Source organism: Sebastes fasciatus, chromosome 3 (genome assembly GCF_043250625.1).
Source record: "Sebastes fasciatus isolate fSebFas1 chromosome 3, fSebFas1.pri, whole genome shotgun sequence".
NCBI classification, from domain to species: domain Eukaryota; kingdom Metazoa; phylum Chordata; class Actinopteri; order Perciformes; family Sebastidae; genus Sebastes; species Sebastes fasciatus.
Genome location: NC_133797.1, coordinates 29,997,010 through 30,118,905, shown reverse-complemented (window position 1 = coordinate 30,118,905; position 121,896 = coordinate 29,997,010). Strand labels below are relative to the sequence as shown.

The window sequence follows — 121,896 nt, the reverse complement described above, 5'->3', positions numbered from 1 at the left end:
CTTCTGTTTAATTTCCCATTTATTTATTTATGTTGATTAATTTTTACATGAATCTATTTATTTTTGCATTTAGTTTTTATTCATTTATTTATTATCAAGTAATTTCCCATTTATTTATTCATTTATTTTTTATTTTGGCAGGTTTCGTCCTCCATATCCCAGGATTTTTTACATGTAACAGAGTATATTTCTACACTGTGGTATTGTTACCTTTAAGATTTGAGTACCCTACTTCTTGTTCTTCCACCACTGTTGTCTCTAAATTTATTTATTTATGTTAATTCATTTTTACATTTATTTATTTATTTTTGCATTCAGTATTTATTAATTTATTTATTATAAAGTCATTTATTTATGTATTCATTTATTTTTTATTTTGTCAGGTTTGTCCTCCATATACCAGGATTTTTTTTCACATGTAACAGAATATATTTTTACCTTTAACATTTGAGTAGCCTACCTCTTGTTCTTCCAACACAGTTGTCTCTAAACTTGAAAACAAAATTGCAACACACACACACACACGCACACACTAAGTGGACCACCCCACTCCTCCCGGTCCCTCCCCGGTCCCTCCCGGTCCCGCCCAGCAGCCCGACCCCACGGAGAACAGACAGACAGACCCAATCATGTGACAGCAATAGTTTCTAAAAGACAAAACCGGAGAGAGACGCACACAGAGAGACAGAGACACAGAGAGAGTTTCGTAACTTGGGGAAGTTTTGTGGAGCCATCGATCAGTGGAGCAGATTGTTGTTTCTTCTCATGTCAGTGACACCGAGGAGCTGCGTCACTTTTTCACCGGAGTTATCTAATTGAGTTTCTGACACACAGAGAGAGAGAGATAAAGAGAGATATAGAGGGATCTTCTGCTGTTCATTCCTCCTGGAATAAACTCACATATCCTCCATCTGAGAAGTAAGTTTGACGCCGTGGTCTTCCTCTAATGCGACCATAATGTATAATAATGCTCTTATTTCCTATCAGCTGCTTGTGGTGAAGCCTGTAAAATGCTGCGTGGTCTTATAAACTTTACATGTGTTTGTGAGTTAAAAGCTGACTTTTATTATGGGAAAAGAAAAGAAGTCCATAAATCCAGAGTCTGTTTTTTTTTTTATGAGACCAAGCTGCTTGTGTCTGGCTGATTATGTAATTACTCAAAGTTGTTTTTTATGACAAGCGCTTGATTTTCTTTTTTCTTTTTTTTTTTGGTTAAATCAACATTTTGTTGTAAAGATGGAGAAAATAAGGTTATATATGTATATAATGTGGCTGATATAAGTGATGTAACCTGACTGAAGGCAGCAGAGAGACACTGCTATTTATAGCCTTCAGAGCCTTTTATAGAACATAGTGTGGTTTAATTAATTATAATAAAAAAACAGTGGTGTAATGCAGGCTTGTGAGGGAGAAAGACAGACTGTGCAGTTCTGTTTTTTTAAGTGTTAATGACATATAACATCCTGTAAGTATATGTGATATTGATCTAGTTCAAAATGGTCAAGATTTAGAGATTACTACAGATAGTAAAAAAAAAACAGTGTGATCAAGTAGTAGGAATTAATTAAAGATTTATTGTTTAGTTTGAGAAATGTCAAATAAATAGTGCAAGTTCTGAGATTTCAAAGGTGACATGTGTCTTATTTTGTCCAGAAATCTAAATTATATTCAATTAAAAAATACACACAAAAGCAGCAACATGTCACTTTTGAGAAGCTGGAATCCAAAAGGACAACATTGATTGTTGATTGTTTGCTTTTCTGCCACTGAACTCATTGATAGATTGATTTATTGCTTCAGCATGTATAGGTCACAATGACAGGCCGTCAGTAATAAGAGGCTGAATCTGATGCCCCCGTGTGTGAGAGACAGACGACCCTCAGTGTTGCTGCTGTGTGGTGTCAGAGAGCACATGTGTGTGACAGGTGTGTGTGTGTTCAGTCACACCTGAGCTTCTTTTTTCTTACCTCTGGTTTCACTACATCATTCATAATACACGTCTCTTTCTCTCTCCCTGTGTGTGTGTGTGTGTTTCTCCGTCTCTGTCTCTCCCTGTTTCCTGTGCTTTGTTTCAAGGCTGAGGCTTGCGTCACACATTCCACTTGGCATATGAAGCCCTTATCCTGTTTAGAGCCTGGAGAGAGAGAGAGAGAGAGAGAGAAAGAAGGGAGGAGAGAGGGATGTGGATGTGGGGGGTGGACGGGTGGAATGAGGGCGACCTCTCTCTGCCTCTTTGTCTTACTTTACACTCTTCAATCTCTCTGGAAAACTTAAAAAAAAGAGATGTCCTCTCTTATTTTTTATTCATATTTATTTGTTTCTCATTAGAGAAACACCCCACCCACCCCTACGCCTTTTCTCCTGAATCAACATGCTGATGTTATCTGGTGGAACAAAATGCACACACACACACACACACACACACACACACACACAGCTCAAAGGGCATGTCCGAGGGAACATTAGGGCTAAACATTAAGCTCCTGGATGCTGAATAGTTCTCCATTAGAAGTTAAGGGAACGAGGACGCCGTGGTCAACAGACAGCCATAAAAAGCTGTAACTCGTTAAACAGCTTCACATGCACGCGCACACACACACACACACACACACACACACACCGCTCTTAAACCACTGGATTGAGCCACTGTGACTGTGTGTGTAGCTCTTTCTTACCCCCCCAACCCCTCCCCATGTTTGAGGTTCATTGAAGTTTTGTCATATTTTGGTTGAAAACCCCACTTCGTTTTCTTCCCCGTTTTCTGTCTCTGTTCTTTCCACTTCCATTTTGACATAGTTTGGTCAGAGCCGCTGTTTTCTTTGCCCTTTCTCTCCTTCTATTACCCCCCCTCCTCTCTTTCTCCTCTCATTCTTCGGTTAGGGAGGTGCAATGTGTGTGTGTGTGGAGGGGGGGTGTCAGACAGGAAACCGCAGGCCCCCTGCAGCAGCAGCGCCCCCCATTTGGCTTCACTCTCCTCCTCCTCCTCCTCTTCTTTACACCCCCCGACCCATCACGCAGTGTGGAAATAATAACAGTCAGACTAAACTCTGAGGGCTTCCGCTTCTCCCTCTCCTCCTCTCTGGCAGCCTTGCTCCTTCTCTCTGTCCTCAGTTGTCTGGAAAGCCTCAAAACTTTGCTCTCTTTGACAAGTACGGCTTGAGGTGCGTGCACATGTGTGTCAGTGTTTGAGCCTTATGTCAACTCCGGTGTGTCCTTTTTAAATGTGCTTTCGTGTGGATGTGTGTGTGTGTATGTGAGATGATGGATCCTGTTTCCTCTCCCCCGCTGACGGCCCCCTCTGGCTTCCCCCCCCGAGGTCTGCAGGCCTGCAGCCCCACAGTCTGCTGGAGAGGACCGGAGAGGGGCTACGTGTTTGTGTGTAAGGATTGTAAAAGGATGAGAGGAGTGGGCTGGCAGCTCAGACGAGGGGAATAGGAAGCCAAAATAAGAGGATAGGGGGCCCTTAAAGTGAGAGGAGTCAAAGTCGGAGCATGCGAGGCGTTATCAAGGGAGTCGGGAGTAGGAAGTGAGGTAAGGGGTTGAAATTAGGGAGCAGGGAGGTATATTAAGGGGAGGGGGGGCAACAGAAGGAAGAATCGGAGGTGAGGTCAGAAAAAGGAAAAGTTAAATGCTGGAACATTAGCTCGTCACCTTGATGAGTCACGTTGCCTAATTGGGGTGTTAACTTAAGTAAAGAATAATCAGCGCGTTCCCTGAGGGATGGGAATAGGTAACAAGGTGTGAGTCAAGCCACAGTACGAACATGACGTTCCACACTGAGAACGGTCATGTGTGCCAACATTCGACTGCCGTGTGAGTCAGGCCGTTTGGGATCAGAGTGACAGTCGTGGTGTGAGCGGGGCTAAAGCTGGGCATACACTGTACGACCTTTAGCCCGTTACGACCTTTAGCCCGTTTCTGGCCCCAATTTTTAGCCGCACGACTCGTTTTAGAGTCGGACCGAATGTCTGCTTCGTCGGGCGTCGTTTGCCGTGCAGTGTACTGGGGGGACCAAGGGCCGATTAACTCCCCCCGACCGGCCGTCGGACAGTCGGATGAATTTCTGACATGTCCGAATTTTTGATCGTGCGTCCACAGGCTCTCTTGAAGCAGAGCCACGAGCCGATTCCCCAACGTCAGCGCCTTATTTCCACTTTTCTTACAGTAATGAGAGCGTAGCTATCAAGATAACAATGTACGATAGATATAATAAAACGTAGCTAGCTTACCTCCAATTCTCTCTGCAATATGGACAAGCCATACTGTCCGCGTCTTCCTCGCCACCTGCGAGTCCTCTTGTTTTTTAGACGTTTCAGTAGACATGATGGCACAGATGATCAAGGCAGCATGTTAGCATTGTGACTCATACAGACCTCTGCAAGCAAACAAACTTTACTTGCCTCTGAGCTTTCATACTGATCTTTATTGACAACTGTCAACAGCCAGAACGGCCACAGGAGCCGACGGGACGTGTTTTTTTTCTTTCTATTTTACGCGTACAGTGTGAGCACATAAATCGTGGACTTTGGCTTTGCATCGCCAACGATCTATTCGTACAGTAGGAGTAGGAATTACACAACATTTCTAAAATCGTACAGTGTATGCCCAGCTTTACATGAGGTGCGACTGACGAGGTAGAAAGAGAAAAGGCACGAAAAAGAGTCCGAAGCAGGGAACTGAAGGCTGTGAGTGTGTGTGTGTGTGTGTGTGCGGCGTGTTCTTGGACAAAGCTGTTGTCTGGAGGTTTCTGGTCTCTCTGGTGATCTCATCATCTCCAGCCTGTTGCCATTAGAGGGTGTGTGTGTGTGCAGCCCCGTTTGTGTCTGTGCGAGCATGTGTGCGTGTCTGTAATAATGTAGTCCTTTAGTGATTTAGTGTGTGTATTCTGTTGAGCTAGCAGAAACTTGGTGTGCAGCTGCGAGTGTGTACAAGTATGTGTGTGTGTGTGTGTGGTTGAGTCGGTAGCCAGCGACTCCAAGCCACAATATTTTCCCCTTCAGTCATGTTGTTTTATATCATTCATAGAGAGGGAGAGAGAAAGAGTGCGGGGTGGTGTGTGTGCGGTTCAGATAAATACAGTAGTAAAGATGTGAGTGATCACTGAGGAGTGAAGAAGAGGAAGATCTGGAGAGAGAGAAAGAGAGAGAGAGAGAGAGAGAGAGAGAGAGAAGTAGGAAGTGTTTGCTGAGTGGGTTGGGGTTGAGTACACAGTAGCTTCACTGACCTAGACGGACAATATTTGCAGACCACACTTGACATGCACAAACACACGCCCACATGTAGAGAAAATACTCCCCAACGACTCCAGGTGTACGGCTACTTATTTACCAAAAAGGTGCAGCAGCACACGTTGGTTCCTTCATGTCACAGTTTGTGTGCGTCCTGTGATTTTTTTTTTATGTCTGCAGTACCTGGAAAGGCTCCGATGGAGCAGAGGTGCAACAGCTGTCTGGGTTTTCTAGCTCGCAGGAAGAGGTTGTTGTCCAACATCCGATCCGTTATAAAACTGTCGGAGAGGATCAATGCATTTGCATAATCAGTCAGTCTGTAGATTATTTTCTTGATTAAATATATTAATCGTTTGGTCTATAATGTCCAAAATAAATAATGAAAATGTCCATTACAGTTTCCTGTAACGCCTTCAAATATCTTGTTTTGAAGGACCAACATTTCAAAACCCAAAGAGATTCAGGCCTGTTGGTTGGGGGGGGGGTGAAATTCCTGGTCGAACTGCATGACGGTCATCACTCTGCTGTCATCAACTGTCTCTTTACATGCATAAATGAGGAAAGGGAGGTCGTTCAGGTTTATGTCCATCGCCCTTCTGAGAGCTCCAAACCTCACCTTCAATCGCCCAAAAGCACATTCAATCACCATTCAGCCTCGACATGATTAATGTGTTCCCTGCTTTTGCCTCCTGTGACTGGAACATTTTTCAAATGTAAAGTAGTAATAAGCCCGAGCAGCGCTAACAAAACGTTAAAAAAGCCGGTAGTCTGCCATCTTTGTTATTGTTTCTGGTGCAAGCTCATTACACAAAGCAACAATTGACATGCACGAAATGAGAGGATGAGGAGAGGATGTTTTCAAAAATATTCATTTTTGTGACCCAAAACTCCGTTTGCGTGTGGATGAGAGGCCAAAACTTAGAGGAAAATATCCCTTTAAAATATCTGTATACGTGTAGTCAGGGCCTCAATATACCGTCACACAAGACAAAGAAAAGCTGCAAATCCTCACAATTAGGAGAAACATAAACTTTTGGTATTTTTGCTTGGAAAAATGACAAAGGATTTATCAAAATAGTTGCCGCTGATTAATTTTCTGTCAACCCGACTCGTCGTTGAACCATCGCAGCTGTAAATGCAACACTGATTCGTACACAAATCAACAAGCTCCAGCTGCAGATTGTCGTCTCTCTCTCGAGGCCTCTATGGTTCGTGGAGGTGCACTGAGGCACACGCTGCGCCGCTAAATTAAATTTCTTTCCTGTGATTGTCTAAACTTTCTGTGTCTCATTGTATTTATTCCGTTATGACACACCCCGAGGGAAAGTTTTATCTTTTTTTCACAGGGACAGTTTCCCCTCTCACCATCCTGCTGTCACATGTTGCCTGATAACCTCTGTTCATTTCCCCGTGTGGTAAACCCAAACCACCTGGCATACACCTCCATGCAGATTAATAGAAAACATTATCTGCTGCTGCTATGTGACCCAGATCTCTGTCACCGTCATCCAAATTGCCCCAATGACACAGATTTTCCCAGACTCCATGATTTATGCCTGTCAAAAGGATTACTGCATGACAGGTGAACACTGAGGGGAATGGTATATTCCCATTTTCTTTGTAGGATTTTAATTTCGCCTACTAATTGTGGCAATTTCTTGAGCGCACATGAACACACATGCGTACACGCTGTAAAGGCACAAATGGGTGTTCCCAGGCAGACAGATGTAACTGTAAATCTCCCTCCAGCTGAGCCCAGCCCTGCAGTGACAGGCTAATTTGCATTTAGTGTGTTTCAGAGTTGAAAGGAGTCACTCAGGGCTGAGTCCATAAATGCATGTTTGCTTTTGATGGGTGTTGTTTGTTGTTTTAGATGCACAGAACTTATTGAACTGGCTTGTGTGATGCGTTCATTAACTCGCAAAGTCACACATTTTCTGTTTATCAGGCAACAGATTCTCTACAAGGGAATAGATGTTTTGGTCATTTTCAGATCAGTTCTACACATTTTCTAATCTGGGAAACCACCTTTGGGAAAGAGATTATTATGAGTTATAGTTGTTAACAAATACATTAATAAACACTTAAATCTAGTTATAACTCCATTACAATATGTTATAAACTATATAAATATACTAAATACACTTGAAGTGAAGTGTTACTTAACATCTTTGGGGTTTTTGACTGTGGCTCAGACAAAACACCTCCGACTGTGGGAACTTGTTCTTCTGACATTTTGTACACTTTTAACAATTAATCGAAAAAAATAATCGTCAGATTAATCAATCATAATGGTTAGTAGCAGCCATACATGTTGAATCTTGGGCTGGAAGCTGTGATTACATAGTCTGGGCCTCTTTTCTGGTGATTTCCATCAATGACACTGTGTCCTTATTTGTAAATGTGATTAGTTGTGAGTCAGAGATGAGTCTCTTGCAGTACTTTCATCACTGTTTCAGGGGGAAATAACAGGATAGATACAAGGAGTAGGGACTTTCACAACGGCTACTGATTTCTCAAACCCAAACACTCTTTTGGGCATTTTTAATTTCTTGTGTCTGCAGGGAAAATACCTTTACGTTGTACTTACTGTTCACTGTTCACACACTCTTTTGTCCTTTTCCTGTTTCGTGATCTATCTGTTGCCACCTCCGTGTATGTGTGAATAGAAACGACTGCTTGACCTCTCATTGAACTACAGTACAATACAAACCCAGATTAGAAAACACACCCTCACACACACACACACACACACACACACACACAGGCCCCACCTGACTGCAGTCTCTTTGTTTCTATGGAGCCAGGCGAAGGGTGAGGCTTCGGTCGTCATGTTCACACCCTTCCTGACCCAGCGAGCGAGCATCCTGCTCTGCTATTGGTCTGCTCCCCATCTGGACTCTCTGTGTGTGTGCTAGGGCGTGATGGTCTGTGTTCTTGCCCATTTGTTAATCATTAAAGGCTAAGTTGTCTCCAGACTGTGGACTTTAATCAGGACACACACACACACAGACATGCGATCACGCTCATAAACACACTCGTCTAGGCACAAACACAGGCTCATCGCCCCTGCACCTGGCCATTCAAAGCCAAGGTAACTGAAACCACCTTTGAAACCTCACACGCTTTTCATCCAAACACTTGACAGACCTTCATAGGTGGTGTGTGTGTGTGTGTGTTTGAAACGTGTCAGGTACTATCTATCACTGTCTAGTCTTTGACACTGGGTAGTTTTCAGCCACATCAGACCTGGAAGTGTCTCGTAGTCTCGTAAAACGGCCCGCCGTAAAGTTGTCTGTAGCGTTGTCTGACTGTCAGACGGACGAGTGAGGAAGAAGAGCTTCTGATGATAGAGAGGAGGAGAAGATGTGTAAAATCGGACGTGATTTACTGGAAGTGATGTCGACAGCGCTCACAGACACATTTCAGACACATTTCAGACACACTTCAGACACCTATACTTATCTACAGACCCTTGTCTAGTCTTCCCCTCTACTTTAGGCGGTCTACTTTTCATCACTTCTCAAAGATGTGTGTGTGTGTGTGTGTGTGTGTGTGTGTGTGTGTGGAGAGGAGGGGGGTGCGTCCCCATTTCACTTTAAAAGGTAGATAATTTCATAAATTATTGATGGTATTGTACAGAAAAAGATGAACATAAGACAAATGAGCAGGATAATGGACAGTTGTGGAATGTCATTAAGTACATTCACTCAAGTACTGTACTTAAATACAATTTCTACATACTTGTCACTATGCCACTTTATACCTCATTCTGTACTCTGTACTGCACTACATTTATCTGACAGCTGTAGTTACATTTCATATTAATATTTAACATACACAATATAGCACATTATTAAAGATTAAGCCAGTGCTTCCTTACCTTTTTGGCTTATGCCCCCTCACTAAAAAGTCTAGTTGAGGCCCCTCGTCTCGTGTCAGACGTCTATGAGTTGTTGGCCGTTCCATCAAAGAGACACTTCCCCTCTAAAAGCCTCACATGGTTTCATTTAAACAACAGTTTTGAGGCCCAAAGAGGTAAAATATGGCCAATATTTCACACAAAAAGGCAAAGGTTAGGGAAAAGGCTAAAAAATAAATCCAAATTTATGTAGCAGAACTATGTTTTTTCTTTTTTTCCGACCACATTAATCATCTCACGACCCCTGAGATTTAACTTGTGACCCTTTGGAGGGGCCTGACCCCTAGGTTGAGAATCACTGGACCATCAGTCATAGGGGCTGGATTTCTGCAAAACAAGAACTTTTTTTTTTATGATGATAATAATACTTCTGTACTTTTATTTCAGGATGGTTTTAAATGCACTTTTTAATGGAATATTTATTCTTCTGCACTTTTACATTTGTTCTTTATGTAAAGTGAGTACTTCTTCCACCACTGATTATGGGTCATTGCTGGTTTCCATGCTAAACCGCGCTGAACAGAAAAGTAAATGTGTTAAACGAGTGTTTAAATGTGTTATGTATTAGATGTGTGTACTGATGGCTGTATATGTGTGTTTTATTTTGTAGGAGCCTGGCCTTTGCAGCCATGCTGATGTATGACTACCCTCTGAAGACAGACATGGAGACGGTAAGGCATATGTGTGTGTGTTTGTGTGCGTTTTTGTGCTCCCATCATGCCCAAACATGTTTTGATGCCATAGAGTAACTCTGACCTACACACACACTTCCACACAGCTACACACACTCCTGCTACGTGTCTAGACAGACTGGTTCCCACATTCCAGCTCTTCCTGGACAAACAGGCTGCTGTACAGTGGACATTTGCATACAATGAGAACAAACACTACCAGGCAGAGGGCTAATGAACACACACACACACACACACACACACACACACACACACACACTGTACTCTGAGACATAACAGTCATCCGCAAAAAGAGCTGTGTTTAAAGTTTCTGGCTGGCTGTGGTTGTTTGTGTGGCAGAAACATGTTTTCCATGTTATTCAACGCTGAACGGAAATTTTTAACAGCTCTTTTGTCCCTCTTCCTTCTTCTGCATCCTCTCTTTCTTTCTCTCTCTTGCAGTCATTCTACTCTTCGTTAGTGAAAACCCCGGAGCCATACGGAGTGATCTTCTCCCATCCCACCCACATCTACCACCCCACGCACATGCACGCCTTCACCCAGTCCCCCCACTCCCCCAGCAACCTCACACACACCCAGCTGGAGCCCGTGGACCTGTCAGTCAGCAAACGTTCCTCCTCCTCCTCTTCCTCCTCCTCTCCTCCCTGCTCCTCCGCCTCCTCCCCGGCCTCCTTGCGAAGCTCCCCGCCGTCCCCCTACAGCACGGCGAGCCGCGCGTCCCCCCGCTGCTCCACACCGCACTCCCAGCTGCGCTCCTCGCCCTCCCAAGCTCTCCCGCCGCCCACTGCCTCACTCCAGTACCCCACCATGGTGGCTCCTCTGATCAGCTCGGGATCCGGAGTCATCCAGGGGTCAGGGGTCATGGTGTCTCCGGTCATGGTGCCTCTGTCTGTCCTCTACCCCTCGCCTCTCCACCTGCATCAGTCGATAATGGTGAGCCAGACTATCGCCAGCGACGACGACCACCACCATCGAAGCAGGGAGCACAAGACAGGTGATTTATTGTGATATTTATTTCAATTTGAGCTTTATTAACGTACTGTATGTGGCTAAAGTGTTCTAAAAAAATGCAAATGAAACAAACTATAATTGATATTTACAAAAAAAAAAAAAAGTGTAACAACGGCATTATAAGAACAACAACAGGAAATAATTAGAGGATCATAACAATTAAACATCAGTGTACGGGTGCTGGCTAGCTTTTTCTCTAAATAAAAAATAATAGGATGATTTGTGAGGAAAAAAAAAACGTTCTCCTTCAATGAACAGATCTTTTTCAGAAAATGAGGAAGTGCTTTTCATTTCCTCTGAATTTAGAATATCAATTTCAGCAGATTTTTGTTTCTTATAGGGAAGCCATGTCTTTTTGTTCTGTTTTCTGTAGTCTGATGGAGGTCACAGTGGTCACCGTCACTGAATCTCCTACAGTATATTTGATACACACACAGATGCAAACATAACTGGCAGATACATTTTGATAATAGTTTGTTTGCAAAAGCATTCTGTAGTAGCATAAACACAAAACAAAACCAAATGTAAATATATTTTACATCTGAGACAAATAAAAAAAACAAAGTGAAAGGGAAAATACTTCTCTGACCTGTCCTTGCAGATTTAATCTTAATTTGATGTATAAAATATTAACAGTGTGTTAATCTGAATAAATCCTGACCGTACTGACTAGCCATTTTTATCTCCTTAGTTCACTGCTGCGACGCCTATGACCTGCACAAGCCAATCAAAACAGAGCCGCGCTCCGAGCTCTCTCATGACCTCCACAGCAGCCACGAGATGAAATCATCAGTCATCAGGATACCGCACGAATACGGGTGAGACTAAGACACTTGTCACACATGTTGAAAGAAGCACCAAACGTTTCATAAGTTTCACCGTCTGCTGCGGCGCTTCCTCTTTAACTCTATATGGAAGTCGCGTTCAGAGGCTTCGACCGGATCGTCTCTGTTCCTGTTGTGATCTTTATAAAAGTCAGGTGCAGCCCCAAGACGGACGAGACATTTTTAGCACAGATACTTTTTTTTTTTTTTTGCAAGCACATAAATTATGATTTGTAGTGAAGAATAATTAAATTTGTGCTCAGTACATTTATTACTTGTATCAACATAAGCACACAATAATAACTGCTCCCTGCTCTGTACGCTCTTATTCACACATTCTCTCAACATTAGAGCTGCAACGATTAATCTATTAATTACCAACTATTTTGATAATCCCCCAAAAATCAGAAATTCTCTGATTCAAGCATCTTAAATGTGAATATCTTCTGGTTTCTTTACTCCTCTATGACCGTAAACTGAATATCTTTGAGTTTTGGACAAAACAACACATCTGAGGACGTCATCTTGAGCTTTGGGAAACACTGATTGACATTTTTTTTTACCATTTTCTGACATTTTAATAAACCAAAATCGATTAATGGAGAAAATGATCGACAGATTAATCGACAATGAAAATAATGATTAGTTGCAGCCTCAATATGACAGGATTTCCGGAGTAAGTCATTTATAATTGGCTACTTCAGTCCGATCGCTGGAAGTGTTATTGGTCACTAGGGAAGTAGGGGAGCATAAGTGTAATTTTATACGCAATAAACTTTATTTGTGCTCAAAATGTCTCATCTCATACTCAGCACTGGGACACAAATATAACGCCATACATTTCCTGTCAACTCTCTGCTGTCTTCTATCTAATAAATGCAAAAAAATGCCACAAAAATAGTCTCCCCAAGCTCCGTTTCCTCTTGTTGTTGCGGGAACGTGGTTGAGCGGAAATCAACTAAAAAACACTTGAAGATGACACAGGACCAGTAACACAACAACTGTCATGACCGACACATGAACACACTGACTGTAATGTGTGTTGGGTGTGTCAGATCCGCCTCATTCCACCATGGCGTCTTTTTATTCTCCTGTTTCCTGTCTCCTTTCTCGGCAGCCACACCTCTCATCACAGCTCCTTATCGCCTTCTATTCAGTCACATATCTTGATTTTGTCAGCCTCCACTTCTCTTCCCCTCCTCTCCTTCCTGTTTCCTCCTCCTCCTCCTCCTCCTCCTCACCTCCCATCGTCATCTGTTTTGGTTCCCAGTCTTCTTCCACAAAAAAAAATAACGGCTTTTCCTCACAGAAATAATTGCATGTCTGTTGTGTGTGTAATAGTGAGGGAATGCTGCCAGTTAGTTCTTGCTTCCTTAACTGTAGTTGTCGGGCCGGTTGCCATCACAGGCCGCCGTCGCCCTCGATGACCGTGAAATAATTGGACTCTTAAGGGAAGTGGGTGTGTCTTCATCTGTCATCACCTCTCATCCAAAACACATGAACAATGTAAATATACTGTATGTATACGGAAAATAGGTTACGTTCGCTCATTGTGTATAATAATGATGGGTTGACCCAAGTGTGTGTGTGTGTGTGTGTGTGTGTGTGTGTCGCGGGGGATTTTTTGCACATTCCTTTACGCAGAACTGATCTGTGAGGGATTTGTATTTCAACACTCGACACCTGCTCTCAACTGCCACTTACACACACCCACACACACTCACACGCACGCACACTCTTAAATGATAGTGTGGAAAGACATCTCCCTCTTGTTTTTGACTCTAAAACACATGAAAATGTCGGTTTTCTCCTCTTTCTTTTGATTCTATTATTGTTTGATGGGCTTTTGACATTGCACAGAAAATCTCTCACAAAGCTTTCACACTCAAGACGCAGAGGATTAGAAACGTAATCTTCTTGTATGTCCGCATTTATGTCATTAAATTCCAGCAAATGAATCGTTGAATGGTTAAATGAAAACATGAGAGGGTTGACAGGACAAAAGCAAAGGCGTGGTGGACTGGGAAAAGGCGGGAGGTGTTTTTCAACTTCCTGACGGGTAGAAGTTGTTATTGCATCAGAGAGTCGCTGCAACCGAATTAAACTTGCATTAGATTAGATTTCAACATCATGAAGGACGTGGCTGTTACTGTACAGACACCGGCGCCCTCTCCTGGTCAAATCAGATGAAGCAAGGAGCTCTAACAAATACTCTCCTCTCTGTGTCTCTCTTAGGTGTAACAACCCTTCGGTAATAGTTCACTCGGGCGCCAAGCATCCTCTCCCTGCCGAGTCTCCTGACACGCTGAAAAAGAGGAGAATTCACCGCTGCGACTTCAACGGCTGCAACAAAGTGTACACCAAGAGCTCCCACCTCAAAGCACACCGCAGGACACACACCGGTAAGAGCCTTGATTCACACACACACACAGGCTGCACTTTAAACATTTATATCGGATTCAATTAAGCCGAGGGTCTCGGGGTCATCCCCAATAATTTGTGAGCGTCAAACACTTAATTTCCTGCATTCTAGTGATTTTTTTATGTACCAATTTCTGCCTTTTCTGCATCAAGTTATGGTAAAAATGTCTTTATTTATTTAAAGGAAAACACAAAATTGAGGCACCAGGTGACAACTCAAAATATAACAAATTTATAATGGAATATAATACAGAAAAGGCTCTCAAAAAATGGTCTCACTACAATGAAATGGCTACTCTGGGGACTAACATCATCACCATGAATACAATTGGGCTCATTGGATTCACAAGAGTCTCGGCTTTACAGTGAGACCCAATTTATGTAATTCCAAGACTGTTTAGGGACCCCAGTATGCAGAAATATTCAAATACACCATTTTAGAATAGGTGAAAATAAAACATTTATACTGCATACAAAACACTGCATGTGATTATCATAAAGTGGGCATGTCTGTGTAGGGGAAACTTGTGGGTACCCATAGAAACCATTTTTATTCACATATCTTGAGGTCAGAGGTCAAGTTTTTCCTCGCCAAAATTTAGCGTAAGTTTGGAGAGTTATTTAACCTCCTTCTCGACAAGCTAGTATGACACGGTTGGATGCATGAACCAATGGATTCCTTAGGTTGTCTAGCTTCATATGATACCAACATTTCATCACTCTAGCTTTAAAACTGAGTCTGCTACAGCATTTTAATGACAGAAATGTCGGCGCTCTCAGAGGGTTTGATTATTATTTTTTAGGGGGTGCTGATCCTCTTCTCATTTTTTCTCCCCTATGTGCAGGTGAGAAACCCTACAAGTGCATGTGGGAAGGCTGCACGTGGAAGTTCGCCCGTTCAGACGAGCTAACGAGACACTTCCGCAAGCACACAGGAGTCAAACCGTTCCAGTGTCCCGACTGTGAGCGCAGCTTCTCCCGCTCTGACCACCTGGCTTTGCACAAGAAACGCCACCTCCTGGTGTGAAACCCTCTGAAACCAAGCAGCTTGAAAGAAGCCCGGTGCTGGTTTCAACGTTGGACTGTACCACTTTGACTTTGGGGGGGATTTTTAAAGAGTTGGCCTTACACGTTGGACTCCGACAGGGAGTTGGGGAAATGTTCCTCAGGGTGCAAGTTTTGACCCTTTCACCTCATTAGCCTGAAATTAGCTGGTGTCAGCTTATTAATCATGTAACCGTCACACCATCCTGCAGATGTATCATCAGCTCCTTTTGACATTATAATAGAAATAGACCTCTGATCAGCTGTGGGAGGTCCGGACACTTTTTTAAAAAAGAAGCTGCATCATCTCAGCTGGCCTGAGAGCAAACAGCATGCTCAAGCTTCTTTTTTTACAACATCGGCTCTCATTTCTCTGCATGCATTCAAGTAAAGATTGTGGACTTAAACACACACATGTTATTTGCTAGCTAGGCCAAAATAATGTGAAACTCCAGAATGTATCATATCACACCTACTGTGCATCCATCGTGTCATACATCCTTCAGCTTTCTTTCATTAGCGCAGCTACCTGTGACATAACGCTAATGCAAACTCCTCAGTCATGGACCGCCACATTATCACACCACACACCTCATCTGCCTCTACTAGCTTATATCATGAAGTGACTTAAAACAAACAAACAGGTAGCTATTACTCGCTTTCTCTTTGTACATACATGCACATGTTTAACGGCACACACAGCAAGAAAACATGCACTTAATAAAAGCAGCCTCGATCTGGTGTGCTTTTTTGGTATTTGGGTTGGGAAAAAAAGGGGGACACTGGGTCTCGTTCGTTGTCGGAGTGAAGTGTTTTTTTATGTTTTCATTCAGAAATGTGAAAGTTGCTGCACAGGGGCATTATTGTGTTAGTGAGGAAAAGACACCACTTGGTTGGTTTAAGGGTAGAAGCAATGATATGTCAAGTTTATGCATCTATATGAACTATTGTTTGGTTTGTCATGTGACACAGTGGTAGCCTTTTTTATTGTATGGCACGTTTATATGGGAAAAATACAAAGTGCAAAGCAGGGATATTTGCTCTTTCATTTTTTATTTTTTTCAGGAGCAGATGAGTTTTATTCCAGCCCGCCACACAGGATATTTAATTTGAAAGAAAATAACATTTAATTCAGCAGTTTTCTTAAAGAGGACCTATTATGCTTTTTCCCTTTCCTTTAGTGTGTTTCATAGTTTTTTGTTACAAAGTCCACGCCAAAGGGAGTTTCTCTCCTCCGCAGAAACACTGCTCCTGAACTGCCTGAAACATCGTGATTGAAGTCCCGCTTTTTCTTCCGTAACATGGTGATGTCACCAAGTAACACATTTTGTTATTAGTTTGGCACGTCCCCAAACAAAGCCAGTTAGAGCGGAGCTGGAGAAGTACTTTCTTTTTTTTACATTAAATCATGTAAACATGTTCTAATAGAAAGTACGATCCTGAAAATAAGCATAATAGGTCCTCTTTAATAGAATGTCATAAGATATATTCTTTAACTTCACCATCACAATTTTAGAGCACAACGTTTTGTTTTTACAGCTTCTGGAGAAGAAAACCGTTTTGTTCATAGCATCTTTGTACATGTCTCCAATGTGCACTTTATATAAAACATTCCCAAAGCCAAACATTTTCTAATCAAATCAGATTTTCTATCAAACATCTGCTGGTCAGTTTGATCAGAAACATTTAACAGCTTTGTCATTTTCTAATCATGTAATGTCAGAAGAAAATGTACACACACAAACACACCGAATGTAGCAGCTCAACTGATCTGCATTTTGCCCCTGGATATTCTTTTGCGGTTTTTGCTTGTACATGTTTTTATATTTCTGCAAATATAAGTTGTAATATATATATATATATTTTATAATTGATTATTAGACTGAAAGGGCAATTAAAGGTTTTTATTAAGCATGATTTTGATACTCTCATAATAATGGATATTATACATTTCTATAATGTTCTGTCTATAATAAACCCTATCTCTTTTTTAATCTAAACGTTGGCAATTCAAAGGGAACATGTTAAACTGTGAACGTATAACTGTACAGGTCTATCTGCAATTTTGCATTTATTTTAAGACAGAATATTCATACCACTTAATAAACTTATTGATAATATTTGCAAAATGGAGTGCTGTGTCATAAATTTTGTCTGTGTGTGTTTGTGCTGAAACTATTAATGGAGGTGTTAGTAGATTAGTTGATTAAGCAAACATCTGCTGGTACTAGCTTCTCATATTTTATTATTTCCCCTTTTTTTCAGTTTCATATCATTAAAACTTAAATAAATTTGGGTTTTGCTCTGACTTTAGCTTCAACTTAAATTTATTTAAGGTGCAAAATCACCCATTATTTGAGTCTTGGTCCTAAGTATTATATGTAAAACATATGTATATATATCAAAACCTAATAATATAATATAAATAACGGTAATAATCTCAGCACATTTCACAAGTTTTAAAAACACACACACACACACACACACATTCTCACACAGGCAGCATCATCACCTTTATAATAATATTAGAATAATTAATTCAGCAGCAAAAACAGAATCGAGGTTACTAGTTGTAGTCTCTTTTTAAAATTGTAATATGATGTGATTTTTCACTATTTTATGACATTTTAAAGACCTAACTTTAATTGATCACTCAAAAAATACAGTGAGATGTAGCCTTTGTATGTATGTTTTGTGGCTGTGATTATACAGCATTATTAGACTCGAATTGCATATCATAACGCAATTATTTGGCTTATTTCATCAGTATGTCACCAAAAAGCAACTTGATATGAACAATTTATAATATTTATGAACAATTTATATATTTTTTGGCATTGAGTATGTTTTTTTAATATTGTGTGTACCTTTTTTATATTCAATATTTGCACTCTTTTCCTATATCCCACTGGATAAAATTATATTTTAAGTGTATTTTCAAGAAAAAAAGGTGGGCTCGTCCGGGATTTGAACCCGGGACCTCTCGCACCCTAAGCGAGAATCATACCCCTAGACCAACGAGCCGCGGTGCTCTTGCAGTGAAATATAGCCTATTTAAATTGTAATTCATCTGGAAAATCTGTGTGTTTTTAATAGTTTTCTATCTATAATGATATACAATAAGACTTGTTGATAAACTTTTAGACTCGAAATGCAACAAAACAAAGACACATCAACTCTATTTCCTACACATATATACGTTTTCAGGCAAAGCGAGATGACTCACTTCTTCTCACTTCCGTCTTCGCTCCCGTGTCTACAGGTCAGGAGCCGTTAGCGGGCGACAGGAGCAGCAGCACTTTAGAGAAGCAGCAGGATGAATTTTCTTTGTTGGGGCAAACAAATTATCAAATAGGCAAAAAAAAAATAATAATCTGTCTGGAGCCGCAAAACATTTGATCATTGTGATGAAGGTAACACAGTTTATAGTCTAAGTATATAGTATATAAGTCTAATGCAGTGAGGGCCAAAGAGCAAATGTACTACGGAATATTTGGGCCACATTGAGGGAAAAAACATCTGAGATTTACAGAATAAAGTCATAATATTACAAGAAAAAAGTCGTAATATTACGAGAATAAAGTCATAACTTTACGAGAAAAAAGTCGTAATATTATGAGAATAAATTCATAACTTTAGGAGAAAAAAGTCGTAATATTACAAGAATAAAGTCATAACTCTACGAGAAAAAAATTCGAATATTATGAGAAAAAAGTCGTAATATTACGAGAATAAAGTCAGAAGTTTACGAGAAAAAAGTTGTAATATTACGAAAATAAAGTTATAATATTACTGGAAAAAAGTTGTAATATTATAAGAATAAAGTCATAACTTTACGGGAAAAAAGTTGTAATATGAGAATAAAGTCATAACTTTATGAGAAAAAAAGTCGTAATATTATGAGAATAAAGTCTTAATGTTATGAGAATAAAGTCATAGCTTTACGAAAAAAAAATCGTAATATTACGAGAAAAAAATGGTATTATTACGAGAATAAAGACAGAAATTTACGAGAAAAAAAGTCGTAATATTACGAGAAAAAAAGTCATAACTTTACGAGACAAAAAGTCGTAATATTAAGAGAATAAAGTCATAGGTTTACGAGAAAAAAATAAAATAACACGTAAAAGTATTACTTTATAATATTACGACTTTATTCTCGAAATCTCAGATTTACTTTTTTTCCTCAATGTGGCCCTAATACTCCGTCGTACTGTCGTACCATAGACCTACAACAATGATAAATAAAAAAGAAAATGTAAACAAAAAAACTATTATCCAATTCCACTAATTTAAAAAAAAAAAAATCCACAGGGAGCCACTGGAGAGGAGCTAAAGAGCCACATCGCCGCTGGGCTATGCTAAAGGTCACCAGTAGACAACAGTCGTTCCAGAGACAGTGAACTATCTTGTGTGGTTGATACTCTTCGGTGGAGTCAGCTGCCGGCCTGCCGACGTGGCTGCGGAAGAGAAGAGGAGCCTTTGGCTGGCTGACACCAAACAACCGGGTGAGCTGCACTGTCACTTTCAACACAAACAACACTGTCTTTATAGCTTTATAACTCTTCTTCTTCTGCCAACAAACAACCGGAACACACAAACGGGCAATAAGAAGTTGTATTAATTAGTTTCACTGTTGAAAATGTGTTTGTGTAGACTCTTTAGAAAGACCCCAAACATGAGAATAATAATAGCCTGACTGTCATATTGGCTTTCACACTGAACAGTGGTCATTGTTCTGTATGTTGTCATTATGTAATACTGTGTTCAAATAGTGTTAAAGAGAAGCAGAAGACACATTAATGTTATCAATATGAAATGACTGTTTTGAGTTTGAGTAGTTTTAGTCTACAATGTGTTCTCTACAGACGGTATATGGATTAACTATATCATAATTATTAATACTCCATATAAAAAAGGAAATATTGTCACATTTATTTATTTATTTATTTGCACGTATATAAAACTGCACAAAATCCAGTCAATGAAAAAAAAAAAGAAATGTGTCAGGAGAGGTCAAGAAGACCAGGAGAAAAAAAAAAACAATAACAAAAAAGGAAGAAAGATTTAAAAATACAACAAAAGTTAAATAACAACAAGAAGTAAACAAAATGTGCAGAAAAACTTAACCAAACAGTTGAAAACAATCCAATAAAAAAAATGAAATACACACAAAAAACAGTACAGAAGAAGATAAATTATATCTAAACATATCAAAAGATAATTAGACATCATTAATTAAATGTGATGATGATTTCCTTTTAAAATGTTTTAAGGATAACGAGCTCCTGATAACATGTATTTTGGTTTTCCATATTTGTACACCACACCACATTATACTTATTGTGCCTTGTTTTGCAGGCTGCAGTTTGTTTGTTTTTATGGACAAATAAGTAGCTATATTGGTATTGTGTGTGAACCGGTTTGGTGAATACAGTTTGTGAGAGATAAAAAATAATTGTGTTAAAGGTCCCATATTGTAAAAAAAAAAGAAGTGAGATTTATATTTATTTTATATTATAAAGCAGGTTTAAGTTATATATAAATACTGTGAAAATATCAAAACACTCAATCCACAGAGAAATACACACAGCCCGTATTCAGAAACTGTGCTTTTGACACAAGCCGTTAGAATTTCTGTCCGTTTGTGATGTCACAAATCTACAATATTTTAGACCATTTCACAGTTTTAAACGTAAACATTGGAAATGTGCCCCAGTTTATTTGCTGTTACAGTGTATGTGAATGACATCAGCTGACATGAAGTAAACATGGACCCAAGCTGTTGCCTAGCAACGCAATTCCGTTGCCATTCCTTTGAAATGCGCTTAAACGGAGCGTTTCAGACAGATGGTGTATACAGGTGTATTCAGACAGACAGTATGAGAAAAATAATGGGTTTTATTTAACATTAAAGAATGTAAACATGTTCTAGTAGAAACCCAAAATACAAGCATGGACCTGAAAATGAGCACGATATGGGACCTTTAAATGACATTTTGCTGCCAGGAATCAAACTTCACAGTGTTTGACTTTAATAATGTGGATGCATGTTCAGCAAGTGACCACCAGATGGTAACGTTGAACCACAAAGCGATAATCAATGACGTTTTTATCTCAGTTCATTACATTATCAAGCAATTAGCAAACTAAATGAAATATAATCTCATTTTATTATGTTTGGACAAGCTCTTACATTATCCAACAGTTGCCACATATCCAGCTGAACAACTTTAGCAGGTCTACTATATGAAGCAAATCTTTGCTGGGATGGTGGAGTGAATGAAATATACATTTCAATCTTCAGAAGTGTCTAATCCTTTTGTAAATGTTGCCTATATTATCATATTAGATAACACAATTAGTCTAATATATGATAAATGGGTACTGTAGATAGACAGAGAGGAGAAAAGGTTCATGTTGATGAATAGATACTGTAAATCTGTACAGTATGTTGTCTGTATGTTTCTGCATACATTACAGCTCCATAAATACAACATAGTTAAACATTTTATAAAGCTAAAAATGCTGTATGTACTATATTTGATTATAATATATAATATTATAAGAGGTGTAACCCCTCCGCACATTTCTAATACCTGAGCCAATTGGTATGCATTATCTATCTGAATTGTCCTTATCAGGGTTCAACCCGGGTTGACTGGCTTGGTTTGAATTGACAAAAGAAGGGTTGGACCAGGGTCAGATAACCCTGGTCCAACCCTGGTCATTGGTGTGAAAGTAGTTTAAATCACATTGCTTTTGTACAATGTTTCAGTGTTCAATACTCCTAATTTTGGCCTCAATATTTCACATAGCATGCGTCAGGCATCACATTTATTAGAGCAGCACAAATCTATCATTTAATTTTAATTATTGTTGCAATTTATACAGAAATTATGCTAGACTTCCTTTAGAAAACGTTCAATTTAAGCACTTTATCCACTTGAGTAAACTATTACTAACTAACTAATGACAAATGTCAAATAAAGAACCTTGAACCGTAATGATTAGATGATTATTCAATTGGTCGATAGACAGAAAACTATTTTGATAATCAATTCATCATTTCAATCGAACACTCTCTAGCTTTTCCAATGTGAGAATCTGCTAGTTTTCTCTGTTTTATATCACTGTGAACTGAAAATATTCGTATTTTTTTATATGATAGTTGAACAAAACAAGACATCTTAGTGAGATTGTGACAGGCAACGAAAACAAACATTGGCGGGTTAATTTATAGTGAAAAAGTTGCCGCACTAATTGAAATTCTGTTGTGAAAATGAAGCCAAAACCATCATAAAATACTGCAATGTGTTCTGTAACCATCATACACCACAACCAGTACACACAGAGATTACATTTCCACAATCAAAACTTCTATTTGCACGTTGTAAGCTTAAATGTGTGTTATATATATGTTGTATGTGTACGTGCAGGATATTAATAAAGAAACACAGATCAGCACTTTCTCAGCTAAAACCACTAAAATCAAATATCTCTTCTCCTCCAGATCACCATGTCCCAGACTGACACAGACCCCTTCGCTGACCTCATCACCCCTCCACCCACCCAGCCCCCTCGCACAGACCCTGACCCCTTTCAGGATGTCCCAGCAGCCTTTGCACCGCCGTCAGCTCCTCTGCAGCCTCCTCTGATCCCTGAGAGTTTCAACCTCCCTCCATCCACCACCTCAGAGGAGAAGACCACAGAGGACGCTTCAGAGGACCAACCAGAGGCTGCCGCTGAGGGTCAGGAGATCATATGTGACCAACCGGTGAGCCTGGAGCCGGACGCTGAGGCGGCAGAGGAGGATGTGGAGGTTTGTCACACTAGTTTCTTTTTTTTCTTTTTTTATAATTTTCTTTTAATTGATTTTTAGAGAACAGAAACTACATAAATAAATTTACACCACATGAACACTTATACCTTTCGAGCATGAAAATTATAAAAATAATAGTAATAATAAAAATACTACTAATAAAACAATGAATGAATTAATAGAATAATAAGAAGAAGACGTAAAATACAAAATTGTCGCACTAGTTTCTTGACATACTTTAACTTGTCAAATTCTTGATTTTTGAAGCCAGCAGTAATTTTGATATTTGAGAGTTTATAAATCTGATAATTATATATTGTGCGATTTTTAAATTTTTTTTTTTTTACATAAACACATAATCAAACATTTTAGACAAGGATCCCTTACATTAGCGAATTGTGATTTTACAATTAACAATATTAAATCTTCACTGCTCTCTAAAGGACTAACTATAATGATGTCACTGCATATATAATGAGGATGTTTCTAAATTATCTAAATATATTTTTTGGCACTTCTGTGATGCAGTTTCTTATTACGGATCAATTGACATAGTTAATGATACCAACTTATCTGCAATATGCTAATATCAACTGATATATATTAGCCTTGGCGAGTCTAGGGCTTTATCAGAGCTTTGAACTCTCCCAGGGAGACTAAACCATAAACAGGGCGCGAAATAGGAGAAAGCTGTTCTACTAAGTTCTGAGCAAATCCTGGGTACCTGTTGGAGCAGCCATTTAGTGGATAGTGATAGTAGTCTTATGTGATAGTAGATAATATCTTTAGGTTTTAGACTGTGGATTGAAATAAACAAGATGCCACCTGGACTGGAGCTGTGGGGAACTGTGATTGTCATTTGTCCCTATTTGACATTTTATAGACCAACAGATTAATCAACGATTATTATTTCTATTTGACTTAGACATTTGAGGCTGCTAAATTCAAGTATTAACTTAACTGCTGTATCTCTACCAGTTCTAAATATCATGCAGACAAAAGTAAAGTTTTCTAAATATTATTGTAATGTATTTTGTATTTTGTTTGTGTGTAAAGAGTTCAATTCAGGAGAAAGAAAAAGGCTGGGGAGGATGGAGCTCATGGGGAAAATCTCTTCTGAGCAGTGCCAGCTCCACAGTGGGTACGTCCTCTGTTGTTTCCTCATTCTCTGTACACACTCTGATCTCCTGAGTCTTTACCTGATGTGTGTGTGTGTGTGTGTGTGTGTGCAGGTCAGAGCCTGACCTCAGTTAAAACGAAGGCAGGAGAAGCTCTGCGTCTCCACAGGACCTCAGTAGGAGAGGAGGCGCATGAAGAGGAAGAGAAGGGAGCAGAGGAGGAGGAGGAGGAGGAGAAGAAGGAGGGAGGAGGTGAGAGTGGAGAGACGGAGCTGTCCAGCTCTGGGGAGTCTTCTGTTAGTGCTGCGGCGTCTGGCCGGGGCGTCTTCTCCACCATCACACACGCTGTGCAGAACACAGTGAGTGAACACACACACACACACACACACACACACACACACATCATGTGAGGAAAACCTGCCGGTGGAGATAAAGTCACTTATTGATTTCCAATGCAAACCTGCTTAGTTCAACAGTTGTTAGTTGATGCAGATTTTCAGCCTTGTTTTCAGATATTGACAGTCATTGTTACGTAGACCTAAAGCATATATGACTAACTAATTAATAATTCATACTAAGATTTATGCTGTCTCTTCTCTTGGCCTTCTTCTGCCTCTTACGATGTATGTAGGTTCACAGCTATCCGCGAGCTAAACACATTTATTCTACAATAAAGGTGGCGTTGGTCTGAAAAAAAAATTAAAAATGTGAAAAAGTATTGGATAAAAAAATTACAGTTTTCAATGACATCATTTTATGTAATTAGATTGACTTGGTCAAAATGATGGGCCTCCATAGTCTGCATGGGGAGTAGACAAAAGATGCTCGTCAATATTATTTAATATGTCTGCTATGGTACTGTGTCAGTAGGGGTTGCTACTAGCAACACAACATACTATGGTTATTAAAAAATTGTCAGATATTAAGTCGACATTTTGAGATAGGGTCTTAATAAATAAATATAAATTCTGAGATGTAAAAATTTGAAATTCGTCAAAAAACAATTAATTATCTATTTTTACTATCCCATAATGTTTACTAAGGCAAACATACGTCATCATTTTATGAGATAATTTTACCAAATTATCTAATAACTTTAACTTGGTAAGTAAAAATGTAGACTTATTATTTTCATTTATCTTGAGTATTTTTTTTTTTAATTTGTATCCTTTCCGATGTCGCTCTCTCTCGCTCTCTCTCTCTCTCTCTCTCTCTCTCTCTCTCTATGTTTGTCTCTCAAGGGAAAGTCAGTGATCAGTGGAGGTTTGGATGCCTTGGAGTTCATTGGAAAGAAGACCATGATCGTTCTTGCTGAGAGTGACCCGGGTTTCAAAAAGACCAAGACCCTGATGCAGAAGACTGTATCCCTGAGTCAGGCATGTAGACATACTCTCAGAGCTCACATACAGACACTCACAGAAAACCAATACGTCTCCTCCTATCAGATAAATAATGTAAAACTTGTGGCTGCGTGGAGGGAATGATGTGGTGATTTTCAGTGGAAGTCCACATCCTGTCATTCTCTGCAGTGGTGTTATATTAAGGTTTCCCTGTGATTTTTCAGATGTTAAAGGAAGCCAAAGAGAAAGAGCGGGCGCGTATGGGCAACCAGCCAATCAGCGCACCCACAGCTCACTACGGTATTCTGTTTGACGACTACCAGGGCTTGTCACACCTCGAGGCCTTGGAGATCCTGTCCAATGAGAGCGAGGCCAAGGTAAGGCACAAGTGTGAGGAATATAGAGTTCTTTTAAGAAACAGTTTTTTTTTTATTCATATACTGCTATATCTGCTCCTAGGTCCAAGCCTTCCTCTCCTCCCTGGTGGAAGAGGAGCAGGAGGAGGTGAAGAAAGAACTGATTTTCATTAAGGACATCTTCATCAAGCGAGACGAAGGAGAGGAAGAGGAAAAAGAAGAAGAAGAAGGAGGACAGACGAAGGATAACGGTGATCTTAGTTCCCCATTACACTGTTCTACCCCCCTATGTGAGTGACCCAAACCAGCCGCTAGACCTGCTGGAGGTAGAGGCGGTCCCTGAACACTGACCCACGATCAGTTGGCTTTATTCACATTTCATGTTTGAACTCTGGCAGAGGGACATAAGCCCTGACATTAGATCAGATAATAATAATAACATGCAAATATATATAGTCCTTTAGCTCAAGCAAATCATTGTCATAGGTAACTAACATGACTGACTAACATGACTGGCTTAAACCTGCAGTAGGCTGAATGTGTTTGGCATCATTGGGCAAAAATTACATAATAACCTTTCAGCATATTGTAATTCAAGTGTTCTGAGAGATAACTACACTTCTGCACCTCCTCATGGCTCTGTTTTCAGGCTTTAAAAAAATCTAGCCAGTGACAGGAGACTTTGGCCAATCACAGGTCATTTCAGAGAGAGAGCGTGTTCTTATTGGCTGTTCATTCAATGGAGGCAGCTGTCAATCACTCGCAAACTCTGATCAAACGGTCAAACTAGGCAACACTGATCAAATATGAATTCTGTTACTGTAATGTCTATTTCTTGCCTCAAATGTTTTCAGAAACATCTTGTAGTGTACTGTTTAGCTTTAAAATGAGAATGTTTGCTCCGACTGGTGGGCGGTGCTTGGTATTTCCTCAACTGATCTCAGCATGGCTGCCGGGTCACAAGCTTTCTCATTTTACAGCTAAACAGTACACTAAGAGATGTTTCTGAAAACATTTTAAGTGAGAAATAGGCATTACAGTAACAGAATATTGATTAATATTTGATCAGCGCTGCCTAGTTTGACCGTTTGATCAGAGTTTGTGAGTGATTGACAGCTGCTCAGAGACGACATCCTGCTCGGCTCTGATTGGTTGTTTTCCTCCGGTCTGTGAAATCTTGCAGATGCCATTAGGAGCCCCGGAGGACACAGAGGCACATGCTTTTTTCAGATTACCTGTCTCATGCACTACTGTCAGGATATAGTGACTGTTTTATAATTATTTTTGTATCATATTTGCTCCAATTCTACCCACTGCTGCGTTAACACTGTCTTGGCCGGCAACATTCAGTTTCTGGGGGTCAACACTGGGGATCAAACTGTTCAAATCACAGCCCTTTTTAATATTTACCTTGTGTTGGTTAAAAAGTTTTCAAAAATCCAGTTTCTCACAAAAAATTACAGTGTTTTCTCAAAAATATTATCTGATTCAATGTCAACAAACACAAATTAGTTTTCCTGTTTGGAAAAGCCTGGAAAACCTTAGGACCTCATGGGACCTGGTGTTGGAGGCGTTTTATTCCTGATCTGTTGTCGTTGTCTCTGTTAAAGAAGAAGAAAATGTTCTGCCAAAGTGTCGAGGGGAAGTCATGTGATGCCAAGTTTTGGTTTTATCATATCTCACCAGCCACTTGTCACTTGACATTTTAAAAACTATATGTAAACTTGTACTGTGCGACAGGCGCCCTCAGGCGATGTCACAGCAGTGCAGAGCTCAAAGCCGACAGGTGTCCCTTCACCTGGAGGGTTTTAACACGGAGCCTGATCCAGTGTTGGTGTTCAGGGGCCACCGACACGTTCACACCACAGATATTCAAAACAAAACCAGCAGAAACTATCAGATAAACACATTACATCTGCATGTGTGCCTTACACATTAAGATCTAATTAATTTAAATTAATTTGGCACGAAAACAAGAATCAGAAGTGCACTAAATCTCTGCTGGGCTGTTTAGCTGAAGGCAAACAGGAATATTATCTTAATGATATCTGCATGGGGGAAATCACTGCATGTGGTACAAATCTGCTCTCATTCTACAGTTTGTGCATCTACGGCTTTAACATATGCTGTTTAAAGTGAAGTGTCCTTACATGACATGGGTGAATGTGTGTTTGTGTGTGATTGTGTATTTCTGCCAGCGGCTGATGGAGAGGAGTTTGTGAGCGTTCTCACTGAGCTGCTGTTTGAGCTTCATGTTGCTGCAACGCCAGACAAACTCAACAAGGTGAGTCTCACACTGACACACACACACACACACACACACACACACAGTTATTACAGTAATTGCGACAACAACCTAAACCTAATTCTAACCCTAAAACACACCGACACACCGCAAAAAAACTGAGAGGTTGAACAAGCAGACATGTCAGTTTCTTCACCAGCAGCACAGCCAGAAGACATGTTGTTTAACATTTTCTTAAAGGTACAGTGTGTAGGATTTGGTGACATCTAGTGGTGTGTCTACAGATTGCAACCAACTGAGTACCCCTCCATTCACTCCTCTCTTTCCAAGACTGCGGTTACGTGAGCCGCCGAGTGTGAGTGGTTTAACACTGCGGTTCACATTACCGCAGTTTCACTAGCGTGTCAGAGAACTACAGCGGCCTTCAGGTAACAAAAACTCTAGAGCCAGTGTTTGGTTTGTCCGTTCTGGGCTACTGTAGAAACATAGCGGAGCAACATGAAGAGGACCCGCTCCCTATGTAGATACGAAGGGCTCATTCTAATCTAACGAAAACACAACAATTCTTAGTTTCAGGTGATTATACACTAATGAAAACATAGTTATGAATATTATATTCCATTTCTGCTAATAGATCCCACGAAATGATACACACTGTTCCTTTAGGAATGTTTTTTTGTATTTAAGTCTATCTTACTACATTATTTACATTCTCATATGTACATTTAAAGATGTATTGGTTACTGTAATTGTTACTCTTCTGCATACTGGCCATGAAGTTAATCATAGTTCAGTGTTCAGGTGAAGCTAAAATGAGGCTTCAGCAGTTTGACTTAGATAAATCAAGCAGGTATGTGGAGTTTTCTGGTAAACAAACAAAAGCTATGCTTCCCATCAAAGCACATTGTGTGTATCCTTGAGGCTTGACGAGGCTGTCGAGTGCATTTCATCCTCATAAAGCTTGAAAATGCTCTGTCAGTCGATTTTTTAAAAATTATTTTAAATTGTGATTTGTTTACATCCATGTTTACTTTGTTGGCACTTTCTTTTGTTTATATTGACTCTCATCATATATGTCTACGCTAAAAATCAAACAAAAACAAATACACAATTTTTTTTTCCCAAATCTGTTTATTGGATTGTCAACAACACACAGCTGTCCAGTTAGTTACTTTTCAAGTATCAATATAGAGTCAAGTATACCATACATAGAGAGAAACTGAACCCGTACAAAAGCAATGCAGTAAAAAGAGACATAACTAACAAAACAAACAAACAAAAAACAAACCAACAGCAAAAAAAAAAGACAAAAAACTTATGTTGGTCATCCAGTAATAATCATAGACACATGAACAAACACACGATCTTAACAATGACCAGCACAACAAACTCACAAAATAAGATTATTTTGCTTGTTTTATATGAAGCATAAATGAACATAATTCTTCATATTCAGTTCATATGGAGAACATCCTTCTATCCTCAACCAATTGAAACTTAAAAAAATTCTGGCCTCAATATTTCAGGGTGGATTCTGACGTTATTGTCCTTTCCTACGTCCTAAAAATTCAGATGAATTTGTTAAACGTCTGAGTTTTTTATGTACTCACGCATTGTAATCAGGCTCCCAATAGGGCTCAAAATTGGGCTAGTTTATTCTGTTTTTATAGCTTATTTTCCTGTCTATATTTAAATAGCAGAAAAGTGGAGTAGCGTGAAAGCGGCATTCTGGGAAATAACAAACGTAGTAACAAAACACAGAGGACATAATTTTCCTTTAACCCTCACAATAAACTTAATTCTCACCAAATCACTCTAAACAAATCCCTTCAGGAAGAATTTTCCTCAGTTTTCTCCCCTTATTATTAGATATTTGGTCCACGCACACATAGTCATTTTTAACATCCAGTCTCTCCTGCTGCAGTCTTAGACGTCTTATAAAAGTTATCACCTTTGAAGTCCTTTTGCATATTCAAACTCACATATATAGAACCCACATTAGCATATAATCGTGTATACGCATCTGATTAGCATACATCAGCATGGCGATCTCTCACCATGCAGAGCTGATGGCTGGTAATTATGCATCTCCAGGCTCGGATGAGGGCCCATGATTGGGTGAGCGAGGTGGAACAGCCTGTCACTACGGAGACGGTTGACAGGGAAACGCAGGACCAGCCGGCAGGAGAGGCCTCACCTGGAGAGAACGAGGAGGAGGAGAAGAAGAAAGATGGAGAGGAAGAGCAGGGGGAGGAGGTGAAGGGAGGAGAGGAGGAGAAGAAGGAGAAAGAGAACGACCCCAGATCTGTCGAGGTGAGGTCAACTCAACGACGTTATGTGACTCAAATCAGCAACTTTTTATTCTTTAATTCAACCTCCCTCTCCACCTGCTGTCAAAGACTGATCTGATTTAATACAGTTACTCTATATATATGTGTGCGTGTGTGTGTTCGTTCGTTCCAGGCTGTCTACCTGTCATCAGTCGGCAGTCTGGCAGAAGTGACGGCTCGCAGTATCGAGCAGCTCCACAAGGTGGCAGAGCTCATCCTCCACGGCCAGGACCTGGAGAAACCAGCCAGAGACCAGGCACACATCCTCACCAGGTGTGTGTGTGCGTGTGTATGTGTGTGTGTGAGGTGACAATTATGTGAGGGGAGTGAGATTTGATCAAATCTACATTTTTATTCCAGGTTGACATGTGCCATGTGTAAGGAGGTGGAGTGTTTGGCCAAGAAGTTCTCTGATACACTGCTTGTAGTTGGGGTAGGTGAGAGAGATTGTGTGTGTTTGTGTGTGAATACTAGACAAGTGTTAAAGGATACGGCTGGTGTTATTCTATGTTTCCTTATTGTCAACAATTCCCCTAAAAAGTCCAAATCCCAACAGTGTAAATGGTTTATCCTTAACTGTTTGTCTTTGTAGTTTTTTATGTGTTTTCCTACCAAAGTATCACGACTGATCTCACATCTTTGCTCACTGCTACCTGCTGTCTCTCATCTCTAATCTCTTTCTCTCTCTCTCAGGGCCAGAGGAAAGCTGAGCAGTTGAATCCGCTGGTAGATAACGTGCTGTTAGAGGTGAGATGCACAGATTTGTCCTCAGATGATCTTGATTATAATCAAGTGGCGATGAATGAATTAATGACGTTGGTGGCAGTCACAGTGTGATGATGACTGCTAGAAATGCGTTAATAATCATTGCGAATGATGTGATCATTTGTCCGCGGGGAACAAGGTGAGACCTTCACCAGATGTTTACAGATACGTTTATAAATGAAGAAACTGTGTGGTTGGCAAGGTGCTCAATATGTTTAGGATGCTCAAAGTAAATTACGAAGTCATTTCAACATCAGATATTTATCCTCCACTATAATCAATTACAGTATATCTCAATATATACTTTTAATTTTCTGTATATTTTAAATACACCTTTAAAATATACCTTACCCCAGTTGTTAAAGGAGCAGTGTGTAACATTTCAGGGGATCTATTGGCTGAAATTGAATATAATATTCATAACTATGTTTTCATTAGTGTATAATCACCTGAAACTACGAATCGTTGTGTTTTCGTTAGCTTGGAATGAGCCCTTCATATCTACATAGGGAGCGGGTCCTCTTCACTGATGTCATCATGTTGCTCAAACCAAACAATAGCTCTAGCAAGAGCCTTTCACATTTTTACGTTACCTGAAGGCCACTGTAGTTCTCCGACACGCTTGTGAAACTGCGGTAATGTGAGCCGCATTGTGCAAAACTGTGTTACGACCAGCCGCCGTCTGACTTCAGTTGCTCCTAAAGTAGTGTTATTATAGTAAGGATAGCTTGGCAGCTATGTTACTGCAGTCTTGCTGTGCTTTCCAACACCCATTCTACCATACAATTTAGTATGCCAGAAAAAGATTTAGTATGTCCCAATATATAGTATGTCAAACGCAGTATGCCAAAAATACCAGGATGTCCTACTACATCTGGTCACATTTTGCAGTATGTAGTAACCAGCATGCTTTTCTGGCCATTCTGACCCACAATCCTCTGTGCAGCAGATATATGAGCTAGAAGGTTAAAAAATGTAAGGTGAAATGTTATGATGAAGTAGTATGTCCCAGCTATATGCAACAGTACGTACTTTGTAAGCTGCAGTACGTACTAAAAGTAAAAAGATGTGATTCAGAACGGAGTCCTTGAAAGAGAGGAGTGAGCGGAGGGGTACTCAGTCGCCAAATCAGATGCCGCCAAATCCTACACGCTGTACCTTTAAAAAGGTTAAATCCTTTTATGTCCTAATGGGAAATGATGATGATGATGATATTGTTCATGATGTTCATGATGTTCATGGGTCTCTTGTCTGCAGGGCTCCAACAGTACCAACTACATCGAGAATGCATTGCAGCTGCTGCTGCCCGTCCTGCAGATCTCTCACATCCAGAGCCAGCACTGTCGGTCCACCACAGAACCAGAAGCACAGACACAGCACTAACACACACACATACACACGCACACGCACACGCACACGCACACGCACACACACACACACACACACACACACACACACACACACACACACACACACACACACACACAGACACACGCTACCTGCTCACCTGCTTGTCTTAATATATCTATTGTTGTACAGAAAAGTATAGAGAATAGATTATTCCTGATTAAGTGCTTAAATCTACATCCAGTGCCATAGCAACAGGCAGAATATGTTTTATATATACATAATATAATCTTGAATATTTAACAAACAGATACGTGTAGGAATGACCGACATGCAGACTGTATGTGTGACTCTTCCACGTTTAGGAACCAATCGGTGATCAGAGCTGATCCAAGGTCAGCTGCGAATCATTATATCTGACAAAACAAAGATGTTTCTGTATCGTCTCCAACAGCTGAACCAAAAATCACTAATTGTGTTGAAGAGACTACATTAATGTATATTTAGCTTTCTTTGCACTCCTTATGGTCCTTTTGTTATTTCAACAGAAAGAGCATTGACTAACACTAGTTGACTGAAATGTTTTAATCTGGTTTGAGACAAAATGCCAGTATTAGTAATAGTTTTTTTTATGTTAAATTATGTGAAGTAACACTACCTGACATTTCACTCTTATCCAGTGTGACTGATCTTCATACTTTGAATTACAAAATATTTAGTTCTCCTTCTCCCTTATTGTGTGCATTGAGGATGTAATGAAGGTGAATTAATCTCTAATTATGTTTTGTTGTGCTGCTACATTTAAAAATTATAGTTTAACATTTTGGAAATTTTGCTTGTACACGTTCTTGTCGAGAGTTAGATGAGACCATCGCGGCCACTCTCATATCTGAGGGTGGTATCGATATTTTCATCACACTCTTGGCAAGAAGGAAGATGAGAGTATTCCCCAAAATGTCGAACGAAATGACATGTCATTCCCCCTGTTGGATCCTAATCTGAACACCTTGAAGAAGGCATTAACCGAAACATTTGATTTCATCTTGCCCTCCTGAATAAAGGCTTTCAATATTGTTTTTGTCAGGTGCTAAATTTACACTCTTCTTGCTCCAGAGAGGCTTATAACTTAATCACTTTACACATTATTATTTTTTCCTTTTTCTTCGACCACCTGTGGAGTTTCAGTGCAAATCCCAAGGTTGTTTTAATATCCTGTGTTAAATTGGCTCCTTAGCTTTCAGCCAGCAGATCTCTGAAAGAGACAAAGTACTCTCTTCCTCTCCTTTTTCTTCTTCCCTTTCAGAGATACATCGATGCAGGCTAGAAAGATATTAAGCAAAGAAAATATTAGTCTATCTGTCGTAAGGTTTTTGGCTCCTTTCAGCTATGTCCAGATGGGGTAAGGCCGTTTATCAGCCGGGCTTCAGCCTTAGAATACAAAACGATTTGTAATGAGAAATGTTTCAGAGGCAAGTCATTTATTTAGTTTTGGATAGTTTACTAATATATTAAGATTCCCATCTAATAAAGTGCCCTAAGACTGTTTGAGGATGAGATGTCGGAAAATAAACAAGTTTTAACCATGTTCATGTGTCTCAGATGTTTTTATTTTCACCATAGAGGTGGCTGGTAATTGAAGCAGTCATTTTAAAGTCCATTTGTGTGCTCCTGTGGCTGCTCCTCCAAACACGGCCTGCTCCTCTGTCAGGGGGAAAGTGGAAGGATGGATGCGATGATGCAGATTTGCTAAAGATAGACAAGATTAAAAAAAATACAGTTAACACACTGGAGTTAGATGACAGTGAAAAGAGTCAGAGTGGGGTGATCTTAACTCTCCGCATGAGATACATTTGATGCACAGTTAATTCATTTAGGCTGTGATTATATTAGAAACACTGAATACAAAGTTTAATTTAAAGTAAATCTAGGACCAGATACAGCATCATCTGTATTTGTATGTACTCAAGTACTGTACTTAAGTAGCCTTACAGTTTTCAAGTAGGCTACTTATAATTTAATTTTCTGCTACTTTATACCTCCACTACATTAAACAAATACTCCTATTTATTTAGTTTTAGGTAGGCTACTGGTTACTTTGCAGATTCAGATTATTAATATTAAATACAATCGACAAATAAATTACGCAGTTAGTGAGCTCTACAGAAATGCACAACAATACAATCAAGGATGACGTCATTATGGGTTAAAGTTATTATTGTACATCGGCATAATTAAAAAAGTTGCACCCAGGGCCAGTTTACGGCATATAGGCCATAAAGGCAGTCACCCTCTAAAATAAATAAATAAATTCATTAAAAAAAAAAGGCCGCTGGGCACCCGTCCTCATTTTCTGCATGAAGGTAACAAATGAACAAATAAATAAAGAAAGAAAGAAATACACTTCACACAGCCTGTAACTCTCATTTTCACGTGTTTTCGTCTGCCCGGCCGCACTTATTTGTTTATAAAAGTGTAAACTGTGGTGAAACCGACTAAACACTTTAAAGCCAGCAATATCAGGGACCAATTGTTTATCTATGTTATAGTAAATACAGTTATTTATGAAAATCAAAATCTTAATTTTTTTATTAAAACCATTTTGATGTCTAATGTGTGTGGAGGGTTAGGGTTGTTTATTTATTTTTCTACTTTTTAATTTTTTTAATTTTTTAATTTTTTAAATTTCTTTATTTTTTAATTTTTTAATTTTCTATTTTTTAATTTTTTAATTTTTTAATTTATTTATTCATTTATTTATTTATCCTGCTTAATCGCTTGTTCCACTCTCCAGTCCAGCAGGTGGCGGTGATGCGCCTCTAAGCTGATGTGCCAACCATCAATAAACATCAAAGAAGAAGAAGAACGACGCTGCGTCATCAACAGGTGTAGACAGCTGTGTTTAGCTAACATGCTGATATCTGAGGGACTTTTAACTTCAGTGAGGTGTGTGAGGACATCCTGCTGTTTGAGTTTATCCTGCTCACAGCTGCTTTTTTAACTCAGCTCAAAACTTGTTAAATTAGAGGAGCGTTGTTGGGAGCAGAGAGTGAACTGGTTGTTTCACTGAGAATCAACAAGCAGAGACGTTTAAACTACAGCAGATTGAGGAGGACTCTGCACAAAGCTTGCAGACTGAAGTTCAGACAGGTGAGTAGCCTACTACAACAACAAAACGTATTGTTTTAATTTACTCTACAGAGGAGGACATCAACCTTTGCCTATAACAACATAGCGTGGTGTAGCTACACAGCGTGTGAAAACCGTGCAGCTCTCTTTTTTTGCTTTTAAAGTCATATTATGCTCATTTTCAGGATCATACTTGTATTTTGTGTTTCTACTAGAACATGTTTACATGCTCTAATGTTAAAAAAAAACGCTCCGTTTTAGCGCATTTCAACGGAATTGTGATGGAATTGCAACAGAAATGTGTTGCTAGGCAACAGCTTTGGTCCATGTGTACTTCCTGTCAGTAGATGTTATTCACATTCACTGAATGGGAATCGTGGTGCATTCTGGGGGACGCCGCCACTTTTGGAGGGTAGTGTACGGAGCAAGCCCCCAGTAAGTGTGCCAGTCGTCGATCACGACTTTCGTAGTGGCCAAACGGCGGTACTGCAACTTCCGTGTCAGTCACGTGATGCATTACGCCCAAAAATACTTTTTCCCATAGACTTACATTGGAAAAGAAACGTCTGTAACTCAGCGGATTATTTTTTGTGAGGTGAATCAACTTCCGCGTGACGTTGGGACCCCGTGACCGAGTCATGTGACCGAGCGGATGCTACTGCGCATGTACCAGTTGCCCCAGATCCGGGTACTTTTCCAGATGGAAGTCGAGCCATTTAGGCTTCATGCGCCACTGAGCAACTCTCATAGGAATGACCGGGGTCCCGCCTTCAACGCTGTATCCAGTTCTTTTAATACATCCGTGTGGTAGACTGTCATTATCTGTCACCAGTCTATTCATCTGTTATCTGTCAGTCGTTCATCATCAGAAATGTATAAAATACGGGCGAAATACAAATACCCATATAAAGAGAAGCGGACAGAGGCAAAGGGGCGATATATTACAAAAGTGAAGTTAGTTAATGATATTGATCCTTATGAAATAGGAGGACCATGACGGGTTGCCACCCATTATGGTCGCTGATGTGTTCTGGTGTTAGTGAACACCTGTCAGCAGTTCAAAATATATAAATCTTGGGAGGGGATGTCCAGTTTACAAACAAATATGTATATGACATTAAGATCTACAAGCCAAATGCCAACTACACAATCATCTGGACAAAGTTAAACTAGCTAATGTTATGTTAAATGAATACGAACAAAACGTCATTTGGCTTAATTGACCCTTTGCTAAGCCCCGCCCCCTGCTGCTAACCCGTCAAGTTGTCTGAGCTACCGTTACCATGGAGCCCAGACTGTCACTAACTGCACACCCTGAATACGTTTTATCTCATTTTTGGAAAAAGAGATTTCAGAGAGAAGCAGATAGAATATATATCTGTATCTGCAATCTGCATAATAAGTACTTCTGCTTTTGGTACTTATTTTGATATAAATGTTTAGTAGTTTGACTTAAGTAGCCTAACATTTCTACTCTGCTACTTTTACTTAAGTTAAAGATCTGAGTGCCTCTTTCACCACGGTGAAGTTTTCTCATAATGGCTGTCAATGCAAACAAATTGAGAAACAAAAATACATCACTCTTTCAGCTGGTTTGTTTACCTGTATAGCAGTGGTCAACAGTTCCATCCAGCAGAGTTTCTATGTCATCTGGAAAATGCACGTGAAAACTTTTAACACACAAAGTTATATAATATATAAAGTGTTTGTTTTATGATTTCCTACCTTGGTTGTCAACTTCTTGAATGGGTGACAGTTCTGTCCGTTTAAAAAAGAAAGTTAAAGTTATCAAAGGACTGAAATGATCCAATCAAATGATTTTCATCCAAACCGTGTTTATGTATGTAGGAACTGACCTGACGGACGTCGGGATCCATAGGAGTGAAGGATCATCCCTGTCGGACAATAACAGGTCATTAGTATCTATATTTATTACATTTATAATCATGCCAAAAATAAGGATGTAGACCTTTTGTAGAATTTATGGATTATAACTGTGTATAGTAATTATACCAAAATCATTTACCTTTGGGATTGATGGTCATCTCTGTTTGATTCTCACCATCTAGTTGAAAGATCATTACAAACACACAGTTTATCAGGCACATTTATTCATATTTATTTCTGGGCCTGTTAATTGATTCAAATATTTAATCGTGATCATATTTTAATTTTCCTTGAGTACGTTGAAAAAATAGAACGTTTGCGGCAGATCACGCGATATCTCAGGTACGCCTTGAGCGAATTTCTTCAAATTTGGCACAAACGTCCACTTGGACTCAAGGATGAACTGATTAGAATTTGGTGGTCAAAGGTCACTGTGACCTCGTAAAACACGTTTTTGGCCTTAACTCAACAGTTTATATGCTAATTATGACAATTTCACACAAATGTCTAACAGTATGAAATTATGAAGTGACGACATTTTGGACAGACATGGATGTCAACTGCAACTTGACTGGTGGACAGAGGCATACAACCATGAGGTGGTAATTCTAGGTTTAATGTGTGAATGGATTGGATTAAATCCAGGGCGGGCAGATGGCCGCCCGCCCTGCGCCCGGTTCTGCTCCAGGTTTCTTCCCAGTAATCGGGGAGTTTTTACTGGCCACAGCGCGCTTGGGGATCATGTTGGGTCTCTAAACTATGGTGTACGGTCTAAGACCTGCTCTATATATAAAGCGTCTTGAGATAACTTCTGTTGTGATTTGACGCTATACAAAAATAAATTGAAAATTGAAATTGAAATTGAATTGAAATTGATTGTTTATGTGTATTTGTGTACTTGTTTGCCTCGAACTTTTTGAATTCAACGTATTTTGAATTGAATATTGCAAAATGTCATGTTAACCGTAAGATGAACTCATGAACAGAGGCACTGAGAGAGAGAAGTGTGTATCTAGGTTTATGAGGTGTCTGCACACACTGTGAAGTTGAGTAGAAAGTTGTATTCAAGAAAAATTCAGAGGACAGAAATTCACATTTACCGTTCAACTGCTGGCCGGTGACGTCGTAAGCAACAGAGTGCAAGTTGGGCTTTCCTGTTAAAAATAAGAAATATTTTCAGATCAACTTCAAAAGATCAGACCAACCCATTGGGCGTGTGTGTGTCTGTGTGTGTGTGTGTGTGTGTGTGTGTGTGTGTCTTACTGCGTGAGCGTCCACTACAGTAGATTTTTCCGAGCACAACTGTGACTATAGTCAGCATCACCACACACAGCAGAGCCAGCCAGGCCACCCTGAACACACACCGCCACTCATCTGGAGGACAGAGAGGGATTTATACAGAGACAGATTTAGGTAACACAAAAGATCCAACTATTATTTTCTTTATTGATTAATCTGTCAACTATTTCTTTGATTAGACAATTGATTTTTTTGTCTATGTAATGTCAGAAAACACAAACAACCTGAACCCTTAACCCTGAAATCTGTGCTGGCTCATGTACCTTCATTTTATCAGTAAATCCCTTCACTTTTCCTTTCTTTCCAATTGTCTGCATTTAGGTGCTTTCTCTTGTTGCTACATGTATGTTCACACCCGACAGATGTAATTGGAGAGCAAAAGAGGGGAGAAAATAAACAGAGGAAATAAATCCATGCCACAAACAGAAATGAGACAAAAGTGAAGAAATAACAGCAGATATATGAGGAGAAAGGAAACAGAACGGGAGAGCAGGGAAAAGTTTAGTGGAAAAATTAAAGTGAGATGGATATCCAGCTTTCAACACACACACACATACACACACACACTGGAAAATATGACTTAGTCGTAGCTTTAGGCTTGGGGGAGTGTTGGAGAGACCAATAGAAAGAGAGCAAGCCAGAATCAATACAGCCTCGGAGATACAGTAGATTAAGATGTACTGTAATTCTCAGATCCTACAGTACAGAGAGAGGAAGGGAAACAAAGCCACACAGCCGAGATTGAAGTCAAGAGAAGAAGAATTGAGGGAAATTTGTTCTATTGAAAAAAATGACTCCTCTGTGGACTGAGAGAGAAGACGGGTTTGAATGAGATTGAATCAATTTAACCTAAAATGAAAACTGATCGGCCAATCTTTTCCCTCTCCTCTCCTTTCCAATCTCAGAGTAAAGCCACACTGACCACACAGGGAACAAAGAGCTCTCTCATCCTCACACCAACCTTTCTGTGTCCGTTTCCATGGCAGCTTTTCCTTTGCTGTTTCAGTCAAAACTGTTTGATTGGCGAGCCAAAGGAGACAGCGGCTTTGATTGGCTGACCTTGGGTTGGGTGAGACAGGGAGACAGCAGTAAAATGCCTTCTTTTGTCCTTCATCATCCTTCTCCTCCTCTTCCTCCTCCTCAGGTGGGTGGAGGTATAAGGAGCTTTGATTATTGTGGCTGTACAAAGTGAGATTCAGGGTGTCTGCATCTCCAAGTCGAAGCTTCACTGACACCTCCAAGTGTATTTTTACAGCTGTGAATGGATAGATAGATGAATGCATAGATTAAAGGTACATTGGCCGAAGAAAACTGTGCGATGTGTGCACCCTTGAGCGTAGATTAAATATCATTGTCATGTCAGTTTTTTTTTTAGCAGTCATGCTAGAGGCTTTATGAGGCTGTAACCAAGCCGCCCACACATGATCAACGGTAAATTCGGTCTGCACTGGCTGTGCCATTGTTTTCCTATGGGGAGAGCGGTGCCGCCCGACTAGGCAGAAGCGCTAGCGTGGCGCAACGCTCGAAATTGCCATCGAGCGCTGCGCTCAAAGTTCAAATTATTTCAACTTTGACCTCGGTTGCCGCTGACCTTTCAAACGCGACCAATGAGATAACAGCTACAAGTGTTGTTGCCTAAAAACAGTGAATGGTGTTCCTTGCACACTTTTTGATGGCGCTTTGCTTCTGCAAGGCTCTGTGCCCTACCTCGCGGTGAGCGAATAGCACATTTCTTATCATGTGAAGGCAGATTTAGGCTCAGTAGTGCTGAGAGCTAAATGCTAACGGCAGCATGCTAACACAGTGACAATGCGGACATGCTGATGTTTAGCAGTTACCATGTTTGCCCTCTTAGTTGAGTGTGTTAGTATGCTGACTAACTCATTTGCTAATTAGCACTAGGGATGGGGTAGCATTTTATCAATTTCAAATCCATAATCGAATCTACTCATGGAATCTCATTAGGTTGATCTTTAAACACTTGCAAATAGGCTAACTACACTAAAATACAGTAACTACAATAATCACCTTTTGTGAGCTGACAAAGCACATACACTACAGTTACCAGTGGCAATTTAATTAATGTTTACGATCTGTAGCTACAACCTGAAAATGAGATTGTGTAGCGTAATATATGAAATGTTCATTAAATGCATCTGACGTTAAATTTACAGATGTAGCCTACTGTACTTCACCAACTTCTTACTCCAAATAATAAAGGCCCTGATTCAGAACTGTGAAGTTGATCAGATTAAAATGTTGATATGAATCAAAGTTGAATTAAAATGGGAGCTTATTAAAGGTAGGGTTGGTACTGCTTTTCAAATACATTCTATTTTGTTATTTTGGTTGAAATTCTCATTACATCCCGACAGCAATCAATAAATCAAAGTCAGAGTCAATCTGCTTGAAGCGACGGACTGACAGTTTGGCCGACTTTGCAACTTTCTCGCCAGATTTAGGGATTTTTGGAGCTAGCACTGCTAGCTACTTTCATTGGAAAAGAGTTGGCAACATTGGGCTCGGTTTTTCGGCCGGATCATATTCTAAATCTAGTATACTCTTTCTCAGCAGTACCGACCCTAGCCTTAAATTGACATGAGGCGATGAGCTGGAGATATTTCACTAGACAGTAGAAACCTCATGGTGGCGTTAGAGGAAAAGCCAGGGGATCACCAAAGTCAGTAGGATTTATCATCTGGGGACCATGAATGTCTGTATAAGATTTAATTTCAATCCATAAAATAGTTGTTGTATATTTCAGTCTGGACCAAAGTGTTGGACCGACTGACATCTGTAATGGCAATTTTCATATCTGCAGTTTAACAGTGTACCTTTAGACAATCTCAGGGCCTCACATGTTCAACTTCGTCACCATAGGACAATGACCTGACATTTTAGATCTCTGTAACTGCAAACAACAGATTGCTGAAATACTTGTTATGTCTTGTGATGCTCTGTTGTCTGCTGTGTGCTGACGCATTGATACACTTTCTATCCTTCTCTTCTTTTCTTCTTTGCACTTATCTTCATGTTATGCTTTAAATGTATAAATACTGACTACTCTTTGTATTCGGGGCTCACTTGCCACAGTCCACAACAGGTGGCTGTGCTCGTGAGTCCATCTGCAGATGCTTTAGTTATTAATGTATGCCTTTTTATTAAATTCACTGAAAGACAAGTTGTTACGTTGGTTTGTGTCTTGTTTTAACAGAAACTGCCACCACACATCCCTATAGCCGCATGGCTAAAAACAACAAAATGTTATCTATAAAACTGTGCAATACCTGAAGATGACATGTTGCTTTGTAATTCTGCGATGTCCATGTCCGTTTCACACATGAACCAGCTTTTTTCTGGGTCTTCACCGCCTCTCCTGGAGTCGGACTCAGGATCTGTTGTGTTGTTTTGATTCTCCTGTGTGCAGTCCTGCTCCCACTGTTCACTTCCTGGTGTCTGTGTGGGGTCACACATATCCTTTCTCCTAATTTCAGCATCCCCAATCTTCCCATTTGTCCCTTTCTTCACTTGATTCACTCGCTCACAAGGTTGGTAAGGCAGGCAGAGGAAGTTCACTTTTGATACTGAAAGGAGAAAGAGAATGAACTACAGAAAATTCAGAACGATTTCTCGGCGGGAGCAGGCTTAGAGTGGAGAAAATGCAAAGTGATCTCAAGTCAGAAATCAGACCAAGATCTCAAAATGGAAGCTATTGCCTCCAGTTTATATGTGACACACAAAGACAGACAGGAGAGGCACAGACAAAAAGCAAAACCATTGAAGGCAAACACGTGCATGGGTACAAAGCCTAAAGCGAGATGCTCTCAAAAAGAGAACAAGCTTTTCAAGGCAACACAATACGGAAATCTTTTCAAAGCAGCTGTCAGTCAGTTTTGTATCGAGCTATATTTGGGAGTGATTTTTAGCTCAGAAAGAAAGACAGATAGAGGATGAAACGGAGTTTACAAAAAGAGGAAGAAACAGGACAAAGTGACTCAACTAAATAAAGTTTACTTCTTTTAAAGGTAGACTTTTGATATAAAGTTTGAACAAAACTTGTAGGAAAACAGAGCCAAAGCAAACACTCTTAATCACAACCTTTTTGATGCTTCTGAAGGTTGTGAAGCATTTGTAAAAACAGTCACACACACACACACACACTCACAGACGGAGTGGATAAACCTCCATCCGAAGTTGTTTTGGATGACCCACCTCTGTACAATGTGAAGAACTCTGGGAGGCAGATGATGAAGGCGAGGATCACGAGGATGAGGAGTTTAGTCAGTGCTGCTCTTGTCATGGTTACACCATAAGATCACACACACTTCTTCATGCCGACACAGGCATGACTCGTGGTATCTGCTTCCTTTTCTTGAGTTTTAAACAAACACATTCATTCAGAGAAGCCTTTTGGTAGAGTCAAAGTAGCCCGATACGACATTAGTCATAAATTCTTGCAGAGGCAGGCGACATCGCAACGAGACACATGTACACAATACTTCCCTTCCTATTACACTTCCTGTGTTTTTCTCAGAAAGAGTGAGAAATGGAGAGCTGCCGATACAAGAAAGAGTTTCTATCAGCAGCTTGTAAGTAGAATTGTGGTGTCGGGGCGTGGGTGATAGATGATTTATCGTGTTTCGTATATGTGTGGTGTGAATTTGTAGAGAGATCAGCTTGTGATTTAACTACATTTGTGTAAAACAGAAAGAAACAGATGTTTCTTTATACCTCTACATGATAAAACGAGGGATCTATGATAGACTGTACACACTGTTTCAGTTGCTGATGTTAAAACGAGGAGAGAAACTCCCCACGATATAACGCTCCTTTACTCTTCTACGGAAGCCCATTTCCACCATTTATGAGTGTTTTTCTTATAATTATGACATTATCTCATAATTGTGAGACACTTTTGCAGTTAGTTATGACGCAGTGACTTGACTTATGACTTTGTATCTCATACTTAGGTACTCTCTCAGAATGTTGAAGTTTCTCATAATAAGATGTGTAAAATGTACAGTGAGTCATTGTTGTGAAATGAACATTTCACAACAATGACCCGCTAGCTGTACATTATCCCGCTTAGTACACGACTACTTACTTAAGAAATCAATAATTTGACACAAAAACGCTCCAGAGACCGACATCAGAACTGCGTCCATAGCAACGGTCTGTTATACATAGCAACGGTCTGCTATAAAGAAATAGCAGACCGCAGAGCGCCGGCCGTGTGATAAATGGATACAAATAATACCAGATACTGTCATAATTATCGAATACTACTATTTTAAGTCATAATCATAGGAAAGTTTCTCATAATCATGAGAACGTTTCTCATAATTGTGCCTTAGCATTACATAATTATTAGGAGATATCTCGTGATTTTGCCAAGTCTTCTCACAATTATAAGATAAGTCAGTTTCTCATAATTATGACTGTATAATTTTTTAATAAAGTTCATACTTTTAAGAACATTTCTTATAATGAGATAAGTATCTAATACTAAGTCATGACTATGAGAACATTTCTCATACGTTTCTCGTAATTATGACTGTATCACGTAAGGGATAATGTACAGCGAACCAGTCATTGTTGTGAAATAAACCCTGACAGGGCGCTGTAGCACCCCGAGTGGACCCGCTGTTTCGCGTCGGGGTCTTGCATCGCCCTGAAGGGGTTTATTTCACAATAATGACCCACTAGCTGTACATTATCCCGCTTATTACACGGCTAGTTACTTAAGAAATCCATAATTTGAAACAAAAACGGTCCGACAGCAGAACTGTGTCCATAGCAACGGTCTGTTATACATAGCAACGGTCTGTTATACATAGCAACGGTCTGTTATAAAGTAGTAGTAGTAGTAGTAAAATCGAGTATTCAAAAAAGCTGTGTAATAAATAATTAGAATATGTCATAATTTTGAGAAGGTTTCTCATAATTATGAGGTACAAAATCATAGATATGAGATATAAAGTCATGTGTATGAGAAATAATTTAATAATTCTGACATGCTAAGTCATAATTAAGAGAAGGTCTCTTGTCATGACTTAGTATAATTGCTTTCAACAAGCACTGCATTTTTTTTTTGCAAGTTGCAGAAATGAGCTTCCAGAGACCTGAGGCCAGGTGCCTCCTTTAATTAACGTTACCACACCGTAGAGAGCAGATAGGTGTTGCTGTTGCCGCTGTAGAGGAAATTACCTTTCTGTTTATCTTTTTTCATTTCACTCTATTCCAAAAAATATATGTATTTTTCCTTTGTACCGGTTGACTTGATCTCTGCTGGGTGTTTAGTGTAGCTAAGATTTTGCGGTTGGGTTCCTGAGAGCCTCTTATCTTGGCAGACCTGGGACGGCGACACACACACACACACACACAGTGTCTCAGACAAACACACACAGACACAGTGATGAGCATGGCTGGCAGGTGGAGCCTTATCTCCACTGCACAGCGGCTTGCCTCTCTCGGGGCTCAGTCGGCAGCTTAGAGCCGGGATGGAAGCAGCCAAAACAAAACAAAAATCACTTTCTGTCCTTTTATGTTCAGTCAGAGCTGCTTGACGCTTGAAGCATTTCCAAATATTTTGAGTGTATGGCTGAAATGTATTTACTACCATACTACCTGTGATTGTTGACAGAGTGGTGGCATATACAGTGTGTGTGTACTGTATGTGTGTGTGTGTGGAGATGCTTCTGTCGCTGTCCCTATCTTCCTCCTAATGAAGCCCAGTGGGAGCTATTCTGTTTTCTGACCCTGCATTCAAGCCCAGTCTGTAATTTCCAAATAATTTCCATTATTTCTTTCTTTCCAGGAAGCTTCTTGCAACTTGGCGTAATTCGAGGAGTTGGCAGATTAATCATCGTTTTTTAAATGAAAAATACCAAACATGATATGGTTTCAGCTCCTCTAATTTGAGGGTTTGCTGCTTGTCTCTGTTTTACATTACTGTAAATTGAAAAAGCTTTGGGTTTTGGACTGTTGGTCGGACAAAACAAGGCATTTGAAGACGTTGCTTTATACTAAATGATCTCTCGCTTGATCGAGAAAGTAATCACCAGATTATTCAATAAGAAAGTTGTAGCTCTATTTGGCTGAATATCAAATCACACCAGATGTTACATAACAACAAGTCATTTTGATCTAGGCAACCAATAATTCCTTGGAGAAGAGACTGCAGTTCAGCCATGACTTTCTGTTCAATGCACAAACAAGGTGAAAAAGATATGAAGACCAGTGGTTGTAGATTGTTTCATGCAATAGATGAAGAAGAAGATTTAGACCCTCACATTTGATAAGGGTTTTGTCAGTGTCTATCATGTTCTTGAAAGATTAATTTGCCCTTTTAATCAAACTGATGCAATCCACATTTCCTAACCTTCAGTTAATATATCAAAAAAGAGCTTCTATGTTATCTCACAGCTCCACACAGATGGAAGCTGAGAGTAAGAGGATAACAGAGGAGGGTGAAACGCCTGATCAAAACAGTTTTTATTGGCTGCAGTGATAGAGTGTAATTGATGTGTTCCACATTTTTCAGGGGACCAGCTGGAAACCCCTGCAGGATCCTCGAGCCTCCTTGAAACCCGGTTAGAAAACCACAGGTATGGACTCACTCTTCCCTACTTTGTAAATGTTCATTTAGTAAATTATGGTCCCATTTAGAGTCAAATAGTCCATAAAGCAGGGTATGCTTTAGGGCATGGCTACCTTGTGATGGACAGGTCGTTACCAAAGCATTGTCTGGTCTGGGAGTTGTCTGTGTTTTCGTATTTGAACTTTAACCCTTTCACAGTGTGTTTTCAGTTCATTGAAGTTAATTATAACCTTTTTGGTGGCCTGAAAATGTCTTGTTCAGCGTTTGGTTGTACTTAGCTCCACCCTCTTGTGTCACTTCTGGTTGCAAACAACCAAACTGCCGAACTCGAGACTTCAAAACGGCAGTCCACAAACCAATGGGTGACGTCACAATGACTACGTCCACTTCTTATATACAGTCTATGTTTCCCTCTAGTGCTACTATGCATAGTTTTCATTGTGCACAGTAAATATCAAGGTCTATATCATTAAATTAAAGGTCACACAGATAAATCTTTTGATTGACCCAAAGACCTTTACTCTGGCACCATCCTCAGGACATACTTTACATTTCTAGCTCCTCTGCAAGAATGACACTTAAGACAAGCAAAGCTGTCATTATGTCGCTCATTCGGTCCAATACTTTTATGAGCTGTAATGAACTCTGCATCCACTTTGGAGTTTTGGTATACCTTCAGACCGTTTTAATAATTTGACTCAATCAAACAAGTGATTTGTTCAGTAGTAACCTGTTCTGTAGCGCAGTCCGTCAGAGCTAACAGCACACATCTATCACTTTTAATGCTGCTGTCAGAAGCTCTAATGATGAGCACAACAGTGCAGTACGAATGCTGACTGGGTGAGAAGTGTGCGTGCGAGACAGAGAGACACTTAACTTTTCTTCAAGATCCAGTAATTTGCTGAATATTATGCACATTAACCATAAATCCTGTCAGACACACTGACAGTCTGCGGCGTCACCTCGGACTGAAATCACTTGAGGGATAGATATTGTATGTGAGCTATTTTTGGAGCTCTGCATTACTGCAGAATCTGATGCGGAGTTTAGAGATTGAGTATAACGGCATGATGATATTAGGGCTTTAGGTACACGAGAGGATATTTAACAACAGGCTGCGCTCCGCAGGCTCAGCACAGGTTGTGGTTGAATTTCAGGTATTAGATGTTGTACATTTGATCCTTCTCATCGTGTCCTCGCTGAGACGTCTGAATTTAATCCCTGGATCTGCTTTAAATGGACACAATGATGTTCTCAGAAAGGCTAAAACATCAATAGCTGCTTTGATTTGTAATTCTCCTTTATCCTTTTTTATGTTGAGAGAAAAGAGGTGAAACAGGTTTGTTTAGATTTTTAATGCAGTTTATGTTTTTTGTGTGATCTGCAGTATTTGTTATAACTGGTTTGTCTGCTGGGAGAGCTCAAACCATACTTCAGTTTAATGGTCTGTTTGTTCTGTTTGTTTTTGTAGTTTAAATGCTCTAAAATGCTCCACAGGAAGAATTAGAGGGTCATTTTTGCCCATAGCTAAGAAACTTTTGAATGAGATGTGATACTTGTTTGTTTTCTTAGGTATGGGTTTTATTTTTGCCATAATTCTTAAGGTTTCCTCTCATATGTATTGTTACAGATGAATTTTACATTTATGGCCTATTTTCTGGTCCCATTTTCCTCACTTGTGGTCTGCCTTTCGTTTATTGTGTGATCGTTTGTATTAAATACATTGTTTTAAAGGGGACCTATTATGCTTGTGTGCTTTTTCTCTTTCCTTTAGTGTGTTATATAGTTATTTGTGCATGTAAAAGGTCTGTAAAGTTACCAAGCCAAAAGTCTAGGCCAAAGGGAGTTACTCTCCCCCACAGAAACGTTGCTCCTGAATGGCCTGAAACGCCTTGATACAAGTCCCGCCTTTTCTTCTGTAATGTGGTGATGTCACAGAGTAACACATTTGCTAAAGGAGCTCAAACAGACAGAGGGTGAGAAGAGGTATGAGAAAAATAAAGCATTTTTTTTTTTTTACATTAAAGCATGTAAACATGTTTCTAGTAGAAACCCAAAATACTAGTATGCACCTGAAAATGAGCATAATAGGTCCTCTTTACTTTAGTGGCAAGGCGTCTCCTGGGTTACACTAAAGTGCTCTTTGAATATGTGTTAGTTTGTGTGTTTGTACTGTTGGTTCAGCAGCTTGTCTTTCATATGTTGTCCTCTGTGACCGGTCTGACTTGTGTCTCTTTTGTTATTTGTCATCGTGCGTGGGCGAAAAAACGTATTTCCTCTCTGGGAAATAATAAAGTCGTCTAATGTAATTTAATTTGTCCAATACTTTGGTTTATAACCAAATACTAATGACCTTCCCATCAGCCTCAGCTGTACTTTGATTTTAATAATTAGTAAATATTAGCACGCTTACAGGCTAATCTAAGGTGGTGAACATGATAACCATTTCCTGCTAACATAAAGATGTTAGCATTGTCATTACGAGCATGTTAGCATGCTGACATTTGCATTTAGCTCAAAGCACCGCTGTGCCTAAGTACAGCCTCACAGAGCCGCTAAAAACCCCCATGATAATTCCAAGTCGATTCAAGACAACTCTATTTGTATATGAGCATGGACGTTCATTCTTGCCATTTGAGAATATTATATGCAACTAAATAACACAAGCTCAAAGATCAAAGTTACTGGCTGTCAGAGCTTCTGATCTTCAACCTCATCTCACCTCTCTCAACCTCTTCAGCAAGTGGAGCTGGCTTATAAGTGTCATCATGTGGTAATGGTTGTATTTGGGGGTAAAGTTGTAACACGTGCCTCTGTTGGAGGATGGTCTCAGGTGAGATGTGAATGGTCTCCTTGATCTTTCTCTTGATGTCCACCTTTTGATGCTGTGACAGCTCATGTTGCCTGTTTCCTGTTATCATTTAGTCTCTCCTCCGGGATCCTTGAAATTTCATTTTCCAACTGTTGTGGCATGTCACATACCGCTCCAGTTTTCCACTTCAAGCTCTTTCTGGACCCGTTGTCTGTGTTTTGAAGCCAAAACACAGAATACACAAAGAGGCTATTTGTAAAGCCTAATATCACATAAAATGTTGTATTAAGTTAGCAGTGGTTCAAAACTGAACTGCACTATACATATAAAGATTTTTACGACTATCTTGGTTTGATTGGCATTCACGTTTGCATATTAATTAGGCTTTAGCTTAAGCATTTGATTTAATATGACAGAAATGTACAATAAGACAGATAATACTTAAAGCAGCTGTATATAGTGGAGCAATTAGCCGCTAAAGAGCAGGAGTTGGTAGAGACCAAAATCAGAGCTAAAAGAGAGTGAATACTGGATTTATGCCATGTGTCCACTTCATGGCACGGCTCTACTTGACTTGACTGACTTTTGATACCAGGTCGTTGTCTTTATGCTATGTTTCCACTGCAGATAGTACCCCCTCATTGTGGGCAGGATTTTCAGCTGACCGCCGTCATCTTCAATGGGACACTCGCTGAATCATTTCAACGGCAAAGAATCAGAGAACATCTGCACCTCGTCAATTGTACGTCGTAGTGTGTAGTTTTGCGAGCTGCTATTTTATTTATTCTTAATCGAGTGAATTAAAAATTGCAGTCACAATTGACGGTAGTTTGGCTACATCTGCTTGTCTCTGAACAAGCTGCTGGGTTTTCGGGATGTGACGGTGAGGAAAATTTCCCACCGGTTAATAAGCTTGTGACAACACCGGTGTTACCGATTACACCGGACATTTTACAAGAAAATATGAGGGTCAATATGTGTAGCGTGCTTACTTTGATATTTACCGTCGGGTGGCTGAGGGTCAGGCCTCTCCGGTCCAGCTTTTGCTGCAGGGCTGCAGGGGTCTACCTGGCGCTGCTGTGCCGCACACACCGGCTGTGACCGCTCCGTCCTCCTCGCAGCGATTAACTCATTAACGTTATGGTTCCCTTATAGCATTGGGTTTAAATCTGAAATGTTGCCAAAAAGGTGCGTTTGCTTTTCACTTCGACACCAAATCCTCCACCTTCGTCTTGTTTGTCTTGTGTGAAATCTGACTCCTGCTACTCTGAGCTGAGACTCCGGATGGAACAGATGCATTCACTCTCAGTTTGAAGCGTCCGTTGTCCGACTATGTATTGATAACACGCTGCCCCAAATGGCCAAAAAATGCATTATAGTTATTATAGTTATTGCTGGTTTAATTTTCTCCTTTCTGAGCCTTTTGTACTTAAATTATGCATGTTTAAATTGAGCCCATGGCCTGCTCATTAACAGTGTATTGATTGTGTTGAAGTTATTTTGAAGTGATGGCAAACAAGTGTTAAATGAGACAAATAGGGTAAAAATAAATGAGGTACGAGTAGTGAGCATGTTTTTCCATTAAAAACGAGGTGGTGGAGGAAGAGGAGGAAACAGGAGGAGGAGGCGGGAGGGCATGGTGATTTAGTGCTGTGTCAGCAGTAAGGCGTCATCTGGCTCTCCAGAGACGAAGCCACTGTCAAGCTTTATGACTCTTTATAGAGAAATTATGATGTTTCACAAAGATATTATCGTTATGAGCGAATCTTAAAAGGTGATGAAGGTTTCCAGACTCATCCCCCTCGTGGCTCTAATATGTCTGTCTGTCTGTCTGCCTGTCTGTCTGAATCACTGCGCTTTATATTAGTCGTATGTGCTCTGAATACAGTATGTCCTCGAGTCTTTGTCTCATCCCTTTCTCAGTGTTGTGTTCATGAAAAGAAATACGGAGGTGACTCTCCTGCCGTCGCTCCCAGAGTTTCAAGGTTGTAAGAGTCAGCCACATATTTTCGTGTGTGTGTTTGTGTGTGAGCGTGTTGGGAGAAAGTCAGCACTTCAAAGGATAGCACACAGTAAAGTGGGCTAAAGTGGGGTGAATTTACAGGAAGTGCAGAGCCATCACGGTGCTGCATCTCTTTTGTATCCCTTCATGTTTCACCTTCTCCCTCCCGTTCTGCTCTCCTCTGCTGTAACCTTTCTGGTGAGAAAATGCCATGTCAATAAAAGCTTTTTAACATGAGGAAAAATCAATGTGCTCCAATTGCACCTTTTTTCAAGCCTGCCAACTGAACAAATGAGCGGCTCTGCGTCTGCACACCGGGTGGCTGCTGGGTAAAAAGGCTGTTTCCTAACTCAGGATTTCAGTAGTTTTACATACTATATATTGAAATCAAAATCAAAATCCACACTCTGTTTGTGGCCCTTAAAATCCTGTTCATGTTGATATAACTTATAACATGAACACTTTACACTTTAAAGTGCTTTATTGGTCACAACTCACACCATCAACTTTTATTGTCCTGAAAGGAAAAGCAGGCTTGCAGGCAAGGTTGCAATAAAAATGCATCATAAAAACAATAAATACACAATAAAAACACACAAACATAAAGGCTCAATAAAATGCATTATATACCCACATCAGTTGGTAAGACCAGACAATCAATCTCTCATTGAAATAATCAATCCACATCTTTGGGGTGATCTCTCAAGAGGGATTGGAATATTTCCTTTTTATATCAGCTCCTTTATTCTAAACACAGAAAAGTCCGAACCATTCAGTGCTATATTTGTTGTTTCTGTAGATATTCCGAATATTTGCTTTTTGATTACTTACTGATATTTCTGTATTAAAATCGATCAAATGTTTATTTATAATGTGAAAGTTGTCACTCATAATGACAAACCCACGGAGAATTGCTGTATCACCTGAGTCCGTTCGCACGACAAGGCGTGTGATTGCCAAGATAATGTGCAAGGCATTTAGCGAGCAATAAGAATGCCTTTCTTGCATTTCGCGTGTCATTTGTACGCCATGTAGTCTGTACTGACTGCAATGTAAAAGCATACGCATAAATATGCTACGCTCAGAGCTAGTGATGGAGAATAACAAGCGAGAAAAAATGCTTATGGTGGGGGAGATGGGAGGTGGATGGGTCCAACAAACACACAACTTTTAACCAGGCCACCTGTGATTTGTATTGTAAGTTACGTTAGTGATATTTGTTGTACTTATGTTGCGTTGTTTCCATTAGGGGTGGCGAAAAAAAATCGATTCACCTATGTATCGTGATTTTATACTGTGAATTTATATATTTGCTTCATTTGAGTCTATACGGAGGTAGAAGGAAGTTACCGCTTTTATTGTTGTAGTCTGAGTAATGTGACGTCATACCCGTTCCAACTCCGTCAACCAAAACAAACAATATTTTTGGGTTGCTGGAAATTTTTTTATAAATAATGCCTGACAATGACAATGACATATTTGACTTCAGGACATCTCTGACTACATACATGCTGAAAATCAAACATTTTACTGTATTAATTTAAATATTTTCCAAAGTAAAAGTCCCTAGAAGTGTATGATTCAACTTTTTCCCATGGCCTACTGTTAAAAAAGTTTACAAAAATCGCAATAAATTGCAATATCAAATCGCAATACTTGTAGAAACGCAATACATATTGAATCGGCACCCAAGTATCGTGATAGTATCGAATCGGGAGAGAGGTGAATCGTCCCAGCCCTAGTTTCCATACGTATTTTACGTACATATTACGTTTTATTTTAAGCCCAAATGACGTTTTTCCTAAACCTAACTAAGTGGTTTTGTTGCCTCAATCTAACAGTGGACGTTACCGTAGTTTTGTTGCGTGGCGTACAAATGACACAGAAAAGCGGCGTACACATGACACGTGAAAAGTCTAAAATGCATCCTCATGACATGTGAAATGTCTGTGTAATATCGTGCTATATATACGCCTTTCCGTGAGATTGGGTTGATCACCGCAAGTCTGCAGTTCCCCTCAGCTCTATAGAGCCTTTTAGTGTCTTTCAGCTCATTGTTTTGGTTGCACCACCTGAAGCACCAAACAGCAGACGGACAAAGATGGCAACTAGTTGAAGCATCTAGTCGCAATGGAGACTTAAATTTCCCTCAGAAGTTGGTATCAAACAGAGCAATAAGAACAGTGAATATTAATTCTTACATTCATCAGTTGGACACAAACATGACTAACAACATTAATGTTGCTACGTGTTTGCTGGATGGATAAACAGGCAACTGTTTGGTAACATGTTCACCAACACGTTCACCACAACAGTTTTATAAAGTGATGATATGTCAGTGTTGTGTTTACAGCTTGTTACGCTGCCTCCCAGTGGTAAGAAAAAAATCAATTATTAATGCTTTAATGAGGCAGAGATCGGCACAACTCCAGCCAGCTCTTGTCTGCTCTGTGTTTTCCCTGCCACCTTACTACTTCTCATTTCTCAGTTTGTACATCCTCGATTCCTTTCCTTGCCTCCTTTCTTTCTGTCTTAGTCCCTCCCACTTGAGATTCGAGGAAGAGACACGAGGAGAGAGGAGTCAAGGCAACAGGCATTTAACAAAATCTGACATCCGTGCATCGGACCCGTCACTCTTTGGTCACGTATTGACACCTGAGCCAGTTCCATTCGCTGATGAAGAGTGGAGATGCAGTTTAAAGCTAAAAAAAAAAAAGCTATTAAGTGGCTTTGAGTTGAGATTATTTGTCACACGGTTTTCACTAATTTATTCATTTTTAAAAATGTATTTTTATTCATTGATTTGATTTTCAACAATGAAACAAACATGCCAACATTTTGCGTCGTAATTATCGGCATCATGGAGTGATTTGAGCTAAAACTCCACGACAGTCTGACATGAGTCTGTTAGTGGATGAAGAGGGTAAAGGTGATCTGATGTACAATGTCACTCTGAGTGGTCTGCCTTGCTGCTGGTTTTGTGGAGATTTGCATGCATTATTTGTGTTGCGATGACCTTGTAAGAGCTTTATGAAAGATGAACACAACATTTCTCTGGCTGGTTTGTAAATGGTGTCGTATTTCAAGAGCTGACTATTTTCGTCACGTCTCGTAGAGCAGCTTGTACAATGAGAATAAAATGAGCAAATAATGTTATGAATGGAAAGCAGCACACACAAACACACTTTCTCATGCATGAGAGCGAATGTTATTTTGGGAATTTTATTTTTGGATAATGTTATTCATGAGTTTGCTAGAAAAGGAGCAAGCAGATGTTTTGGGAGAAAACCAGCTGGTAGATTTGACATTTCAGTGACATTGGCTTTTCTTGCATTTTCTTATGAAACTCTGTTTTATGCTTTAGATAAAATAAATATCCTATCGTTCAGAGGACGCAGGTTAATTCTGTGTTAATTGTAATCGGTTTTGGCACAGATAATTATAATCATACATCAGCGAGAACATTCAAGCCATTACGGTTTGATTAACATTTTATCACCCCTCTCTCTTCGGACAGACACGCATCCAAAATGCTCTTCTGTCATCTGATGATTTCATTCATTCTCTCACTCTTTCAATAAACCAGATGCATGCTAAAAGCTCCCTCGTGCTGAAATATGAAGTGCTGAAGGCCAGTTATGAGTTGATAAGCTGCAGTGTCAGCGTCCTCTAAATGCCCCCCCATCCTCCGGTAATTACCGACAAGGTCTCCTGCCTGTTCCTCCTCTCCCTCCCATCGTTAACACGACCTCTAATTCCTAAACGCCATGTTCCTTTCATCCTACACTTAGCCACTAATTTGTTTTTGGATGTTTGAAAGCAAATGACCCACAGTTTTAGGGGTTTTAAACGGAAGTGACCTAAGAAACACCCACGAATACTCTTTAAAAGACCATTTAAATTCTTATAATTGTGAATATGTATATTTGAGCAAACAGTGAAAGCCTCCAAAAAGCTTCTTCAGTTTTATATTTCTGGTCTGTTGTCTTGCAGGACGGTCCTCTGCTGCCTTTCTTTGTCTTCCATCCTCCATTTAATTTGTTTTGTCCTTTAAGTTTTTATTTAAATTTTGGATTAGTCGAACATCATATGAAGAATAACAAACAAACTGAATAAACATAAATATAACATCAATTAAATATAAACAATACAACCATGTTAAATAAAGATAAATAAAAAATAAAAAATATAAATCAGCACATAAACATAACACATCATCATTTGATACTATACTGTATCGCATATATCCAAACTATGAAGGATGTTAAATGAAATAATTGTCTTCCAACCTCTTACATGGTATAAGCACCTAATTCCATCTTTTATATAATTAAAAAAAAAGGTAAAATGTTGTTTGTATGAAGGTTATTCCTCATATTTAGTGCGTTTTCCTACGAATGTCCAGAGTCAGTTTCCGCTCCAGTCTTTTTAAAATGAACTTCCATCTTCACAGGAAACAACTTGGTTAGATTTAGGCCACAGAAACTACTTAGTTAGGTTTAGGAAAAGATTGTGGTTAAGTTACGCCACACCAGAAGTGGTGTAACTTAAGTACGAAAGTTACCTGACAAAACCAATGAGTTTAGGTTTAGGAAGAGGTTGTGGTTTGGGTTAAACTTCTATTGCCCACTGGTTCATAAAGAGAAAACATTCTCAGTAGACCAAAAATGACTAAATGCAGGATATCACTGACTGGAACACAAGTAGACGATCAGCAGACTGAGAGGAAAGTAGGTGCACCAACAAATTACAAAATAACTCAATCAAAACAGAAAAAAATTCTTCCAAAATGGGTCTTATTCAGATTCACATCTTGACACCACAGACTCCAGCTAAACAACATACAGTATATCCTGAAGCTTTCCAAAAAAAATCTCAATTTTACATAAATCATTTCAAACGTTTGTGTCTAAGACCGACTGAAAATACACACAGACATGAGCCCCCTGGATTACCTATTATAGCAGCTTACTGTTTATGGATCTACAGCAACGTGCCACTAACCAAACAGCCGCCTGTTAATCTGAACACTCTGGTCTGTTTACGTGTGTGAGGCTGTGGGTCGCTGTCAATGCAGCGTGTGCGTGCTAAGAAGTAGCAAACGAGATAAGGTTTGTTTATGTTATTGTCCTCGAAGGAAATAACAAAAATAAAAAAAAGTCCAATGGCTGGTAATTCTGTGAATTACAAGAATGAGTCATTCCACTTTGATGGCTGAGACTATACAGATGAGGAAACAGACAAATCAAACGGAGGATCAGAGTTACCGTCAGGAAGCAGAATTTGGTTTAGCAATGACAGGCTTCATCACTGCAGCTAGAATTATTCTCCTCTGGTCGCAAAAAGAAGTCTGATTGTATAGAAGTCTATGAGAAAATGAGCCTACTTCTCACTTGATTTATTACCTCAGAGAACATTGTAAACATGAGTTTATGGTCTCAGTCACTAGTTTCAAGTCTTCTTTAATACAGCATGATGTTCATTTAGTAAATTATGATCCCATTTAGAGTCAAATAGACCATAAAGCAGGGGATGCTTTAGGGCGTGGCTACCTTGTGATTGACAGGTCGCTAACACGGCGTTGTCTGGTCTGGGAGTTGTCCGTGTTTTTGTCTTAGAACTTTAACCCTTTCACAGTGTGTTTTCAGTTCATGGAAGTTAATTATAACCTTTTTAGTCACCTGAAAGTGTCTTATTCAGAGTTTGGTTGTACTTAGCTCCACTCTGTCGTGTCACTTTTGGTTGCAAAAAACCAAGATGGTGACAGCCAAAATGCCAAACTCAAGGCTTCAAAGTGGCAGTCCACAAACCAATGGGTGATTTCACGGTGACTACGTCCACTTCTGATAAACAGTCTATGGTGTGGAGGATGTCATAGGAAAAAGAATATACAGTATATGTAAAAGGAAGAATTTGCTCTTTGAATCTGAAAGACCTGAAAGCATTTGAGAGACAGTTCTGCCTTTTTAAATAATGCATTTTCAGATGTATACTTTATTATATGATGCCACACTGGTTTACAGGTGTGATAATACTGCCAGCAGTAAAAGGACTAGTAATTTCTGATGCTGAAGGTATAAAGGTGAGGGCCGACTCATGCTGGCAGCTTCTTCTCTCGTCCATCTCTGTCTCTTTTCTTTTCTTTCTTCTTTAGAACGGCCAAAATAAAACACTGAGGCATCACTTTCAGACACTCGCACTAAGTGAGGAATTGATCCAGAATTGATCGAGTGTCGACTGGCTGACTAATTACTTTAAGGTTGTGTCTCGCGGGCCGTGATTGGTTTGAGATTGGGTATTCAGGTACAGAAGCAGCCAGGATTGTACTACGTCTTTGATCGCTATTATAATATTCATTGATCACCTTTTGATTCCCCTCTTTCACCTCTCTCATTCGATTTCTCTCTCTGTATACCTCCGTTCTGTTCCCTCTGTGTCCTTCTGTTGTCTCATAGGTTTATGGATCAATGATCGTGTGTGTGTTTGGGGGGGGGTAAGGTGACCTTCCTCAGGCCGACCAATCCCACAGCTTGCTGGATAGAGCACTGCCTCATCTAAAGACTAAAAATGCCTCTCAGGCAGTATCTATTTCTCTCACAGCAGCAGCAGAGTGGACCAGAGAATACAGTAGAATCTGTGTGTGTCACACTTGGGGATAAAGTTTTACCAGCTGATTGAGGACAGCTTGTCTAATTGGGGAAAAACTGGTGTCCTCAATTGTTTTCACTGCAACTGCCTTCAGCACAAATTGGCTTCTGCCTCCATTAGGGTAATATTTGGACTGAGGCAAGTATCCATTATGGTTAATAATGGCGCTTACGTCCAGGGAATTAATGTAAATAAATAGAAAAGCCACAAAAGTGACATAAGCCTATCCTGTGTGCCTATATAATGGAAGCATGTGACCTATCAGAGAGAGGTGTTCAAGATGCCAATTTATGGTGGCAGAAAGAACTCGATGCAACTTCAAGCTGCGTTAATTAATATTCTTATATTAACAATGGATCAAATTACAGTGTGTAATGTGAAAGATGTCTCGTGAGGACGAACCTACAGTAAATGATCGCCTAACCCTGCAGTTCCCCTCAGCTCTACTGAGCTTGGTAGAGTCTGTCAGCTCATTTTGGTTTTACAGAATTCAACTTTAAAGGTGCTCTATACGATATCCGAAGCATTGATATAGCAGTAAACAACTGTTGTCTGTGTAAAGATATAGAGGTACTCACGGTAATCACGGTTGTCATGTGATGTTCGTCACATGTTGTATAGTGACGGAAGTCCAACTTCAGACCTAGTTACGTATTATATAAAGTGAGAAAAGCCACTTATTTGTGGGCAGGTGGGGAGGTGGATGGGTCAAACAAACAGAACTTTCAAGTGGGAGACCCGTGTTTTGTAGTGACGTTTGTCTCGTGACATTTGTCTCGTGACGTTTGTCTCGTGTTTCTCGTACTGACTTTACGTTGTTTCTGTATGTGTTTTACTAAGTTTACGTGTTTATTTTAAGCCCAACCATGACATTTTCCCTTAACATGACTGAATGGTTTTATTGCCTGATCCTAAGTCAGTGACCATGATGTTTTCCCTTAACTTCATAAAGTGGTTTTCTTGCATAAACCTAAGTCAGCCCCCTGCTGGTGCTGCACGTTAATACAGGCGTGTAATATTTACATCTCTGCGAGGTAAAATGTGACACTGACACGTTGTCCTCTGGTGAACAGGCGGGTCTATTACATGCTTTGGTGTAATACCGGGTTGGGACGCAATAGAAATGCTCCCAATCTTGCATTTAGCACCTTTAATAAAACCCAAATAAAAACAAGTCAACTTAAGGTGCAATAAAACTGCAAATTGTAACCCTGTGATGTAAATTCTGAGGTATCATTGTGCATTAATGGCTATGGAGCCTATGCACTTAAGTGCAGACAGTAAGAACTGTGATTGGCCATTTACGGTTCCTCCTGCAAGTTTCTGGCGGCAGCAGAGATTGTTTTTTAGAGAAGACAATTTTCAGTAACACACATCTCACAAGTCATCTCCACTGCAAACCCTTTGCTCACTGCGATTACTTCTCTCAATCACATTGAATGAATAAACATAAACACGGCCATTGCCCCGCAGTAACCTCCTTTTGAATAACTAGACATGGTGAAATATGTTATGCGGAGGTGACTCCTGTTCTAAGTACGTGCGTAGCCCACCGTCACTCAGTGTCACAAAGTAAATTAAAGTCTGCCACAAGAACTTTAATGGTTATTATTTGTCAATGTTGTGTTTATAGCTTCCTCTGCAGCCCCGATGGCAAAAAAAAACTTAAGTTGAAGTGCGCTGAGCTGTAAAAAAATGACTTCCTGAACAAAATATTCTGGCACATTGCAAAGTCTCTGACCTCCATATCAAGTTGTCCATCACATTATAAATATTTCATTCTATTCAGAGGAACTCTGACATGTAGTAAGGGGGAAAAAATCACATTATGACCTTACAACCGACACAGCGGTTTGCCACAGAGCTCCGATGTGTGTTATTAAATTTAATTTGTAAAATTCTTGTTCATTTCTACTTCAATGGATGCCTGTTTTCCTGACATTTCCCAATAAATGTTTCAAAGCTTTTAGACCATCGTATCTCCCCCAAATAATTTATCACAGTATCGAGGGACTGACGGCACCAAAATCTCTCTCTCTTTCTCTCAAACTACTTGTCACTCTCATTTCTATGGGAGCGATGGGCTGTGATTGGCTTGTGGCAGCAGGGCAGAGTAAATTATTAAGGCTCTCTCTTTATTTGGCCGTAAATGCTCTCTATCTCTCTCTCTCTCTCTCTCCCTGTTTTCTACTTCCTCTCCTCCCTCAACACTCAGCCCATTTAGGAAGCGAGTGAACAGGATGAGAAGACACTGCAGCGTGGGGGGAAAAAAGCAGAAAGGGAAAATAACACAGAGACAAATGTGATTTGTGTAGATGGACAGAAATGGAGAAAGAATGTCAGTAGGGAAATGGGGAAAAAAGGAGCGATGGAGCATTAGAGGGAGGAGTGACAGACGAGGGAGAGTGCTGATGAATTGCACAGCAAGCACTTTGCTCTCCTTCACCACCTGCCCTGCAAAGAGACCTGAGTGCATCATGCAAGAGCAAACACACCTGCTTTATACCTAAGAATAGGGACTATTTACTGGTGTGTGTGTGTGCTTGCAAACTAAACCAAGGAGAGACCAGTTGAGCGTCGCTGCCATTAGAGAGCTGTTAAACTGCCAAATGGTTGAGGGCGGAGAGAGAGGAAGAGAGAGAGGAGGAGTTACCGACAGAGAAAGAGACTAGAAAGAAAAAATAGAGTTGTTTTCATGTCCATCAATAATTCAGGATGTGTATTATCTCCTGTTGTGTGCGGCTGCAAACTTCATGCCTCAGCGATTTTTAGCGGCGGCAAACAACCCGGCCCGTGCATGTGTGCACACACACACACACACACATAAACACACAAATAAGAGGATTAGTGATCGTTTGTGTCATTTTGCACACAGAGGTGTAATTTGTGGGATTCTTGCTGTGAGAAATTCTGACTACTGAAAATAAGTGGGTTGGTTATTAGTGTACATTTTTTTTATCTTTTGAATCTACCGACACCCACTTAGCATAACTCCACACTGCTGTTCCATAAAATATAATTGCACCAGCTCTTTGTGCTGATGGCAGCTATCTTAAACCTCTGACTTTCTCTTCTCTTTCATATGACTTTGGTCTTTTAAAGCTGCTCTAATTAATATTTTCATATTAACAATGGGTCAAATGACTATGAGAAAGGGGTACTGATAACCCACAGAGAATTTTCATTGTTTTGGTTTTAGTGTGGGTAGCGGGTTTTGGTTCACTCTCACCGCCCAGGCAACTGTGAAAAAGCTCTGATAAATTTGCTGTTTACTACCTGCCCAGCACCAAACAGTGGACAGACAAAATTAATTTGAACATAGCAGAGCATTTAGTAGCTAAAGAGCCAGAAATTTTCCAAACCAGAGCTCGACTTACATTCATCAGGTGACCAAAAACACGACTCCAAATAGAGTACTGCAGGGATGACGTATTTTTGGTTCCCTCGACAAAAAGCCAATTGGTTGCAGAAAATAAGCTCTGTGGCAAACGAACATTTATGATACTTACACGTTTTGTTCAGCAAGATAATCTCCACAAAGGAACACCACTTTTATGATTTCTTTGAAACATAAACGTTAGGCTATAAACGAACTACACCACGGTCTCATGACTTCACGTCACCATCACTAAACTAAAGACGGACTAGTGTTTGGCGTGATGACATTTAGTAGTCTCATTTAACCACTTGTTAGCAAACACCTTTTTTAAGACATGTAAAAGCTGTGGGAGTGGGATATTTACTGATGTATTTTATATCGTAGAACAAAACGTTGAAATCTCTTAAGCTTGTGTTAACCACAGAGCTTACTTCAGGCATCTAACTAAAAAACCAATTGACTTCCAGACGAGGGAACCAGAAGTGCTAAAATGCTATCTCATTTCTGTGTTTTAGGACTCATTCCTGTACCACTCTATAAATGCAAATGTTGCTCTGTGTCTGCACAGTGTGTAAAAAAGGCAACTGTTTGTTAACAGTTCAGCTGTATGATGCTGCAAAGTAGCCAATAAAAAATGGTTTAAAAAAAAAAATTTCTGCAGGTTTAAGGCTCGGCTTAATCAAGTCAAGTCAACATGCTCAAAGAGCACATAAAAAACAACAGATGTAGACCAAAGTGCTGAAGTGAGTTATGTTAAGTGTGATGATGTGAAGTTGTGATGATTTTTACCGGGGATCGTAAAAGGATAGGTCTGATAATGGGGATTTAAAAATGGTAGATGGAGAAGATCAGATATTTCACTGGTAAAAGATGAAGGTACAGGGGAGATTTCTTCTCTCCTCTTGGTACCAGTGAAGAGCCTTGCTGCTACATTTAGATAGGCTGTAATCAAGACAATAAGGATGTATATTCTTTAGCAGTATAACATCCAGATTCTTACTTTGTAGTTTGGGGATCAATAGGAATTACCGGTGGAGCATGGTTTTCATGTTGCGTGGATATTGGATGGACTCAGGTAGCCCTTGTTCTAGTTGCTGCTGCTGCTGCTGGAGGGCGCAGTGTGATTTGTCGGGGTCATATAATCTCATAACATCTGCTCATAAACTTCTGTTTGTCCTGCAGCAGCAGAATTAAATGTCAAGAGTTGAACAGGTGCACAGACCAAGGCCAAATGTCGGGCCCCGGCAGATCAATGGCTGCCTCTACTCACAAAAGATGTATATGTGGGTGTGTGTGTTTGGGCGGGAGCTGATATGACAGGAGTTTGATTAGACTGGAGGACAGCCAGAAGCCATTGCTTTTCAGCTGCGGCTGCTCCCATCCTCCTCCTCCTTCTCCTCCTCTTCCTCCTCCTCCTCATGCTCTGGGGTTGCTAAACAGATGCACAGCACGACGAATGTGGTTAAATTTGGCAGTTTGCATCCTCCATTCTCCCTCCTTCCCGGCTTTTCTCCTCTCGGGGCAATTAGAGAAACCAGAGCTAGCAAGCCAGACCATAGCCATTATGTTGTATTGGTGTGTGTGAGAGTGTGCGTGTGCGTGTGCGTGTGTGTGTGTGTGTGTGTGTGTGTGTGTGTGTGTGTGTGTACACCCAGGTGATATGCTTTAAGGCAAAAAAGGCAGAAACTATTTTCTCGTCCCACAGCAACAGGCATGGATCAAAGTAATTGGACAGTTTGGTTCACACTTGGGCAGTCCAAAGCCTTGTGTGCATATGAGAGTGTGTGTGTGTGTGTGTGTGTGTGTGTGTGTGTGTGTGTGTGTGTGTGTGTGTGTGTGTGTGTGTTTGTGTGTGTGCTTTCTCTGCTTTCTAGTCCCCGTAATGCTTGCCATACAGCACACATCTTTTTTAACTACACACACTCAAAACATCTTTTTCTCTCTACATTTGTGTTGAATAAAACATGGCAGTAAAAGTGTGTCAGTGCAGAAAAGGCAAGATGGAAGGTTTCTGCTCTGATATGAAATCAGATAGAAAGTGTGCATGTGCCTCCCTATGTCAGGGCAAGGCATAGATGTAATTGTGGGCAGTTTGGGTGTTTTGATCCTTGGGCGCTCTGTTTCCATCTCTGGGATCACATAGTCTTTCTTGCTTTTCCTCCCACTCAATCTACTGTATCTGCGCTCAAAACCCTCGACTAGACAAGACACACCTAATTAACGTTGGTCTTTCTCACACAGTAGATCTGTCTCCTGAAGGGGGGGAGGATAGCAGAAGAAATGAGAGAAGAAGGGTAATGGATGGGAGAGAAGTGGAGGAGGACATTAGTAAATGGATAGAGGAGGTTATTACAGGATGTGATCAAAAGAAAGAAAAGAAAAGAAAAGGAGGCATTATAGAAATGGACATGTCGCTCCACTGATCAGCGGGCTGAGGCACCGTTCGCTCCGATTGTGGCGAAATTGAATCTTCCTCCTGAACTTAACTGCATCGTTTTCTGTCTGATGACACACGAATGTGATGAAAAGTAGAAAAGGGGAGGGCGGAGGAGGAGCAGCAAAGTGAGGAATCTAAAATTTGCAGGACTGATGTCGAGTTTCTTTCCTTCTTTCATCTCTCCTATTAGTTACTTCTCGGGAAACTGGGACAACACAGATCGTCTGGAACTAAAACACACACTCCCTGAATGCAGTTAGAGCCTGATGTGTGCGCACACACACACACACACACACAAGCACACACAGACACAGACCACGGAGAATGCCATCCTTGATCTGTGTGGTTCTGCTATTGACTGATGTGATGGAAGATAAGAGGGAAATTACCAGCTAAAGGTGGTCTGTGTTTTATCCCCATTAGACACACACACACATGCAGTACTTCTGTACTTGGGAGAACCCTCATTAACATAATGCAATCCCTAGCCCCTACCCCTAACTTTAATGGGGATCTTTACTAATTTTACACACCAAAGTCTGTTTGCAGGTCTTTGGGAGTACTACTACTAAGTGTGAAAACAGTTGTATTAAACCTCTTGTCGCTCCAGAGGGAGCTGCGGAAAATTTGCTAAATTGCCTAAAGTGATGTCACTTCAGATGGGTCCGAAGCAAAGACTGTATAAGAAGTGGACGTAGTCACTGTGACATCACCAATTGGTTTGTGGACTACTTGTTTTGAAGCTTCCAGTTCAGCATTATGGCCCTCGCCATCTTGGTTTTTGGCCGTCGCCATGGATCCCACAAACACAAGACTTGCATCCAGGAGAACGCTGCTCATGTCCTATGCGTTACGTTTCACTTTCACGTTACAATCAGCTGTTCGTTCAGTTTTTGTTTAATTCACAACATTAAGCATGTGTTTCCGCAACCGAAAAGTGACACCGAGGGGTCTGACAAAGCTTCAGTATGTGACAAGTTAGGATGAGAATGTGTTGCTCTGATTGTGCTGCATCGAATTTGTTCGTGACTGTTGTTATAGGAGTGCAATGCTAAATCGACGCTGGAGTAATCTTTTAACCATCACAACTAAATGCCTAATCCCAACCCTAACCATAAACCTAATTCTAACCTTAATCTTAAAACCAGTTCTACACCAAACCCCCTTTAAAGGTCCCGCCCTACGTGAGGACCAGCCAAAATACCCTAATTTTGCAAAATTGTCCTCACTGCCAAGGTCTAAAACTGAAATTGGTCCTCACAGAGATAGACATTAGGGATGCACTGAGTACAAGTACAAGTACTTACATTTGGGTATCCGCCGATACCGAATACCGATACGAGTACTTCTCTGTGCCAAAAGACCCTCGTTAACAGCCAGCTGGAGGGTGTGAGCGACACACGGCAGGCTGGGGAGTCCCGAATACAAGGCAGTGCGCCGCGACTGTCTCTAGGTCGGCTTTGAAAGGCTCGGGGTGAAGGTGCTTCCCGGGGCCGCGGCCAAAGTGTCACCGGGCTGGACTGTCCTTAGTGCGCCCCAGCCGCATCATGACTCCAGGGCGGGGCTCGGCCCACGTAAAAAGCGCCAGGGGTCTGCGGCGATGTCTGCACCCCACCCGACCTGTATTGAAACACGGACCAAGGAGTCTAACGCACGCGCGAGTCTAGGGTGCAAGCAAAACCCTGTGGCGCAATGAAAGTGAGGGCCGGCGCGCGCCGGCTGAGGTGGAATCCTGGCCCTGCGGGTCGGGCGCACCACCGGCCCGTCTCGCCCGCATCGTCGGGAGATGGAGCGTGAGTGCGTGCGATAGGACCCAAAAGATGGAGACGAGAGGTTAACGCCATGCTGCCGTAAAGTGGTATTGGTGCCATTGTATTGGAGCCGTTTTGCGAGTACGAGTACATGAGCACAGTATCAGACCCGATACCCGATACTGGTATCGGGTATCGGTGCATCCCTAATAGACATACAAGCAAACTTACATACACACACTTAAAAAAACATGCTCTAACCTTGGGTCTCCGTCAACCCTGCAAGCCTTCTTGCCCGTGTGAAATACATTTTCTGTTCAATAACATTGAATATTGTGCCTCCAGATCAATTTAATTGCAATCACACACACACATACACACACGCACTCCCTCCATCTCGTTCACATGTTGGGAGGAGCCGGCGTGTCGATGTGGAGAGGTAATTATTTGCTTGGCCAGTCTGAGCCTGCTCTGAGTCTCAAGGACGGACTTGCCTGCAGCTACAGTACCAACCAACACTGCGATTACACAACGGAAACAGGCAGTGAGCGTGTGTGTGAGCATGTGTGTGAGCGTGTGTGTGTGCGTGCGTGTGTTTGTCTGTGTGTGTGTGATGAAGGGGCCGTGACTTGAATGAAAGTGTGTCCTTGTGTTTTTGTGTGTATGCATGCAGAATGTATAGTGGATATATGGCTCATATTTTCAAAGCTGTGTGTGTGTACAGGTGTAAGTGTGTGGGCATATAAGGGCGTTTGCACACAAGTCATTATGTGTCTGTGCCAGCGAGCCGATATAGAGCAATGGCTCGCTCCTGCAGGTCTCCACCTCAGGGAATCACAGCCACAGTCCCACCATTACATGAACACACAAACACACACACACAGAGTCCCTTGTGTGTCACAGTATAATAGCAGGGATGGGGAGCAGGAAATTGAGGTTGGGCAAGGAGATTGGGGAGAAAAGGGGAGAGTGCGGGTGGGGAGGAAAGGAGGGAAGAGAAGGTTTCAAAACTGAGCACAGTGAAGAAAGATATATATATTAAGAGAGAGTGAGATTGGAAGAAAGCCATTGCAGGATGAGCATCAGTCATGAGAGATGAGCTGATCATCACAGACGGGCCAGACAGATAATGTTTCACTTTCTGGCCCCATAAAATCTTTTTACGACAGCTCTCCCCAGATGACTGCTACCTGTTTTTATTTGGCTCTGTATTTGTATTTGTATTTGTGTGTGTGTGTGTGTGTGTGTAGTTGAATGCTTATAGAGTACAAAGCGTGCATAAATGGGATTGCATGCTGCCGTGTGTGCTTGTGTGCACGCATGCTTGCATGTGTGAATGCACATAAACAGGATGATTATCGAGTGTGAAGTGTGTGTGAATGGGATTTCATGGTGTCATTTTCTTAGGTGTGTGCCTGTGTTTATGTGTGTGTGTGTGTGTGTGTGTGTGTGTGTGTGTGTGTGTGTGTGTGTGTGTGTGTGTGTGTGTGTGTGTGTGTGTGTGTGTGTGTGTGTGTGTGTGTGTGTGTGTGTGTGCTGTACAGCTGTAAAACTGTGCCGGAGAGTTTTGAGTGATAGCCTTGGACTGCCACAGCCAGGAGACCAATAACAGTAGGCGGCTCAAGGAGGCTCCTGCCAAGTGACCAATGATTAGATCCAACTGAAGGAGGCCAGAGCTGAATGGCCCGTCATTCCTCAGCTTCATTCCCCCTCAGAGCCCCATTCCCAGCCTCCCCCAGTAACAGGACGGCATTTCCACCGTGAGTGTTGCAGAAATGCATTGGTTTTACACTCTGGGTCATCAGTTTCTTTTAGAGTGGTGTTCAGGTCTCTGTAGGAGGGAGAGAATGTGACTCTCCCTGTGGATGCTCTGGTTAGAAATAATAAAGTTTGTTCCATTCAATCAGTTGGTATTTTAACAAAAAAAAAAAACAGCCAGTGGGAAACTCCGGGTCTGAAAAGAGAAGCTAAAGCTGAAGTGCCTTAAACTTGCATTCATTCTAATAGCCAGCAGGGGGTGACTCCTCTGGTTGCAAAAAGAAGTCTGATTGTATAGAAGTCTATGAGAAAATGACCCAACTTGTCACTTGATTTATTACCTCAGTAAACATTGTAAACATGAGTTTATGGTCTCAATCACTAGTTTCAAGTCTCCTTCAATACAGCATGATGTTCATTTAGTAAATTATGGTCCCATTTAGAAGCAGGGTATGCTTTAGGGTGTGGCTTCCTTGTGATTGACAGGTTGCTACCACGGTGTTGTCCGGTCTGGGAGTTGCCTGCATTTTCATCTTAGAACTTTAACCCTTTCACAGTGTGTTTTCAGTTCATAAAAGTTAATTGTAACATTTTGGTCGCCTAAAAATGTCTTATGGTTGTCTTCTAGTTGCAAAATAACAAGATGGCAACGGCCAAAATGCAGAGGCTTTAAAACGGCAGTCCACAAACAAATGGTTGACATCATGGTGACGTCACTACGTCCACTTCGTATACAGTCTATGAGTTTGTTTCATTCAATCAGTTGTTGTTTTAGCAAAAAAATCCTCCAAAACAGCAGCTACTGTAGATGTGTGACGTGTGAAATCTTCGTTCCTCTGCTCTGACCTTTTGTTATTTCTTTGCCTTAATGGTACTGCTGCTTGTTTTTATGCCTCCTTGCAGACTCGGCTCTTGTGTGTGTGTATTGACTTGTAGTATTGATCAGATAGAGCAGCAGGGTGGTCCTGCACTTAGTTGTCAGTACATCCTGAAACTGAAGAAAAGCCCTGTGTTTCTCAGAATCTGGCAAACAAAAGCAGTAAAAGTTAAATCGCCTGTACTCATCTACTCCGTTCACTCTTTTACTCATGGAATAAAAATGAGTCTCTGGGCCTGGCTGCTAGTGTGCGGGGCCAATTTATGAGTAACACATCTCCCGTCTGTATAATTCACAAACTGACCTCGGCTGTTTGACTTATTGATTTTTGCTAGAGCCGGGCTCCTAAAGCATCCCTCCCCTCCTGTTGGTGGGACTCCATCCAGAACACACCGTGTTCCGGCTCCGTAGCTCCGTGGCTCCGGCTCATCCCGTGGTCTCCCCGGGGTTACTGGGGAAGGTGAGGAAGGCTCTGGCTGGCTGGTCTGCTGCTGGGGTGCCCCGGGCTTCTGGAGGGGGATGGCTCCCGCGGGACCCGCTCCCACTGATCATTACTGTCTATGAATAGCTGCTGCATTGCAGATGGAGGGAAGAGAGGGAGGAGAAGGAAAGGTAGACGGGAAGGAAGTGGTGTAATGGGTGGAGATGAGTAAATGGTTTGTGGAGAAACATCGAGAGGGAAATAAGGAGGTGTGTGTGCGTTTTCGTGCGCATGTGGGGAGGACAATTTCATTTTCAAGGACACTCTGGTCCCCCACTGTGGTGATTGCGAAGCAATTCCGGCTATATTTTCTGTTTTCAATATCTTCCCAGACAACAAAATCGGCACGTCAGCTTATTGCAGCAAGGTTTCTAAATAAAGTGTGATTGTTAGGAGGCAATAAAACAGCGACGGATACTCACAGAGAGAAAAGTGTTGGGAGGAGTGAGTGAAGACAGCCAGACAGGGTGGAAATGACGATGATAAAGAGGATGTGTCCACCGCCTCATTACATTTCAGAGTCTTTAATTAACATGTAATGATTGCTGCAGCCTCACAAACCTGTATCTGACATATATGCATGTATAGGCCTACACAGTCACAGGGGCATGTTTTTTAGGGCTGGGTATTGGCAAGAATCTGGCGATACGATACGCATTATATACAGGGGTAGCGATTATATTGCAAAATATTGCGATACTGTAAGCAAGGTGATATATTGCAATTTTTTTAAATCAAATTTTTTTAAAAACTGTCATAGTATAAAGAACACACCAGAAATACACCATTTAGAATCTAGGCAAAAACATTAAATGCATACTGCATGCAAAAAACTACATGTTTTTTGCCCCAAACTGCATGTGATTATCATAGAGTGGGCATGTATATAAAGGGGAGACTCTTGGGTACCCATAGAACCCATTTTCATTCACAAGGTCAAGGTCAGAGGTGAAGGGACTCCTTTGACAATGGCCATGCCAGTTTGTCCTCGCCAAAATGTAGTGTAAGTTTGGAGCGTTATTTATCCTTTGCGACAAGCTAGTATGACATGGTTGGTACCAATGGATTCCTCAGGGTTTCTAGTTTCAGATGATGTCAGTAACTTCACGACGACGCTACAACCTCTGAAAGATCGAACAGCGATCGGGCCGTCAGATTTTTGGGATGTTTTGGAGAATCGATACAGTATTGCACAACATAATATCGCGATACATGTGTATCGATACTTTCTTACACCCCTAATGTTTTTATAGGAGGACATTGCATTTACACATTAACGTTATGGTTCCCTTGTAGCATTGAGATTAAACGTGAAATATTGCCAAATAGGTGCGTTTGCTTTTCGCTTCGACAATAAATCCTCTGCTCGTGCTCCTACTACTCTGAGCTGAGGAGGACCAGATGCGTTCACGGTCAGTATGTAGTGTCCGTCGTCTGACTATCGATTGATAGCATGCCGCCGATACGCCAAAATGGGTCAGTTCTTTTTATTTATTACTTAAAGGCTACATGCCTCTTTTTTTGTGATGTTCAAATGTTTTTACTAAAAGAGTACATGTTGAATTACATGGGATTTATTGTTGTTGTTTTTTTTTTTTTTTTTACCGTGGTATCGAATTGGTATCGAGAATCGTGGAAATTCACTGGTATTGGTATCGAATACTAGATTTCTGGTATGGTGACATCCCTAGTTCCATCTATCTACTCTTTAGTAGGCCTATATCATTGATTGACTGTCTGGCCTGTTGAATAATGATGATGATAATAAACAATAATGATCATTCATCTCTGCTACAGGATGCCTGTAGTCTGAACTGGCAGACATGTGACATTAATTTGTCCTTGTAGCAAATGTTTGTGGTTTGGTTTGTGCATTAAAAAAAGGCTTTGGCACTGACGCTACAACTCTGTGTAGACCTCCTCCTCTCTCCCTCTCGCTCTCTCTCCTCCTCTCTCTGTTTCCTATCTCTCTCCTCTCTCTCTATCTCTCCATATACTCCAGTATGTTCAGCTCACTACATCCAGTCGCGGTTAACGGGCGCGTGCGGTTGCCAGGAGAGACGCGCGTATAGTAACCGTGTGGAGCTCTCTAACGGCTGAGAGGAGCTCGGGCTCTCCCCCGCGCCATTTCTCTCCTGGTCTCGAGCCCTGGAATGTCGAGCAGCGGCTCGGGCTCTTCCTCGCGGAAGGAATTCGACGTGAAGCAGATCCTGAGGATCAGATGGAGGTGGTTCGGTCACCCCGCGGTTCCTCCGCCGCACTCCCCGCCGCTGGGAGACTACTTCGCCGGGAGGAGAGCGGGCGGCAGCGGAGGAGACGGAGCTTCAGTTAGCGGTTGTAACAACTCGAATTCAGCCAGCGGTGCGAACCCGGGTCACAGCGGGCTGGTGGCCAGCGGCAGCGCCGGGTCTAACCTGTGTAACGGCAGCAACAGAAAGTTTGCTGATCCGTTGGGAGGGAGTCGGAGCGGTCCGGGAGGAGCGGCAGGAGGAGCGACGGGGAGCTCCTGTCCGCGCTCCTTCAGTCAGCCCGAGTGCAGGAGCCCTGCCGCTGCCGCGCTGTCCTGGGTCTCCCCGCCGCCGACTCACCGTCGCTTGCGTCCGGCGACGACGAGCATGGAGCCTCCCGGAGCCGGAGGCGAGGCTGCGGTGCCCCAGCTGGTACCCGAACCAGCCGGGGTTGTTGAGGAGGAGGCGGTGGTCGCGGTGGCAACTGCAGCGTCCGGCACCGAGGATAACAACAATCACCCGGAAACCGACTCCAGCTCCTGCAGGTGACTTTAAACCTTTATAATGGGGAGGTTTGAGTTTGGTTTAATGTCGAATTTCGGGACTCTGTTGCTCAAACTTTGCAGAATAAAATCTTCGATATTCACAAAACACACACTCTCTTTAAAAGTTAGGGCAAGTTTAGAGCATCTTCACCTTTTTTTTTTTTTTTTTTATTTATTATTATTTTTAATTTACTTATCTTTTTGTTGTTTTTTGGTCCTTTCCTTTTTTCCTTTTTTTTTTTTTTTTTTATTTTTTTTTTGTTTGTTTTGTATGTGTTTCATTTATGTTGCTATCCGATTTAATTCATTTATATGTATAAATGTAATTGTTCATGAAATATTTTTGTTCATGACTCCAGCTCCTGCAGGTGACTTTAAACCTTTTATAGGGGGAGGTTTGAGTTTGATTTAATGTCGAATTTCGGGACTCTGTTGCTCAAACTTTGCAGAATAAAGTCTTCGATATTCACAAAACACACACTCTCCTTAAAAGTTAGGGCAAGTTTAGAGCATCTTCACCTTTTTTTTTATTTCTTTTTTTTATTTATTATTATTTTTAATTTACTTATATATTTTTTTTTTTTTGGTCCTTTCCTTTTTTCCTTTTTTTATTTATTTTTTGTTTGTTTTGTATGTGTTTCATTTATGTTGCTATCCGATTTAATTCATTTATATGTATAAATGTAATATGGGATATAATTTGTTTATACAATTATCTCTGTGATTTATTGGATTTTGTACAGAATACCAATAAAATGACTTTGAGCAAAAAAAAGTTAGGGCAAGTTTAGAGCATCTACACCGGTAGTTAACTTTTACAATTACAGGGAAGGAAATGAGTGTTTTATAATTTGATGAAGCAGTCTCTCATTTTCAACCACCAAGTTCACTGGAACTTGGTGGTTGATTACGTGTGGTATAATTTGATGAAACATATTTTATTGCGTTTAACCACCGTGTTCTAGTGAACTGGCATTATCTGGTTTGTCACTTTACTGTCATCATCATCATGATAGGTGAGTATGGTAATGTTCGGAGCCCATTATCTCTGATGAAATCCTGTAGACACTTTGCAACAGTGGTTTGTGTACTTTGTTGTAATCCTCAGAGAGGCTGACAATAATGGGTTCATAAACTGTTTGTCTATTTAAAGGCACAGTCCACATTTATATGACATTGTCATCAACACACCAGACTGAAATGCCACAGGATGTATTGTATTTTGAGTGAGCTGCCCAATTCTCACCTTTGCAGACAGGAAAAAGCTCTTGTTCAGCTGTTACAAGTTCACAACTATTGTCTGCAGGCTGCAGTAAACCTCACATACAGTACATGCTCAGTTTAAGAGAGTCAAACAGCAGACTTGTCCTTTAGCTGGTTCAATTACACCTCCCGCTTGGACTCAAAATGTCATGCAAGGATTGAGGTATTGGTGTTTGGAAAAAGAGGTTGTGGTTTGCAGCTGTGGGTAAACGTGTGAAAATTAGGGAGGTTTGTCGGGCCTACCGTAACTTCTTGACATTCTTCTCACAGATCTTGACGTAGATGATGATCGGGTAGATTTCTCTCTGCAGAAGGTCTTTGACGCAGCTCAACTCGGCCTCCAGCAGGCAGTGTTTGCCCTGGTGACGTGTGGAAACAATCGGATTTTACAAATAAATGCACATACTGAATATTCCCCTACTGAGTATAGAAAAAGTAAATGAGGGATTCATTAAGTAAGAGGCTGGTGAGACAGTAATATGCGGGGCCACTCATTAGGCTACATACAGATAGACGGAGAGAAAATTATGGCTGAGTACCTTTGGGACAGCATGTGGTCCACTGATTTCTCCCCCCAAAACTCCTAATGAGGCTCCACCAACCAGGCTCTCTGTCTGTTAAAAGACACAAACACACAAACACTCTTGGGAATATGGGATTTTCGCAGTCAAATTAACAATATGACTCCAGGGCTGAGCTCCGCATGTAGCAGCATACTCTGCACTTGACATTTATATTGTTTTGTCTTCGGTGACTGGTTCTCTTTTAAGCTTTTACTCCCAAACCCTCAGTGCTCTGCGTGTTTGTGTGCACATGCATGATGAGGAGTGTGTTGCACTGGCGTGGCCATCCAGCTGTTGTGATGTGAAAGGAGGTTTAATTAATAGTTGCCATGGAGGCAGCGAAACAAGGCAATTAGGGCATCATAACTCCTCTCCCAGATTTATGTTTTTTATTATGATGCAGCAGTAAATGTGATGGAGTAAAGGGAGAAATACAGACAGTGAGTGTCTGTTTGTGTGTGCGTGTTTACTATACAGGCATAATGATGCATCTGAAAGCCTCCTATTATACTCCCAAGACACACATCAGAATATATCAATGATTCATATAGTAGGACACACACACACACACACACTCACAATTTAAAACCACTTTCAGTGGGAGCAAGAATTGATGTATTTTTTAAAATCGATTAATGTCTGATACGCTTTTATTCTACACCCCCATTTGTTTTCCCCGAAGATTATGTGTGAGGGAGAGAAATATGGTTTTAAAGATATGTATTGTTATGCAAGGCTTGATGTCGTATCTTCAGTGATGATAGGAATCTGGCAGCGCTTACACAGAAAATTACTTCTGCTCAATAATAGTGATGCACGCGTACACACACACACAAGCCTCGGCATAGGCAACGAAAGAATTACCATGTGAACCTGAACAGAATATGTATTGTACATGTACATGAATATATAGCCATGTCGCTGCACATGTTATGGTTGCCATACCAACACAGAGATTAGTTTCTGCAGCATACATGTGCATGTATGTTTTGTGATTTGTCCGTGTCTTTTGCAATTCATCCCCTCCCTCCGAGAGCTCCTGTGTACAGTATGATACTCCAAGAACACGAGTGGCAGAATCCCAAGTGGGATCATGGGAAGGGGACGCGTACTGAATCCCAGAGTGGCTGAAGGCTCGGCTCGGCTCGACTCCACTGATCTCCTCCTCTCCCTTTTACTTCCTCAACCACCCCCCACCACCACCACCACCACCCTTTAATCCTGGTGTGCCTCCCTTACTCACTCTCTCTCTCTCTCTCCCTCGGTCCCGTGTTCATGTCTGCCCACCCTTGTCCATTCATTTGCCCTCTCTTTTTTCCCCTTTTCTAATGTGTTGGGAAACAAAAGCGTTTGTATGTGTGTCACAGAGTGGGTAACATGTGACCAGGCGGGCATGTATGATCACGTCGTATATATCAGCTTACAGAGACAAGTTTCATTTTGCATTAGCTGTTAGCCTACAGGCTAATCAGGCTAGATAGTTAATCACAAGGGAGTGTTCGTGCAAATGTGTGTGTAAGAGAGAGAGAGAGAGAGAGAGAGAGGCAGGGAGAGAGACACTGAATGACAGTGGTGTGAGTGTCCTTGCCTGGTGCAGGGGTTTAAAAAATCTGGCTGCATGGTGTTGATTCGCCCCAGACACACTCTCTCTTTCTCCTCTCTCCCTCTCTCTGTTTCTCTCTCAATGTTGAGTGCCTGCCAGGCTCAATTAAGGGGACTGGAAGGCAGCGTTCCCCCACTTCAAAGTCATCTCCTCTGGCAGTATTTAGCCATGCCATTCGTCTACATACACACACACAAACACACACACATGCATACACACAAGAGGACAGGAAAGCTAGCCAAAAAGCCCCCTTGGAGGGTTGGATTGGGATGGGAAAGAGAGAAAATGGAGGCAAAGATGGATGTTGGGATGATGGGGATGAGGTGGGAATGAAGTGAGTGATGGATGAGATTAGCTGAAGATATAAAAGTGAGGATGGGAGGCGGTTAGAGAGGAGTAGTAGAGGACAGAGGCGACAGAGGGGAGAAGGCTCCCGTTATAGCACATCAGCAGCAGCACACACACAAACCAGAATGTGTGCACATACTGTGAATGTCACGTACAATAGCGTTTTCTTACAACTTTTCTTTGCAGTGTCTGAGATTATTTTTAAATTCAGGTCAAATCAGTTTCATTTCTAAAGCCCAAATAGATGGTGAGCAACTTCCAGGTCCTGCTAATTGGACCTGGACCAGAAAACCTTTTCTGTACACACTAGTGATACTTTACAAGAATGATGTCTGATTTATAATCCTGTTTTAGGGCGATTTTGTATTTACATTTAAAATAATTTTGTGTGTGTGAGGAAATATTGATACACATGAGTATCGCAATGCGATACTGCAGTATGTTCCCTCCGTGTTAGCGTGGGTTTTCTCCGGGTTCTCCAGCTTCCTTCCACAGTCCAAAGACATGCAGGTTAGGTTCATTGTTGACTCTAAATTGTCCGCCGTAGGTGTGAATGTGAGCGCGAACGGTTGTCTGTCTCTATGTGTCAGCCATGTGATAGTCTGGCGACCTGTCCAGGGTGTACCCCGCCTTCACCCAGCTCGGATCAGCTCCACCCCCCCCACGCCACCCCGAATGGGATAAGCGGTTACAGAAAGTGGATGGATGGATACTGTATCCATCGATTCTCCAAAACACTATTGATTTTTAATTAACTTCTTAAAAATCCGCAGCCAACCAGGCCCAGCCGCTATTCGATATTTCGGAGGTTGGAGCGGGTCAGTTTTAAAGTTAGAGTGAAGGTACTGGCATCATATGAAACTAGAAAAAACTAAGGAATCCTTCGGTACCAACCATGTCATACTGTTTTGTCGTGAAAGAGGCTAAATAACACCCCAAATGACGCTACATTTTGGCGAGGAAAAACTGGAATGGCGATTTTTTTACAGGGGTCCCTTGGCCTCTGACCTCAAGATATGTTAATGAAAATTGGTTCTATGGGTACTAACGAGTCTCCACTTTATGATAAACACATGGAGTTTGAGGCACAAACCATGCAGTTTTTTGTATGCAGTATAAATGTGTTGTTTTTGCCTATTCTAAAATGGTGTATTTCTGGTGTGTTCTTTATACTGACAGTTTTCCTAACATTAAATTGAATAAATCGCAATATATCGCCGTGCTTACAGTATCGCAATATATTGAATCGTTACCCCAATATCATGATATGTATCATATCGCCAGATTCTTGCCAATACACAACCCTAGTACACAAGCCACATTTTCCACTGCCTTCCCAGACTTTCTGTCCAGCTCTCTCTGTTTATTGCTGAGAGAATATGCGTTTGGGAAATTGCAATTTAGGACAGTTTGATTTGCAACAAACCCACACACACACACATTCTTCCAAATACCTAAAAGAGTGTGATTTCTATTTAACGGTAGAGTTGAAAATTATATGATCCTTGGAGTATCGGTCCATTTCTTATCTTTTTGTGCTGTAGGGCCAGTCCTGCCATTTCTGCTGTTAAATTAAAAATGGAAGCACAGCCCTGGCTCTCATAAATTAAATGCTGGTTTGGGAGCCATGCCCATGATGGCTGATAATTCACAGGGTAGCTATACTTCGGGTGCTCGTCTTTGATGAACACACGTGCACGCACTGACTCACACACTCACACCTAATCAGCTCAGACAGGAAGAATAAGACATAACCCTGGGCTGCTGCACTTCCACCAGTGAATAACGAATATTGAAGCCATCCTGGCCCAAAACCCTGCTTCATTTCTCGTTGTTGGTATGGATACAAGGAAACTGGTTGCCATTAGGGAGCAGAGTAAATTACTGCACATCCTATGGGCTCGGCTCCCACAGCTATTTAATTGGCAGCTTCTCTTTTAAGTGGGCTAAATTTATCTGGCCATTTACTCCTAGTAATTGGACCATTAAAGAGCTTTTGTCTGCTTCTGGCGACATACAGTAACCCTGTTGAGAAGTGAAGGAGAGAGCAAATATGTGTGAGGGGAATGGCACAAAGAAAAAGATGGCACATGGATGACACAGAGCAGCTGGTGTAGCTCCCTCCACACATCTGTCTCTTTGTCTTGAACAAAAGAGAGTCGGCGCCAACACATGCACTCAAAGCTTCTGTCTCCTTCTCTTTGTGTTTGTTTGTCCGTGTGTGTTTGTGTGAATGCCCGTCTTCGCAACAGGACGTCTAACAGCAGCGCCACACTGTCCTCATGCGTGTCGATGGAGCCATGTGCGTGTCCGGAGGAGTGTATGTTCACCGCTCTGTCCCACGCCGACGTCTCCTTCCGCAAAATGGAGGGCTACCTGAGATCCCGACAGCTGTGTGATGTCATACTGGTGGCTGGAGAAAGGCGGATACCTGCACACAGGTAGGAGCAAAGAGACCCTAAAATATTACACAAACATGCAGAGCAAAGATGGTGATGTTGAATAGATGTATGTCATTAGGGCTGCAACTAATGGTTAAATCTCATTGTCAGTTAATCTCTTAGTTGGGTTTTGGATTAATTGATTTATTGTTTGAGCCAAAAAGAATCTAAAAATGTGAAACATTCCCATATTTCTAAGTTCCTAGAGCCAATGTGATGTCTTTGAATTGCATGTGTTGTCTGACCAACAGTCCAAAACCTTCAGGTATTTAATTTATGATATAAAACAGAGAAAATCGTCAAATCCTCACATTTGAAAAGATGCAATTAATCAACCATTTTTGTTTGCTAAATGTCTAAATGGGTTTATTCATGTATCAAAATTGTATTCATTTTCTTAATTATTCAACTGCTCATTTTAGCACTATACATGATAAATGTGAGCCAGTGCAAAATAAACTGTAATACCTGTGTTACAGTGGCAGAATGAAAGATTAGATGACAACTGTAATCATCAAAAAATGCTTTTTTACATCATTTTGGGAAATGAAGGCAGAAATGTAAATATGAGTTTCAGTTTTCTAAAGATGTTTTTAACAATATGTATCATATTATAACTAGAACTGCCTTGCAGTAGAATGCCTCCGCCAACCAGTCCATTTGCAGTTCCATGTCATTTCCAACCATTTTATCTTATTAGACATGTCTGTGAAATTGTCCTAAAATTAGCATATGAATTATTGAGTAATGGCTCAAAATGTGTTTGTGAGGTCACAGTGTCCTTTGACTACCAAAATCTAATCGGTTCATCCTGGAGTCTAAGTGGATGTTTGTGCCAGATGTAATACAATTCTCTCCAGGCTTTCCTGAGATATGGCTTTCACAAGAATGGGACGGACGTGAGGTCACAGTGACCTTGGCCTTTGACCACCAAAATCTAATCAGTTGAGTCCAAGTGGATGTTTGTTCCAAATTTGAAGAAATTCTCACCAGGCGTTCCTGAGATATCGCGTTCATGAGAATGGACCAGACGGACAGACAACCCGAAAACATAATTCCTCCTGCCACAGCTGTCGCGGGCACGGAGGCATAAAAGTGTTTATTTTGGCCACTTTCCCAATGTTGCTGTTTGCCCAAAACTTCCTGGCACAGTGAAGCATGCACACTATAAATGTTGACACACAAACACTCACTAGGGCTGGACAATATGTTCAAAATTTCCAACCGGCCACTGTCATTCCAGGTGTGTGTGTGTGTGTGCGGCGTAACGCACTCCTCTCCCCTAGTTTCAGCGAGGAGATCAGCTGTTCTTGCGGCGGAGCATCGTAAAACATACGTCATTCAAACTCGACAAAAACAAAATAAAAACTCACAAAAAACGTCTTGGTTTTCAACAACCACCGACTCTGGTTTGGTTGAGATAAATCCTCAAGTTAGTCTAGTTAGATATGAAAATATGCCGGCTCTACACGTTGTTTCCCCGTTGTCTCTCTCTCTGCCTGCAGAGCAGCAGATGAGCGGCTCTCGTTCTTTGGAGGCAGACCATTAAATTAGCAAAATAAAATGACAAACATTGCCGAAAAAATCACCCAAAAAAACAACTGATGTACGGTGATGTACTCCGTAGCCGATATATATTCGTCCAATCGCACACATGCATACTCACTCTGTCTATATACAAGATACTGACAAATGCAAACGAAACAAAAATCCATCTAGAGCTGTAAGAATTAGTCGATTACTCATTCAACAGAAAATTAATCTGCAACTATTTTGATAATCGAATAATCGCCACTTTTCAAGTAAAAATGCCAAACAAATTGCAAATTGTATATCTTTGTGTTTTGGACTGCTGGTTGGACAAAACTAGCAACTTTAGGGTATGAGAAATTGGGATATATATTTCTCACTATTTGATGACAACTCATAGACAAAATAATCAATCGATAATCATAAAAGTAATTAATCGATAATAAAATTAACCGTTAGTTGGAGCCCTAAGTCCAACATGTACGTCAAACTTTTTATTATGCACATACATGCAGAAGCATTGCATGCAATGACACATTCAGCACAACGTCTGAACATGTGCATGTACACACACACACTCACATGATGACACATACTGCACACACCGGATACTGTTTGGAAAGAATCTTACACACACACAGCAGAGCCACAGTCACGCTCATGAAAGTCCCTTTTATTTTTGTAGTCTCTCTGTACCACACATAGTCAAGTGAGCCTCTGGATCATGCATCAAACACACACACACACACACACACACACACACACACACACACACACACACACACACACACACGTGCCTGTCACCCACCTCATAGCCCCCACTACGCTGCTCTGTTGCTCTTGCTCTCTGGGCATGAGGCCACGGGTGCAGCAGCAGGGTCCATCTGCACAAGGAAGACAGAAGAGCGGGTCCTCCACCAGCAGAAAGCCTCCTTTTCTCTCACTGCCTGCCTCCTCTGCCTCATTTGATTTAGTCCTCCAGGCACAGATGGTGACAAACAAAAGACCCTGCTGTAGGAGAATCCTAATGGTGTATGTGAAAGAGTGTGTTGGCATCTGAAGGTGTGTGTACGTGTTGTTGAGTGTGTGTGAGTGTACGAGCAAGGGGGTGGGAGTAAGATGTTTGAAAGTGGGTGTTTTGTTTGCAATTGATTTATTGTACGTGTAGGATAAAAAACGCTTTTCTGGGAACAAAACACACACCCTCTTTCTCTCCCTCTCTCTTTGTCTTACATGTACACACAAACAAATGCGCACCATACATGCTGAATAGGCCACTTGTAATGTGTATGGCTGCATATTTCTTGTGGAGTTTGTTGCAAGCGCCGCACTTTAAACTAAACTCAAGCTCTGTATATGTACTTTAAAAAAGTAGAGCACAGTTATACCGTTTGTCTCTGGGGCAGTGCCCCATACAAATATATTATCTTGCAAAGCTATTTTTGTACCCCCAAGTGAACACCTCTGTAAGAGTGCTACCTAAACTGATTTGAGTTAATATTCCTTTAGCTCAGAAACTTCTATGTACCATTGTTGTAGATCAATAGGTATGCATCTGGGGCCCATTATGTGCATACTATGGTTCTTGTCTGTTTTTAGTACAACATGGAAGACAAGAGCTACTTTCCAAATTGCATACTTTTTCTTTTTACGTACAGTAGTACATACTGCAGCTACCCTTACAAAGTACATACTCTTGCAGTATGCATACAATTGGGACATACTACTTCACCTTGAACTTTGACTTACTTGCTGGTCAGAATGGCCAGAAAAGCATGCTGGCTTGCATACTGCAAAATACAACTGGTTGTAGTAGGACATCCTGGTATTTTTGGCATACTGCATTTGACATACTATGTATTGGGACATACAAAATATTTTTCTGTCATACTAAATAGTAGGGTAGTATGGGTATTGGGGTGTAATATCGAATATCGCGATATGTTTGTGATACTGTGTCAAATCTCAAAAACACTATTGATTTTTAATTAATAGTTTACATGCAAAGATTAAGTCTTTCAATACTTTATTTCATTTGAAAAGAGATGCACCTCTCAGTGTTTGTGTCCTCTCAAAGTAGTGCTATGATGTTACAGGGACTGTGATAAATCCCACTGATAGATCCCACTGTTCTGATTGCATAACAAAGTTAAATATTGTACTTATGCATGTGGTGGTGTGTTCTTTATACTATGACAGTTTTCCTAAAATTAGATTAAAAAATCGCAATATATCAGCTTATTTACAGTATCACAATATATTGAATCGTAACCCCTGTATTGTGATAGGTATCGTATCACCAGATTCTTGCCAATACACAGCCTTAACGCACAGTTAGTCTACAGCCATGCTAGCAGCTCTGTGAGGTTTTATATGCTAACATGCTCACAGTGACAATGCTAACATTTGGAGTCGATGTTTAGCAAATATAATGTCTACCATGATGTTCACCATCTAAGTCTAGCATGTTAGCATGCTAACATTTGCTCATTGGCACTATACACAAAGTACATCTGAGGTAGACAGGTATTTCATTAGTTTTGCAGGTATTTGGTCATGAACCAAAGTCAAGTTCATTTTATTTCTACAGCCCAGCAATATCACAAATTTGCCGCAAGGGGCTTTACAATCTCTACAGCATACGACACCCTCTGTCCTTAGACCCTCTAGTCGGATAAGAAAAAGCTCCCCAAAAACAACTTTTAACGGGGAAAAAATCTAAGAAACCTGAGCCTAAGTGTTTGACGAATTAAAGATTTAGACCAAGTGATGGCGCTAGATATGAATTACTGAGTTATTACATTTCATCCTGAGGAGGGCATTATAATCAGCCATCCAATAGGTGTTGAGACATTTACCTGGATAAAGGAAAACTTTGACCTGCTGGTCAAAAAGTCTTGGGGTCATTAGGAAACACTGACCGACTGAAACGGACATATTGCCATCCCTAGAGCCATGCCATTAGCGTGGCTAACGCTAAATGTACTTCTCCTTTACCTTTATTTTTGAGTATGTGTGGAGAAAAGTCATACCAGTAGAGTAAGTCTCTCCTACCAGCCCTCCTGTTGTTTTCCCCTCTCTGTTTTTCCACCACTGTGTCTGTGCACCGAGCAGCACATCCACACTCAAACACAAACAGACACCGTGTTCAGTTTCCAGCTCGCCCTCCTTTCCTGAGTCCAACTCGTCTGTTTCCTGCTCTCTTCACTCCAGCATTTTGTCTTCTCTGTGCTCTTTCCATTACAGAGTGACACACTGCCTGCCATGTCTCCGTCTTCTGCTAGGTGCATTTGTGCGTAAATAACCCACTACTGTATATAGTCTCTGTCGCTCAGTGCGAGTCAGACAGAGACCCACATGAAAAATTAAGGAGTAGAAATACTATGTGTGTGTGTCAGAGAGAGAGATAAGAAAGAGATACCCGACTGAAATACTGGCAGATAACTTCCTGCTGACTGTAGTGTATTTTGACATCTTTGACTGTAAAGCACACACACACACACACACACACACACACACACACACACACACACACACACACACACACACACACACACACCACTCTTCTCTGCTTCAGGCTATGGCTATCTGTCATGGTCCCAGTGTCACACTCCGTAATGAGATTATACACATGTGCATAACACACACACATTCAGTACACACACATCCAAGTCTGTTGATCATGAAGTCAAAAAACACACACAAGGACACACATAAACACAACATTGGAAGGAGAAAATCAGCTGTAAATAGTAAACACATAGCTGTCAAACAGAGCTTTAATTTGAGCTTTATCGTGATCAGTTTACTTATCAGATCAGCCGTATTTAGATCAGGACATTAAAAATAATGATCCCTGCAGGGATCTGGACGAGGACTACTTTATGTCGCTTTATGTCATTTAGTATCCATCAGACAGTCGCCGCCTCATTTACAAGGACATCTCCAAGAGCAAAGAATGAAAAACACCGCTCATGGAATATTAAAACTCTCTGGTACTTTTTTAATGCCTTGATGTTTGTGTGCGTGTGTTTAACTTCACAGTGGCATGAGAGGGTAATGGATTATTGCGGTGGGGAATTAATTAACTGTCTTTTTACAAATAACTTTAAGATAATTCTTTTCTGTCCTTCCTCTGGCTTGTTCTCCATTATGCCTCATATCTTCTCTCTCAGACTCTCTCGCCTCTAAATTTTACATTGACCTTACATTAAGCATATTCATCTTTTTTTTCTCTTCTGCCCAGCTCTCAGCTTTCTCAGCTGCTGTGATTGACACATGCAATGACTTGAATAATCTCTTCCCCGACTGCAGGGATTGACTTGTCTTTTGTAGTGCATGCCAGGACTTCATCTGGCTGGGGTTGTGTCTTCTTTTATATTATTTTGTGTGGACGTTTCTGTGAATTCGGTTGTTTTGGTCTTAGTCAACTACGATTTCGTTAGTCGATTAGTCGATTTCATGCTGAATGGCTTATTCCAGCCTGTTCTCAATCCCAGGGCGTCAAATACCGAGGATTTGTCACGGCCATCGGTGTTCAATACCGCTGCACAAGGCATCACATAGCAGCAGTATGAAACGCACCGGGCGTTCCATTAACTACAATGTTAACCCATCTGCGGTAACAGTAAACACTCCAAGAAAGTGCGCCGGGAGTCTGGTGACGATGTTTAAAGAGCGAAAAGACACACACCAGGCGGGCAGGAGGGGCGGTGGATGGGTCCAACAAACACAAGGCTTTCATCCAGGAGACCGCTGTTTATGTCCCGTGCATCACCTTACAATCGGCTGTTTGTTCGCGTCCCGTGTTCACAACGTTCAGTGTTATTTTCATTGTACAACCACAGCGGTTTTAAGCCCAAAGAAAGGTTTTCCTAAACATAACTACAGTGGTTTTGTTGCCTAATCCTAAGGTGACGCTAAGGGTCGTGACAAAGCAGCGGTATGTGACAAGTTGGGATGAAAATGTGTTGCTTATTTCCAAGAAACCTGTGAGCACATCTCTGGTAAACACAAGATTTAAAGTGGTGCTTTTGTGTGATTCTTTGTGGAGAAACTCAGTTTCACAGACCTGTCGTTTAAATCAACTAATCGATTAGTCGACAAAATCACAAGTGTTAGTCGACCAAGAATTTCTTTGGTCGAGGACAGCCCTAAAAACAATCTATGTGTAAGTAAAGAATTAAAAAATGTAGAGAATAGAAAGAATATTATTTTTACATGGGATAGTCGGACAAAAATCTTCTCTGGAGAGTTACAGCAAGAAATAAGTAAACAACGTATACTTGTATAAGTGGAATAACAATACAGTACTGACCTTCAGGCAGCATGACCTTATGTTAATTTGTCTTATTCTATTTCCTCTTCATTGTAACTTGTATTGTACCTGACTTATCACAGAATCTTACTATGTTAAGACAATCATTTGCTTCAGATTGTGACCTTTATAAAAAGCCAGGAGATGTGTGAACGCATTGTTAAAGTGTATTAATGTGAGAAGAGCTTCGGGCCCTTTTGGCATCTGTGTGTTCATCCTTCTTCCAACATCTTTTCCAAATATAACTTTAGTTTCACATGATTTAGAGTTTATCCAGAGAGAATGTGGCACTGGTTTCAAAGATAAATAATCCTAAACAAATAAATAAGTATAGGTCAGTGTCCAGTAGGTCGCAAGTTATGAAAATATAAGATATTAAAAACAAAAACTCATACTGCTTTTGGGAAAACTTGCTGCACTGCAGTTTTACTATCAAGCGTTTAAACATCTGAGCTCTTTATCCTCAATATGCTGACTATGTACAAACATCTGGAGATGCCTTAGGCTCATGCCAGGCTGTTGTTTGCACAGTTTTCTTCTACCTCTAATCACATCTCTTCAGAGAGAAGAGTATATGATGATAGTGCCATTTGGAGGGGATTGATTTCTTTAGGACAAATTAGGTTGTTAACTGTTTTTCAGCATACGCGTTGGTCCTCCTATAACTGTTTGGAGAGATAGAAGGCTGTAACGGTAGATATTTTACCTTGTCGTTCAACAGCCTTTATGTTAATCTGACGGCTTTTTTGTGCCGTGTTGAAAGTAGGGCTGTCCTGAATACCATTTTTTGGGCTTCGAAGCTTCGGTGAGAAATATTCGAAGCTATTTGAAGCTTCGGTACAGTGCCGCTGCCGCACTAATGTTCACACACTTACCTCTACACATAACAAACAGCGATATCCCTCTGGGAATAACTAATAATAATTCATGTAGAAAATGACTAATGTTGTGGGATAATTCCTTATTTCATTGGCTATTTGGGGATTTATACTTCAGTATTACATACTTAAAAAATTAAGCATTTCCGATACTGATTTGGAGGTTGATTACCATGGCAACCGTCGATTTATTCAGACATGTTATGTTAAATTGCCATCAGATTGATGTAAAGGGGTCTGAAAGTCTTATTCGAAGTCTATCAAGCAATATACGTAGAATAGCAGTCAAATAATAACAATCTTTGATCAGTCTTGTATGAATGAATGGAAAACATCAGTGTGTCCCCTAGTAGGATGGTGTGAAGCCCACAGACCTACGTGATGAGACGTTATTCTGGTCTCTGTCAGGTCCAACTTGGTTGTCGTGGTTACTTAGTTGGCTTGAATTTTGACACTTCTGCTGCCATAATTTCCAGCTCACAACCCTCATAATGCTCCACTCCCACCTCATAACTCTACTAAAGGTCCCCTCCCCCACCCCTGTTTGTAGTGCAGACGTTCTACTCTTGCAGATGATGGAAACGCATACCTGTTGTGACCTTCAGTCACGCATTCATAACCTATGAACACATACATCACTGTCAAATCAGCCTCTGCTTATCAACAGGTCTGTGAAGGGACACATCAGACACAATAGTCTCCATTGCCATACTATATTCTTTTTCAGCAGTTTTTTTAATGTATGAAAGAGACGATTTGCAGACCACTTTTAAATCTGACACCTACAGGTCATTAGTAAGAAGAGAACTACTTCACACTGGGATGTAAGACGATATCGGTACACATGAGTATCGCGATATTATGTTTTGCGATACTGTGTCAATTCTCCAAATTTTGTATAATTTTTTTATCCTCTTACAAATCCAACAGCCCGCCAGCGTGCCCGGCCGCTACTCTGTTTTTCGGGGGTTGTAGTGGGCTCAGTTTTCAAGCTAGATTCATATGAAACTAGAAACCTAAACTAAAACCTAAGGAATCAATTGTTACCAACCGTGTCATAGCATTTCGGGAAGAACGCTAAATAATGCTACAAAGTTATGCTCATTTTTGGTGAGGAAAAACTGGAATGGCGATTTTCAAAGCAGCTCCTTGACCTCTGACCTCAAGATATGTGAATGAAAAAGGGTTCTATGGGTACCCAGGAGTCTCCCCTTTACAGACAAGCCCACTTTATGATGATCACATGCAGTTTGGGGCAAAAAACATGCCGTTTTTATTATGTTATTTTCAAATATTCTAAATGGTGTGTTTGAATATTTATGCATAATTGCATAAATTTAGCATGATTGAAAAGCTGAAACTCTTGTGGATCCAATGAGCCCAACTGTAATCATGTGTGATGACGTTAGTCCCCATATTAGCCATTTCGCATAGTGACTTTTCTTTTTACTCAGATTTAATACATATTGTGACGTGTTTTCCTAAAATTCAATTTGAAAACACTATTGCAATATATTTCGCAATATGTTGAATCATTACCCCTGTATAACGATACGTATGGTATCGACAGATTCTTGCCAATACACCAATGTTGTCCTACAACGTCTGAAGACAAAAGCATGTTCCTAACGGCCACACTCAAAGACAAACTGAAAATCCGGCTATAATAGAGAGGGGGGGGAGACGTGATAATGATTTAAATATGGAGATAATGCCGCACATTGTCAGACAGTCTCTCCTCAAAGGCGTTCGTAGGGTTGCATTCGTTTGTTCACATGAAAAGTGACAAAAGTTCATAGTTCTGTAATGAATGAAAAAAGAGCTTTAGAGAGAAGTTCAAACCCTGCTGACTTTTCTCGCCAATCACTAATGTGAAGTGGGCATGAGCGTTGCCCAGACTCGTCCTGTCAGCAAGGTCAAAGCACTCTGTTCCTCCATTACAGCTGTCTGTCCTCTCTGACTGATGCCTGACACTCTCTCCACTCACAGACTGGTCCTCTCATCCGTGTCGGACTACTTTGCGGCCATGTTCACCAGTGATGTGAGGGAGGCCAAGCAGGACGAGGTGAAGATGGAAGGAGTAGACCCTGATGCATTGTGGGCACTGGTGCAGTATGCATACACAGGTATACAGACACACTGATTGTCTTTTGTTAAAGCAAGTACATACTGTCAGGAAAGAAATATCATACCATGATGTTTTAGGACTAGATATTGTCTTAGATTTTGGATATCGTTATATGGTATACGTGTTGAATTTTATAAGTTAAAATAAGTGTTAAGTTTTCAAGGCTGCATTACAGTAACGTGATGTAATTTTCCTTTTTTTGGTCAAAAATATTGTGACATTTGATTTTCTCCATATCACCCAGCCCTACTGTAGTTGAGGCTAATGTGCTCAAAGTGATGGTTTGGGCTACTCTGTGATCAAACTGCATCAACTTGCATCACACAGTTTTAAATGGATAATCCCCATTGGTAAAAGACTTTAGAAAACCATTCCAGCTATTGTATCACCCTCAGCCACCATCAGGTTTTCTATGCTAAATAACTGGATTCATTTTGTTCTCAGTTCTATAAAAATGAAGGATTTTCATGACCAGTTGCTTTACTCTCGATCTCAAAACCTGTTAAATAATAAATCTTAGACACTTTAAAATATGCAAGCCTTTTGTGATGTCTTTCTGTCTTCCAGGCCGTCTCGAGTTGAGGGAGGACACCATTGAGTCTCTGCTGTCAGCCTCCTGCCTGCTGCAGTTGTCGTCAGTGGTTCAGGCGTGCTGTTCGTTCCTCATGAAGCAGCTCCACCCCTCCAACTGTCTGGGTATCCGCTCCTACGCCGACGCTCAGGGCTGCAATGACCTGCAGAGGGCCGCTCACGCCTACACCATGGTGGGTACACGGCCAGTTTATTTCTATACCTCCAGCGATTGTAAAGCCACCACGAGAAAATTAATAAAGCATCTGCTTTGGAAAATATGGATCTGAAAATGATGATGGTAGACCACAGGTGAAGTCTAGGTTTTAACAATAAGCAGGCTTCCTTCCCTTCCACAGCTTTCCTTCTATACAGTTTTCCCCCAGTCAGACTTTGGTCATTTTCCAGCCTTGATGTTATTCTTGGTAACAAATTGGTTCCTCGTTCGCAACACACCATTATCGCCACAATGGCGGTTTTCAGCACAGGGTTGCTATGGTGACTGTGAAATAGCTCCTCCATCGACTTGATTATTCTTTTTCTTTTCTCGTTCTCTCCTGTCTTAACGTTTTCTCCCTCTGTGTGTCTGTCTCTGTCAGTGTCACTGTTCCTCTCTTTCTTCCTTTCTCTCTAAATGGATTATTGTTAAACTTTAATCTGTGGCAATTATGTCGTAGAGGTTGCTTTATCTGGGTGTGACTGCCTGCCTGTGTTTGTAATTCACTCACACACACACACACTTATACACAGCTCACAGGATTATTACTGCCATTGTGTAAGAGCTATACAATAGACTGTGTAGAGAGAAGTCAAGATTGACATTTCTTTTTTTTTTATTTAAAATGTTTTATTCGTGGGAATCAGGGTCACATTTACATGTTACATGTTTTTCTTCCCCCTTTTTAATACCCACAGATAATGCTTCCCTCAAAATAAATATATAGATCAATTTAAAAGCATACCATATTTGACATTAAAAAAAAAAAAATGCCAGTGAAAAAAACATAATCAACCAGGGAATTTTTGTTTTTTCAATGGAGCTCCATGTAAAATTGGGTGCAACTACACCTTTTCCATAAACGGTTCCAGTTATTTAATGTTTTGTAGAAAGCGTAACATCGATGCTATGCTAGGCTTTTAAGGGTTAAGTATCTAGTTTTCATACTCCTTCTACCCCATCCACATTCACTCACTTCTAAAACTGAACCGATAAATCCATTAATCCATCAGTTGATTGTCAGAAAATTAACCTGCATCCTATTTTGATCATCAATTAATCGCAAAAAAATTATAAAAGTTGTGATGGGCAGTTTTGGAGACCAAACAATGAATTTCTTCATTCAGCAAATAATCATCAGATTAGTCGATAATGAAAATTATTGTTACTCGCAGCCTTACTCTCTCTCCCCATCTCATACCACTGAATCATTCAAACATTTTCTCATCCAGACCCTTTTTTCTAAAGCTTTTCATCCATCTTCCTGTGACCTTTCTCAAGCCCTCATTTCCTTCCTTTTCTCTCTCTCTTCTTGCCACCTTCCAACCCCTTGATCCCTTTCCTCTCTCCACTAATATCTTCCTATTGTTTTTTCTTCTCTCATCCCTTTTTTCATCTGCAATTCATTATTCATTCATCCAGACTAATCTGACTCTTCCCTTCTCTACTCTTATAACCATTTAATCCCTCCATCCACCAGGAACACTTTTTAGAGGTGGTGGGAGGCCAGGAGTTTCTGTTGCTCCCAGTGGATGAGATGGAGAGGCTGATCACGTCTGATGACGTCAACGTGCCAGATGAGGAAACCGTGGTAACCTCTTTGCTTACGTGGGTCCGTCATGACGCTGACACACGACAGCGTCACCTACCCGTGCTGCTGGCTCACATCCGACTGCCGCTGCTGCAGCCACAGGTGAGAGCTGCAAAGAACTCAGTCACTATCATACTGTTGTAAGTGACTGACTTATTTTAAGGTATAATATGCAGGAATTTTCTAAAAAACAATGTATAGACTGGTAGAAAAATAATCCCTTATAATCATTTATTACCTACTAGAAGTGTGTGGTGGTGTCTGTATCTACAGAGACACTGCCCTCTGCCTGTATTTGATCTTTTCTTATTATTTTGCTGCGTTGGGGACGTTTCTGGGCTTCAGCAAAAACGTTTTACTCTGATTCGCTTCTTTGTTCTATCTAACGCCGCTCCCTCTCTTCATTCACTCTATAGCTCGCTCGACCATCACTGCTCTCTCTCTCTACCTCCCTCCCTCGCTCGTTTCGCCGAGGAGGAGGGGGACAATTTGAATGCCATGTACTTACAAACAGCAACCGACAACTGTGTATAATCAATATTTTTATGATAACAATGTGTCAAATGACAATGTGTAAACCATGTGAAATGAGTTGATCGTAATGATGAACCTACAGAGAATTATCAACCAAATCTGCAGCTTTACAGAGCTTTATAGCGAGTTTCAGCTCATTGTTTAGCTGTCCTGCCTACAACTTTACCGTTTTGGTTCACTATTACCGCTCTTATTACGTCGCAGGTGGCTGTTTTCAGTGAAAAAGCTCCAAAAACCCACTGTACGCTACCTGCTCTTCACAAAACAACAGACATATACAGTTATCAACTAGCTGGTGGAGTATTTAACACCTTAAGAGCCAGATATTTCCCTCAGGAATTGGTGGAGACCAAAATCAGAGCTAAAAGAGAGTGGATATTGGACTTGCATTCATCAGGTGAACACAAACACGACTCCAAATGAATATGCAATGTGACTCCAAGATGAATTATATTCACTAACAAGAGCACATTAGTTATTGTTGTTATTTTGTTAGTGTGTGGAATCAATCAACACATTTTGAAGCTAAAACTTTACCACATAAATATAGTAGGAGCTTTGTCAAAGTTTCTCATGTCTCATATCTCTTACAGCAAAGTATGAGGCAAGCGTTTGCATTAGTGTTCCTCCTGATGATCTGCTTCTCCATGACTAAAATTATCTCATGCTCTCTCCCTCCCTCCCCCATTCTTCTCTACCTCCTCCTGGCTCCAGTCTGTCTCTCTGTCTCTATCCTCTTTGTGCAATTAGAGGGACTATAATCATTACGCTAACTGTAGATCACAACCATTACTCTGTCACGTGTGTGCTTGTGTTTGTTGTGTTTGTGTCTATGTATTTAAGTGTATGTGTGTGTGCATGCATCTCCTCCTCTCTCCTCTTCCTAGCTCGTGCAGCAGAGTATCTCATCTGGTAATGTGATGCTGGGAAGTTTATATGCTCGACAGAACCTCCGTTACTGCCTAGGGCGTTGAATGCACACACAAACCCACCCACACACACATGGTTTAAACCTTAATTAAGTGTGATATCTCTCTTAACCGCAGTTAAATTATCTGTTCTCTTCATCTCCCTCATCAGTCATTTCCCTTACTATATATAAAGAAACTGTAGAGATAAAACTGCCCTTGTGGGCCCGCCCTTCCTCTTTCCATCTTCTCTGCCTGCGTCTATACGTCTACCAGGCTTACAGTATGAACACCTCAGATATACGACTTTGCCCCGGTCAGCTGAAATCACAAGTAGCTGTAACATATAATCAGGGGAGAAGATGGATGGCGGACAGGTAAAGCAGCAGAATAGCACTAGAATAGAGAGAGCAAAAGCAAGACAGAAATAGAGCTGAGGGTTGATTCAACCTTTAAAGGGATAGTTTGGGTGTTTTGAAATGGGGTTGTATGAGGCACTTATCCATAGTCAGTGTATAAAAAAATGTATATATATATATATATATATAAATATATATATATATATATATTAATTAATTAGTTTTGAGTATACAAGGGTTTAGAACAACAGTTTATGATGGCCATCCCCATGCTCTATTTTGTCTCATAAGTTGCTGCAGCAATTTTTGGGTTGATACCAATTGTTCCACAGATTTGGTGCTAAATTTAACCGTTTAGTACCAATCGAGAATTGATAAAACATTTTTTTGATCAAAAATCCCTCCAAAATACCACATTAAGACACCAAGACCTTGATGAACACCATAGAAAAAGCCATGCTGTGATTTGGTATCAAAAACATTTGACATTTGGAGATTTCTGCAAGAATTGCTATTTTCGGCAATTGAATGGCGAGCACTTCTGTCTGTAGTTTGTGGTTGTAAAGTTTCATGAGGATGTGATTATGCTAGAGGTCACCTCAGGTCATTTTATACAGTGAGGTCAAGTTACAAAAAATGGTCTCACTACTATGAAATGGCTATTATGGGGACTAACATCATCACACATTAATACAATTGGGCTCATTGGATCCACAAGAGTCTCAGCTTTACAGTGATACCCAATTTATGCAATTCAAAGACTGTTTAGGGCCGGCGCCCTCAAGGAGTGGAAGACTTTAAGTGTACGCTATATTTAGAATATTTTCACCGCTTTATCTTGCCGTCAGAAAGCTCTTTCCTTCTCCCTTCTAATGGAAAACTGAGCTGAAAGTGAAACTTATCTATACTCTCTTCAAAGCCAGCAGGCTCAGATGACAGTATAGTATAGTATACTGTATATAATACGGTATAGATAAGTTTCATATTCAGTTCAGATCCCCATCGGAAAATATTCTCTAAATATAGCATACACTTAAACGGATATTGACTTTTGTAGGTGAGCGTTTCTTTTAAGTAGCTAAAATAAGTTTTGCTGCTGCCCCTGTCCACAGCAGTACATTGCTTTGCTCCCCTGCTGGTACTCCTGTCTGCTTCTCCAAACTGGGGGCGTGCCGACTGTCATCTACTGTAGGTAATACACCGACTATGGCTAAGTACCTCATACAACCCCACTTCAAAACACCCAAACCCTTTAACAGTATATCACGCCCACCACCATGCTAAACTGATATATTAACTCACAGCAACCTCATGAGCTGTGACATGCCAATAAAACGACGTATTAACCTCACACAGACAGCTGATCGATATTCATCAACCAATTAGTCAGCTCTCTACAGGCCACACTGCGATTAGTCATCAAAAGGATGTCAGTGCACCAGATTAATACCTTTAATCCCTTCTCCACATCACCTCTGCAACACAGACACATCCACACTTGGTGTAATCTTCTCAGAGGTGCATCTGTGGGCTGTAAATTTGATCATTTGATCTCAAAAATAGCAGAAAATAGTCAAAGAAAAATACCCATCACATCTTTTTTTTTGCTTAACTTTCTGACAAACAGTCCAAAACCCAAATATTTCAGTTTGGTCTGGACAGTTCACACTGACTTTTTACAAACGAACAACAGGAGTAAACATGAAGTTGTACCGGAGTGACAGTTCGCTGATTGGACAGTTTATTGGCTGGGAAATCAAATTCTGGTGACTGACTGATGTGCATATTTATGTTCATTGGTGTCAGAAAGACCTCAAGAAGAAATAACTGCTCATAGTGTTATTAGACAAATCAACCACATGTTGTGAATAATGACTGACAGGTAGAGACAGGACGAAAAGGAGGCATCTTGTACAGTAATGATTTGGGGCTTATTACTGTGGGATCGCTGTCAGACACTTTTTAATGGACTTAATGAACTGACAAAGTACACAGAGTGTGCAGCAGTTTTAACAGCTTTTGACCTATTAATCAGGGAAAATAGTAAAATGCTGACGTGCATACTGTACGTGTTTATTTGCATAATATGTACATGGCATTATACAGATCAATAAGATCACTCACACAGATTTCATGACCAGAAGATGGATTAATTATTAGTTTTAGTTGAAATCGTGCTAAAATCACATATCTGCTCTCATAAAATCCTGTCGTTGGTTTATTTGCTTTCACACCACAAATGGACCTCACCAGAGTCCGCTTGGAAGCGGACCAAGACCCACCTCTTCAAGCGCTCTCGGTTCGGTTGCTTGGTCCGCACCGTGGTTTGATTGACAGCTTTCTACACCAGCCCAAACTGCAAAACGAATTCGGACCTGAGTTTGTTTTAACCGAACCAAACAGGTTAGGTGTGAAAGCACTCCATGCTAACATGCTGATACTTAACAGGTGTAATGTTTAGCATATTCATAATTTTTAGTTTAGCATGCTATCTTTTGAAAATTTGCATTAAACAGAAAGTACAGCTGAATTTAGGCTGATAGGAATATTATCAGTTTTGTAGGTAAACCATATTTTGATCCGGCGTTAAAGTCGGGATCACCGAAATTTATATAGCGGTGCAGGAATGAGTCCTAAAACCCAGAAATGAAATCGCATTTCAGCACTTCCGTAGTTAACGCAAGGGTAAGAGATTTTAATGTTTTATTCGACAATATAAAATACGTCAGTAAATATCCCACTGGTGAAGGGTTAGTAAAGCGTGAAAAATATACAGTACATATGTTGAGGGTGTGTGTTTCTGTCTGTATGGAGTGTGTGTGTGTGTGTTTATCGCAAGTAGACAAAGTCCATGCTGAAACTGCAAAGGAGGACTACTTTCTCACTTCCCACTGTGAGGTAAAGAGAGGACAGAGAGGAGAAGGTGGGACGTCTGAAGGATTCAGTCTTATCTCGCCCACCACATTCAGTCCTTCACAGCGTGATGGATAAATAGCACAGGAGAGGACAAACACAGTTCTCTATCTCTGTCCTTCTTCATCACACATACACACAAATGAAATGCCGAAAGAGAGTTCACCCTAATTTGTCCCTCGGTGTTTGTGTGCGATGGCAGCGTGGGTTCACCCTGGCGTGTAAGCTGCTTATCCATTTACCATGCTTGCTTTACGCTCTCCACGTCTGGCTGGGAAAATTGATTTTACATTCAGTGACCAAATTGAATTATTTGGGCCAAATCTTTCTTTTTGTGGTGCACAGAGGAAAAGAGAGGGTGTAAAATATTATTTGGCATTTTTTCCTCTTTTATGAAATGTCCTTTATTTTACTTGTTCTCTGTGATTGAATCTTAGCAGCCATTTCTGAACATCCCCACTGACCTCTCTTCAGCTAACACACACACACACACACACACATACGGTATGTGCAGGTATACACACAGTCTGGAAACTTAGAGTGACTTTTATAAAAAAGTCTGGCTCCTCTTGAACCTCTACTGCTTTCCAACACACACACACACACACACACACACACACACACAAACACACACCTGTCTAAATGTAAATCATGTAATTCTTGGCTTCAGGGAAAACTTGCTTTACACCACCCTGCCTCTCTCACAGGCAGTGATTTCCTGTGGATGTATTTTAAGGAACAGACTGGTTGATTGAAGTGCTTCATGCTGCCGCCCCTGGCTGTCTCTACAGCGTGTGCGTGTGTGTGTGTGTGTGTGTGTGTGATCATAGATGAGGTTAGAGGGTATGGACGAGAGAGCTGATGAGATGCTGATGACAGATTAGTCCTCTAGTGTGTCAGATGATTAGTGTGTGTGTGTGTGTCTGTGTGTGTGTGCGTGCGTGCTCGTGTTTGTGTGTGTGTGTAAGCACTAATGGCTGCTGGTCTGATCTAATCTCTCAATCAATGAGAGAACAGCTTTCTTTCGACCACAATCAGTGATAACATCGTAACCCACACATGCAGTACACACACACACCCTGCATTTGTTTGACTGCTTGTTGATAGCAGTTGTCACATGTCTCTGTGTGTGTGTGTGTTCATGAGTGTGTTTGTTTGTTTTTTATGTGTGTGTAGTTCTTGGCAGACCTGGAGTCCAACCCTCTGCTCCGGGACAGTATGGAGTGCCAGCGGCTTCTCATGGAGGGGATGAAGTATCACCTCTTGCCCCAGCGCCAGCCGCTGCTTCAGAGTCCCCGCACCCGGCCCCGCAAGGCCACCGTTGGGGCCATGTTCGCCGTAGGGGGCATGGATGCTACGAAAGGTACAACGGTCACTTGCACGTATCTAGACATTACATACGTATACTGTATGTATAGTGTATATCATTACCAGCCACGACAGTGTGTGGCTGGTATTGTTTTCACCTTGTGAGTCTGTGTGTGAGTCATCATGGCAAAGTGGTGGTCCTGGAGACACGTACTGTAGCAGGAACTACCACAGAAGCGGTTTTGAGTACTGTGCCAGGTGTTAACATGTCTGTCTGTCGCAAGATGCTCTGTAGTTGTAGTTAGTGTTTATATTTTTATTATTATCTGGTCATTTATTCAATAGTACACAGTAGAGAGCTGACAAGAAATAAAATAACCGGGGAAGTTGCGATTATGTCATCAACATCTTAGGTAGAGCTGCAACGATTAGTCAACTGGTTACGGGTCCTCAGATGTAATTTTTTTTTTTTTTGCTTTTCTTTGCCTTGTATGATAGTAAACTGAATATCTTTGCATTTTGGAACGCTTGTCGGACAAAAAAAGTAATTTGAATTAGTCGCCTTCGGCTCCTGGAAATCGTGATGTGCATTTTTTTCGATTCTCTGACATTTGACAAATAATAAATTATAACCAAGAAAATAATGGGCTGAGTAATCGATAATGAAAATACTTATTTGTTGCAGCCCTAATGTTTGACCCCTTAGGCAGCACAACGTCTAATTTAAGAAAACTAAACTCACAGAATTTTTTTCTTTATTATGACTTGATGGAATAACTATCTCATAACTACCTTTATCTTTTAATCAAGAGAAAACATGTGAAAACTTTAGCGGAGATCATCATAAACAAACCTCATTGATTCGTGCGTGCTTGCAGGCTCTGTGTCTCTACACACAAATACACACAGAGTCTACTGTTGGGGAGTAAATGAAAGTGGTACAGTCCTAACCGAGAGTGGGGATCCGGGTCAGGTTCGTCAGAAGTGCAAAATTAGAGCAAATCAACGGCCGCAGTTTTATTTGACATGTTTTTCTGTTGTTTTTTCCAGGTGCTACCAGTATCGAGCAGTACTGCCTGCGTCAGGACACGTGGCGGCAGGTCGCCACCATGAGTGGACGGAGACTACAGTTTGGTGTAGCTGTCCTTGACGGCCGTCTCTATGTGGTCGGCGGCCGAGATGGCCTCAAGACCCTCAACACTGTGGAGTGTTACAACCCGCACAGCAAGGCCTGGAGCGTCATGCCTCCCATGTCCACACACAGGCATGGCTTAGGTGAGCCCCTTGTTTTAATACAAAGTCAATTAGGGTAGCTATTTTATAAGGAAGGATTATGTTTAGATCATGTTATTTGAATTTTGAGATTTAAAAAATGGTCTTTTCGCTTTTAATACAGTGAGGTCAAAGTTCAGTTTCAGCTACACAACAGCACCTCAACAGTAAGTGATGCAGTGTCATGCTCAAGAGCACTTCAACAGACTGAACTTGTGTATCTGGTTTCTCCCCTACTCACTCTGCAAGTCTACTATTACGATGACAAAATTTGATAAGGTGTGCTGCGCTGGTGTTTTTATAAATGTGTGCATGTGCGTGGGGATTCAAACACACATCTGGCACCACAGCTGTTCTGGCAGATAAATCCCTTGAGTGTGGAGGTGTCAACATGCTGCTAACTCTGCACGCCTCATGTCCAGGGTGTGGCTGCACACACAATACAAAAAACTCACACTCTCTTCCTGAATGTGTGTGGTTTCAGGAGCTTGTCCAGGCTGATCATGTTTTGGTAAGTTGCCATGATTTAATCATGCACATTTGGTTGTGTATTGCAGGCGTAGCTGTCCTAGAGGGACCCATGTACGCAGTAGGAGGACATGATGGCTGGAGCTACCTCAGCACAGTGGAGAGGTAAGGGGATACTCCACACAGCTGTTTTATTCTATGTTATTTACTCTGCTTAAAAATGTAAAATGAATCTATAGTAACACAGGAACTGTTTTTGGAAAGATGTTGCTGCTGAAAGATGCTGTGATGTGGAAATACAATCTCTTGACTCCACTGCATATTTCATTACTTGTTCAACCATTTTTCAAAGTTAAGATTAGCCATGTTCTATTATGTGCAGGACTGAGAAATTGTGCACATAATTCTTACTAGGTGGGACCCCCAAGCTCGCCAGTGGAGCTTTGTTGCAAGTATGGCTACACCCAGAAGCACAGTGGGAGTAGCTGTACTCAATGGCAAGTAAGTAATTCCTCTCACGTACTGCTTCACACATCCACATACTGTATAGCCAAGTTAAAGGGCGGGTCCATCTGCGTTCTGTTCCGTTATTTTCAAATGGAAGGCTAATTAAAGCAAATCATTAAGATTATGAATAATGTGAAAGCATGCTCTAGCTGTGTCAAAGTTGGGTTGTATGTATGCTGGTGTGTTCTGCGAGGTAAAATTATTACTTTTGGGAATAATTTGGTGGCTTTGAAGAAAGCGATATAACGGCTTCAGTTCCCCTTCGGGAAGGGCTGACTGACAAAGAGTCATGAGAGTTGCTGGTCTACCGCCGCATCGATCGGTTAGTTTGTTTGTGTTATTGTGTGACTTTCGGATTCGATCTAACGTTCACACGGCTCTAACGTTCGATCTAGCGTTCACACGGCAGTACATTGCTTAGCTTCCTTGCCGGTTCTCCTGTCTGCTTCTCCAAACTGGGAGTATGCCGACCGCCACCGAAGTTACTGTATGTGACGTTAATACACTGACTATAAGGATGTACTGTATATATACTCTACATGTAGCAGCGTCATCATGCAGAAACCTACGTCAGGTCACATGGGAAAAAAAGTTTTAGAAGGGCTTGGGAAAAAAGCCTTTTGATGCTACAGCATACAGTATGTACTTAAAAAACAAATCCTTCATAATTTGAATACATAAGGAACACCACTGGGAAGCTACAGAATGATAGAAAAACAAAAAAAAAGAATAATGGACTCGCGCTTTAAAGATTCAATATTAGCACATGCACCGTAACATTAAACATGCTTTTAGTTGTTTGTTTGGGACACGTGTTTGTTGCTCTTGTTCTTACAGATGCTATATGCACTTATTGCAAGTCGCTTTGGACAAAAGCGACAACTAAATTGATGTAATTTAATAGATTGTTGATATTTTCTGCAGAAATTACACAATTGCCTCACTTTACTTAATCAAAAGACAGTCATTTATGCTGTATAACTGTACACATATAGATTCTGCAACACCCTACCTCATTATAGTACATAGCCACTGTATGCCATAGAAATAGTCAATTAATAAGCAAAATGTACATGTAGTGCCCGTGGTTTGGAGAACAGAGACTAATGGAGAACATTTTTCGACGGCTTGAAACCACAAACAGTTTTCCTGCAGAAAGCACCGAAGTTTTTTTTTCTGGAGGAGAAAATATGTCTATGTCGTACAAGAACATTCTTAGAGCTTCACACTCTGCTTGTTTTGAAGATGAAGGTAACAGAGGCAAGGTTATGTTACTGTAACTGCTGTGCTTTCCTGCACGACGCACTGCAGCATCAAACAGTAATGGAAAAGGTGACATTACTCACAGTCGCGTACACACACACACACGCAGCAGTCCCTCCTGCACAAATGCACATATTAATAGCGGGATTTGATAAATTCAGGACTGGAATCGCCTCACTTGCCCCAGACTTCTCCTGCAGCCGGCAGTAGAAGTTATAATTGCAATGAATATTGCAGTGTTGTTTTTATTGTTCAGTGCCTCACAGTGACGCTACAGAGAAAGGCTGTTTAGATGCTAATTAATACAGAAACAACTGATTTGTGCTAAGCATGCCCAGCAGTAGTGAGTGTGTGTGTGAGTGAGTGCGGGGCATCCTGCATTTGTGAGTGCATGTATGCGTTGTGTATTCTCTGGGCTCTTTGCCTCATGGAGCTCATTACTTGCTTGACTGGTTCAGATGCACTTCTTGCTTCACCCTCCCAACTCTACATCCATCGATGTGTACACACACTCACACACACACACACACACACAGACTGAGTGACTGCTCGGGGTTGTGATGCCCCCCAGAGTTTTGTCTGATTGATTTTGTTCACCTCACTTTGTCCCCAAATCCTGCAAAACGCACACACATTAATACACCCTTGTACCATCTGTTCCAGTGTCACTAAATTGTAAAGGCACTTCCAGAGTCCTGAATTATGCGTGGCGTTTTGTGTGGCAGGTGTTTTTTGTGTGTGTGTGTGTGTGTGTGTGTGTGTGTGTGTGTGTGTGTGTGTGTGTGTGTGTGTGTGTGTGTGTGTCCAGAGGGTTAACACCATCCTCTGTCTTCCTCAGGCTGTATGCAGTAGGAGGTCGTGACGGCTCATCCTGCCTGCGCTCAGTGGAGTGTTTCGACCCCCACACCAATAGGTCAGAGACGAGGGACTTCGTTTGACCAGAATTAATTGCCGTCTCCTGCTTTATTTCCTGTCTGCTCTTCTTTCTAATTGAAGCGCCTTAAGGGTCTTTACGGTTATTCACCCACAGATCAAAGGAGACAGCTAACCCTCTCAGGATGTTAGAATAAACCACATTCAAACAACGTCTGTTTATCAAGCACATTCATTATGGACTGAGACAAGGTTCTCGTTGGTCCCCTGAAAATAATCTCCTTCTTTTTGGAAGATTTTGAGTCAGCACATCTGTCAGGATTTCCTCACTGATGCAGAAAGGGTGAAAGGATTTTTTAACTTCCATCTGCAGGTGGAGTGGTTGTGCTCCTATGGCTAAAAGGCGTGGAGGTGTGGGCGTGGCCACGTGGCATGGCTTCCTGTACGCCATCGGAGGTCACGATGCTCCGGCCTCATCTCTTTCATCTCGGCTAAGTGACTGTGTGGAGAGGTGAGTCTGTTTGTACTGGATGTTTGTGTGAGTTTGAAATGAAAAAATTCTCTGTGCACTTTTACTGTGTGATGTAAACATATACATCATTTTTTTGCTGTATGTGATTTGTGCTGTATTTGATATATCTTCAAGGTGATGGCTCACTATATATCAAAGTTGATTAATGATGTAATAGAGTCTTTTGAATTATAATGAGTTTATTTTTATAGAATGAAATGTAATGTTTGAAGAAATAAGACAGTGAAAGTTGGTACAGTCTGTAGGCGAGGGTAGCAGGCAACATATGTTACTGTTTGCCACCGTGTCATTCTTGATATTACCACTGGGGGCGCCAAAGTCTGACTTTTTCTTTATTCTGCAGAGTGATTTTAAAGAAATAGTTCAGTGAGAAATAAATTCACTTATTAACACATTGTATCTTGTTTATTTAACTGGTACACAAACAATGAGCACAGATTTTATTAGAGCTCTCTGTACAGGCAAGACGGTACCATACCTAGCAAGCTAGCATTGCTGGTTGTGTGTTTTTGAAGAGACATGCTAGCTGTTCCCCCTCTGCTTCCAGTCTTTATGCTAAGCTAAGCTAATCACCTCCTGGCTTCAGCTCTATACTTAATGCACAGACATAGGACTGATATGATTACGGCTACAATTAACGATTATTTTCCTTTGTCGATTAATCTGTCGGTTATTTTCTTGATTAATCAATTAGTTATTTGGTCAATAAAATGGCAGAAAATTGTGAAAAAAATGGAAAATCAGTGTTTCCAAAGCCCAAGATGATCAAAAATATTCAGTTTACTGTCACAGAAAAGTAAAGAAACCAAAATAATTCACATTTAAGAAGCTAGAATCAGAGAATTTTGACTGTTTTTCCCTTAAAAAAATTACTCAAACTGATTAATCAATTATCAAAATAGTTGCCGATTAATTTAATAGTTGACAACTAATTGATTATTCATTGTAGCTCTAGATATCGGTCTTCTCATCTAACTCTTAGAAAGGAGGCGAGTAAGTGTATTTCCCATAATGTTGAATTGTAAGAAAATAGACTTATTTTGATGTAATTTCTCACTTTATATGTTGTGTGTGTGTGTGTGTGTGTGTGTGTGTGTGTGTGTGTGTGTGTGTGTGTGTGTGTGTGTGTGTGTGTGTGTGTGTGTACAGGTATGACCCCCAGACAGATGTGTGGACTGCAGTTGCCCCCATGAGCATCAGCAGAGATGCCGTTGGTGTTTGTCTCCTTGGCGACCGTCTCTTTGCAGTGGGCGGTTATGACGGGCAGGTGTATCTCAATACTGTAGAGGCCTACGACCCTCAGACAAACGAGTGGACACAGGTACACACACAATCACACCAATGCAACACACATACGTACATAAAGGCAGTTTATATGTTTGGAAGGAATGAGTCTGTACAATTTAAAACGGTCTATTCTCAGATTTATATGTAGCTCGTATGTGCATAGACACATTGTAGTTCAGTAAAAACAAGTAATCAATCATGATGTACACCAATAAAGTTGTTATATAAACACACACAGTCACAGTTTGACCTTCCTCCAGCTCCTCTCGTATGTATCTTGGCATGTTTTCATTGTTATGTAAATGTATGTTTTCCTCATGCTAATATTGTCCTTGCCGCCGCAGCAGTAGGGGAAAGAGGCAGACTATTTTTTTCAAAGTTGAACGATCTCACTCAGCACAAGTCTAGCGCACTTCAGTTTATACCTCATCTCCTGCATAGCCTCAGAGGATTTCCTACCAAAGTCGCTGGAAATCTGCTATTTTGGAGACACGCACCATGCTGAGAACAAGAGGGGTGTAGATGGGCGGATATAGAATACAGAGAACGTTCAAGCTGACACAGAGGGGACGAGGACAAACTGAGATGTGAGGGGACATGTTGAGGCCGTTAAATGTGTCCTCTGTTCATTGTCAGAAACTGAAACAAACAATGCAGTGGATGGGTTGTCTGTCCTGTCCTCGTAGCACCACTTCCTCTGCTTGCTTTAGCACAAATCTGTCAATCTTTTTTTACTTCCAAGACAGATGACGTGGGAAGTAAGTTCATGTTTTTAAAATTAGGTGACTGACAGACAGCTTTGACTATCAGTGTAGAGGCAGTGGCTACAAAAACTAACAGGACTAGACGATCACAAACGACACAAAGCTTCCCTTGGAGCCAAAGGATGTCGCCACTCCCCACTCCATGCTGTGTTTAACTCTGTGTTTCCTTGCGGGTTGTGATGAGGTCAGAGCCCAGATGCCAAACATCATGTTGTAAATATCCTACATGTACATAATAATCCATTCACTTCAGTTGGCTAACTGTGTTTCAAAATTCATTCTTGACCTTGTAAACAACAGTTAGTTAAACAATCTCACCTCAACATCCATTTAGTAGTTGTTCCCGTCATATCACATGATCTTTATCAGCAGAAGGAGTTGGCACTGGTCACGGAAATGTAGAAGTTCAAATGTAATAACTATAGCTGTCAAAGTTAATGTGATAATAACGTGTCGTTTTAACGCCACTAATTTATTTAACGCAACTTGAGATTTTTAGGTTGTAGCGGGCTCAGTTTTAAAGCTAAAAGATACTGGCATCCTATGAAACTATAAAACCTGAGGAATCTATTGGTACCAACCATGTCATACTAGCAAGTCGGTAAAGATAACGCTCCAAACTTGCGCTAAATTTTGGTGAGGAAAAACTGGTAAGGCCATTTTCAAAGGGGTCCCTTGACCTCTGACATCAAGATATATGAATGAAAATGGGTTCTATGGGTACCCACGAGTCTCCCCTTTACAGACATGCCCACTTTATGATAATTGCATGCAGTTTGGGGCAAGTCATAGACAGCCCCCTTTTTAGTATTCAGCTGTGACTGTGATTCTTGTGCTTTCTTTTACTTTCTCCCCAGGTAGCACCTCTGTGTCTGGGCAGGGCAGGAGCATGTGTGGTGGCCGTCAGACTGTGAAAACACCAACACCAACATCCTACGGCGGACTGTGCATGATGTGGCTCAGATCCTCTGTGTTACCGCTGACATGGTCACTGAAGTCACACCGAGAAACCCGTCTGCCTGCCAGCATGTGACCAATGCGGTGAAGTGAGAGACTGATTACTGAACGCACTTTGGGTTTTACACTTTGGTAAAGTCAGATTCAACTCACCTCAACGGCCCCCTATTGTTCATTTTACTGTTTATGGTTCGGGTTGAATCATGTGTCAGGTTTCTGATAAAGTTGTCATATTCGAACATCCTGATAACTTCAGAAGTGAACCGCCACCGCCACCCATGATGAAGAGGAATCCGCGGTGTTTATCTGAGCATGACGGAACACCTGTCTCACAGCTTCTTTTGCCTATTATTTTGTTCCCGTAGACGAGGTGGAACACACACTCACACATAAACCTACATGGTTGCTTTCAGCTTCTATTTCTGCTGACAGAAAGGTGAGGGAGACAGAGAGAGATTGTCAGGACTGTTGAGGTGTCTCATCATTTTACGCTCTCTGTTCTCCTAACAATATCTGATGCCGTGTGTTGATGCTATTTTAATATGTTCCCTATTATTTTATGCTGCAGTTGGCGAGTTACTCTCCTCCTCTTTCTTTCCCTTTCTCGCCTGCTGACAGATGAAACAAAGACTTTTGACATAATCAGCACAACCTTATGAACAGCCATACTCTAAGAAACTGTGACGCTCTTTATTCTTTTCCCGTCAAAAACATATCATCATGCTTTTATCTAATATTTCTGTGTGTATGTCTTCCATGTTGCATCAGCTCACATCTGAAGCATACTGTATACTGTGATGTGCAATTATTGTAGCTTTTTCTTACAAGCTAGAGCAGCAAATTATCCAACTTTTTTCTTTTTCTTTTGTTCTTGGCTGGTCCGCAGAGGGCCAGCCCTACAAATGCAAAAGTCTGTCACTGAGTGATGCAGTTACACGATTGGTCAGCCGAGGGTTGGAGTTTCCTCATTGGCCGTTGCACTTTCACAATGAAAAGGCGGGGAACAGTCCTTTACGCAAATGAGCCCGTCCAGCGCGACGCGTCCGGCTTGGACCAAGCTGTCAAACTAGGTGATCTAGCTCTAAAATGAAACCCGATTCAGAAGTGGCATCGCCTATTCCTCACTTAAAATGTTTTCAGAAGTAGATTTGGGTGAATTGTTTAGACGGAATAACAGAAAGCTTACAAGCAGGACGACATGTTGTTTCCTGTTTGAAATGGCGAGCAGAAAACCAGGGACCAATCAGGTGCATTCCACGATAGGGTGCGGCACTGCTTGAACGGCCAGTTGAGTCAAAGAGTATAGAAGCAAAGAGACAATAGCCGCTGCCGCCACTTTGGACTGAAAGGCTTATTTATATTTATAATATTGTATTGTTAAACAACACAGGCCATTTCGTTAGAGTATGACAAAAAAATAAAATAATTGTGTTTTACTTTTGTACGGCACTTTTTAGGCGGACTTTTTACTAGTCGCTTTCAGTCCAAAATGGCGGAAGCGTATCTTTGGTGCTGGGCGCTGATGTTGCAATTGAACAAACAATTGACCTTCACTCCTTGGTAATAAACATTCTTTGGTTGAGGCGAGCAGCGCGTCCCCTATAACAATTTAGCCACAAATTCACAGACTGACCATACACGGTCCAGCCGTATACTCGGTTTTGACTGAGTCCTGTTTAACTTTGTCACTCTGCCATTGTTCACATAATCCTGATCCATTAAGCACTGTTATTACACGGCTTTGTTGAATACTGGATTATGATTGGTCAATCACGGCGTTCTACGGCCTGTTATTTCTTTATAGCAGACCGTTGCTATGTAAAACAGACCGTTGCTATGGGCGCAGTTCTGATGTCGGACTCTGGCAGACCGTTTATATGTCAAATTATTGATTTCCAAAGTAAGTAGCAGTGTAATAAGCGTGATAATGTACAGCTAGCCGTTACTTATTGGGTTTCTAACCTGAGTAATAATAATGGGAGTAACTGTGGCCCTTTGTTTTCAATTTCCCACAGTGCACAGGGGCAGCTATTTTCAGTCTTGGTTTTATTTATGGTCAGTTGAGCTTTTCTGTCCTACCTCCCTTCTCTCCGCTTTAGATGTTTCCTCAGTGTGTGTGTGTGTATGTGTGTGTGTGTATAGGAGTATATTTTTATCTCAAATGAGAATCTTCCCCCTTCCCCTCTCCACATTTTCAATTCCCTGCTGCTTTCTCTTCATCCCCATTTTCCCATTTCATCACCACACACACACAAATACACACAACCCCTACGTTTTAGAGCAGGATTGGATACCCAGACAAAATGAACAACAGACCATATAATGAGACCCATGAATTTAACAATGTTGATTCAGCCGGTGCCGACGTTTTGTTTGATGTCGAGTTCAAAGCGTTATTAGATTCGATGCCACTGCAGACAAAGAATGAGACCCGAATGGAAAAATGAATCCTGTGAAACGACCTTGTGTGCTCATATTTGTGTCAGCTTGTTTAAAAGTTACATGTCAAGGAACCTCAAGAATACAAAGATGCTGACTGCATTTTCAATTCTGACACACGCCATGATCATTTTATGCTGTATTTTTATTTTTTTTAATTGTGTATTTCCGCTGTGTGGCTCAGTCTGCCTGTCTAGTGTGTGTGAGTTTAGTGTACAGGAAGCAAACTCCTGACAGTGAGAGGCAAAGCAGGCATCCTGTCTGAGCTGACAGATCTAGAGCTAATGTAGCCCCCAGGATGCACTTCACAAACACACGGTCATATCACACACACACACACACACACACACACACACTACAGAGACACACTTAACCACACAGCTGAAAGCCAAGTGCCCCAGGAGCCAGTGCAGATTGAAAAGCCTCCCAGATTTGCCGGCATGACATCTAAAGAGCAGAGTCGGTGCAGGCTAGCGATTTCCCCACAGCTGAGCTGATGTTTATTCAAGCCTAATGCACCGCTGCATTATTCTATTTTCTTCCCCTTCAAACCAGCTCACTGTTTATTTAGAGAGTAATTCTCTTCAGATCAGAGCAGAAGAAGTGTGTCACCTCCACTGTGTAGAGGTAGTCAGAGAGTTTGATTTCAGTCAGAGGTTAAAAATAAAGACAGACATTCCAAATCAAGCTATATATTTTATGTATATTATGTACATAAATAAATATAAAACCTGTATGTAGTCTTATTGCATTATGCTGTATATTATATACAGCGCCCACTAAATCTACCATGTGTTCTTGTGCGTTTCTTTTTGTACCATGAATTGAGATGAAGAGGTGTAATAAACCCACGGTTGGTGAGAAATGGTACAGCTGCTCATCTCCTCTTTTTGTACCAGAATATTACACCTCCTCTTTTACAATATAAATGACGTATGTACAACATATGCTGCTGTAATATGCTGTTATTGGTCTTTTATACATTAAAGTCAAGATGTGATTTAACCTACTGTTTTCTTTTTCCTTTTGTAAAATACTAATGTACAACAGTTTTACAATAACAGCTAAATCATGTTTATGCACAGACGTTTTTGCAGTTTCCATTTGTCACAAAAGCGCTATAAATGCCATTATGGTGTAAATTTGTTTGTTTATATGTGACTCTTATCTCTTAAGAGCATCCCCACCGGAGCATGGCCTTTGCAGTTCAAAGGTTTCAGTGGTTTTAATGCAGGTTTTTTCTGCTCTAAATTAATTTCCCAGGCCTGGAGGTTAATATGAATCCTCATTACTCTTAAGTGTGGATGCTCTATCTTAAAAGCTGCAGCCTGAGCCAGAGGCACAGCAGCAGGTTGAAACGTTCGCCGAGTGAAACGAGTGTATGAGGAAGAGGAATGCTCACAATTTACGGATACTTTAACCTCGGGACAGCAGCCAGTAGCCAACTGATTCACTTTGTTATTTATTGCAGGGGAAGCTTTTAATCATAACCAGCTCTGACAAACGGCTCCCAGTGGCGCTGAGAAACGATGCTGGTGACCTTGTCTTTCAGCCTTAAGAGCACCTGAGTCCATTATGCCTGACAGGAACGGGAAGGAGACAGAAAGTGCCACTGTCCGACTCCACATGCTCAACATCCAAATGTTGAAGGTAACCTGCAAACCTTTCAGACATGAAGCTGCACATCTGTCAGTACTGCATACAGGTGTACACATCTGCATTTACCTGGCAGCTTAATTATCCCACTGGCCCCTCAGTGAGTCATTATAAATTTATGCTGTGCAGCAAAACATTGTTCAAACTATCACAGATTTATTTTAAATTCTAGTGGAGAGCCAATGATAAAACAACTATTTGGCTGAATTTGGGGGAAATGTGTTTAAAATGATGAACAACACTTTAAGAATATTTCCATTTCATTGAACGCTGCAGAGAAACACAGGGTCTTGGGATTAAATATGTCACTTAGAATAAACATATCGCTTCAATGAAGATCTGGAACATAATGATACATAATACATATGGGATGTTGTCAGACAGTGTGGAGTAAGAAGGTGTATTTTAATCACCATTGATAGTGTTATCACAGTGTTCACACCTCCACAACTACCCCTCGTCCACCAACACTGTCATCACTGTGTGTAGACGTTTTATGATGTAAATTCTACCTGTAAAGTGTATGATTACACTTTATTTAACACTATTAATATAAAATAATACTATTAATATAGAGATTAAAAGTTAATTCTAGACCCTTGAAATAGTAGTTGACAAATCTCACAAGGTCTATTTAGTTGCTGTTATGAGCTTTTGATCACATCAGTTGTTGAAATGCACCCGATTTGACTGTTTTCAGGCCATTAAATAGGCGTTATCAGTTGCTATAATCACCATAAATTGGGTTTCCACCAAAGGTTCCTGGGACTTTTAGTCACAGGACTACTTTTCAAGGAACTAAAAGGTTCCCTTCAGCTCACTGATGTCTGCGTTTCAACCGCGGTCTAAAGACCTGTGATAATTAAGCCAATTAGTCCACTGACTTGTGAAAAAGCAACATGACATGGGACGAGGATCAGCTGGTGGTCACAGCGGTAAACACACTCTGCAGCCTGCAGTTCAGTGTGACCACCTGTTTCATCTAAAAAAAACATGCTGGAAAAATTTATATTAGGTTTTGTTTCACTGCGACGACATTTGCTGCTGCGTATGTTTACGAAACTTAAAATCAACACGTTGTAAAACTGCATATTCCTTATATTCTCATTTCTTATTTGTATTACTTACTTATATTTCTTAATTGTGTTTATATTGTAGCATTATGTACAATATTGTAGCATTATGTACATAATTTGCATGTCACTTACTCCTTTATTTATATTTTCTTACATTTCTTTATGTTTATATAAGAGCAACTGCAACGCCCCAATTTCCCCCCCGGGATCTGATTCTGAAATTCCTGAAAATGTCTTTCTAATATGTGCAGCAATAATTGATCAAAAATAGGTACAGAACTTCACAAAAACGACATATGTGGCACACTGACTTCTTGTTTAATTAGTGAAGCATGAAAGCTCAGATTCTGCTGATTCACTGTATCCTGCAACTTGAGATTGTCCTGCAGGGATAGCCTGCAGTCCGATGGGAGTCGACCAGCTCATATCAGAATCTTTCAGGAGTCCTGCAGTGCTGCTAATCTACAAAATCTAGTCCTACAAGACAGATAACGCCTCAGTAGGACTTTGTAATACCTTCACACTACATGTACTATTAACAAATAAAAATTAATTTAGAGGCCTATTCTTGTGGGCCTCTTTGTAGGGATTAAGGAGCAGATTAATTAACTGCAAAAGAGATTTTCTCTGCAGCTGCATCAACGTGAGGTTTGACCTCAACACATTGAATTTACACGCAGTCAATCACAGACTTTTCATGATTCATTGCAGGATAAAGACAAGATCAATTACATTGATTTAATTTCTCTTTTGTTATTGTATTATATAACACTTCAATCTAAAGACGGTACCCTAGATTGCAAAAGCTTTGAGTTGCTCTCATTTATTGTCTCACTGGCAAAAAATCATTTCACAACATTCATTTTTCATCAGTTTTTTATTTTCATCTCTCTGCTCTAATTTTACCATTTTGCTTGGAAATCATACAGCTGCTCCCGTCAGTGCATCTTAATGAGATCTGAGTCAGCAGGGTGCTTTCTGCTTCGGCACAGTGAGGAATATTTGTGTCACACAGCTGGCATTTCATTCCAGCTCCCAGGATTGTGCAGCAGCAATAAGCTGCCCCCCTTCCACCAGTATATGGGAACGTACAAAGAAGGTGCTGTGTCACCAGAGTGTTTTCCTCTGCCTTTCATCAATAATGAAATACACAAGAGAAGGAGCAGCTGACCGTGATGTATTTCAGATGAACAGAAGGAGAGTACAGTGAGCCTGCTCAGTGTCAGATTAAAGAAGCTGAAGATGGTGTTTCCTCTCTTTCAAAGAGCATCAGTGATTGCTTACAGGACAACAGAGAAGATTAGATGGGTCAGAACAGATGTTAGTTGGAACGATGAAGTCCTAAAAATTGTGCAAGGTTGCCGTCTACTGGATCTGGGGTGGAAGCACACGATATAAGGATCACAGGATTTACTGACAGTAAAACTGCTGTGATGCTTCTGAGGTGCAACATCATGTTTTAATTTCCTGTGTATGTTCAGCAGCGGTGGAGGAACTACTCAGATCTTCTTACATTCAAAACTTTTTGTTAAAAGTATTAACATTAAAATATACTTAAAGTACTAAACTAAAAGTATTTATTATGCAGAATGGCCCATTTCCGAATAATATAAATTATGTTTTGTTTATTTTACGTATTGATGCATTAATGTGGAAGCATTGCTTTAATGTTGCAGCTGGTAACGGTGGCACTAAGTGTAATTACTTTAGATACTGCTGGGTAGTTTAACCAATAATACATCATCATTTATTTGTTTATTTAATCAGCTGCTGTCAATATAAATGTAGTGGAGTAAAAAAGTACAATCATTTGTAGAAGTATAAAGTAACATAAAATGGAAATATTCAAGTAAAGTACATCAAAATTGTACAGTACTTGAGTAAATGTACTTTTTACATCCTACCATGTTCAGTGAACTGGCTGCCATTGAAACCTGTTATCACTTGTTTGTACATGATTAGTAATGTGCTAACAAAGAGGTGGGTGAAGTATGATTTCCTGTTAGTAATTAGATTATTAGAAATAAGTAAAAATAATAATAATAATAATAATAACAAAAATAAATAACTTATCCTTAGTATATCATCAACTTGCAATTAATGAGATATACGTCACCCTAAAACTGTGGTGGAAAATAAAAAACCTAATTTATTGTTGTAGATTTCTCACAAGAAGTTTGTAAAACGTAGCACTTAACTTAAAAAAAGCTCATTAATACAACATTTCTCTATTTCTCTGGTATCTTTTGAATTATGAAAATGGTCAAATTCTACTTTTAACTCAGTCACCGAGGTCACCACCACATTGTGAGTCATTCAACATCAACAAGTATGAATTAAACGTGTGTGTGTTAACTGTCTGGAACCAGTGAAAGATGAGTGAAGACAGAGATCATTATTTTCATAGTGAAAACTATAAAGCAGGATTTTATTCTGGGCTTGAAAGCAGAGTGTTTATGATTGTCGCATCAAGGCTCCTGAGGTTAGTTAAAAGCAGACCTGCTTTATTTCACATTGCACAAACAGGAACCATTTGTTTAACAGATGTTAGAGTTTGTACTGTGTTGTGTTTTGTAGCTCTTCCTTGCAGTCTTGTAAAAGACAGCAATTTATTTTATATAAGGTTAAATCAATTTATGGCTCAGTGAGCAGATCCGGTCTCCTACAGCCAGCAAACAAAGGCTCAAACAGGTGACATCTGTTTACACTGAACTACTGTATCACCACTGTTTCATGAGAAACAGCCAGTGGGAGATTCTACAGATTTATTATCTATCTGTAGTCTCAGTATTGCAGCCTGCAGGATGTTTACAAGCTGCATTTGCACTAATGCACCAGATGGGATCATATATTCTGTGAGCTGCACATGAGGTTGCTTTGAAAAAAAGAAAAAATATCCTTTCCATTATTTGCTGAGTTGGCTCCCATAAAACATCTAATAAATGTCTGTATTGTTATCAACGATCTGCTCTTTCAGTTTATTGCCGTCGTTTACTGTTCAGAATCTTGTCAGGAGCTGTGAGACAATATATATAATATATAATACGTCTCCTCAGCAAACACAACTGACTGCACACTATACCTCAAGGCCCACTTTATATGATGTTGTTGAATAACTTTTCTAAACAGTTAGGGAAATGCAGAGATACTTTAAAACATCTTCCGTTGTTTCAGCTTCACAATCTGTTTTATCCTTCTATTTTAATTGGAAAGATTATTTTCTGTCTCTTCTCTTCTGTGAAAAAGGCATATTGAGAGATTTGAATTTCAGCCAGCATCTCACAATTGCTGAAGATGTACAGAAGACCATCCCACGATATAATAAAAAATAGTTTGGGCCCTATTCTCCCGTTCTTGTTCCACATGAGAAATTTAGCTTGTGGCATGATTAAAAACAGACTAATCAAAACAAATTTACCTTACTTTATAATAAAAAATATTTTAGAAACAATTGAATAAGCAGTAAAATTCTATATGAAGAGGTGTGCCCAGTGTGTTACATTTTGGTATTACACTTGATTCACTGGGTCACATTACATGGATGTGATTTTCCATAAAAATATTAATCTAAAATTGAAGGACTGTTCAAATTTCATATGATATCCTAGACGAAAAAAAACATTAAGTAAAATTAAAAGAGGTAAAACTTCCTTCCTGCAGCTGTCAGACTCCACAACCAGCACTGCTCCCAGTAGACCAATTACACTTACACACCAAAAACTGACAATGACCTGATATTTTCTGGTGGAATTTCATTTTATTCTCACTGTGCAATATCATTTTCCATTTGTGCAATTTTGTTAATAGTCTGTTTATTGTCAATACTGTATGTACTACTCCTATTTTTATACTTCCTTCTATTTAAATGGTTCATATTTTGTTACACTTTTTTTTTTTTTACTGTGTTAGCTGATGCATCTTGTTTTTTGCACTATCCCCTTTGCTGCTGTACACTGCAAATTTCCCCACTGTGGGACTAATAAAGGAATATCTTATCTTATCTTATCTTATCTTAAACAAGTTTTTAAAAGAGAACAATAAGACTGTATTACAGTGCTGGTACAAGTGTGGACTGAAGCTGCTCATCAACAATCTGAAGAGGTAACTTTTTAAAACTAATTTATTTGCTTTTTGTTGTTGACATGATAAAACTGAATATTAAAGTTTCTTAAATATAATAACAGAACATCATTATTTCATCAATCTCATTGTTTTTCACCTGAATGTTAAAGTTTCTTAAATATAATAACAGAACATCATTATTTCATCAATCTCATTGTTTTTCACCTGAATGTTAAAGTTTCTTAAATATAATACCAGAACATCATTATTCCATCAATCTCATTGTTTTTCACCTGAATGTTAAAGTTTCTTAAATATAATAACAGCACATCATTATTCCATCAATCTCATTGTTTTTCACCTGAATGTTAAAGTTTCTTAAATATAATAACAGAACATCATTATTCCATCAATCTCGTTATTTTTCACCTGAATGTTAAAGTTTCTTAAATATAATAACAGAACATAATTATTCCATCAATCTCATTGTTTTTCACCTGAATGTTAAATATAATAACAGTACATCATTATTCCATCAATCTCATTGTTTTTCACATGAATGTTAAAGTTCCTTAAATATAATAACAGCACATCATTATTCCATCAATCTCATTGTTTTTCACCTGAATGTTAAATATAATAACAGTACATCATTATTCCATCAATCTCATTGTTTTTCACCTGAATGTTAAAGTTTCTTAAATATAATACCAGAACATCATTATTCCATCAATCTCATTGTTTTTCACCTGAATGTTAAAGTTTCTTAAATATAATACCAACACATCATTATTCCATCAATCTCATTGTTTTTCACCTGAATGTTAAATATAATACCAGCACATCATTATTCCATCAATCTCATTGTTTTTCACCTGAATGTTAAAGTTTCTTAAATATAATAACAGTACATCATTATTCCATCAATCTCATTGTTTTTCACATGAATGTTAAAGTTTCTTAAATATAATAACAGTACATCATTATTCCATCAATCTCATTGTTTTTCACCTGAATGTTAAATATAGTAACAGCACATCATTATTCCATCAATCTCATTGTTTTTCACATGAATGTTAAAGTTCCTTAAATATAATAACAGCACATCATTATTCCATCAATCTCATTGTTTTTCACCTGAATGTTAAAGTTTCTTAAATATAATACCAACACATCATTATTCCATCAATCTCATTGTTTTTCACCTGAATGTTAAAGTTTCTTAAATATAATAACAGCACATCATTATTCCATCAATCTCATTGTTTTTCACCTGAATGTTAAAGTTTCTTAAATATAATAACAGTACATCATTATTCCATCAATCTCATTGTTTTTCACCTGAATGTTAAATATAATACCAGCACATCATTATTTCATCAATCTCATTGTTTTTCACCTGAATGTTAAAGTTTCTTAAATATAATACCAACACATCATTATTCCATCAATCTCATTGTTTTTCACCTGAATATTAAAGTTTCTTAAATATAATACCAGAACATCATTATTCCATCAATCTCATTGTTTTTCACCTGAATGTTAAAGTTTCTTAAATATAATACCAGAACATCATTATTCCATCAATCTCATTGTTTTTCACCTGAATGTTAAAGTTTCTTAAATATAATACCAGAACATCATTATTCCATCAATCTCATTGTTTTTCACCTGAATGTTAAAGTTTCTTAAATATAATAACAGTACATCATTATTCCATCAATCTCATTGTTTTTCACCTGAATGTTAAATATAATACCAGCACATCATTATTCCATCAATCTCATTGTTTTTCACCTGAATGTTAAAGTTTCTTAAATATAATACCAGAACATCATTATTCCATCAATCTCATTATTTTTCACCTGAATGTTAAAGTTTCTTAAATATAATAACAGCACATCATTATTCCATCAATCTCATTGTTTTTCACCTGAATGTTAAAGTTTCTTAAATATAATACCAGAACATCATTATTCCATCAATCTCATTGTTTTTCACCTGAATGTTAAAGTTTCTTAAATATAATAACAGTACATCATTATTCCATCAATCTCATTGTTTTTCACCTGAATGTTAAATATAATACCAGCACATCATTATTCCATCAATCTCATGTGTTTTCACATGAATGTTAAAGTTTCTTAAATATAATAACAACACATCATTATTCCATCAATCTCATTGTTTTCTCTCAGCTCTTCTTTGGAGGCTCCTGATTGGCTGATGGTCTGTTGCTATGACACCGCCTCAGCCTCTGTAGACGCTTCGGAGTGATGCATTGTGGGATACATACAACAGAAGTAGTGGAAGATGTGTTGAGCAGAAACACTCGAGTTAAAGTTTCACTGATTAAACACCATCAAGATGAAGGTTGGTACAGACGAATTCATTTAAAATGACAGCATTACGTCCGGTTTTACTATTCCAGTGTTGAGTTTTATCCACAGACTGTAACGTTTGATGGTTTTATCACATGAAGACAGCTAACTGAGCCTGCTAGCGTTGATTAGGCAGCTTGGAAACAAGCTAATGTGGCTAATGTTATGGTTTTACACTGGGCGACGTCAGCTCAGCAGATAAACCAGCTACTCTGCAGGCTTTATTAAAGTAAACTGTGTTGAATGCAGTTTTTCCAAATGTCAGGGTAACGTTAAACTATCCAAGAGACAACAGGAAGCTATGCTGTTAGGCTGAGTTAGTAATGACCAGAATAATCACAACACAGCCCACATTATTATTCACACAACTAAGATAATGTGAGCTGTGGGAGCTCTGTCTTTTCAGATTTTAAGCAGTTTATATTTTGCCTTTTTGGTTAAAATCCATTTCAACTGCATAAATGACCTGAAATTACAAATGAGACATGGGTTTAGGCCAAGTGGAGAATCCTATGTTTTCACTCTGTAAGGCAAGGCAAGGCAGCTTTATTTGTAGAGCATATTTCAGCAACAGGGCAATTCAAAGTGCTTTACATAAACATTCAAGAACATTGCGACAAAGTGCAAAAGAACATTAGAAAATAAAAACAAGCTAAAATAAAAGCTAGGATCGAAGCTAAAATAGAATATAACACACAAGAGTAAAAGCTCTAGTACAGTATAAGATCATTATCTGGTTTAATAAAAGGCAGCAGCAAACAAGAACGTTTTAAGCTTTGATTTAAAAGAACTCAGAGTTGGAGTTGGTCCTGCAGGTTTCTGGGAGCTTGTTCCAAATATTTGGTGCATAATAACTGAAAGTATTTGAATGTCTTTTTCCAAATAAAACTTACTTAAAAAGCGATCTTTATGTCCACAGAGTGTTTTCATCCTCGCCGACAAAGCCTGGGCAGGTTCTAACCTACTGTATAAGTGGCAGAAAAGCCTCGGTAATTATATCGCTATTGCAGGGTGAGTAAAAACTAAAGAAAACTGTAATAATCTACTTCTCTTTATACAATATTTACACCAGCACAGTACCTAAATGTGCATGATATTTTTAATCATACAGACAAGACAACTCAGTGAAAATATTTGATCGACATGGACACAAGTGGACGGAACTCAACCTAGCAGGGTAAGTGTGAGCACATCACTTTTGGCTCCAAATTTCTGTTCAAAAGTATTTTACAGTAAGATCCTTTCCACTTTCTTTTTTTTCTCCCACTCCCTTCAGGCGCTGTGTGGGGATGGACTGGGATAAAGATGGAGACATTTTGGCAGTGATAGCTGCAAAATCCAGCTTCATCTACTTCTGGGATGCCAGCGTCAATAAAACATCCCAGATAGACAGTGGCATGAGGTATGACAAGCACGCATCACATTTCCAAAGAGGGAGAAGATAGCGTTGGCTTAATTCTCTGGAAATCCAATTCCAGTGTTGGCACAGTCATAATTCCAGCCCATATCGCTCAAACAGAGCAACTGTCATTTTTTTGTAGACAACAGTAGTTGTGGAATTATTGTTAAGCGCTCCTAATACTTCCTGCTGTCATTTGTTGCAACAGAGATCAGATGTCCTTCATCTTGTGGTCAAAGACAGGCCCGCTGTTAGCAGTTGGGACAGTCAAAGGAAATCTGTTGATTTACAATCAGCAGACCTCACGCAAGATCCCTGTACTGGGTAATACACACACAACACAACTGCACAGATACTTGTTTATATTTTTGTTAGTTTTTAGTCACCTCTGTTATGTTGATCGTCTCTCCCTGTCTCCCACCACACATGCCAGGTAAACACACCAAGAAGATCACTTGTGGGTGCTGGAGCGCTCAGAATCTACTGGCTCTGGGAAGTGATGACAACACTCTCAGCATCAGCAATCATGAGGGCGACACCATCAGACAGGTAACCACACATACACGAGTGCATATACACACAGACAGCACAAATTTTACATCAGATTATTGGCATCATCCAGGTGGAATTAAGTAAATACAGCACCCACATGTGCTCAGGTTTCTAGGTCACTCCTATCATGAGCAGCCAATAGAAAAAGTAATCTTACAGTGGTCATACTGTATGTGAAAGAGAAGTACAAGGTTAACAAATTTAAGCTGACATCTTTTTTGAAAAATGACAGAACAGCACAGTATCACTTAGTAGAGGAAGATGAATGAGAGAGAGAAAAAAGAGATAGAAAAGAGGATATAGTTTATTGTTCTGGTCTTTTTCCAGACAACCCTTCGCGGTGAGCCTGCTGAGATGAACTTTTCAGTGATGAAGACGGATGAAAGATCCGGGCAAGGAGAGAATACTGTAAGTTTGTGTTTTTTTTTTAAGTGTCTTGAGTTGAAGTGGCACCTGTTTACTTTTGTCATATGGGGACAAAATATTCACCGTTGGTTATGTACTTTCATTGTGAAGACCTGTTAAACTGGCCAAATTTTACACAAATTCAAAAGGTCCCATATTGTGCTCATTTTAAGGTTCATACTTTCTACTTGAACATTGTTACACGCTGTGACCAAACAATGATTTGTGAAACTAATTTTAAAGATATATTACGCCTAGCAAAGTGAAATCTTATACTTACAGTTAAATAGTTTCTGAATACGTGCTGTGCATATTTCTCCATGGATTGAGTATTTTGATAATTTCATAGTATTTATATAGCACTTAAACCTGCTTTATAATTAGAAAAAGGCGTAAAAATCTCACTTTTTACAATATGGGACCTTTAAAGTTTATAATAATGATGTAATTGTTTAACTTCATGGCATATGTTTACTGTCCTGCAAATATTTACCCTTTAGGTGAGTTTGTCTGTGGACAAGAAGATACTGATGCTCTTCAATATCAACGACCCTGAGAACCGGATAGAGTTGACCTTCCAGCGCCACTATGGAAACATCGTGTCCTACCGCTGGTACTGCACAAGATCACACACTAATGAAACACTGGTACTGAATCATGGCAGTGAGATATTTCTGCTAAAGTTAGTTCTCTTCCTCTTTTCAAGGTACGGTGATGGGTATATTCTGATTGGCTTCTCCCATGGGTACTTTGTGGTTATTTCCACTCACATCAGGGAGATTGGACATGAGCTCTATCAGGCTCACAACCATAAAGATAGCCTCAACAGTGTGGCCATCTCGCCAGCATTAAACAAGGCTGCCTCCTGCGGGGACAACAGGTACACACAGGCCTTCAAAAGAAACAGCACAGCCAATCTTGTTTTTTTTTGTGAAAGTGAAAAAAACAAAGTCCAGTGTTTCTCGTTGCAGCATAAAGATCCACGAGTTGTCTGAGCTCAAAGATATCAGCAATGTAATTCGGCTGGATGATGAGACTAAAGGTGAGGGAGTCCTCTTTTTCAGCCATACTAAACATACTAAAGGGTCATCTTGAGCGCACCACCCACTTCTCCTTCATCTGCCTCTCGCTCTCCTCCTCCAGGTCTGGACCAGCTGAACTGGACAGACGACGGCCAGCTGTTGGCGATCTCCACTCAGAAAGGGACGCTCCACGTCTTCCTGACCAAGCTGCCCATCCTGGGTGGCAGCTTTGGTACCCGGCTGGCCTACCTCACCTCCCTGCTGGAGGTCACTGTGTCCAACCAGGTGGAGGAGGTGAGTACACACACACAAACACACACACACACACACACTGTAATAGAAACAGTACATTATAAACCTCTACTCACACTACTCACAATAGAAGATTTTTTTGGGAATGAATGAATAATAATTCAGAAAGTGCCTACCTCCACCACCAAGGCTGCACAGTTCTCAAAATGTATCTACCGCTAGAACATTTTTTGAGGAGAATACCTAAATCCTGTGATATAGAATATAAAAAGAAAAAATGCATAACAATTTTGGCGGTCATCCTCCGGCCAGGAGCTTTTCCTCGCTGCTCCGCTGTAGACACTGGTGCTCCGAAACCCTACCCTCTTATGTCCACAGGGACCGCCAAAATCAACACAAAATGAAAGTCCCTCGTAATAACTGTGACTACATACAATGTAATGTGTCCGTGAAGATTGTGCGACACCAATGTAATGTGACTTACATAGTAACAGATGTAGCATACTGTATCTAAGTATAACCCAACAGGAAAGGGGGAAAGTTGACCGAGGTTCTGTCAGGTTAAGCGGTGTTAACAGCTGGGGGTACACCACCTTCAATCCCTCTTTGATGCACTCTGTTTTTCAGGAGAGTCCAGTGACCATAGAAGTGGAAGTAGAGCCTACTTTCATTGCGATGGGGCCGTACCATGTGGCTGTGGGAATGAACAACAGAGCCTGGTTCTACGCCTTGGTAGACCGAGAACCTGGTGTGTGATGTGTTAACCATGAAAACACTGGTTGCGTCCGAATTTCCATGCTCACATGCTATTAAAGGGACTGTTTGTAACTTCTTTCACATATAAATCAATCCGGGTCGGTGTCCCATGCGCACTCGCGTGTGGCTACGCTGTTCAGACAGACTCCAACACAAACTACACGGAAACACCAAAACCGCAAAGTTATATCTAGTGAAGCCCGTCTTGCTAAACAGTGTTGGCCGCGGTCGGAGGACGCGGGGGAGACCGTAGCTTTGGTCTCCAGGGCCGGAGTCTGCTGTACTCTGCTCCTCTGCTCCTCTGCCTACTTGCCTTCACTCACACAGCGCGCTCATTCTCGCTATTTCGCTTCGCTCTCATGTGCATGCGCGCACACTACACACTGCAGAAGAGTTAGTTTAGCTCTGAGAATATCTAGTGAATGTACAGTGGATGTTTCTGCAGATATAAATGCTGCAGCTCCTCCCGACCAACAGAGGTTTCCCATGTCTTGTGAAGTAACGAGGCTCCGTAGCGAGAAACGTTATCATCTCCGACCAAAACTCCGGTGTATCCCGGCTGTTCCCTCCGACCGCGGTCGGGAGGCTGAAGCAGGAAAAGCCAACACTAGGATCAGCAGTGATTCATGGAGAGACCTTCGTCTGGTCAGCTAACATTACTGCCAAGCAGGTGAAATATAGAGTGATATTGTGGTTTTAGCTGACGTGTGTCGCCTCACTGTTTTGAGCGATGCTCGTTCATGTCTATGTAGAGCGAACACGAGCCCGACGCTGACCTTCGTTGACTTAACGGCCACAGGTGTCGCTGTTAACAAGCATTTCTGATTCTTACAAACAGTCCCTTTAATATGAAACCCATAGTACGTGAATTGCATACTATTTCCGGTGGAATGTTACAGTATGCAACGCTGGACACTACAGCAGCATACATATCCCACAATGCAATGCGGCAGTAATTACAACCAACGTTCACAGCTCTGTAACATCATTAACGCTTCAATTTAAACTGTAAGTATGAGATTGTTACCTCTTTACTAGGCGTAATATATTTTCTAAATTAATTCAGACTTTGATTTTTACAAACCGTCGATAGGCGTCACATCAGGTTGGCACGGGTTACCATGGTTACACGTCTCCAACCCGACAAGGAGGTTCTCGTAAAGTGACGACGTAAATTAAGATACACACTACTGCGTATTCACACGATGTAGTATGTTGAACGATAAGTACACATATTGAGTATGTGTAGTGCATAGTATGCGACGAACACCATGTCATGTTATCCGTTAATATTTATTACACGGTAAAGTTGAATACTCAATTCTGATTGGTCAATCACGGCGTTCACGACGGGCTATTATTTCTTTACGGCATGACAGGTTGCTATGTGTAACGGCCCGTTGCTATGCATAACGGCCCGTTGCTATGGGAACAGTTGATGTCAGACTCTGGCGGACCGTTTTTTGGTCAAATTATTGACTTTTTAAGTAAGTAGACATCTATAATGTACAGCTAGCGGGTCATTGTTGTGAAATAAACCCAGACAATGGCTTACTGTACATTATCCCTTACTTAATCATGTAAAGTATCTCTTTGTTTGTCACTCAGGTTTCAATAAGCTGAAGGACATTGAGTATTTGGGGACGATAGCCAGCATGTCTCTTAACTCAGACTACGCAGCAGCTCTGTTTGAAGGAAAGGTGCAGCTGCACATGGTGAGTCAGGGCTTTGTCTCTCTTTCTATTGATTGGTTATTGAGCAGGCTTCACCATTTATTGTTTATGTTTTATTTTAGTGTGAATATACTACAGGTCTGTGTGTGTTTATGTTTAGATCGAAGGCAAAGACCAGGATGAGAAGAAGCAGATGAAGTTGTTTCCAGATGATGACAGACAAGGTCGGATCCTTTGCCACGCACTCACTGCCGACTTCCTCTACTATGGCACTGATGTAAGGCTCAGCACATCCTCACCTCAGTCAGCTCACTACATTTTGTTTAGTAGGACATAACAGGAGGACACTGCTTAGCTTAAAGGGACTGTTTGTAACTTCTTGCACGTATAAATCAATCCGGGTCGGTGTCTCATGCGCGCTCGCGTGTGGCTACGCTGTTCAGACTCAGACTCCAACACAAACTACACGGAAGCACCAAAACCGAACACAAGTTCTATCTAGTGAAGCCAGTCTTGCAAAACAGTGTTGGCCGC

At 40.6% G+C, this 121,896-nt stretch overlaps 5 protein-coding genes and 1 non-coding gene across 13 annotated transcripts in view; 4 read left to right on the top strand and 2 right to left on the bottom strand.

The window, feature by feature from the left end:
- Window positions 1-620: 620 nt before the first annotated feature.
- klf3 (Kruppel like factor 3 (basic)) lies at window positions 621-17,271 on the top strand. The gene is made up of 6 exons (XM_074630140.1): window positions 621-918; window positions 9,761-9,821; window positions 10,284-10,836; window positions 11,545-11,671; window positions 13,913-14,079; window positions 14,944-17,271. The coding sequence occupies exons 2-6, from the start codon at window positions 9,780-9,782 to the stop codon at window positions 15,123-15,125; spliced, it is 1,071 nt and encodes a 356-aa protein (XP_074486241.1). The 5' UTR covers window positions 621-918; window positions 9,761-9,779; the 3' UTR covers window positions 15,126-17,271.
- An 823-nt stretch (window positions 17,272-18,094) lies between these two features.
- On the bottom strand, window positions 18,095-18,166 carry trnap-agg (transfer RNA proline (anticodon AGG)). Its single transcript has one exon. It is a non-coding gene; the product is annotated as a tRNA-Pro (tRNA).
- Window positions 18,167-19,495: 1,329 nt separating this feature from the next.
- On the top strand, window positions 19,496-34,049 carry fam114a1 (family with sequence similarity 114 member A1). Of its 2 annotated transcripts, none has more exons than XM_074630136.1 (13): window positions 19,496-19,650; window positions 22,656-22,964; window positions 24,021-24,105; window positions 24,197-24,441; window positions 25,324-25,458; window positions 25,647-25,799; window positions 25,882-26,029; window positions 27,977-28,062; window positions 30,118-30,336; window positions 30,487-30,626; window positions 30,714-30,786; window positions 31,047-31,100; window positions 32,376-34,049. In XM_074630136.1, exons 2-13 carry the CDS (start codon window positions 22,662-22,664, stop codon window positions 32,499-32,501), a joined length of 1,767 nt encoding a protein of 588 aa, XP_074486237.1. In that variant the 5' UTR covers window positions 19,496-19,650; window positions 22,656-22,661; the 3' UTR covers window positions 32,502-34,049. The 2 variants fall into 2 exon arrangements, with proteins under 2 accessions (XP_074486237.1, XP_074486236.1); XM_074630135.1 differs by having other exon boundaries at window positions 25,882-26,068.
- Window positions 34,043-43,247, bottom strand: LOC141764708 (uncharacterized). Of its 2 annotated transcripts, none has more exons than XM_074630138.1 (10): window positions 42,990-43,247; window positions 42,065-42,361; window positions 39,739-40,032; window positions 38,742-38,852; window positions 38,579-38,632; window positions 37,618-37,656; window positions 37,448-37,486; window positions 37,317-37,349; window positions 37,194-37,241; window positions 34,043-34,211 (listed from the first exon to the last, which is right to left on the bottom strand). In XM_074630138.1, the coding sequence occupies exons 1-10, from the start codon at window positions 43,075-43,077 to the stop codon at window positions 34,108-34,110; spliced, it is 1,107 nt and encodes a 368-aa protein (XP_074486239.1). In that variant the 5' UTR covers window positions 43,078-43,247; the 3' UTR covers window positions 34,043-34,107. The 2 variants fall into 2 exon arrangements, with proteins under 2 accessions (XP_074486239.1, XP_074486240.1); XM_074630139.1 differs by lacking the exon at window positions 42,990-43,247 and adding an exon at window positions 42,876-42,921.
- klhl5 (kelch-like family member 5) lies at window positions 35,476-107,133 on the top strand. 5 transcript variants are annotated; one of them, XM_074630133.1, is made up of 14 exons: window positions 35,476-35,612; window positions 46,321-46,384; window positions 77,325-77,513; window positions 87,228-87,364; window positions 87,934-88,130; window positions 89,634-89,846; window positions 95,635-95,821; window positions 96,817-97,041; window positions 97,596-97,671; window positions 97,921-98,007; window positions 100,115-100,189; window positions 100,523-100,660; window positions 101,831-102,002; window positions 103,590-107,133. In XM_074630133.1, exons 3-14 carry the CDS (start codon window positions 77,365-77,367, stop codon window positions 103,644-103,646), a joined length of 1,713 nt encoding a protein of 570 aa, XP_074486234.1. In that variant the 5' UTR covers window positions 35,476-35,612; window positions 46,321-46,384; window positions 77,325-77,364; the 3' UTR covers window positions 103,647-107,133. The 5 variants fall into 5 exon arrangements, with proteins under 5 accessions (XP_074486234.1, XP_074486232.1, XP_074486231.1 ...); XM_074630131.1 differs by lacking the exon at window positions 35,476-35,612 and adding an exon at window positions 43,215-43,366; XM_074630129.1 differs by lacking the exons at window positions 35,476-35,612; window positions 46,321-46,384 and adding an exon at window positions 70,500-71,295.
- Window positions 107,134-115,143: 8,010 nt separating this feature from the next.
- The window catches only part of wdr19 (WD repeat domain 19), a 19,539-nt gene continuing 12,786 nt past the window's right edge, over window positions 115,144-121,896 (top strand). For both annotated transcript variants that reach the window (XM_074630127.1, XM_074630126.1), the window contains exons 1-14: window positions 115,144-115,295; window positions 116,223-116,314; window positions 116,415-116,480; window positions 116,580-116,705; window positions 116,911-117,026; window positions 117,136-117,251; window positions 117,582-117,662; window positions 118,160-118,272; window positions 118,366-118,539; window positions 118,631-118,701; window positions 118,803-118,975; window positions 119,561-119,681; window positions 121,298-121,404; window positions 121,523-121,639. In XM_074630127.1, the coding sequence (XP_074486228.1) occupies window positions 115,290-115,295; window positions 116,223-116,314; window positions 116,415-116,480; window positions 116,580-116,705; window positions 116,911-117,026; window positions 117,136-117,251; window positions 117,582-117,662; window positions 118,160-118,272; window positions 118,366-118,539; window positions 118,631-118,701; window positions 118,803-118,975; window positions 119,561-119,681; window positions 121,298-121,404; window positions 121,523-121,639 (1,479 nt within the window). In that variant the 5' untranslated portion in view covers window positions 115,144-115,289. The remainder of the gene's footprint in view (window positions 115,296-116,222; window positions 116,315-116,414; window positions 116,481-116,579; window positions 116,706-116,910; window positions 117,027-117,135; window positions 117,252-117,581; window positions 117,663-118,159; window positions 118,273-118,365; window positions 118,540-118,630; window positions 118,702-118,802; window positions 118,976-119,560; window positions 119,682-121,297; window positions 121,405-121,522; window positions 121,640-121,896) is intronic.

Excerpts from the sequence above, each read along its gene's own strand:
- klf3 (XM_074630140.1), top strand. The coding sequence starts at position 9,780 with ATGCTGATGTATGACTACCCTCTGAAGACAGACATGGAGACG. Across the intron at positions 10,837-11,544 it reads AAGCAGGGAGCACAAGACAG|TTCACTGCTGCGACGCCTAT; the intron begins GTGATTTATTGT and ends TTATCTCCTTAG. Across the intron at positions 11,672-13,912 it reads AGGATACCGCACGAATACGG|GTGTAACAACCCTTCGGTAA; the intron begins GTGAGACTAAGA and ends TGTCTCTCTTAG.
- fam114a1 (XM_074630135.1), top strand. The coding sequence starts at position 22,662 with ATGTCCCAGACTGACACAGACCCCTTCGCTGACCTCATCACCCCTCCA. Across the intron at positions 30,627-30,713 it reads CAGGCACACATCCTCACCAG|GTTGACATGTGCCATGTGTA; the intron begins GTGTGTGTGTGC and ends TTTTTATTCCAG. Across the intron at positions 30,787-31,046 it reads ATACACTGCTTGTAGTTGGG|GGCCAGAGGAAAGCTGAGCA; the intron begins GTAGGTGAGAGA and ends TCTCTCTCTCAG.
- LOC141764708 (XM_074630138.1), bottom strand. The coding sequence starts at position 43,077 with ATGACAAGAGCAGCACTGACTAAACTCCTCATCCTCGTGATCCTCGCC. Across the intron at positions 38,853-39,738 it reads ATGGAAACGGACACAGAAAG|ATGAGTGGCGGTGTGTGTTC; the intron begins GTTGGTGTGAGG and ends TCTGTCCTCCAG. Across the intron at positions 37,657-38,578 it reads CACCGGCCAGCAGTTGAACG|ATGGTGAGAATCAAACAGAG; the intron begins GTAAATGTGAAT and ends TCTTTCAACTAG.
- klhl5 (XM_074630129.1), top strand. The coding sequence starts at position 70,676 with ATGTCGAGCAGCGGCTCGGGCTCTTCCTCGCGGAAGGAATTCGACGTG. Across the intron at positions 87,365-87,933 it reads GGTGCAGTATGCATACACAG|GCCGTCTCGAGTTGAGGGAG; the intron begins GTATACAGACAC and ends TCTGTCTTCCAG. Across the intron at positions 100,190-100,522 it reads TTCGACCCCCACACCAATAG|GTGGAGTGGTTGTGCTCCTA; the intron begins GTCAGAGACGAG and ends TTCCATCTGCAG.